The following is a 144,179-nucleotide window of genomic DNA, read 5'->3' as shown; positions in this document are numbered from 1 at the left end:
AAACTGTACTGACTGATACTTTTGTGCCTGCAATATGAAGGATTTTACTGAAAAAAAAAAGAGAAATAAGAAATCATGCAAGCAGACTTGTCCGAGAAATGATAGAATATTTGATCAGCTGGGTAAATATGAAGAAACACAAGACGGCGAATGTTTTAAACGCTTAGGTAACCGATTTACTGCTTTATCTGTAGACATATCTGGAGAAGGAATGTTGGTGGCTCCTGAGAACAGAACTCTACCTAAAGAAGGAAAAGGTTCTTCACCTGGCTATGAAAATAAATGTGGCAAGGCTGCACCGTCAGAATATATTTTGGAAGAAACCCTTCAATACTGCACGTTGGCAGACCATCTCCATCATGGAAAATTTACATCGGAACCATAAACAAAAAACTCCCGTCACCGAAATTCTATCCCGAGAGCTCTCGCTCTTAAAACGATGCTCTTATTCGCGCTGCTGGGGACTGGTTAAATACAAGCAGACTGAGATTGTATATAGGGAGGCCTAAAATTTTCAAATTAGATCTTCTCGAAAACAGTTGGTAGTTGCGTGATCCTGTCTACATTTGTTGACGTTCTCGTAGTGCCCTACATATCCTATCAACATGAATCAAATCGGCTGGAATACTTCATATCGTGAAACTTCCTGGCAGTTTGAAACTGTGTGCCCGACCGAGACTCGAACTCGGGACATTTGCCTTTCGCGGGCAAGTGCTCTACCATCTGAGCTACCGAAGCACGACTCACGCCCGGTACTCACACCTTTACTTCTGCCAGTATCTCGTCTCCTACCTTCCAAACTTTACAGAGGTTCTGCCAGGTTTGCAGGAGAGCTTCTGTAAAGTTTGGAAGGTAGGAGACGAGATACTGGCAGAAGTAAAGCTGTGAGTACCGGGCGTGAGTCGTGCTTTGGTAGCTCAGATGGCAGAGCACTTGCCCGCGAAAGGCAAAGGTCCCGAGTTCGAGTCTCGGTCGGGCACACAGTTTTAATCTGCCAGGAAGTTTCATATCAGCGCACACTCCGCTGCAGAGTTAAAATCTCATTCGGGAATTCATATCGTGTCTTTTTAATATGGGTGAACATGTAGACGCAAATGCAGCATTCACTTGTTTAGACTGTGAAACAGTTGTGAATAACAGATGTTTCGTATGTATTCGGTGGATGTATTTCAGCCACAGAATACACCTCTCTTGAACAGATATTTGAAGATGTGCTTGTCGAGTGAAATACAAGTTTTGTAACTTCCGTTGAAGTGAACTTTTTGGTCGCTTCAAGCAAAGAAATACATTTCGGAATTCACCAGTTTCGATCGTCGAAAACCGTTCAAAGTTTGGCTCACCATGAACATTCTCCAATGTCAATATAGGATGCGGGACTGCGGAATCGCGGCTTTGGAGAGGTCATGCCTCCCTCTGCTGGGTCGCTGGGGTACGCCTACCGTGGCGGCAACCCGCACAGCGGCTGTCAGGCCCGCGCCTCCAGCAGCCACGTCAACGCACGACTGAGTCGCCGGCGCTCGCATTTCCAATTCAAATCCCGAATCAACGTCGAATCACATTACTGCACCCGCGTTATATCAAATAATTGAATCTTCCGTGAGGAATGCTTCTTGTTTACGGAGGCGACGCGCAGTTCTTGGAGCACCACCTGCCGAACTCCGATAATGCGCAAACTCGGGCTGCTGACGTCACCTGCGCCTATGCTGCCATCCGCGATTAGCGAGTCTGCTGATGAGAACGCGCCCCTCCCAGGCGGCTTCCGTCTGACGTCATTTGCAGCATCGTGCTGACTTTTACGACTTCGGTGTTCTTGAGAGGAAATTTCGCGTAGCGAATATTGTGAACTCGTCAAACAAATATCCGGTCTTAAAATTGTTATGGCGAAGATCTTTAATAACTAAAGATTTAAGTTTTAAGAACGGAAAATATCAAACAATGTGCATTATAACAATTTTTTACAGAATGAGCAAGTTTTTTAGCAGGAGATGACAGTGATCTTTTGTACACGAAACAGTTCAGATTTTATTTTATATTGTACTTTGATAACAAGTTTAGGAGGAATTACGACTTCGTAGATGTAACACTAGAATAAAGGAAAACCAAGCCATTCATAATTGCAATTTTATAAGTCCTTTACAGTAATGGTAAACAAGGAAATGTAGTCGAATCATATTCAACTTTCACCTCGCAAACAAATGAATTTAGAATTAGAGATGGTTGAACACATGGGTGCAGAATTCTGAAATATCACTGTTCACAAAGTGCTCGACATAGAAAATCACCGCATCGTCGTCCCGAAAATTCTGGTTACGTAATGGCTTCTTCATCCGGGGAAAAAGGAAAGTGTCACACGTTGGCATGTTAGGATCATACGTGAAGTGAGATAAAATCTGATAGTGCGAGGAAGCTGCATTTGTAAGTGCTCTGCAGAATCATCTGGGGATTAGAACAAACGCACACCTTTTGACAGTTTCCTGCAACACTTTGTCTCTACTATCTCCTCACATTAATCCTGTTTGCACCTCTGGAACATAATCTTTTAGTTTTGAACCACTGCAATAAAATAAAACGATCAGCATCACAATGGCTCTTCGTCTTAGTCGGCAGCACTAAATTCAGGTTCTTATAGTAATTTTTGTGAGGAAGTGTCTTGGCTCGATGTAAAACATCTAGATGGATCGGCGGGGATTGGGCGGCGAGGGAAGTCTTCTGGGATTGACCTAAACTGCTATAAAGTTTCTGCTGGTGATTTTATTCGGTAATCTGGCTTCAAACGGCTCTGAGCACTATGGGACTGAGTATCTGAGGTCATCAGTCCCCTAGAACATAGAACTACTTAAACCTAACTAACCGAAAGACATCACACACATCCATGCCCGAGGCAGGATTCGAACCTGCGACCGCAGCAGTCGGGCGGTTCCAGACTGAACGCCTAGAACCGCTCGGCCACCGCGGCCGGCGGTAAACTGTAGAATTGGTATTCACAGTCGTGAAACGCAGCGTGCAGCGAACTTTGTCATGTTCGACATGTCGAGCACATTACGGGAAACTTACCCATAATTGATTTTCACTTTCTCCACCCCCTCTCAATTGTAATATTCTTGTCTTAAACATGAGAGCTCGCTCCATTGATTCATAATTGTGCATCGCTCCTATATCTACATCACTACTCTGCAGCTCACACTTAAATGCCGGGTAGTGGGTTCCTAGAAACACCTTCTAACTGTTTCTCTACGGCTTTACCCACTAACAGCACATGAGAAAAATGAACACTTAAATATTTCTGTACGAACTCTGATTTCCTCATTTTACTCTACGTAACCTGGTGATAGTAAAATATTTACGCACGTAGAGAAGGAAGTTGGTGTTCGAAATTTCATGAAATATCTCGCCGCCAACGAAAAACCTTTTTGTTTCAATTGACACCCAAACGAGTTTATCATATCCAGTAACTTATCTCGTAGAGCACTGGCCCAAGGAAGGCAAAGGTCTTGGTCTTGAGTATTACTCCAGTACACAGTTTTAATCTGCCAAGAAGTTCCAAGTACACATATATTAGTTGTCATTTCAAGGTAGATTTTATCGTCCTCACTTCATGAATGTTATGTGGCCGTGACGTTGCATCTTGTAACTTTAATCTCATTTAAAGAGCTGTTGCTCAAAAATCACAGTAGGAACTCCTTTCCTGTTCGAACGTGAGTAGTGTTCCATCAAGTGGATATGGACCTGCCAGCCTCGGCTATACAGATTTTCAAAGCTGGTGTAGCCGGCCGCTGTGACCAAGCGGTTTGAGGCGCTTCAGTCCGGAACCGCGCTGCTGATATGGGCGCAGGTTCGATTCCTGCATCTGGCATGGATGTGTGTGATGTCCTTAGGTTAGTTAGGTTTAAGTAGTTCTAAGTCTAGGGGGCCGATGACCTCAGATGTTAAGTCCCATAGTGCTTAGAGCCACTTGTACCAAAGCTGGTGTACTTTCTTCCCAGTACTGTAGAATATGGCACCGCTGTCATTTTTTTCTCTTCATAATGCTCAAATATTCTACCAGTTACCAAGGGAACAGTCGACTAATAAAAAATGAATTGTATTATAATTTTTGTAGTGGTTGTGATTAAGCCTTTAACATAACACTGTCACGCTACTAGGATCTTAACACCGTGACCTTTGTGATAAATAAATCCCCATAAGAGAATGTGAATTGTTGTAAGTTCCTTTGTTCAGTTCTTGGTTCTTTAGTGGATAATGGAGCGAGGATGATATGGTTTGAGGACAGAAAATTCAGATATTAACTTATTCTACATCTAATATGAAAAAGTAAAGCTAAAAGATAACTTTGTTCGCTATAGTTACGTCAGCTGTGTATAGTAGATTTGAATGTAGAAATACATACGGATAGAAAGGTTCACAATTCAGTCAGTTATCAACGCAATGACTGTTTTGCATATGACGAGTCCTGACCATTATGAAGGGCTATAAACGTTGTGGAATGGGAGACACAAAAAAAGTGATTCTGTGCGTCAATGTTTGAACTTTCTTAGACCTCTGATGGAGCTCCGGAGAAAGGGGTGGTTGCATATCATCAACAGCTGTGTAATAGTTCGTGGCAGCGCCCTCGTGCTGCCGTGGCGGCTGTAGGACACACGGCGGCGTCACTGGCGTTGCGTATTTTAAAGTGAGGCTGACCGATGAATAATAGAACAAAAATTACACAATGGATAACTGTATGAGACACCTGCATTGAAACAAAGGTGGCACAATCATGAGCAAAACATGCTTACGATAACTCACAAAGGTATAACGAGTAACGTTCCATCCATCTATGGAATGAAATAAAGGGTCACAATAAAGCGTTGTTTATTGCAAGAATCTTTGGACATGACTCCCAGCAATTAACAGATAATACATGTATTTATTAAGTACACAATGTTTCAAACAGATTATTAAACCTACACAAGTGGATGAAATTAGAAAGGAAATGATAATAGCAGTGTACGATTATCTGGGCTCATCTAAACCGCCAATTTCTGAATAAGTAACATATCAAGGGACAGAACCAGCAAAGTTGAGTGCAACAAATTCCTCTTTCTCTTAGTACCTCATGTTTTCCCATCCCTTTCTATTTAGAAAAAATTCTTACCACTCCTTCTCACAATGAGGGTTCACGACTTGCTGAGGTCGACCAGCGGTCCCCTGGTGTGGCCTTTTTTTTTGGTAAGATCTTACGGGACCAAACTGCTTAGGTCATCAGTCACTAAGCTTACTCACTACTTAACTAACTTACGCTGTGCACAACACATGGACCCATGCCCGAGGGGGGACTCGAACCTCCGACGGCGGGAGCCGTGCGGACCGTGACAAGGCGACTCAGACGCGCGGCTACCCTGCGCGTGTGGCCTTTTGTGGGGTACCACGCCCCATTACAAACAATGTCTGTCACCCAGTGCAAAACCCTCAGTGACTCTGCCTGTTAGCTCAATTTTATGAACGACTTGCTATTCTACTCCTTCACGCCTCGCATTCTCACGCTAAGGCAGTGGACTAAGCTCACGAAAAATTACTCATAGCTCTCACCATCGTACAAAAATGAAGTAAAAACGTGTTTTTTAAGTTCACAATCATTATTGTTTCTTTCTGTTACATCCTACTTTCGTCGACAATTGCAATATGAATTGACGTGGTTGTCCAATTGGATAGTGGTATATTAATTAGGTCACGCAGCAGTTTTAGAAGTAACTGTCCTATAGTATCACCTCTTCCTTGGTTTTAAATACAATGCTAATGCACTTGTGCCGGGATTAAGCCCAACTACATTATAGAGATTTTACTTTTTGTTTCGGTTCTTTTTTTTCCATTTGTGCTCCATGGATTGGGCAATGGGATTGGGGGGGGGGGGGGGTATATTTCCACCAACCGTTAAAGTTCACACTCATACTTAAACATAAACCTCTATACAACTATTCTTGTTCGCAGGAGTCAGTTTAACTTTTTTGGGTTATCTGTAAACGAATGAGCACCAGCTCACAAAATTCCATTCGCACTTGCTTCTTGATTTTACAGTTACTGAAAACTGCACTGCTTTCAGTTTCTCAGTCATACGTGGATAGCTTACTCATTAAAACTCAGTTACAATCACCACTAAATAAATATATATTAAATATACTATTACTATACAGGGTATCTCAAATTAAATATACGGATTTTGAGGCTTTGTAGCACATATAACATTCACCTTACTATTATAAATAATACACCAAACGAAAGTGAAACTCAAGCAGTTTCTCTTGCAATTATTCAGTGTGATCATCGATCACAAATCGAGTCGATAGGGGAGTTGCTCCCAAACCTTGATCAATGTGTCAGGAGTACCTGTTGCAATGACACTGTTTCTAAAGTCGGACAGATCAGCTGGTGTCGGAGGCATATACACATGATCGCGTCAGATAGTGTGTGAACGTGGAAGTCATGCATAAAATGCTGTATCAACCGGCCCCTGGCGACCAATCCACCGGTCGGATACAACGTCGTTTAACCAGTCACGTACTGAGTTATGCCAGTGAGGTGGCTCACCATCTTTCTCCCAGATAAAGGTGTGTTGCTCAGCTTCTTCCCATTGAGGCACGGGCCATAGCTGTAGCACGTGAAGATAAGAAATATCAGTTACACTTGATTCACCGAAAAAGAAAGGACCATAAACTTTGCGCGGGGTATTTCTAGGGGCTAAGCGTGAGAGACTCGCACTCGTTCAACACGTTTTTCAATCACTGTTTGTCATTCCATACTCTTCCCATTGCGCACTAGTATACAAACAAAACTGTTGGATATGAAACTTCCTGGCAGATTAAAACTGTGTGCCCGACCGAGAGCACTTGCCCGCGAATGGCTAAGGTCCCGAGTTCGAGTCTCCGTCGGGCACACAGTTTTAATCTGCCAGGAAGTTTCATATCAGCGCACACTCCGCTGCAGAGTGAAAACCTCATTCTGGAAAACTTTTGGAGTTGCTGTTTCATATCGTGTATAATTTACAATTGCAAGTTGAGCGTAATAAAGGCAACAACGCCTAAAAACCAGTATGTTCATTTTGAAACACCCTGTATTACAGTCACCAATCAGAATTACATATGGTTGGACAGAAAACATTAAAAGCCGAAGAAAAGGAGCAAAATATGGCCCCTCTAATGGTGTTGTTAAAAGTTTCGCCATTAAAAGCTAGTTCGTATAGGAGAAGTTACATTGTTCATTAAAATTCACCAACACATCACCCGCCCCCATTGCCGAGCTCGCTGCCACATGCCTGAGAGGTGGATTTCGATGCAGGGATCAGTCGGATCGAAACCTGGTGGTGGAAGGAATTTCACTGTTAGTTGTGACAGGCGGAAGTAGGAGAGGTTGTGGCGTTAAGTTTCTGATCGCCAGTCATTACGTCCTGGATTTGATTCCGTACCTCTCCGCAGCGTCTAGTGAAGTGAAGGCATGTGATACTGTTGTCAGCTATCTGTCCATCGGATGGGGATGCTAAACTCGGCGGGGCCCCCTTGGAGCATTCCGAGAGGAGTAGGGTAAGTACCCACATCGGGTTTTACCCTCTCTCTCCTCTCATCATCTAGAATTACACAAGCACACACACCCGTTAGAGTTACCTACACTTAACTACTTCGAGAACAAAAGTTCCTGCAAGTGCGAAGGATGGGAAACATTTTTAATTAGGCTGCTGAATCTACCCTTCAGAGTTTCCCAGGCAATCATGGCATACGACTTCACTTATTAACATTATATCTGGCTAAGAAAATATAATGTCGAGGAAAGACACTTCGTGAAAATACAGGGTGATTCAAAAAGAATACCACAACTTTAAAAATGTGTATTTAATGAAAGAAACATAATATAACCTTCTGTTATACATCATTACAAAGAGTATTTAAAAAGGTTTTTTTTTCACTCAAAAACAAGTTCAGAGATGTTCAATATGGCCCCCTCCAGACATTCGAGCAATATCAACCCGATACTCCAACTCGTTCCACACTCTCTGTAGCATATCAGGCGTAACAGTTTGGATAGCTGCTGTTATTTCTCGTTTCAAATCATCAATGGTGGCTGGGAGAGGTGGCCGAAACACCATATCCTTAACATACCCCCATAAGAAAAAATCGCAGGCGGTAGGATCAGGGCTTCTTGAAGGCCACTGATGAAGTGCTCTGTCACGGGCTGCCTGGCGGCCGATCCATCGCCTCGGGTAGTTGACGTTCAGGTAGTTACGGACAGATAAGTGCCAATGTGGTGGCGCTCCATCCTGCTGAAATATGAATTGTTGTGCTTCTTGTTCGAGCTGAGGGAACAGCCAATTCTCTAACATCTCCAGATACTGTAGTCCAGTTACAGTAGCACCTTCGAAGAAAAAGGGACCAAAAACATTATTGGCTGAAATAGCACAGAAAACGTTCACCTTAGGCGAGTCACGTTCATACTGAGTTGTTTCCCGCGGATTCTCAGTGCCCCATATACAGAAATTGTGACGGTTGACTTTCCCGTTAGTGTGGAAACTTGCTTCATCACTAAACACAATCTTTGAAACGAAAGATTCATCTGTTTCCATTTCAGCAAGGATAAAATCACAGAAATCGATTCTTTTAATCTTATCAGCTGCAGACAGTGCTTGAACCAATTCCAGACGATAAGGTTTCATAACTAACCTTTTTCGTAGAACTCTCCATACAGGTGATTGTGGAATTTGCAGCTCTCTGCTAGCTCTGCGAGTCGATTTTCCTGGGCTGCGAACAAATGCTTGCTGGATGCGTGCTACATTTTCATCACTCGTTCTCGGCCGTCCAGAACTTTTCCCTTTGCACAAACACCCATCCTCTGTAAACTGTTTATACCAACGTTTAATACACCATCTATCAGGAGGTTTAACACCATACTTCGTTCGAAATGCACGCTGAACAACTGTCGTCGATTCACTTCTGCCGTACTCAATAACACAAAAAGCTTTCTGTTGAGCGGTCGCCTTCTTAGCATCAACTGACGCTGACGCCTAGTCAACAGCGCCTCAAGCGAACAAATGTACAACTAAATGAAACTTTATAGCTCCCTTAATTCGCCGACAGATAGTGCTTAGCTCTGCCTTTTGTCGTTGCAGAGTTTTAAATTCCTAAAGTTGTGGTATTCTTTTTGAATCACCCTGTATTATGTTGGGAAAACGAACATAATACATTTAAAAAATATAAGAATATATTGTTCTAGGATAAGAAACGAGAGTTCGCGGATGTGCGACATAGTTTGAGAAATTGTATTTCAATGTTTTTTCATTGTGATAGTGCATGTCCACAACCAGCCTAATGTTATCAATCAAACCGTTAACAACCGTCAGCCTTATCAGTGTACAGTATGGCATTTTTCATGTTCATACTAGTGGTACCAAATTGATACAGCAATGATGTATAGTAATGTCTTTCCCTGAGCAGTAAGGTGATGCCATATTGGGCTCGACATAAATGTTCATGCTCACGGAGTATAAACTGAAGTTGAAATTGTGATGTTCATTAACATGGATGAAACAGCAATTGATCTGTGCTGATTAGCGTGGGGAGCACGTTAGTGAAGACTTCTATATTCGTGTACTCCCAATGAAGCTAACTGGTGTTCCTGATCGACTGACAACCTGCCTGGGTCTTCTCGTAGAAGTCGAGGATCTGTCACTTAAGGCATAGCCATTCCCTGTGCTGTATTGCTATAGGACGTAAGTTAAGCTGTTTTTCTCATGGGATTAATTAGCGGACAGTCAGTCGACGACCGGTTTGCGCCGTGCATTCCTTTTCCTGTTGTATTCAGCTGTATCGTGATGCAGTAGGACAGTGGCGTGAGCTGTTAAGTTCTTGCTGTAGCACGCGCCCGGTGGGGGATGTACTTGACCAGCAGCTCAGCCGCAGGGAGACAACCGTGGATCAATGTAGGATCAAGTAGGACCCTCCGATCACTCGCCTCTGCCCTCTCCGGTACCCTCCCGTTAGCAGCCTCCATCAACGGACACTTCTCTCCTCACGTAAACTATGTTGCTATGTGGAGCGGTCACCTCACAACAATGTTACAGAACTGTACGTTAAATATATTTTATAAAATATTGTTTTGAACAAAATATAATCTAATGACCGAATGGTACGTTGACTGTGTGTCTCCCTAACATTAAAATATTCCATTAATTGCCACTCTATTTTCCTTCAAACAAAGCTGACGTCTTACGCCTGTATAATTCAGTAGGAAGTTTCAGTGATGATTAGAGCTTCAAGGTCGAAAGAGACTGGTAAACCCCAAACGATTTGGTATGGAATGGTTAAATAACAATGATCACTTTGTATTACTGGTCCCTAAATCTCATAAGTTGATCTGTTTGTTGGAGTGCTACTTGTTCTCGCGTATGCAAACATGCTACCCCTGGGATATCCGCCGATACTTCGAGGACATCTCGCAACTACCTTTTCGCACTCTACTACCTCAATTTTATGTGCTACTAAGCCAAATACGCTGCCGAGCTGTCTATCATCTTCTTAATATTGGCCTGTCAGCATAGATACTTCTGTCCGCCCGTCAGCATAGGTATTTCTTTCTCTTTATTTGTAGATCTTTCTCCTCATTACAAATTAGCTGTGTTATTCTCCTTGATATTTAAGTTAATATTTTTGCTGAAAACAATCCTTTATTTTCCCCTGGAACATGTTGTTGTGGTGGTCTTCAGTCCTGAGACTGGTTTGATGCAGCTCTCCATGCTACCCTATCCTGTGCAAGTTTCTTCATCTCCCAGTACCTACCGCAACCTTCATCCTTCTGAATCTGCTTAGTGTATTCATCTCTGGGACTACTTCTATGATTTTTACCCTCCACGCTGCCCTCCAACGCTAAATTTGTGATCCCTTGATGCCTCAGAACAAGTCCTACCAACCGGTCCCTTCTTCTTGTCGAGTTGTGTCACAAACTCCTATTCTTCCCAATTCTATTCAATACCTCCCCATTAGTTATGTCATCTACCCATCTAATCTTCAGCATTCTTCTGTAACACCACATTTCGAAAGCTTCTATTCTCTTCTTGTCCAAATTAGTTATCGTCCATGTTTCACTTCCATATATGGCTACACTCCATACAAATACTTTCAGAAACGACTTCCTGACACTTAAATCTATACTCGATGTTAACAAATTTCTCTTCTTGAGAAACGCTTTCCTTGCCATTGCCAGTCTACATTTTATATCTTCTCTACTTCGATCATCATCAGTTACTTTGCTCCCCAAATAGCAAAACTCCTTTACTACTTTAAGTGTCACATTTCCTAATCTAATTCCCTCAGCGTTACCCGACTTAATGCGACTACATTCCATCATCCTCGTTTTGCTTTTGTTGATGTTCATCATATATCCTCCTTTCAAGACACTGTCCATTCCGTTCAACTGCTCTTCCAAGTCCTTTGCTGTCTGTGACAGAATTACAATGTCATCGGCGAACCTCAAAGTTTTTATATCTTTTCCATGGATTTTAATACCTACTCCGAATTTTTCTTTTGTTTCCTTTACTGCTTGCTCAATATACAGATTGAATAACATCGGGGAGAGGCTACAACCCTGTCTCACTCCCTTCCCAACCGCTGCTTCCCTTTCATGTCCCTCGACTCTTATAACTGCCATCTGGTTTCTGTACAAATTGTAACTAGCCTTTCGCTCCCTGTATTTTACCCCTGCCACCTTCAGAATTTGGAAGAGAGGATTACAGTCAACATTGTCAAAAGCTTTCTCTAAGTCTACAAATGCTAGAAACGTAGGTTTGCCTTTCCTTAATCTTTCTTCTAAGATAAGCCGTAAGGTCAGTATTGCCTCACGTGTTCCAATATTTCTACGGAATCCAAACTGATCTTCCCCGATGTCGGCTTCTACCAGTTTTTCCATTCGTCTGTAAAGAATTCGCATTAGTATTTTTCAGCTGTGACTTATTAAACTGATAGTTCGGTAATTTTCACATCTGTCAACACCTGTTTTCTTTGGGATTGGAATTATTATATTCTTCTTGAAGTCTGAGGGTACTTCAATTGTCACATACATCCTCCTCACCAGATGGTAGAGTTTTGCCAGGACTGGCTCTCCCAAGGCCGTCAGTAGTTCTAATAGAATGCTGTCTACTCCCGGGGCCATGCTTTGGCTCAGGTCTTTCAGTGCTCTGTTAAACTCTTCACGCAGTATCGTATCTCCCATTTCATCTTCATCTACATTCTATTCCATTTCTATAATATTGTCCTCAAGTACATCGCCCTTGTATAGACCCTCTATATACTCCTTCCATCTTTCTGCTTTCCCTTCTTTAGTTGGAACTGGGTTTCCATCTGAGCTCTTGATATTCATACAAGTGGTTCTCTTTTCTCCAAAGGTCTCTTTAATTTTCCTGTAGGCAGTATCTATCTTACCCCTAGTGAGATAAGCCTCTAAATCCTTACATTTGTCCTCTAGCCATCCCTGCTTAGCCATTTTGCACTTTCTGTCGATCTCATTTTTGAGAAGTTTTTATTCCTTTTTGCCTGCTTCATTTACTGCATTTTTATATTTTCTCCTTTCATCAATTTAATTCAATATTTCTTCGGTTACCCAAGGATTTCTACTAGCCCTCGTCTTTTTACCTACTTGATCCACTGCTGCCTTCAGTATTTCATTCCTCTAAGCTACCCATTCTTCTTCTACTGTATTTCTTTCCCCCATTCCTGTCAATTGTTCCCTTATGCTCTCCCTGAAACTCTGTACAACCTCTGGTTCATTCAGGAACATACACAAGCATAAACATATAATTAACGCGTGCAATGTGACGCATGAAAATATAACTATCAATCCCCGTTAACGTATACTCATACCTGGTAGGTCTTACTGACACATATATAATTACTTCATTGTAGTCTATGATCCTCATTCTTTTCTTGAACGTACTGGTACTATTGACATCCATATCACTTTTTTTTATTATCTAGCTTATGGACTTCTTCCAGACATCATCAGTACTCCCTATGAACAGCACAGTAAACACTCGCATACCTGTACATAAAGTGGAGCATCTGCAGCCTCACTCTTACTCTTAATGACTCAGTGCATCCCACTACTGCCTCTTTCAATTATAAAAAATTCTGCAATAGCTCTGTGCTACTTCGCGACTGCCAGATCTTGGCTCAGTGATACCTCCATACGAGCTGCTCTTATATTCATGACATGCAGACCATTCTCTTAACGCCAAATAAATCCAGTAGTTCAATTCATGATTTCATCCTTGTCATTTCCTACACAGTTACAATGATTCCTACTTTCGTAGGAAGTCATACATACATTAATTTACCACAAACTCAGTTTGTTTTAGATCATAGATCAAACTACACTTCCTGCTACTAAAAGGTATACTACAGTCTACTGGCCACGACAATATTGTTCATAATTCTCCCTATGGTAGATGTAGAAGACTATATCGCCGGTTCTCTGTAAATTATTATTCTGGATTTCACTAGCCCCACACTGTTGCATACTATCCTACTAGAGATCCAGGGTTAAATCCCCATGTCTTGTTTCAGAAAGACGAGTGCTTCTTTTCCAACTTTGTTCCTCCTAACAAAGCTGTGCCCTAATGCTGAAAGAAACAAAACACTACTTGCCTACCACGGTATGCTCTACCCCCACTTACAAAAGAAAACACAATCAAAGCCTTCAAAACCCGCAATTCAAATAAAAGCCACAAAAACTTATCACTGAGGTGAAGGCCAGCGACTGACTAGCTTTACCTCCTTTTTCTTGTACAATGTCGCCCAGCACCAGAAACTTGATACTTAATAGCGCTTTTTCTACCTGAAGTTAATTAATATTATCATGCACTCATTTCTTTTCAGGTTCTGGAACGTAAAAACGAAAGTTTAAGTTTCCTTCAGTACGGACGACTATTGCATCAGAAGGCTATACTGAACGAAAAACCTCCAAAAAGGATCGCCAGAATCTTACATTGGTTGCCTATGAGATGGCTGAGTATGCCTTAATATTCGATAACTCCTGACAGAGTTATCAAAATCACATACGTGGTTTCAATGAGTGTTTAGCATACCACTTTAAAGTCATTAAGACCCGAACGTGATGTCCTTTCTGGTGAACAAATAGTTCCCCATAAGATGAAACGATTAATTAAGTAGAAGTTGCGCAATGGTTAATTATATGAGACATCTCAATTTAAACAAGGGTGACTCAGCCATACACAAAATATGGTTACCATATCTCACGAAGGTATAATGAGTAAGATTATATCAATCTATGGAATGAACAAAACTTCACAATAAAGTTGTGTTTATTTCCAAAATGCTTGACCTTGATTGTTAACAATGAATAGACAATTCATGCACTTATTTAGAGCATGGTGTTTAAAATGGATCGTTAAACATAAAGATAACAACGTCGCACAAGTGTGTGGGATTGGAAAGGAAATGACAATAATGATGCACGTTTAGCTGTCCACATAAACGGCAAATGATAGGTAAATTTGTTAACAGATTAAGGAAATTCCCAGAAAAGTAGATATGAATACCACTTCGCTGACCTACTTGCATGCTGAGTTCAACTTGCTGAAAGCATGAATTTATTCAGATAAGCAAAATTCTGACTTCAAATAAACCACTTTGTGTTTCCTCGACATATTGTGGGCAAATACTGCACATAATTTTTAAATCTCAGATGTAGAATATGGCTGCAGTGGTAGGTTTAACTACATGTTTGGCCCCTGCATTTGTGATGGGCCCTGACACAGAGTCTAAAAGCAACCATAGCTAAATGTTGTCTGCTGTAAGTGCAGCAGAATACGAAGTGTTCCATCCAATTAAAAATTCCTTAAAATATTACCAGTCTCCTTCCTCTCAATTAGTCTGCTATGATTAATCTACAAACTCATTTCTATCTTAGAGTGGGCCAGAAAGTAAGTATTCTTTATAACTACGAGATTGGTCCCGAGTTTTGGCCAGTTAGAGTATCAACACGTAGATAGTCAAAGAGCTCTCATCATCAACACAAAAATTATTTATTTGAGTGAATGCTGGGCATCCTTACAAAATTTACTCATCAATTACTGCTGATCTCCTCCGAGTCCAGCAGGTTCCTCTCTCTGTAAGCATCTCGCGTATTCCTATCGTGTTAGAGATTCCTACCTTTTTGAAACCGTTATTTTCGCTGCTTCTTACAATGGGAGTTTACACCTTACCGAATTCGGCCTCCAGTCCCCTGAATCGGCTGCAACTGGGCACTGAAATCCATTCCAAGAAGCGGCCATCGCCTAGCGCATACCTGCCAGGTACAGAATTTTTGTGGAAAACAGTTTTACGGCCTCTTTGCTATTCTGCTCCTATGTCCCTCGGGGTCTCTAAATCAGCCAGGGGACTGAGCTCACAGGAAAAATTACACAGCTGGCACCATCGTATAGAAATGAAATGATGAACCATTAAATTCGTAATCATTGGTGTACATTTTAGTTAGTTGCATAGTTTCATGGGTAGCTTGTAATTTTAATTGATTTGGTAGATTAATTTAAATAGTAGGTCATTATTTAGGTTTTGGAACAATTTGGAGAAATACTGTCCCATAACGATATCATGTTAAATTATGAGGCTTACGGGTACTGTAAGTCTATTGATGTTGAGGAATATGAATACTTTCATAAGAGAAGGTGCAGAAGTCTGAGTTATGAGAGAGCATGCGCTTTGTAGCAGATTGCCGGAGTCGTGCTGGCACGATACACCCTGCTTGTGGAGTTCCTTTAGTGTTTTCTGCTGGAGTTTTGTCGCAAGCAGTACACTCAGATCTGCAGTGGTTTTTGTAGCTATCATCCTCTCATATTTCGTCACAGTCTTCAACGACCACCACTCACTATTATTCAACACACATATTTGTCAGCGTGTGACTTAGAGTTTGATGTACTTCCGCTTTCCGTGTGTACGGTATAAATCTTTGATACGGTGTCTCTATAAATCCGAGCCACTTTGGCTAGAAAGATTACGGAAGCATTCACCACACCAAGATCGAATTCACCCAGGCAAAACATAATGCACTCGCAACTGACAGAATACTGTTATGTACACGATGAAACTTGGCAAGATACTGATGTCAATGAACAGTTGCCGTTCGTATTGAATGCCACCGACAGGCTTGTCTACCAACTCCATTTATGTTCAAGTGTGTGCATCTCTCTTTTCTCCATATTTTTGTCCAACACCTGCATCTCTGTAGGCCAACAACGGAGAAACATAGTACTTCATGAAGTACGACACTTTCTGTCTTGGTTAGCAGCTGCAGAGTTTTGAGCAATTTTCGAACTACGTGCTTCGCTTAGACGAAGGTACTAGAAGAACTCTTAGTGGAGTGATATTGTTATTTGTCAATTATAACGTTTTATATTTTGTTGACTTGTAATTTGTGAGGTACTGAAACGAAGCGGCAGCTGCTGAAATACTTGTTTTGAAGGATGATGCTACAAAAACCTTTAGATTTTTTTCGGCTTTATTTGTACTACGGTGCAGTGTGTGTTCTATTTTTCTTGGACCGCATGGATTACAGCGTCGTTGGGGAGATGTTACAGGCCCACGTCCACCGCTCATTATACTCTCAAATGCGGCTGCGTCCCGAGAGGGAACGTGTGGAATCTGAAGAATGGCGTGAGATGGCGCGGAAAGCGGAGAGTGGGGTACCATTCCGAGCAGAACGAGTGACGGATTTCTTTAATTAAACACGATAAATCTTGTGCTGCCACTTTGGAAGGCGAGGAACGAATGAGAAAGGGGACTCGCACATAACGAAACGAACGTTCGCGAGAGACGTTGCCATGTCCCAAATGATTAGCCGCGGCATCACAGACAACACCATATTGTCCTGACAGGCTGTGCGGTCATTTATTCAATTCAGAACATTCCTTTTTGTTGTTTTAATCACCGAAGAAATACCACTGTTCGTCTTATAACTGTAAAGTTCAACTAATGTTCGTTGCTATAACTCATGAACGTTTTAATGTCTCGTGGGATGAAAGCCAATGTATCGCAGAAATATGAGGCACATTGCCTGATAAAACATTGTAACGCCGGAAATACATATCCTCCTATTTCCATCTATTGTACTATAATTGTTTTCCTTGTTTTGTTACCTCAAGATATGACATTTCTGTGTCTTTATATATTGTAATTGTTTCACTATTTGTATGTGTGTATATATATATATATATATATATATATATATATATATATATATATATATATATATATGCATTTATGTCGATGTATAATTGGTTTGTTTTATAAATATTATTTGTATTTTACGCTGGGTCTTGCCTAGGGAAAACTATGCTATCGAACGAATACATCGATACGTCATGTGAAGAACGAAAGTGTTTAGGAACTTTGGGAGTGTTAACTCTGTCACGTGGAGCGCGGGCAGAGGGAGTCTGGCTGGGGTAGTGCAGTGGAGCAGGTGTTTTGTGTGACGCTCCCGCGAGTTGTCGCCCTTTCGGGGTTTGGCAGCATGTAATTGCGCTCGACTTGCTATGATAGTTTCTGACACGGTGTCGCGGACGGGAAGCATTAGCTGGCGCACATCAAGAACCCGTTTCGCCTGGTGACCGTGTCGAGAAGGAGGCGCGCCAACATCCAGCTTCTGCAACAGCGACGGCCGACAATGAGTGACTGTCGCCACCTCCTCGATCGACAGCTTCAAACCTTCAATCAACCATTAAGGAAGACTGGAAGCACGAAAAGTTTTAGAACTGTATGGCAGACCTCAGCTTTTAAAACTGTTCAAATCACAAAATTACAGCAACGTAGCATGAACCTTTGTTGCTCATTGTCCCAATTGCATGACCAAGCAGGGTCCCTTCCTTTTCCGGAATGAACCCGTCGTTGAAATTCAAACGCCAGCATCATTCGATTTCACTGCTTTAATTTCAAAGTACAGTTAAGGTATTCATAGCTGGCTACAATATTTAGATTACACAAGCACAAATTAAGAGTGCGAGTTTTGTTACCGTATTTTAGCTTACCTGTGACTGCAGCTCAGCTTGGTACGTACTAAATTTCACTATTGTTAATTGTTCAGAATCATTTAATTCAAGTTCAAAGTTAAATATCTTATTTCTAAATTGCGTACATTCAAGTAGCTTTTGAAATGATTGTTGGGGTAGTCCAAGACTAACCGTATTTTACTGAATTTCGATGTGCTTCAGAAACAAAGCTCACTATTAACTTCAGTCACTAAATTAACATTCGATTTTCCGGTTTTATTAATTCTTTTGCTAAAATTAAGCCAGAGTGTAGCGAAATTTATTACTTCTGACAAACTTTCAGTTTTCACACTACACGTGGCAACCTTCAGTTGCCACGCTTCTAGTGCTAATAATTTGTGTAATAACCTTTCTTTTTCAGTTACTATAGTAATTGTCCTTAGGACTGGCGACCGTAATTTCCCCCAAATCTCAAATATATAATTACCACTAGTTAATTGTTAACGTAACGACCGCACATTTACTTTCTTTATTAACTTTACCCCTTTTAAAAATTAATTTGCACCAGTTACATTTGCATTTTTCCTTTCATTTAGATGTAACCCTTTCCTCCCTCTTTACCGACAAATTAACTTCGGTGACGATTGCTTTTCCCAAATTTACATTAGGTACACGCAGTTTAATTTTTCACTGTCATTAAGGTCGTTAAGCGAGGGGGAGGTTACACGTGGCGACCTGGTGACAGGACAATCTTCAGATTTGAGGTTGTTCTGGACACGAATTTTGTATGGTGCAAATGTCGTAACAAAGTATTGGTTACTAACAGGTAGTTACGTCAGCGAGATTGAGTAGTGGGAGGAATCCTAATTAGATTTGAGATTTGTTATTTATATTGAAAATTATTGAAATGAGTGAAGGCAACAATTACCTACATTTGGTTGACTTGGATACGGAAAATTGGTCGAACAGTGGGAAACGCGCACCGCGGTACCCATTGTTCAGGGGCAGGCGGCTAGCATGAAAGACGCGACCGCCGAAACGCAACAAAGAGCAGAAATGGAATTCCGAAATTTAGAAAATGTTTCCGAATCGGAAGTGAAAATCAAGTGTGAATCCCTTGATGACGAATGTGGGGGTCAATTAAAGAGGAAGCCGCTACGGAAGTAAAACCGGTAGTTTCCGGGAATTTAACTGATTTATTGAATGTTTTGATTAAAGAAACCACGAGTCAGTCTGAAGAAATTGAACAGATGCTAGACAATCGAAACAAAGCTATTAATGTTGTTAACAACAATGTTAGAGTTGTTAACACAAAAAGTGATAAAATCAAAGAAGATATTGTTCTGATTAATGCCGAAAGCGGTAATCTTAAACAGGAAATGATAAGCGTTCAGGCGGAAGTTGTGAGCATAAATACTCATTTTTATTCCGAAATTAGCAGAATCGAGAAAAGTGTAGGAGAAGCAGTTGCTCCGATCATCGAGAATAAGGTGACGGAACAAATTCAATTAGTGAAAAAAGAGGATCAAAAGAAGGTGGAAACTTTAAAGGCTTTACTATCTGAAGTAGATACCAAAGTGACGAAGCAGGCTAATACCTGAGAAGTAAGAAAAAAGGGAAGTAGAAACGCTTGCGACAACCACTTGCCAAGTAATTACGAGAGTGTCGGAATTAGAAAAGAAACTTGACGAAAAACAGAGCTATGTGCCAATCTGTGCACATAGTTCGGAATTGTTGACGAAAGAGGAGCGGTTCGACCCCTTGAAAAAAAGGCAATATACACCCGACGGATTTCATTAAAAATTGTGAAAGAGTTTTACTGAGATCATGGACTAATGACAGAAAAATTAATGCGGTTATTGATGTGTTGGCTGGTGATGCCAAGCATTGGGGCTTAAACCTCAACATTACTAACCTGACTTTTGACGAGTTTAAAAATTTGTTTCTGGCTGAATACTGGTCAGAGCAAAAACAGCAAGGTGTCAGACGCGAATTTTTCGTATCGAGGCCTTTCGGTGCGAATTCGCACGTTTCGATGAAGGAGTTTTGTGAGGGCTGGATCCGCAAGTTGGAATATTTGCGTGATCGCCGCACGGAATACGAAATAGTGTGGGAACTCTACAAGAAGCTTCCAGATGATACAAAACGCTGCATAGCAAGCAATTACAGGACAATCAATGATTTCCTGGAAAGAGTTGAGGACAAGGACAATTGGCGCAATAATCGCGATAGTGGTAGAGGCCATGGTAACAACAACGGGTACCACAGCAACCACAACAACGATAAACATGGGAATAATGCATACCGCAACCATGGCAGCAATAACAATAATGGTTCGGACCGTAATAACAATCGGTACAATGCAAATAATAACAGGAATGACGGAAACCAGTATCATACTAGCGTGATACGGGCTACGCAGAATAGTAATAACGCCAGAGGGTGTGATCAGCCGCCTCAGCAGCATCCGGGGAGCAGATCTGCTGGGACGAGACAGGGAAACAATTATCTGCGCCGGTGAGGGGCCGACCGGGCGTGGAGAAATTTTGGATGCCCAATAACAGGAGAAAACCCAGGTGTCGTCGTTATGAAAATTCCGTATGGAATATTCAACGGCGGGAGAGTGTGCCAGTGTTAGGAGAAAGGAGTGCGCCCACAAGTAGAAGATCAGCTGTGGACACGGCAGTAGAAAATACATTCACTGTCAGTGAGAACAATTTAAGTAGTGATCCGGAAATCGATTATAAAGTGGCAGCTGTAACACCCACAGCGGAACTGGAGATGGAGTTTAAGAATGATTCGCAATTGTTGAGAGAAGATCAGATGTCGGATAACACGTCCGTCATCGAGCGAGTGGATGCGGAGAGAGATGAGGTCTGGTTAAGGCAGTTCGGTCGCTTATACTACGAACTAAGAGCTTATAGGGGCCTGAACGGGAGAAGTGTTTATGGGGAGGGCGGGAAGGATTTGCCGAGTCTCGTCCCGCAGGAAGATAGTGTTTGTGAAGTGATAGAAAGTTCTGGCCCTAACCGGCAGACTTTACCAGAAATAGTTTATGTTAATGGGGAGCACGAGCAAGATTCGTCGTGTTTCGTCCCGCAGGAGTTGGATGTTGAAGTAGTAACGGAAAGTTCTGGCCCTGACCGGCAGACTTTACCGAAAGTTATAGTGTTAGATGTGGCCGACCCATCCGACGCGAAACTCCAGCTTAAACATTGCGAAAGTATTAAGGAGAAAGATTACGAGAATTTTAGTGATAGCAGGACACGATTGGTAGAAAAGCACGTAGATTACAGCGTGTATGAGGTTAGAGCTGACGTTATACGGTCAGACGGTAGCAGTGTGGGTTGCGCAGATCCAGAGGAAGTAATTGCAGATACTGCTGGGCACATTCCTCCAGGTAGATTGGCAGATGAGATCAATGAAGGTGACAATTAGTGAATTGATAGCAAAGCAACACTCACTAGTTGACGAGTTACAGGAAAACGTTTCGGTATTGGAGGCGAAGCTACAGACTAAGCCTCAAGACAAACGTGTTGAAATTAAAACTGTATGTGAACAGAAGCTGAAAAGGCCGCCAGATAAGCCGTATTTAGGATCAAGGATGGTTTTTTCTGGAATGACCAGGATATAGACGAAGATTTACTGTGGGAAAATAAAGAAACAGTCGAGGACAAGTGTAGACCGGCAGTAGTGTTGATTGACACCGGTGCAGAATTGAGTGCTGTATCTGGGGTAATATATGAGTTACTGAAAGACAGACCCGGCATCGTAGTTATGCCAGTAACAGGAGTGAAAATTATCGGTGCTGCTGGGAAGGCCAGTAAACCGGTCACGAAACAGATTTTTGTCAACCTCGAGATATGTGGGGCACGATTTGAACAAGAGTTTGTCGTCGTGCCAGACTTAACTACGGAAGTAATTATCGGGTTAGATTGGCTATTAATGTACCGTGCAGTGATTAATTGCGAAAGCAAAACTTTGACATGTACGTCACAAGATAAAACAATAGTAGTTAGTTTTGACGAGGCAGGAGATGGTGTGCATAGGCAATACCAGCCTATACACATTGTTAACTGGCCGGATGCCATTGACGTAGGTATGAATTAGAAGTACTGTAATGTGAGGAATCTCGTCATTGACAATGGTGTAGAAATTGAATTGCAAGCTTTTGTAGACGGTGTGTCAAACGTAACGCACGAACAAAGACGAGGCCTGTATGAATTAATAATGAGGAATAAGAGTGTGTTTCCAGACAAACCGAGTATTGGTGTTAAAAAAGATCGTTTGCCAGAAATAATGAAGCTAAAAGCCGATGCTCGCATACGTCGTCTTGACGCTAAAGCGCGTTTTGCTAAGTTTGCAATCGGAGACTTAGTACTTTTAAAAGCTCATGAGAAATCGAGCGAGATAGACAATGAAATCTCTAAATTTAAGTTTTTGTATAATGGACCATATAAAGTCATTGGTATACCTCACACAAATGCTTAGTGCTTAGGGTATCCAAGCTCTGGAAAACTATTAGGTATACGGAACATTGTAGACCTGAAATTGTACCAACCAAGGATTGATTAATACCATAGAAAGGGTAATTTGTACAGTATGTAAATATAGGGTGTAAGATTTAGGATATGCTAGGTTGCCATACTTTTTCCTGACCAAAAAGTCATTAAAGGATTGTAATTAATAAGTAATTAATTTTGATTAAATGATTTAAGAGTAACTAATTATTAATCATTTGAAAAATCCAAGCTGCTAGTTTAAGTTTTCAGCTGAGACACTGTAGATTAAGCAATGTAAATATGATTTTGTAACTAGCTGTAAGATTTCACGAATATGTGTTTTACTAGTCGTTGCCGATGTACTTAGACGCTGTTTTAAGTTTCAGGCTAGTACATGCGTGTGATGATGGACAGTGTTGAATTATCCACTGTGATAGTGTTAATGGACTCCTTGAGATTACTCGGGAGTGAGTTTTTCCGAAAGAATTCAGTGAAACGGACGTTCTGGAAATGCCGTTACAAGGGCGAGTGAGATCAAGCGTGCCGCACAGGCGGGCGCAACAATACTGGCGAGGCGGAGCCGCTGTCGGCTCTTGTGCCGGTCGGCATACTTTGTACTTGCGGGTACGGAGGGCGGAGATGTTTCTCTTCCAGGACAGGTGATGTGAAAGAATTCTGTTGTCAGTATTTATGTTTTTGTCGATCTGCTGTATGTTATTTTCTTGTTTAGCGTTAAGAGGACGCTCATGACGAGAATATTAATTATGAAAATGTAATTAATTATTAATTTGCGTATTTTGATATACCTGTTTTCTATGACCATGTACCCTGATTAATTTTGTAAATAGTATTCCATTTCTTGATAGCGTTACGAATTTTAATGATTTTGGAATAGCTAAACCATTTTCTATGTTTTCTATGAATTTTAATATGTTGTCAACCTGTTTTATTTTGTGCAAGATTACAGAGTGGAATAAGATTAGGAGTGTCTCCACTCAATTATTATGGTCTAAAAAATGATTTATGCTTAATTAGACGAATGCTAAATTTTGTTGATGTTTTGAGCATATTCATTAACGCTGTTTCTTTTTTGGGACACTTTCTGAGTCTGTTTACGTCACACGAACATCCTTAGCCAATGTGGGGCACGTGTAACGACGGAAATGCATATCCTCCTATTTCCATCTATTATACTATAATTTTTTTACTTGTTTTGTTACCTCAAGATATGACATTTCTGTGCCTTTATATATTGTAATTGTTTTACTATTTGTATGTATATATATATATATATATTTATGCATTTATGTCGATGTATAATTGGTTTGTTTCGTAAATATTATTTGTATTTTACGCTGGGTCTTGCCTAGGGAAAACTATGCTATCGAACGAATACATCGATAGGTCGTGTGAAGAACGAAGCTGTTTAGGATCTTTGGGAGTGTTAACTCAGTCACGTGGAGCGCGGGCAGAGGGAGTCTGGCTGGGGTAGTGCAGTGGAGCAGGTGTGTAGTGTGACGCTCCCGCGAGTTGCCGCGCTTTCATGGTTTGGCAGCATGTAATTGCACTCGACTTGCTATGATAGTTTCTGACACGGTGTTGCGGACGGGAAGCATTAGCTGGCGCACATCAAGAGCCCGTTTCGCCTGGTGACCGTGTCGAGAAGGAGGCGCGCCAACATCCAGCTTCTGCAACAGCGACGGCCGACAATGAGTGACTGTCGCCACCTCCTCGATCGACAACTTCAAACCTTCAACCAACCATTAAGGAAGACTGGAAGCACGTAAAGTTTTAGAACTGTATGGCAGACCTCAGCTTTTAAAACTGTTCAAATCACAAAATTACAGCAACGTAGCATGAACCGTTGTTGCTCATTGTCCCAATTGCATTACCAAGCAGGGTCCCTTCCTTTTCCGGAATGAACCCGTCGTTGAAATTCAAACGCCAGCATCATTCGATTTCACTGCTTTAATTTCAGAGTTCAGTTAAGGTATTCATAGCTGGCTACAATATTTAGATTACACAAGCACAAATTAAGAGTGCGAGTTTTGTTACCGTATTTTAGCTTACCTGTGACTGCAGCTCAGCTTGGTACGTACTAAATTTCACTGTTGTTAATTGTTCAGAATCCTTTAATTCAAGTTCAAAGTTAAATATCTTATTTCTAAATTGCGTAGATTCAAGTAGCTTTTGAAATGATTGTTGAGGTAGTCCAAGACTAACCTTATTTTAGTGAATTTCGATGTGCTTCAGAAAAAAAGCTCACTATTAACTTCAGTCACTAAATTAACTTTCGATTTTCCGGTTTTATTAATTCTTTTGCTAAATTAAGTCAGAGTTTAGCGAAATTTATTACTTCTGACAAACTTTCAGTTTTCACACTACACGTGGCAACCTTCAGATGCCACGCTTCTAGTGCTAATTATTTGTGTAATAGCCTTTCTTTTTCAGTTACTATAGTAATTGTCCTTAGGACTGGCGACCGTAATTTCCCCCAAATCTCAAATATATAATTACCACTAGTTAATTGTTTACGTAACGACCGCACATTTACTTTCTTTATTAATTTTACCCCTTTTAAAAATTAATTTGCACCAGTTACATTTGCATTTTTCCTTTCATTTAGATGTAACCCTTTCCTCCCTCTTTACCGAAAAATTAGCAATAGCACCATTTACAATAAAAATGATCTGAAATTGACTAACCGTATGAACTTCTGCTCTTCGCTTGCCTAGAGAAATATTGGAAATGAGTGAGTGAAGATAATAGGCTTTCTTTCTTCTGATCCAAACTAACAAATGACTTCTACACGGAAGCGCCAAAGCAACTGGTATAGGCATGCGCATTCAAATACAGAGATACATAAACAGAATAACGCGCAATTACTACTACTACAATGACACGTTATCAACATCTGAGTGAGTCTGAGCGTGGAGCTACAATCGGCGCACGAATGATGCTACACAGCATCACCGAAGTAGCTATTAAGATTTTTCCGTATGACCATTTCACGAGCTTACCTTGAATATCATGAATGCGGGAAAACATTAAATCTCCGACGTCGCTGCGGCTGGACAAAGATCCTGCAAGAACGGGTCCAACGACGCCTGAAGAGAATCGCATAACGTGACAGAAATGCCGCCATTCCACAAATTGCTGTAGATTTCAGCGCTGGGTCATTAACAAGTATTAGTGTGCGAACCATTCAACGAAACATCATTGATATGGCCTTTCGGAGCCGAAGGCCCACTCGTATACTTTCGATTACTGCACGACACAATCTTTATGCCTCGCCTGGGCCCATCATCACTGACACTGGACTGTTGATGACAGGAAATATGTCGCCTGTCGGATGAGTCTCGTTTCAAATTGTATCGAGCGGATGGAGGAGTAATAGTATGTAGACACCTCATGGATCGATGGACCCTGCATGTCATCAGTGGACTACTCAAGCTGGTGGTGGCTCTGTAACGATGGGGGCGGGGGGTGAGCGGTTGGAGTGATTTGGACCCCTGATACCTCTAGATACGACTCTGACCGGTGACATGTATGTAAGCATCCTGTCTCATAAACTGCATCCATTCATGTCCGTTGTGCATTCCGATGGACTTGGGAAATTCCAACGGGACATTCCGACACCACACACGTCCAGAATTTCTACAGAGAGGCTCCAGTGACACTATTTTGAGTTTAACCACCTCCGCTGTTCACCACATCTATGATACCTTGCAACGTGCTGAAAAGATCTCCACCCCCTCTTACTCTTATGGGTTTATGGACAGCTCTGCGGGATTAATGTTGTCAGTTTCCTTCAGAACTTTTTCTAACATTAGTCGAGTCCATGCCACGTCGTGTTCCGGCAGCAGAGTATAATCGACAGCATATGACTGCGATGCACCGGCTTTACACACAGAAGGAACCGCCCAATGAATGTAAGGAAAACACGGTTGTTGGTCTATCCGGACGTGCTGTGTAGAGCACTGTTTCGTGCTGGAGAGATCTGATGACTGAGAATGGGGACATGTCGCTACCTGGCTAGGGAAACACCTTCTCTCGATAAAACTGTACATTTCAGAGAAATTTAACGGAGGAAGCTACCCTTCCTGCAGGTACACCTTCACCCAGAATCCACCTGAACACTCATCGAGAGTGTAAGCGATTTCTCGGCAAGGTCAGTCAGTGATAACTGAGTGATTGTGATGACTCTTTCGAGAAACTTCATGTTGGGCCCTCATTTCAAGACGCCATTGGCGCCCTTGTTTCTGATCTGATCCTGTAGCTAGTTCAGGTCACTCAGAAGGTTGTATACCTGGAAGAATCCTGGAGATACTAAAAGGTATCAGAAAGATTATATAATGGTAAGACAGAGATTTAGGAACAAGGTTTTAAATTGTAAGACATTTCCAGAGGCAGATGTGGATTCTGACCACAATCTATTGGTTATGAACTGCAGATTGAAACTGAAGAAACTGCAAAAAGGTGGGAATTTAAGGAGATGGGACCTGGATAAACTGAAAGAACCAGAGGTTGTAGAGAGTTTCAGGGAGAGCATAAGGGAACAATTGACAGGAATGGGGGAAAGAAATACAGTAGAAGAAGAGTGGGTAGCTCTGAGGGATGAAGTAGTGAAGGCAGCAGACAATCTAGTAGGTAAAAAGACGAGGGCTAATAGAAAACCTTAGATAACAGAAGAAATATTGAATTTAATTGATGAAAGGAGAAAATAGAAAAATGCAGTAAATGAAGCAGGCAAAAAGGAATACAAACGTCTCAAAAATGATATCGACAGGAAGTACAAAATGGCTAAGCAGGGATGGCTAGAGTACAAATGTAAGGATGTAGAGGCTTGTCTCACTAGGGGTAAGATAGATACTGACTACAGGGAAATTAAAGAGACCTTTGGAGAGAAGAGAACCACTTGTATGAATATCAAGAGCTCAGATGGCAACCCAGTTCTAAGCAAAGAAGGGAAGGCAGAAAGGTGGAAGGAGTATATAGAGGGTTTATACAAGGGCGATGTACTTGAGGACAATATTATGGAAATGGAACAGGATGTAGATGAAGACGAAATGGGAGATAAGATACTGCGTGAAGAGTTTGACAGAGCACTGAAAGACCTGAGTCGAAACAAGGCCCCGGGAGTAGACAACATTCCATTAGAACTACTGATGGCCTTGGGAGAGCCAATCATGACAAAACTCTACCATCTGGTGAGCAAGATGTATGAGACAGGCGAAATAGCGTCAGACTTCAAAAAGAATATAATAATTCCAATCCCAAAGAAAGCAGGTGTTGACAGATGTGAAAATTACCGAACTATCAGTTTAATAAGTCACAGCTGCAAAATACTAACACGAATTCTTTACAGACGAATGGAAAAACTAGTAGAAGCCAACCTCGGGGAAGATCAGTTTGGATTCCGTAGAAACACTGGAACACGTGAGGCAATACTGACCTTACGACTTATCTTAGAAGAAAGATTAAGGAATGGCAAACCTACGTTTCTAGCATTTGTAGACTTAGAGAAAGCTTTTGGCAATGTTAACTGGAATACTCTCTTTCAAATTCCGAAGGTGACAGGGGTAAAATACAGGGAGCGAAAGGCTATTTACAATTTGTACAGAAACCAGATGGCAGTTATAAGAGTCGAGGGGCATGAAAGGGAAGCAGTGGTTGGGAAAGGAGTGAGACAGGGTTGTAGCCTCTCCCCGATGTTATTCAATCTGTATATTGAGCAAGCAGTAAAGGAACCAAAAGAAAAATTCGGAGTAGGTATTAAAATTCATGGAGAAGAAGTAAAAACTTTGAGGTTCGCCGATGACATTGTGATTCTGTCAAAGACAGCAAAGGACTTGGAAGAGCAGTTGAAAGGTATGGACAGTGTCTTGAAAGGAGGTTATAAGATGAACATCAACAAAAGCAAAACGAGGATAATGGAATGTAGTCAAATTAAGTCGGGTGATGCTGATGGAATTAGATTAGGAAATGAGACAAGGTAGTAAAGGAGTTTTGCTATTTAGGGAGTAAATTAACTGATGATGTTCGAAGTAGAGAGGATATAAAATGTAGACTGGCAATGGCAAGGAAAGCGTTTCTCAAGAAGCGAAATTTGTTAACATTTAGTATAGATTTAAGTGTCAGGAAGTCGTTTCTGAAAGTATTTGTATGGAGTGTAGCCATGTATGGAAGTGAAACATGGTCAATAACTAGTTTGGACAAGAAAAGAATAGAAGCTTTCGAAATGTGGTACTACAGAAGAATGCTGAAGATAAGGTGGGTAGATCACGTAACTAATGAGGAGGTATTGAATAGGATTGGGGAGAAGAGAAGTTTGTGGCACAACTTGACTAGAAGAAGCGATCGGTTGGTAGGACATGTTTTGAGGCATCAAGGGATCACAAATTTAGCATTGGAGGGCAGCATGGAGGGTAAAAATCGTAGAGGGAGACCAAGAGTTGAATACACTAAGCAGATTCAGAAGGGTTTAGGTTGCAGTAGGTACTGGGAGATGAAGAAGCTTGCACAGGATAGAGTAGCATGGAGAGCTGCATCAAACCAGTCTCAGGACTGAACACCACAACAAGTACAGTGTGCTTCTGATTCACAATCCAGGTTTAGCTGGTATTCCTTCGCGGCTGATGTGTATTCCAAGGAGTATTCGTCTTTCTCTGAAGCCAGTCTTCCATTCGTTATCTGTTACTACTCCTGCAGTCTGATTCAGTTACTGGAACAAACACTGATTTTGTTTTCAACAGTTCACTCTCTTCCCACCGTTATTCGGTTAAAATACAATTCCTTGGGAGTCGCCTTAGGACTTGGTCAAAATGCAGACCTTCTCCGGATCTGGGAAACCGACCATTCGTATCGCTACTACCTGAAAGGCGAATGCACTGCCGCTAAAACCCTTGCCAATTTATTGCGTCTGAATGCCCTATGTCTGCAGGATAGGAACAGACCATTCAACTACCAACAGCTGTCAGTTATCCGCCACACACATCTACTCACAGAGATGAAGAAGAAGGCTGCATCCCAATACACAGGCAACCGCTGAATGACGCTCACCACCAGCCCGTTGTACAATGTCAACAGTTGATTTATGACTTTGGTGAAATCTGACAAGTCGGCTTTTCAAAGAACCCTTGTGTGCCATATCTACAATGTCGAACTGCCAAGAGTCCCCATTTCGTTGTTACTACATGTGTTCACCACTCAGTCCTTCCAATGTTTTGTATTTATGTAGTAATATTTTTGTTTGATTATCGCTGATCAAGCGTGGTAACCAGGGAAAATGAAATCATCTATTTTTTGCCCTACATCCACACTACAACATGCCATTCAGCACACTTTAACGTCCAACATGTGCTCCATATAATGTGACTTTCTTCGCACCAATGGTGAGGCCTAGTATCGCATGAATCGACTGATAATGATTTGTTATCACAGCTTGCGCCAGCAAATCTAAGGAGACCGTCGGTTCCCAGAATGAATTTTTCACTCTGCAGCGTAGTTTGCGCTGATATGAAACTTCCTGGCAGATTAAAACTGTCTGCCGGACCGAGACTCGAACTCGGGACCTTTGCCTTTCGAGGGTACGTGCTCTAACAAGGTCCCGGGACCTTGTTAGAGCACGTTCCCTCGAAAGGCAAAGGTCCCGAGTTCGAGTCTCGTTCTGGCACACAGTGTTAATCGACCAGGAAGTGTCAAACCGTGTGTTATTCATAAGTAATATACAGGATCCCTATGTAAATTTGTAATTCAGAATATCATAACAATGTCATATATTTTCTAATTAAAGTCTTAAATCCGATTTACAGTCAACAAAATTTGTCCGCAAGGGGCGGTATTTAGATCACAACAAACCCACATTACCTTTTCACTATTCAGTTTAGCTCTTGTGCTTTACGCACAACCATTCCTTAATTTGTCTTATCCTCAAGAATTCGTCAAATAGTTGAATAATCTGAGTAATAACGCATGGTGTTTTCATGTTAGTGTGTTGATTACGTATTGTTTCAGTGTCTTTATAAATTATTTTTAGACTATTTCCAGAGTTTGTGTAGTATGTTGGTTCATATTTTCATGACGTTTATCTTCACCAAGACGCATATTTTGAGGAAGTGTATCTACACTACGACGAAATTTTGTCTCGTGGAGCATGAAACATGAATTGTTACCAAAAGGAAGTTTTGCCTTGAATATTTCACAATTTGAAAGCGTACAGACATGACTAATACAGAACAAGACTTTGAATACGTTTAACTTGCTGATGTAGAGCTGTTTTCCTAGGATTTCTACTACTGTTTAAAAGTAGTGTTCATATTTTCAGCCTTAGAGTAGATGTACCTGAATATTCCGGCCCTTGAGATTGTGGTTCGACGTCATCTGCTTTTCATCTTGTGTTAGAGAACAGCTTCAAGTGTTAGCTATTTCTCTGCAAAGACACAATGCCGCCAAGAAGTGCAGCGGTTTTCGGTATGTACGTTGCCTGGCATCCGCTTGATACACTGGACGACGTGTAATTACCTACAAAGGAGACTGCTGGAAGCCGTGTCACGAGCACAAAGCGGACCTAGCCGGCCAGCTCCGCCAAAAGCTAGCCTGTAGCAGCGGTCTCCGACAGCTCAGCGGACGCTTGTGTACGTACGGTACAATGACACCCACGTGCTGTCCACAGGCTCCATCAAAGGTATTAAATTTCCGAGTGAATCTTGTACAAAGTCCGAGCAGCAGGAATTTTGCGTCCCGTATGAAGTAATGCGCTCGGAACAGCGCATCGGCCCCCCCACAATGTGCAAATAATGAAGGTATTTTTCCTATGGAGAGCAACGTGTCATTCCTAAAGGGTCAACTTATTCTAAATGAAACTAATGGGTCGTGAACTGCTTTCTAGCAAAACAATGCCAAAGAATGCGGTAGAGTACCCATGATCTGGTGGTTCCCAGCATACGCCACACATATTTCTATCGAAATGCTAAGAGATGTGTAACCTCCCCCTCACTTATTGACCTTAATGACAGTGAAAAATTAAACCGCGTGTACCTAATGGAAATTCGGGAAAAGCAATCGTCACCGAAGTTAATCTGTCGGTAAAGAGGGTGGAAAGGGTTACATCTAAATGAAAGGAAAAATGCAAATAAAACTGGTGGATATTAATTTTGAAAAAGGGTAAAGTTAATAAAGAAAGTAAATGTGCGGTCGTTCCGTTAACAATTAATTAGCGGTAATTAGATATTTGAGATTTGGGGGAAATTACGGTCGCCAGTCCTAAGGACAATTAATATAGTAACTGAAAAAGAAAGGTTATTACACATTTAATTAGCACTAGAAGCGTGGCAACTGAAGGTTGACACGTGTAGTGTGAACACTGAAAGTTTGTCAGAAGTAATAAATTTCGCTACACTCTGACTTATTTTAGCAAAAGAATTAATAAAACCGGAAAATCGAAAGTTAATTTAGTGACTGAAGTTAATAGTGAGCTTTGTTTCTGAAGCACATCGAAATTCAGTAAAATAAGGTTAGTCTTGGACTACCTCAACAATCATTTCAAAAGCTATTTGAATCTACGCAATTTAGAAATAAGAGATTTAACTTTGAACTTGGATTAATGATTCTGAACAATTAAGAATACTAAAATTTAGTACGTACCAAGCTGAGCTGCAGTCACAGGTAAGCTAAAATACGGTAACAAAACTAGCACTCTTAATTTGTGCTTGTGTAATCTAAATATTGTAGCCAGCTATGAATATTATAACTGAACTTTGAAATTAAAGCAGTGAAGTAGAATAATATTGCTTTAATGCTGGCGTTTTAATTTCAACGACACTCGGGTTCATTCCGGAAAAGGAAGGGACCCTGCTTGTTAATGCAATTGGGACAATGAGCAAACAAAGGTTCATGCTACGTTGCTGTAATTTTGTGATTTGAACAGTTTTAAAAGCTGAGGTCTGCCATACAGTTCTAAAACTTTACGTGCTTCCAGTCTTCCTTGTTGGTTGATTGAAGGTTTGAAGCCGTCGATCGAGGAGGTGGCGACAGTCACTCATTGTCGGCCGTCGCTGTTGCAGAAGCTGGATGTTGGTGCGCCTCCTTCTCGACACGGTCACCAGGCGAAACAGGCTCTTGATGTGCGCCAGCTAATGCTTCCCGTCCGCGACACCGTGTCAGAAACTATCATAGCAAGTCGAGCGCAATTACATGCTGCCAAACCCCGAAAGCACGGCAACTCGCGGGAGCGTCACACAAAACACCTGCTCCACTGCACTACCCCAGCCAGCCCCCCTCTGCCCGTGCTCCACGCGGCAGAGTTAACACTACCAAAGATCCTAAACACTTTTGTTCTCCACACGACGTATCGATGTATTCGTTCGCTAGCATAGTTTTCCCTAGGCCAGACCCAGCGTATAAATACAAATAATATTCACAAAACAAACCAATTATAAATTATTTGTCCGCGACACCGTGTCAGAAACTATCATAGCAAGTCGAGCGCAATTACATGCTGCCAAACCCCGAAAGCGCGGCAACTCGCGGGAGCGTCACACAAAACACCTGCTCCACTGCACTACCCCAGCCAGACCCTCTCTGCCCGCGCTCCACGCGGCAGAGTTAACACTACCAAAGATCCTAAACACTTTTGTTCTCCGCACGATATATATATATATATATATATATATATATATATATAGTAAAACAATTACAATATATAAAGACACAGAAATGTCATATATTCAGGTAACAAAAATAAGGGAAACAAATTTATACTACAATAGATGGAAATAGGAGGATATGCATTTCCGGCGTTACAAGTGTAAGAGGTTAGGCCTTTGGTTCAAAGCTTGTCAGCTGACCCCGAAAAATAGCAAAAGCAATGTAATGAGGGTGAATACTTGTAACATTCCTGTATCTTTTTCACTGCGCTCTCGTCGACTAATCAGTAACTATCAAGTACGTAGTAGTGTGTATGCTCAGCGATTTAGGGTGGAACGACAACTATCTAGCCGTGGGGACCGTAGGTTTACTGAAAGAATTGTACAAAACTTTAAGTGATACATAAAGTGACCGCTCACAAGCTCAACGTTCAACAAGTTCTTGATACTTGTGTGACTTAGGTGCATATTGAGTTGCATTACCTAAAGAGGTAGGGATGCTTCCTATACGTACTGCATGCCTTGCCACGCATATGTTGAATCAGTTAACACCTTGTGTTCAGTCATTGTTCCATCGATGGAGACTGCGTACAGTAGGGGCAAGACACGTCATCACTACTGTTATATCCTAGCCAGTAATGCCAACCGAGCCCGCTGCCAAAAGGTTGGCAGCATCGAAGTCCGGACGCCGTCCGCATAAGCAGCGCCAGCGATACAGGAAATCGCCGCAAGTCTGCGCGCGCCACCGCTGGCTTCTGGCTTCTTAAGCGCTGGAGTCGCGAGCGCTAGGACAGTTCTGGATTCGCCGCTCAGTTGTATACTCGCCACCGAATTGTGTACCTGCTAGTCAGTTGTGTGTTCATCGCAGCAGAGTTGTTGTTTGTCGTCAGCCGACGCTGACCTAGCCGCTCCGACTCGAACTAGACAGATTTCTGTAGACCATGTTCACCACTGTGTTCTGTATCGTCGTTAATAAAGGTAAGTACCGACTTTCATTTAATCCGAGTGTTTGGGTTTTCATCTTTCTGTTCACTGTTCCAGCGGACCGGTCGGCCCGCTATTAAATGTGTGGCGGTGACTTCGTAGGCCGTTTCTACAGCAAAGTGTTGTCGCTACGAAGGCCGTCACAAAAACTACCTTACATCCTCATTAATCCCAGCCGTAAATCTTTAATCATTACTGTTTTCCACTCTTGGGTCTCACACATACTGCGTATTATCGGATTTTCTCTATAGTTTATACATATCTTCCTGATAATATCTGGCACCTTACACCGTTTTATGTTGATGACTCCATCTTTTAGTTCCATAACTTCTGTGTAGGACCCGTGGTCTAGAGATAGCGTCTTTGATTCATAATCAAAACGTCTTCGGTCCCGGGTTCGATCCCCGCCACTGCCTAAATTTTGATAAATAACCAGCATTGGCGGCCGAAGACTTCCGGCATCAGAAGTCAGCCTCATTCTGCCAACGGTCTTGTCAAAGAGGGCGGAGGAGCGGATAGAGGTTCAGGGCACTCTCTTGTCCTAGGGGTGGGAAATTGCTCCTAAAGGCGGAAGAATCAGCAATGATCAACGACATGAGGATGCAGAAGGCAATGGAAACCACTGCATTAAAGACACGTAACGTGTATCCACAGGACATGTGGCCCGTAATTGAAGAAGTATCATGATGATCTCTCCATTGACAAAAGATTCCGGAATAGTCCCCCATTCGGATCTCCGGGAGGGGACTGCCAAGGGGGAGGTTACCATGAGAAAAAGATTGAATAATCAACGAAAGGATAACGTTCTGCGAGTCGGGGCGTGGAATGTCAGAAGCTTGAACGTGGTAGGGAAACTAGAAAATCTGAAAAGGGAAATGCAAAGGCTCAATCTAGATATAGTAGGGGTCAGTGAAGTGAAGTGGAAGGAAGACAAGGATTTCTGGTCAGATGAGTATCGGGTAATATCAACTGCAGCAGAAAATGGTATAACAGGTGTAGGATTCGTTATGAATAGGAAGGTAGGGCAGAGGGTGTGTTACTGTGAACAGTTCAGTGACCGGGTTGTTCTAATCAGAATCGACAGCAAACCAACACCGACAACGATAGTTCAGGTATACATTCCGACATCCCAAGCTGAAGATGAACAGATAGAGAAGGTGTATGAGGATATTGAAAGGGTAATGCAGTATGTAAAGGGGGACGAAAATCTAATAGTCATGGGCGACTGGAATGCAGTTGTAGGGGAAGGAGTAGAAGAAAAGGTTACAGGAGAATATGGGCTTTGGACATGGAATGAAAGAGGAGAAAGACTAATTGAGTTCTGTAACAAGTTTCAGCTAGTAATAGCGAATACCCTGCTCAAGAATCACAAGAGGAGGAGGTATACTTGGAAGAGGCCTGGAGATACGGGAAGATTTCAATTAGATTACATCATGGTCAGACAGAGATTCAGAAATCAGATACTGGATTGTAAGGCGTACCCAGGAGCAGATATAGACTCAGCTCACAATATAGTAGTGATGAAGAGTAGGCTGAAGTTCAAGACATTAGTCAGGAAGAATCAATACGCAAAGAAGTGGGATACGGAAGTACTAAGGAATGACGAGATACGTTTGAAGTTCTCTAACGCTATAGATACAGCAATATGGAATAGCGCAGTAGGCAGTACAGTTGAAGAGGAATGGACGTCTCTAAAAAGGGGCAATCCCAGAAGTTGGGAAGGAAAACATAGGTAGAAAGAAGGTAGCTGCGAAGAAACCATGGGTAACAGAAGAAATACTTCAGTTGATTGATGAAAGGAGGAAGTACAAACACGTTCCGGGAAAATCAGGAATACAGAAATACAAGTCGCTGAGGAATGAAATAAATAGGATGTGCAGGGAAACTAAGACGAAATGGCTGCAGGAAAAATGTGAAGACATCGAAAAAGGTATGATTGTCGGAAGGACAGACTCAGCCTACAGGAAAGTCAAAACAACCTTTGGTGACATTAAAAGCAACGGTGGTAACATTAGGAGTGAAACGGGAATTCCACTGTTAAATGCAGAGGAGAGAGCAGATAGGTGGAAAGAATACATTGATAGCCTCTATGAGGGTGAAGATTTGTCTGGTGTGATAGAGGAAGCAACAGGAGTCGATTTAGAAGAGATAGGGGATCCAGTATTAGAATCGGAATTTAAAAGAGCTTTGGAGGACTTACGGTCAAATAAGCCAGAAGGGATAGATAACATTCCATCAGAATTTCTAAAATCATTGGGAGAAGTGGCAACAAAATGAATATTCACGTTTGGTGTGTAGAATATATGAGTCTGGCGACATACCATCTGACTTTCGGAAACGCATCATCCACAAAATTCCGAAGACGGCAAGAGCTGACAAGTGCGAGAATTATCGCACAATAAGCTTAACAGGTCATGCATCGAAGCTGCTTACAAGAATAATATACAGAACAATGGAAAAGAAAATTGAGAATGCGCTAGGTGACGATCAGTTTGGCTTTAGGAAAAGTAAAGGGACGAGAGAGGCAATTCTGACGTTACGGCTAATAATGGAAGGAAGGCAAAAGAAAAATCAAGACACTTTCATAGGATTTGTCGACCTGGAAAAAGCGTTCGACAATATAAAATGGTGTAAGATGTTCGAGATTCTGAAAAAGGTAGTGGTAAGCTATAGGGAGAGACGGGTCATATACAATATGTACAAGAACCAAGAGGGAATAATAAGAGTGGACGATCAAGAACGAAGTGCTCGTATTAAGAAGGGTGTAAGACAAAGCTGTAGCCTTTCGCCCCTACTCTTCAATCTGTACATCGAGGAAGAAATGATGGAAATTAAAAGAAAGGTTCAGGAGTGGAATTAAAATACAAGGTGAAAGGATATCAATGTTACGATTCGCTGATGACTTTGATATCGTGAGTGGAAGTGAAGAAGAATTAAATGATCTGCTGAACGGAATGAACAGTCTAATGAGTACACAGTATGGTTTGAGAGTAAATCGGAGAAAGACGATGGTAATGAAAACTAGTAGAAATGTGAACAGCGAAAAACTTAACATCAGGATTGATGGTCACGAAGTCAATGAAGTTAAGGAATTCTGCTACCTAGGCAGTAAAATAACCAATGACGGACGGAGCAAGGAGGACATCAAAAGCAGACTCGCTATGGCAAAAAAGGCATTTCTGGCCAAGAGAAGTCTACTAATATCAAATAACGGCCTTAATTTGAGGAAGAAATTTCTGAGGATGTATGTCTGGAGTACAGCATTGTATGGTAGTGAATCATGGACTGTGGGAAAACCGGAACAGAAGAGAATCGAAGCATTTGAGCTGTGGTGCTACAGACGAATGTTGAAAATTAGGTGGACTGATAAGGTAAGGAATGAGGAGGTTCTAGGCAGAATCGGAGAGGAATGGAATATGTGGAAAACACTGATAAGGAGAAGGGACAGGATGATTGGACATCTGCTAAGACATGAGGGAATGACTTCCGTGGTACTAGAGGGAGCTGTAGAGGGCAAAAACTGTAGAGGAAGATAGAGATTGGAATACGTCAAGCAAATAATTGAGGTCGTAGGTTGCTACTCTGAGATGAAGAGGTTAGCACAGGAAAGGAATTCGTGGCGAGCCGTATCAAACCAGTCAGTAGACTGATGTCTGAAAAAAAGAAAAAATTATGTATGTGGCTTATCTTTTCTGAACTTTTAGTTCCATTATCAAGCGCCGGCCGGAGTGGCCGAGTGGTTCTAGGCGCTACAGTTTGGAACCGCGCGACCTCTACGGTCGCAGGTTCGAATCCTGCTTCGGGCATGGATGTTTGAGATGTCCTTAGGTTAGTTAAGTTTAAGTAGTTCTATGTTCTAGGGGACTGATGACCACAGCAGTTAAGTTCCATAGTGCTCAGAGCCATTATCAAGCCTGACGTCAGAATTGCCTTTCTGGTGCCTTTTCCATTCCTGAAGCCAAACTTATCGTCCTCTAACTGATCGTCAGTTTCATTTTCTATTCTTTCCTGTGATGTACTGCTCAACAACATCGATGCGTGAACTATTAAGCTGACTGTGTCATAGTTTTCGAAATAATCTGTCTTTGCTTTCTTCGGAATTGTGTAGATGAATATATTTTTTCAAGTGTCCTATGGTAAGTCATCAGATTCTTAGATTATACACACCAATCTGAACAGTCGTTTTGTTGCCCTCCGACTAGTAACTTTAGAAACTTCTACAGAATATTATGTACCCCTACCACCATATTTTATCCATTTTAATACTAGATTCCGAGTGTCTTCCACATCGACTCCCATCTCTTCTTATTTCACGTGATGAGACAGTTAATCGCTCTCGAGGTGACTTTAAGAGTTCTCGTTTGACCTCTCCACCTATTCGTCTGTGACTAACAGAGGGATTCCTCTTGTATTATTAAAAGTTGACGCTAACGCTTTTCCCTTTAATTCCACCTCATGTTGCTTCGGCTTTCCTTAATATTGGATGAGTTCTTCCGACAATCATTTATCTGTGGGAGGTGGGGGGGGAGAATTTTACTAATGTGTTGCTCGTCTACGTAAACCGCGACAGAGTACTTCTACGCCCCATATCGCTCGATTGTTTTGGATCATAAGCAGCTCCCCTTAACGGAAAATATCGATGTAATTCAGTGCACTTCGAGATTGGTAGCAGTAGTCTCGATCAACGTGCGAAACGTATGAAAGTGCTCCGTGGACACAAATGAGAATTCTTGGAAGAAGGAAGACGCTCTTTTCGCGAAACATTGTTAAAGAAATCTAGAGATCTTCCATTTGTAACTGACTGCGTTAAGATTCTACTGCGCCAATGTATTTATCGTGTATCGATAAGAGAAATCAGGGTTCGTACGAAAGAATATGGAATGTCATCTTTCCCTCACTCCATTCTCGAGTGGAACTGGAAAGGAACTGATTTATAGTGGTATAAGATAACATGCATTTTTAACTATCGGCTGTTTATTTGTCCCATGCGTCATCTACCGGTTTCGGTTATTATCCAGCACGTGGGGCACAACATATTAGGTAAAAGCATCCCATACTCCTTTGAAGCTGAACAATATCGAAATTATCTTGCGAAATTGTACAAACAACTGACATAATTTGTCTCAGAATTCTGACAGTCATGTCTCATGTCAAATAGCTATTTGTCATGACATTTGCCTGTCTGTATTCTAAGATGGGTAAAATGCGTTTAATAAGATACTTTAGGCTGTTCAATCTCAGATTATGGAAACATTATGCGCAAGATACTCTCTGGATGCACTGCATTGCAGATTATCGAGTGTAAAAGTAAATGTAAAATATGCAATTCAAATGAAAAATTATACCATCAATAACAATAGGAAATTAAAAATAGTGAAAGGTTGAACAGAAAACGAATAATTAAATCATTTGCTTTTAATTGTACAAATTATACTTGTGCAGTACATTTTTGTGTTGACATGTTTCATAGGTCTACTCTGCATCGACATCTATACAACGCAAGCCATCTTACGATGTTTGGGGAAGGTTACTTCGTGTACCAAAATCAGTCCCGCATTCTGCTGATTCAGTCATGATTGCTTCGGGAGAAGAATGATTGCTAGTAAGCTCCCGAATACTCTCGAATATCTCTGAGTTTACTTCCACGGTCATTTCGAGTTATATACGTAGCAGGATTAATATATTGGTTGATTCTTGAAGAAACATGCTGTCGGAAGTTTAGCAGTAAACCACACCGTGATGCAAAAAGCCTCTCTTTCAGCGTCTGCCACCGGAATTTACTAATCACTAGCGTGCTGTTCTCGTACTTATTAAATGTACCTCTAACGAAATGCCTTGCTCTTCTTTGGAGCTTTTCTATTTCCTTCATGAATCCAATCTGGTATGGATCCCAGACTAACGAGCAAAATTCAGTTATAGGCGAACCAATACTACGTACGCAAACTCCTTTGTGGACTGAGTACGTTTGTTGAGAAATCTTCCTGTCAAACTAGTCTGACACCTGCCCTACTTGCTATTGGTTTTGTGACGTCCTTAAATATCTCTATATGCATAAACCGAGATACTTTATCGAAGAAATGCTTCTAGTAATTGTTCCGCAATCGTATAATCTTGGAATAATGGGTTTTTCTTTGTTTTTGCGGGCAATACTTTGCATTTGTTTATGAGAAGGGTCAGTTGTTAATCCCTGACATAAATGTCGATATTCTGCAGGCGTTCCGTACTTCGCTACAATTTTCGTCGTTGCGACATCACTGTGTACAACAGCATCATCCGCGAAAATTCTCACAGAACTTCTGACATTATCCATTAGATAAATATTAGATAAATTATATCACGAACTAAAATATCGGCCGAATCTATAAATCACATAACTTACGTAACAGGAAGACTGCTTAATTTCGTTTCCCTGAATCAACTCTTAGGTTTAACTCGACGTTTCAGCCCATGCCGACACCTACCGACGCGGGAAACCGGCCTTCTATGGAAGTGGGCGCCGCCGGAAGGCCAGGCCTCCGGTGTTTTCTGGCGGTGCGGGGCATTCTGCAGCCGGCTGTGCAGGTGGGAGGGTGGGCGGTGCCTGTGGGATTACGAGCCGGCTTAACGGCCGGAAATCATCTTTGAAGTCGTAGAATGCAAATTACGCGTGTAATCCCGGCTCCGGGCGCCCGAGTGCCGCCGGGAATCTGCGCTTTTTTCACCTCTCGCACCTGCAGTGAAATTCCGCGGCAACTCCCAGCCGCCGGCGGCTTGAGGCCGTAGCAGCCTTCTTCTCCAGAAACACGACACTCGAAAATCCTCTGCGTAATGTACTACAAACGTGCTCCGCATACGACACTCTGCTGCTGCTCCCACCAAAATGTGATTACCTCCTGAGTTAATAACTACATGTTTACGAGAGGTTTTAAGCGAGTGTTGTGAGCTTACTCCATTTTAAATAATACGAAACTGCCATTCTGGAGCCGCGGGGCAGCAAAATATTTACCGAGGAAATGCGATACTCCTTCGTTTGTTTCGGCATTACTTTCAATGATCCTTCGTATCTAAATTTACGAGATACATTAGATTATAAAGGCACATTGTTCTCTACTTCCACTGTTAGTAGACACGGGGCTGCAAGAAACATACAATTTCTAATCTTTTGCGGTTGTTTCTGTGATGGTAGTAAGCTCGAAGGTTAGTTTGACGCTGCTTCAAACGCTAGTCCATTCTATGCAACGTTCTTCACCTCTGCATAATAACCGCAACTTTCATCCATTTCAGAATGCTTGCAACATTAAATCCGTACTGTGAATTTAAAATTTTTACTCCAGGTTTCCTTACCTTCGCGTGACCTTCGCAAATATGTATCAACAGAGAGGGGGGGAGGGAGGGGGGGGGGCACGAAAATCTCAAACTGACGTTTGAGTGTGTCAGTAGCGAGACATTGCGTGACACAATAACTCAGTTTTATAGGTGACACAAAGAACTTATTTGATCCTACGGAACTAACGGTTATCATAAATAATTGGCTCTAAGCACTACGGGACTTAACATCTAAGGTCATCTGCCCCTAGGCATAGAACTACGTGAACCTAACTAACCTAAGGACATCATACACATCCATGCCCGTGGAAGGATTCGAACCAGTGACCGTAGCAGCCGCGTGGCTCCGGGCTGAAGCGCCTAGAACCGCTCGGTCATAGCGGCCGGCTCATAATAATTCCCTAACGAATAAGAACTCCAGATCTCAGGTACATGCAGATGACCTTCTTGCTCGTCCCCCCCCCCCCCCAAACACACACATTGAAGATGCCTTTTCCTTATGTTGCGAAACTGACGAAACTTACATACCTGAAGATGCACCGTATCGACCGATAATTTAATTCAGTAAAACTGATGCAAAAATTCTGTTTCCGACTCTGGAGCTAGCAGCCACATAAAGTTCATAAAATTTTACTATTTCTCGTGTGTGGGTATCGGCTTTGCATCAATTTTGGCTGTGAAAGCACGATCGCTGTTATGTACACAGTAGCTTAAACAAATTAAATTTCCTTCTTTCAATTTAATGTCTGACGTAACATGAATTGTTCTTTTTTTAATTTTTTATTTATGATCCTGAATTTACTTCACCGAGAGTCCAGTTCTTCCTGCCACTACATTTCCACTACTTATTTCTATATTTAATGGTTCAAATGGTTCAAATGGCTCTGAGCACTATGGGACTTAACATCTTAGGTCATCAGTCCCCTAGAACTTAGAACTACTTAAACCTAACTAACCTAAGGACATCACACACATCCATGGCCGAGGCAGGATTCAAACCTGCGACCGTAGCAGTCCCGTGGTTCCGGACTGCAGCGCCTAGAACCGCATGGCCACCGCGGCCGGCTATATTTAATGCATCTAATACTTTTTATGAGTCAGTAACCTTATTACCAGCTGATCTCCAGCCCGTAAAAGAAAAGTCCTTTTTTCTTCATGATAACATCATTTCCTTTCTGCGTGGATATCGCAAAGGGGAACCACTACGCTTCCAGAATATCTGAACCCAATTCGTACACCACAAAATACACCAGCAGATCCATGGGAGATACAGCGGCAGTGGATTCCCCTCCCTATCAGCCGCTAACAACATCAACATGAGAAGGCCGTGTTGCTACCGTTGCAAGATCAAATTATACCGAGACTGTTGCTCTGAGACTAATGAAAAACCTCTAGTTCCTTTTCTGAAACAATTCAATGGCTTGGGCTTTCTACAGACGCTACTATGTTACGTGTCATAACGACGCACACACCATCTCATCAAAACAACGCCCAAGGTTTTTGTAAGCATCTTAATCAGTAAAGGTTTGAAATCAAATTTATTAGTTCAGAATTTTCTGAAAAATTATCATGATAGGAAAATGCCTTATGTTCTTTTTTAATTCTTGGGAATAAAAATTCTTTATAAGATTGACTTTTCACCCTCACAAATTTTGACTGCAGTGGATCTGCTGTCGCTTCTGTATCAGTAATTTTTTTTGTCTGTTCCTTCCAACAAATATATATGCTCTTTCCACATTGGCGTGGCTATTAATAGATCGTCAGAGTACAATGTTTCCTTTTTCAGTAAGTCAGCTCATTAGACGTGTATGGGGCACTAATGAATACATCTGAACCTACATGGAATCCGCATGGCTACACAAAAAGTTAATAACTCCTTCCCCCAAATATGAAAGGAATCTAGGTCTCTATTGATAGGCTTATGTGCCAGTGCAAATATATCCAAATCGATGAGGGTGTTCTTAACTCAATGGTACACTTCATACAACTCCCCTGGTTTAGTTCATGTGGAAAAAATAAATCTAATCTTGAATCTAAATCTAGGCGAGGATTTTCACTGGGCTTCACCACAGCTAGTTGAGGGCTGCAGTAGGCTGACTTTAGGGCTCTATTTGTCTGCACTTTACTGTATTTCCTTTGTGATAGGACTCTATTAGTTTGCAGTTGAGAATTTACTGTATTTCATTTGTGACTGTAACTGTCTTGGTCTGTGGAATAGGTCTAATGACCTTAATGTCGACAGGAAGTTGAACCCAATCTTCCATTTTCTACGGAACAAGAGTGTGACAATGCTTGTTGATTGCGTATTCATGACTGTCTGCTCCAACTACTGACCAGAAATAAGGTATTTTAGGAAATTTTGGGAGAGTTCAGCAGAAAATTTGAACCCTATAAGAAGGAGTTAAAAGTTGGGTAACAGCACGGAGGAATCTTCTGTTGAGTGGCACTGATATCTTCACAGAAAATGATAGGGATTGAGGGAGAAGATATGATCTAAAACCGGCGTGCTTCTGGGTGAAGAAAATTTTCTGTAGAATGACATGTTTAAGAGATAACGTTCAGTGGAATTTCTCGGTATAGTCACTCAGTGATAGCTTAGTCTTTTTGATGAACCTTAAGACGCCATTAGTGACGTTATTGCTGATCTGACCCCATGACAACTTCAGGTTATTAAATGTTGCTTTGATTCACCATCCAGGCTTAGCTGGTTTTCCTGCAGGCTAGTGTGTATTCACAGGAGCATTCGTATTTTTTCTGAAGCCAGTCTTCCATTCGTCCTCTGTTGCTACTATTGCAATCTGATGCAGTTACTAGACGAAATACTGATTTTGTTACCAACAGTTCATTCCGATCCCACCGTTATCCGGTTAAAATACAATTTCTTGGAAGTCGCCTCTGTACTTGGGCCAAATGCAAAATATCACCTACGTTTGGAAGCTGACCCTTCGTGTTACTATTATCTGAACGGTGAATGTGCCTTCTGTACAACCCTCAGTAGCTGATAGCACTTTAGAGTCGCTGTGTCACTTACTGCGCAGCGCCTCCCGCTCGAGGTTCCATTCCTCCCTCGGTCACGTGTGTGTGTGTGTGTGTGTGTGTGTGAATGTGTGTGTGTGTTGTTCTTAGCATAAGTCTGTATAATGAGAGCAGACCATTCAACCGACGACAGCTGTCGGTCATCCGCCACACACTGACTACTCATGGGGATGAAGAAGGTAGCAGCCCAAGACACAAGCCACCGCAGAGCGACACCCACCGATCGCCCAGTCTACACTGTCAACAGCTGATTTAAGAATTTGGTTACATCTAACTGACAAGTCAATTATCCAGTGAAACCTTCTGTGCCATGCCTTTGAGGTAAACTGTTTCGTTATTACTGCCTGTGTTCTCCTCTCAATCCTTCCAATGTTTTACACACATATAGTGAAAGGTTGACTTTTAGTGGAGCATGGAATTTTCGGATTCAAAAGTAGCCTTAACACATAATACACAATAAAGGATGACCAATTCCTGTTCTACAGAATGCGTTTGGCTATACATGTATCCACTACGACACCCTCTCTTGCACTTCCTCATCCAACTGAAACCGACGTCGGCATAGGTATGAGACAAGGCATTGCGTATTTCAAATGCTGGTACATTAATAATCGGAGTAACTGCTAGAATGTTGAATGCAAGCACTGAAACGCGTTGTGTTGCACAGGTACCGGATGTCAGTTTCTATCATGAAATTCAATGCCTTTTACTGTTAGTCGGTCAATATGGGAATGGTTTAATGCTGGCTGTCGACTACACTGTAGCGCTCACCTGATGATGTCTCATATGTGTTCAATTCGAGACAGATGTAGTGATCAAGCAGGCCAAGGCAACATGTCGTCACTCTGTAGGGCTCTGAGCACTATGGGACTTAACATCTGTGGTCATCAGTCCTACACTCTGTAGGGCATGTTGGGCTACAACAGTGGTATGTGGGTGAACGTTATCCTCTTTCTAAACATCCCTTGGAATAATGTGGGCCGGCCGCTGTGGCCGAGCTGGTCTAGGCGTTTCAGTCAAGAACCGCGCGACTGCTACGGTCGCAGGTTCGAATCCTGCCTCGGACATGGATTTCCTTAGGTTAGGTTTAAGTAGTTCTAACTTCTAGGGGACTGGTGACCTCAGATGTTAAGTCCCATAGTGCTCAGAACCATTTGAACCATTTTTTGAATTATGTTCATGATTTTAAACACAACAGGTGGAGTCACAAGACTTCTGTAGAAATTTATAGTCCGTGTGCATGGGATAGCTGCGAGAGTATTCCTGCTGTTATACAAAATCGCACCCCAGACCAGAATTTCATGTATAGGTCTAGTGAGTCTAGCACACAAACGACATGTTGGTTGCAGGCCCTCGACTGGCTTCAAAATGTGTGTGTGTGTGAATTCCTAAGGAACCAAACTGCTGAGGTCACCGGTCCCTAGACTTACACACTATTTAAACTAACTTATGCTAAGAACAACAAACACACACAACCATGACCGAGGGAGGAATGGAAGCCTCCATTAAGCCCTCCAATGACCTCTCACTTGGCATTATGGAAGTCGCAAATGACAATAGTTACGGTCAGTGGTATCCATGCTACAGTGTTTATGGCTTGCAGCTATCCCTCAAGTAATCGATTTGTAACAGTTATTTGGGTCACTATGGTGCCAACTGCTTCTCAGATTGTTGCTGCAGATGCAGAACAATGTGCCAGAGCCCCACAGCGAGCATGGAGTTGATACCTCTCAATAGAGCCACGTGACCCTCCAGACCCAGTCTTTTTCTGACCGTACATTACTTGCCGCCAGAAAACATGTACAGTGGCTGCATTCCTGCCAAGTTCTTATGCAGTAAGCAGAAGGAACATGCAGCTTCTCGTAGACCTATTACACATTCTCCTTCGAACTCAGTGAGATGTTAATAGTAGCATCTGCGTCGCCTTAATAGCTTTCTTGACTAACAGGAAATCACCTCCTTTACTCTCAAACGTAACTAATGCTCATGACTGTTACAGCGCATATTTAAAACAAACCTGATATGCATTACCTTATGCGGCTAGCGTGAAATTTGAATAGATATCATCTTCTAGATGTAGAAACATGCGTACCAACTTTCGATTATGTCGCACAATTCCTTCTTGGCGTCGCGAAATTTTTCCAGTCAGTATCTGCTGTTTTACCACTAATACCCTGTATCTTCACCCAGTGCCCACATTAAAAACAGGATGCTCTTTCTGACATCGTAGAATCAGAACAAGCTCCCTTCCATATAAGCAACTTTCTCAAAATTTTTCCTGTCTGTTTTGGAAATTATACCTTACAAGTAAAATTTAAATGTCTAATTTCAATATTCCGTTAATTTCAGACTGATGCTTCAAATTTACTTTTGAATATGCACAGCGGTATACAAGCTATGTTGATACCCGCTGTTGAAAACATCAATCAGATTTAGCAAACTTTTAGCGATGCTGCATTCCTGGCATTTAATAGTAAGTTGACTCTGTGCATGGAGACAGTGGGCCAGTGTAAGTAATGTGCTACATTCGTTCAAGCGGAGTACACATAAGCATGTAACTCACCGAACAAGCAGGTAATGCACCTACAATAAGATATCTTACAACACATGAGAAACTCATAGTCTAGAACTGACGAGTGCAGTAAGTGATTCTCACCTTTCGATCATCCTGGACCATTTCACTTCACTGATAGAGAGAGTTTTTGGCTCGAGGACCCTTTCTATGCAGACTTGCATGATATGCCCCTGTACCAATGTTTTAATTCTCCATAGTATGTAGTTTTGAAGTATAAAAGATCTAAGTATGCCCGATTCCTGAATTCTTGTACAGAAAAAGAATATTAAGGGTCATCAGAACAGCTCGCCTTTTGCGACACTGCGAGAGAAATAACGTTTTGTGAGTACATACGGTGTATCAAATGGAATTGCAAAATCTGCCAAACACAAAGCAAGCAAAGATATTGCAGTAAATAAAGTGAGTCCACAGGTTTCCATTTTAGGTCGAATCCTATTCCCTTTACGTTTAAATGAACTTCCTTTTAACATTCAATAAGCAAACTGGTAATGTTTGCAGGTGATACTAATAATTCAATAAATCCCATTAGAGAGAAAGCAACAGAAAAGTTGGTAAATGATATTTTATGAGGCTCTCTAAAAATTCATTCTCTCTACCTTTTCTAGAAACACACTGTATTTAGTTCTCTACAACAAACAGAGTGGTACCAAACAATTGAAGTAGCCCTTGAGCAGGAGTCAGTAAATAGGGTAGAATGTTCCCAATTTTTGGTCGTGCGTCTGTAAGAAAACATTGGATGTAAGAAGCACATTAGTGAGTTTCTCAAACTATTAAGTTCAGCTACTTTTGCTCTTCATATAATTGTTAAGCTTGGAAACGAATGTATCAACCTTGTAATATATTTTGTACGTTTCCACTCACTAACGCGTTATGGGATAATTTTCTGGGGTGTCATCGCTTCAAAACAAAGTACTGGGTACACAAAGGAGAGTAGTAAGTACAGTATGTGGTGTTCACCAACGAAGGTCAAGTAGATACCTCTTCAACGAGCAAGGTATTTTAATATGTGTGTGTGTGTAATAGTATTCGTCATGAATAATCCACTACAGTTTGAGAAGAACGATGATGTCTGTACCGAAAACATACAGGGAGAAATGACTTATTACCAATTGTTTAAGTTGTCAGTGGCTCAGAAAGGACTTCAATGTGCAGGAACCAAAATTTTTGCTTATTTGACCAATGAAGTAAATGTGCAACAGGTAGCGAAGCAAGTTTTAAATTTATTTTAAAATAATTTCTCCTGGACAACTACTTCTGTCTCACTGACTAAGACTAATTTCCACTTAAAGACTGGTAGCCAGTAAAAAAGAATGTAGCTGCATGATGAGGACTGAAAATTATAACGTTTTCATTAATGTTAACACTAATCGTGTGTTAGTATTCTGTAAACTGATTCTTTGAATATTATTTCGGTAAAAGAATCATTCAAATTATTTATGGTACATGTAGCTGACTAACTCATGAACGATCTGTTTTCATACAAATGTATTAATCACTTCGATATGAACTATTGTCCCAGTCATTACAAATATACTAGACATATAATCTTTTCCGAAGTCCACACCTGACTGAGGACCTAACTTGGTTCAAACTTCACTCAGTGTTTACTCCAATCCTTTGTTACTGTGTTCAACTAATTTAACTGCATTTGTGAGGCCGGATTTTGAGTAACCTAATTTAATTTTTTTATTTTATTTTGTTCCATATATAGGTGAAAATTTTTCTGACGAATCTTGACAAAATAAGTCAATTACAAAAGTTACAATTTTTCCAAAGCAGTATCATTTTCTTAAGGGGAGACAGTGGCAGCCTTGCACTGAAATTTTTTTAAATCCATATGTTTGCCATTTTTTTTCAATATGTAAGTAGGCTGTTTAGGGTTTTATATTGGTAACGCCATGTAGCTCTCTGTATGAAAATCACTGGCTGTGCTGTGTGCAGTATGTTGCTGGGTGGCATTGCTGTAATATTTGCTATTGTAGTGTTGGGCAGCTGGATGATAACAGCATGTAGCGTTGCGCAGTTGGAGGTGAGCCGCCAGCAGTGGTGGATGTGAGGAAGTGAGACGGCGGATTTTTTAGAGCGGATGATCTGGACGTGTGTCCATCAGAAACAGTACATTTGTAAGAATGGATGTCATGAACTGCTATATATATTATGACTTTTGAACACTATTTTTGGTACTGAAAGTCACTTTGTATTACTCTGTTAAGCCAGTTTTACTACTGATTTATTTTTCTTGTTGCTGCACATTGGCTCATATTAGTTGTAATGTTGCATTTGCTATGCTAATTCGGATTTGCTGCTGTTTGCTTTGCCAATTTGCATTTTTCTTGTCATTGCTGTTTGTGTTAATTTGTTTTGTGCTGCTGCATTGTCTCGTCCCTTAGTTTAGCATCTGAGCTCAGTAGATTTAAGTTAGCTTAAGATGGGGTAGGCTAAATAAGAGAACAAGTTGTGATGAATTGGAAGAAATGCATTGAGAAGCTATAACGAAATGGTTTGGCCAAAGAAGTATTTTGAAAGAGGATATGAACAAAACAAGTAAGGTTTAGGGACAGCAGGTTTAGGTAGGATTTCCTTGGAAATAAATGATGAGGTAAGATAATGGAAAATAAATAATGAGGTAAGAAATATGTGAACATATAAACACAGAAAGCATGCTTGGATAGGATTTTTTTGGTGGAAACAAATGTTGAGATAAGAGGCAAGATCTACGGAATGAAGTTTTGGGTTGGATTGCAGTACCGAATGTTACACTGAAAACCAACCCTGTCCTTTCCTTTTGTGTTTTACACTATGTGTTTGTGTACCCTTGTGTAAATGTGTTCTGGCTGTCTTTATGTGTTTATCTGATAAGACTTATATTGTAGAATTTTTCTAATACTCAGCTACATTCACTAGGATGAGGAATACTGTTACCCTCAAATATAATTTGCGTTTATAATATGTTATTTACTTTGTAAAGATGTTTAGACATTATTTATTTTGTTCTCTTTTAATGCTTATGTGTGAAGTTGATGTTTCAAAAGTTATTCTGATCTTTTATGTATTTACTTCTGTCACAATTCCTGTAGCACTGATGTATATGTTTAATTCTATTCTTTTGTAAAGCCCGTACTGCTACAAATGTTATCTGTATTGTTATGTTCTTTAATGATGTATTTTGTACCTTTGTTATTGTATTCTCATATTATAAAATTGTAATTGACACAAGTTCATCAAATTAAGTAACTTGTAAGCATTCATTTCACTGCAGATATTTCTGTTGGTCATAGTATATGCGCAATATTTGATAAGAAAAGAGGACTGTTAGTGTTCGGACGTGTGTTAATAATTCAGCAAGGGACTGATTAACAGCATTGCTGGTTCTAAGGACAATTCCAAAAACTTTGTGAGTGCACAAGTGGTGGTTTATGGACTTGCTATATTGTCCGAAAGACTCTTCGATGGTGATTGTGCACCTGCACAGTTGCAACAGATGGCTGCTGGCCGTCACTACAAGGACTACAGTGGGTCTGCATCTTTGATGGCCCACCAATACCATTATTTCTACAAGGAGTACAGTGGGTCTACACATTTGATGACTCACCAATACCATTATTTTTACAAGGACTGCAATGGGACTGCACTTCTGGTTGCCCACCAATACCATACTCTCTACCAAGACTATCTGCTCTGTGATGACCTACCTACCAATAATCTTCAAAACTTCGACTGACTCTGCTGTGGGTTTGCTCTGTTGTGGACCATTACCTGTCTGCATGTCAAGAGTCAGCACTGTCTTTCCGTTGGAAAGACAACACTACTTCTTCGAGACAGCATGGATATCCACTACTTCCGTGTGCATTTTCTTTTACTGCTCAGACTTTGAGAAAAAAACTGCAATTATACTGTGATGAATGATCAGGACTGTCTTTATAGACTGTGAGAAAATTTTAGCTTTTGACCAACATTGTATCAATAAGTGTGTGCATTTGATATCTTTGTTATTGTAATTATGAAAAATTTTATGAAATCATTATTGGCCACTGCCCAAAACAATTTGCAAAATTTTTTGTGGGGAGCATGGGGGCTATGTAAGTAGGCTGTTTAGGTTTTTATATTGGTAACGCCATGTAACGCTCTGTATGAAAATCATTGGCTGTGCTGTGTGCAGTCTGTGGCTGGGTGGCATTGTTGTAATATTCGCTATTGTAGTGTTGGGCAGCTGGATGTTAACAGCACGTAGCGTTGCGCAGTTGGAGGTGAGCCGCCAGCAGTGGTGGATGTGGGGAAGTGAGATGGCGGATTTTTGAGAGCGGGTGATCTGGACGTGTGACCATCAGAAACAGTACATTTGTAAGAATGAATGTCATGAACTGCTATATATATTATGACTTTTGAACACTATTAAGGTAAATACATTGTTTGTTCTCTATCAAAATCTTTCTTTTGCTAAATATGCCTATCAGTAGTTAGTGCCTTCAGTAGTTTGAATCTTTTATTTAGCTGTCTGTAGTGGCGCTCGCCGTATTCCAGTAGTTCGAGTAACGAAGGTTTTTGTGAGGCAAGTGATTTGTGAAACGTATAGGTTAATGTTAGTCAGGGCCATTCTTTTGTAGGGATTTCAGAAAGTCAGATTGCGTTGTGCTAAAAATATTGTGTGTCAGTTTAAGCACAGGCATGTATAATTGTTTAAAGGGGACGTTTCAAATGTCATTGAAATTTTGCACACTTATGTATAGAGATCTAATATGATTTTTTTAAAAAAAATCTGAACTTTTAGCAACAACCTAATGCAGTGAGATAAATTTGAATTTTTTATTGAATTATTATTTTAAGGTACACTTTTTCATAATTTCAAGGCAAATTTGGCAATTTTTTATGGTAAAATAATATACACTAATAGGTGTACAATTAAGTGCAGTAACTTTTTGGTAAATTAATGTTATTATTTTCTGTAATTTTTTGGATTCAAACATTTTTTACAAGCAAGCCTTTCAATATATTATCAACCACAAAACTGTTTATAATATCTCGATTAAAATTTTGTTCCACTTAAATATTGCTTCAAAGTAAAAGAATAGGTCTGCCAAATCTCATTGCAGCCCTTCCAGTATTTACTGATATATGTGTTCCTGAAAGCAGAAAACCGTAATTTTCAGAAAAATGATTTTAAAGATTGGATGAAATGTAAACAAAAAAAATCTACCATACCTTAGCTAAAACTGCTCATATCCATATTCCATTTCTTCCTCATCGTCCTCTACAGCTCTTTTAGCTTCTCTGCTCCTTTGCCTAGCAATTTTTTTTTATGTTCTGAAGTCTCCGCCTTCGCTATTCTTTGACTATCGATGATCTGCAGTATCTGCTCAGTGAAGACCCCAGGTGTAAAGCTCAACTTCCCATCATTAAACACTGATGCAGCTTCCAAAGCAGAAATCTTCACCACCAAATTGGAAACAAACACAGTCTTTGGACATATTTTCCAAATAAGAGCATTGAAACTTTCATTTGGGTTCGGTGTTTTCCTATGCAGTCATTTTTATAGCAGTTCTGGTGAAGCCAGTGCTCTAAAAGTTAGTTTAATGGCCATTGAAACCTCATGAGGAAGGTTATTTTTATGAGTATAAGCTTCCCCACGTTCCTTACTTTTCAAAAATTTGCACCATTCATTAGAACATAGGCCATGTTGAAGTGTAGTGTCTGTCGACAAGTAATGAAACCAAATGGCCCATACTGCTTTCCTCATAGTTCCCAAGTTTGTGAGGTTACTTCTAATTGCAGCACCATAATAGACTTGTAGGCTGTCAGTTCTCTTCTTTGTTAGTCTGTTTTTACCTTCCAGTGGCTTCCCATCCTCTAGTAGCTTGCCTTTATTGTCTGCAACAGGTCTTCAGAGTCGTCCACCCATCCTCTTCTGAATATGGCCTAAGCACTCCAGTTTCTCAATAGTGCAATCTTTTCCATAGGGCTGACTTTCAACTACATTCTTGGAAGCACTAGAGTCTCCAGATCCTAAATACTGTTCGTATTTTACTCCATACTTTTACAAAGATCTATGAAAAATGAATTTCATATCTGCAGCTTCCATCCCACCACGAGAGCCTGCATAATTTCTGTATGTACAGCAGAGAATTCTGTTCATTAATGTTTATTTGGGAATATACACCTGAAATAAACGGAATGTGGTCCTACGATAAACAACGAGAATGTTAGCGAAATCCCGAAACTAAATAGTCAACAGACAAGCGAAAACTAAGTTTGTTTCATAGTCACAACACACAAAATCATCAGCATTGCAATATAGTTCAGGGTTCAATATGCCAATTTTCTACATAACACTCTCTGTCCATTCGCAGTTCCGTAATGCAAGCGCAAGAGTTAAAGGTCTTCAGCAGAGCTATTTCAGACCCGTTTGAGTCCCCTCAGAAATTGAGGTCTTATAGCGGCCGTTCACCGCGCACCCACATGACGATATAACCCGCCATACAAAAAAGTCACAAAAAAATCTCTTGAATATCTCATTGTAAAATGTCCTGATGCTTCACTTCAGTGACCCACTCAAAATATGTCTGTCTCCACTTGAATCCAGCAGTGTTTCGCCACTGTCTATCATCCCTATAGATAAGATTTTTGACTCAGCTTTTACATTCATATGTGGCAACAATATATAAATAAAGGAAATGTTGAAGACATTTGGTCACACTCATGAATAAAGGTTTGTTCATAACGAAATAAACCAGGTTTGTTGCGCAAGGGCACTCACGTTAAATGACAACAATGTCGTTAAAAATTGTCTAAACAATTATTTATGTCTGTTTGATAGAGCTGTCGGCTAACATTTGCAACTGAAGACTTTTCAATTACCAAAGATGTTAATATCAACTGCAACTAACAAATAATTTTGCAGGAAATATATTAAAATATTCATTAAATAACTACCCAAGTATGACAAGATATAAGACATTCAAACTGCATTCAGTTGCTGTGCTACTGTAGAGGACACGTTATTCTAACGAACAGTTGCATGACGAAAAGGATTTGAAAAGCTAATAAATTAATAAATGAAGTAGATAGAAATTCAGGGATGCTAGCTATAGTGCAATACTATCATCTGAGATATAGTTTGTTGAAATAACACGAAGCGTTTAAAATCGTTAATTCTGAGGTTAGTTGTGAAAATGTTTAGTCAATGTACAATATTAACTTCAGTACTTTTTACAATAATGAAAATATTATTGCGTTGCGCCTCATTTTTCTGAGAATGTCGACAATTTCAGATTTGATGTGTTGTGTAACTGTGACGTGTTATTGAATTTATAAATGTTCTAAGGAGCCATATGTCGGACTATCTCCGTCTGCTGTTTCTGGTGCAGAGGCCTTGCGATCAATCGCCATACAAAGTCCCAGCCTTGTGGCCACTTGTCGACTGCCTTGGTACCTGAGATCGTCTGGAGTGGCCGCGTGACATCCTCACCCCGCCATCTGGAACTCAGCCAAGCAAGTGCGTACGTACACCTCTCCTCATACCAACTCGAGGCTGCAAAATTCCTCACCTACATACGCCTAGCGTTGCAATCTACCCACGTTCGAATTCACTTAGCTGCGTCAAAATACACTCACAACTACAAAAACTCTGTTCTGACGACAACTGACAGTTGCAACGTAATGAGGGCATTGCATGGACGTCGCTAGTGGTCAGATGCTCGGATAACAATTTCTCACTGAGCGTACGAGCAATTTTATAACATTACAGGGTTCATATTTCAGGGTACATAACGTCATAAACATTGTTTATCTACACATGCCGCTGAATGTAACTACGAAATATATCATTGTACGACGCTTATTTCAGGAGATATGACCTAATTAACACTGATGTCAATGAAGTACTGCTGCATCATGAATGACGTTCTACTTTATTATTTCTTTGCCACTAACTCTATTCACAACACATTTCTCAACCCGTGGCCACATATATTACTGGATGGACGTGCAAAATAGTATCATTGTACTGCACACAATTCAGGAGATACGACGCTGTAAATGTTAATTTGCCTGAAAATGAAACGGGAGGGCGAAATTCGCTAGGTATAAAGGTTAAATACATGTACAAATACGTGTCTAACACACACACACACACACACACACACTAAATGTGTTGGCCTCTGTAAGTTACGAAGTAATAGTCGATATAAATATTTATTGCAGTATTGCAGTAGGTCACCATAAGGAACGTTATACTGTCTGCGGAGCTATGAACATATTTTATTGTGTTATTATCCGAAGACTTACAGCAAAAAGATACAATTTATTAAATGGAACAATAGTTGTTTCTGTAATTTACTGGAATCAGTAACACCAGCTGCAGCTGTGTATTCATCAATTTAGATTACATTCCTGTCACTTTTAGTTTGGGAGCTACAACCCTTCAAAATTTCAGGGGCACACACCACACGCTGTAGTGCATGATACATTGTTGGGTGGTGGGTGATGCATGTTCTGGCGGTGGGAAGTTGATTTAAATGAGACCTTCAAATGTGTGTCCATGTTTCTGAATGCACAATGCAATGCTCCTTCTAAGGATCTTAGGACGAGATGTAACATCGCCGGTGTCACTGAGCAACATGCGTCCTCGATGCGCCGTTTTAGATCATCTGGCGATGTGGGCTGATTGACATAAACACAATCTTTTAGATATCCCCACAAAAATAAATCTAATGGTGGTAAATCGGGCGATCTTGCTGGCCATGAATGAGGGCCATGGCGCCCCAACAACATTCCTGCAAACCTGTTGTTTAGTTTTTTCATAACAGCACGTGCAGAATGGGCTGGTTGACCATGGTGCTGCATACACATATGGACTCTCGTCTGTAGACACACATGTTCAAGAGTACCACCAAACTGTCGACTATAAACGCGCGATATAACTTACCTGTCAGTGTACCTGGGAAGTAGTGTGAAGCGAAGAATTCATCCCCAAGGATTCCACACCATACATTAATAAACCACCTACGTTGACAGTCGACAGGCTGTACTCACCGAGGATTATCTGAGGCCCAGTAGTGCACGTTATAGCGATTCACTGCACCATAATTTGTGAACGTGGACTCATCAGAGAACATAACACCTTGTAAAGACTCCAGCGTGAAATTATGCACGGCCCATTCACAGAATGTAACTCTCGCACGAAAATCTTTCCCATGCAGCTCCTGTACCAGTGACTGGCGGTACGGGTGAAACCTGTGGCAGTGTACTATACGCCACACAGATGTGAGACTGACACCAGCGACTGCAGCAACGGCTTGTAAGCTGACATGAGGATAGCAGTGTACTGCAGCTAAAACAAACACCTCCGTCTCCTCACTTCTTGTAGTTCTTCGTCTGTTACTGCGGAACATTACCAAACTGCCTGTTTCCCGAAGTCGTTGTTTGGCACGTAAGAACGTAATAGCTGCCGGAGCTCATCGCCTAGGATATCTCACGGCGTACGCCATGGCTGCTTCAGTGGCATCGTGTCGGCACTCACGGAGCATCTTCATCCGATGTCGGTAACTGTGGTATATTGAGCCCCGTTTGTATGTGTGACTCGAACTGTCGGGTATACGGTCGTCTGCGTTGACAGTCGGCAGTCTAACAGCACATTCAGGAAGCTTCCCGCTCCGTGAAACCGGCGACGTTACAACCCGGCCGCACTACATTTAGAAGGTGCATTGAGTTATGCGCAGCGTGTGTGGTATCTGCCCCTGCAACTCTGAATTGTTGTAGCTCCCAAACTAATACTGATAGGAATGTAATTTAAATTGATGTATACACAGCTGCAGCTGGTGTTACTGATTCCAATGCATGATAAAAACAACGATTCCTCCATTTAAGAAATTGTATCTTTTTGCTGCCACTCTTTGGGTAATAACACAATAAACTATGTTCATAGCTCCGCAGTGTGACGTTAGGTATAGTGACCTTCCGCGGTAAATATTTCCGTCGCCTATTACTTCGTAACTTACAGAGGCAAACACATTTAGTGAAACACCCTGTGTGTGTGAATTCCTAAGGGACCAAACTGCTGAGGTCATCGGTCCCAAGACATAAACACTACTTAAAGTAACTTACGCTATCTTATACTAAGAACAACACTTACATCAATGCCCGAGGGAGGACTCGGACATCCGGCGGGAGGAGCCGCGCAAACCGTGACATGGCGCGGTAAACCACGCGGCCACTCCGCGCGGCGGCCTGTGAAATATATTACATTATGTGAAATACATTTCAAACGTGGGTATGCGGGGAAAGCCGCAGATAAAAAGCTAAATCTAAACCCCTGGAATGATTTCAACCAAATTTGGAATACATCTTACTTGCGATCTGGGAAAAAATGCTGAGGGGGTAAGAACCATCAGCATCCTGTTGGGGTGGGCGTGATGACGTGGAGAGAGATGGAGGGGGGGAGGGGAGATGGACAGACGGTGAGGGGTAAGGAGGAAATGGACAGGGGTGGAGGGAGGTAGAGTGGGCTAAGAGCCAGAGGAGGGGCAAATACAGAGATAGGGAAATGGTAAAGGAAAGTAAAGAGGAAGAGAAGGACAGATGCAGGATGATGATGATGTGGACAGAGAGAAGAGGAAGGACGAGACGAACAGAGTGAAGAAGTGGAAAAACTGGACAAAGAAAGTGAAGAGGAGAAGATGGGCAAAGGGAGGGGAAAGAAGGTGATGGATCGAGTAAGGAGGGAGGAGAAGACGAACATGGAGAGAGGGGAGAAGCATAGTTAGACGGGGTATGAGGATATGAACAGAGAGGGAGTGAAAGACAGGGTGGACAGAGAGAACGACGATATAAGCTATGGGAGATAGGAATAAATATCTTAGGATAAGTTACTGTTACGTATTTTTGTTGCACCCCCTCCCCCCTTGGGAGATATTCTTTAATAATTAATTATTTTTGGATGAGTAATTATTTTAGTTTCTGATATCTAGTTCATCTGAAGGTAATTGTCTTAAGTGGTTGAGCACATCGGTTTACCACATATATTATGCATGCGCTCTGGTATATTAAACTGGTACTTTACAAATCTAAGTTCGATTCAAAAGCGACTCTTGCACAATCTCCAACCAAACTCGAATCCCACACAAATCATGTGCCACACTTCTTCAGCTCCTTACGTATTAGAATTACTGTACATTCATACCTTGACAACGAAATGTCCCACGAATTGTCGTCGTATTTGGATGAAGTACTTCAAGCATTGACATTTCGGAAGCCGTGACTAAGCTCTACAATTATTTACTGGCCCAGTTCTGCTACCCTATTAACGAGAATGTTGTACTTTTCAAATTTGTGAGTATTGCAGACAGAAAAATCCAAAGTACTTACGGTGATCATGAAGGACCTGCTCGACAGCCGGTTAAAGGCGCTGCAGTCTGGAACCACAAGACCGCTCCGGTCGCAGGTTCGAATCCTGCCTCGGGCATGGATGTTTGTGATGTCCTTAGGTTAGTTAGGTTTAACTAGTTCTAAATTCTAGGGGACTAATGACCTCAGCAGTTGAGTCCCATAGTGCTCAGAGCCATTTGACCCATTTGACCTGCTCGACAAATTCATCTACATCCGTACTGCCAGGTGACGAACGGTACATGCCGTTTTCATTAGCAGCTTAATACGCCAAAGCCCTACCATCTTTGGGTTATAGGTGAATTCTGAGCCGAATTAGGTGAAGATTTATTTGAAAATTCTTCATTTCACATCTGCTGGTATAATATTGCATACTAAAGTCAGTGTTGGATCATAACCAGAGATTCGCAATTATCTCGCAAACGACATATTCAAGGATCCCTGTTTATTCAAAGTTACCGTACTCTTACAAGCGGGTTTCCGCTGTTACATTTGATGCGGAAATGTTCAATAATTTGATGTCACTGTGCGATCTTCCCCACGAGGGACTTAAACTTCGAAAAAGCGATATGATAAGTGCCATGTACGGCCTTCAGAATTAGCTAGATGAACGAAGCACACTCCACGCAAATCTTTTTTTTTTAATGTTGTAGAAATTTAGGATTACAAGACGGCTTATCGATTAAGAGTTTGGTGTCGTCCTTATGAAGGAAACTGTACTAGGAACGAATTTATCCTCTTCAAATGGTTCAAATGGCTCTAAGCGCTATCTGACGTAACATCTGAGGTCATCAATCCCCTAGACTTAGAACTACTTAAACCTAACTAACCTAAGGACATCACACACATCTATGCCCGAAGCAGGAGTCAAACCTGCGACCGTAGCAACCGTGTGGTTCCGGACTAAAGCGCCTAGAACCTCTCAACCATAGCGGCCGGCTACTTGTCCTATCTGCAAAGCTAAATAAATCTGAATTTCACAGAGACAGAATGGGTTAGAGACGTCACGTCATGTGAAATACTTTATCACGTAAAATGGAAGGTTTTTTCCTCCAAAGAGAGCTTCGAAACGAGGAAGTCAAACCAGAGAAGCTAAGCGCAGTTACACTATCAGGAGCAGTTAAATGAAAACGAGGGAGATGGAAATAATTACCCCAAAGGTATGCCTTTATGGAAAAGTCTTTCCTGTTGCCTGCGGATCCATGACTGTAACCAGTCGTGTTCCTCTCGAAGCCAATCTACGGTCAGGAATTTATTGCTTCAGAACTCCAAAAATATGGGTGGGCCCACTTGGTGCCGAAGTTGTTTAGTCTGGAGTACAGGCGTTTCACTGGGAAGCCCTTACACATCCTCCGTAGAGCCCCAATACCTTTAGGAGCGCTTTAAGAAGACAGTAGTGACCCTCGATTTGCTTCGGACGAAGATGTGCAACTAAGTGCAATCACTGTTCCTTAGACAACTGCAAACATTTTTCCACGGAGGCGTTGTCTTGTCTCACAGTGGGGTAATTGTATTAACAGTTATGACGATTACTTTGAAAACATTGGCAGTTTTCTTACTTCTTTTTTATGTGTCTCGTTTTAATTTGACTGTTCCCTCATAAGAGATACCTGGGACACTTCGCTCAGCATTAATAAAATAACTTGAGTATATTTCTACACTCCTGGAAATTGAAATAAGAACACCGTGAATTCATTGTCCCAGGAAGGGGAAACTTTATTGACACATTCCTGGGGTCAGATACATCACATGATCACACTGAAAGAACCACAGGCACATAGACACAGGCAACAGAGCATGCACAATTCCGGCACTAGTACAGTGTATATCCACATTTCGCAGCAATGCAGGCTGCTATTCTCCCATGGAGAAGATCGTAGAGATGCTGGATGTAGTCCTGTGGAACGGCTTGCCATGCCATTTCCACCTGGCGCCTCAGTTGGACCAGCGTTCGTGCTGGACGTGCAGACCGCGTGAGACGACGCTTCACCCAGTCCCAAACATGTTCAATGGGGGACAGATCCGGAGATCTTGCTGGCCAGGGTAGTTGACTTACACCTTCTAGAGCACGTTGGGTGGCACGGGATACATGCGGACGTGCATTGTCCTGTTGGAACAGCAAGTTCCCTTGCCGGTCTAGGAATGGTAGAACGATGGGTTCGACGGCGGTTTGGATGTACCGTGCACTATTCAGTGTCCCCTCGACGATCACCAGTGGTGTACGGCCAGTGTAGGAGATCGCTCCCCACACCATGATACCGGGTGCTGGCCCTGTGTGCCTCGGTCGTATGCAGTCCTGATTGTGGCGCTCACCTGCACGGCGCCAAACACGCATACGACCATCATTGGCACCAAGGCAGAAGCGACTCTCATCGCTGAAGACGACACGTCTCCATTCGTCCCTCCATTCACGCCTGTCGCGACACCACTGGAGGCGGGCTGCACGATGTTGGGGCGTGAGCGGAAGACGGCCTAACGGTGTGCGGGACCGTAGCCCAGCTTCATGGAGACGGTTGCGAATGGTCCTCGCCGATACCCCAGGAGCAACAGTGTCCCTAATTTGCTGGGAAGTGGCGGTGCGGTCCCCTATGGCACTGCGTAGGATCCTACGGTCTTGGCGTGCATCCGTGCGTCGCTGCGGTCCGGTCCCAGGTCGACGGGCACGTGCACCTTCCGCCGACCACTGGCGACAACATCGATGTACTGTGGAGACCTCACGCCCCACGTGTTGAGCAATTCGGCGGTACGTCCACCCGGCCTCCCGCATGCCCACTATACGCCCTCGCTCAAAGTCCGTCAACTGCACATACGGTTCACGTCCACGCTGTCGCGGCATGCTACCAGTGTTCAAGACTGCGATGGAGCTCCGTATGCCACGGCGAACTGGCTGACACTGACGGCGGCGGTGCACAAATGCTGCGCATTTAGCGCCATTCGACGGCCAACACCGCGGTTCCTGGTGTGTCCGCTGTGCCGTGCGTGTGATCATTGCTTGTACAGCCCTCTCGCAGTGTCCGGAGCAAGTATGGTGGGTCTGACACACCGGTGTCAATGTGTTCTTTTTTCAATTTCCAGGAGTGTACTTTAAGATCATACACCGGAATATTTTAATGTTGAGAAATATGTAAACTAGTATGAGGTACATAAAAGAAGAAAACGAACAGTAACTCCTGGCTGCACGTTGATGAAGGGGCAAGAACAAACAATTTTTCAAACGTCCATTTTGTAGATGTTCCTACGTTATGTATAAGACAGAGAGATGTAGAGAAATACCAAGACGTTAAGAACGGCTTATATGGTAATGTAAGCACTATCTAAGAGAAGATACTAAACTAACATTAGCTACAATGAAAATCCAGAACCTTATGACCACTGCCCACTGCGACTTTGGATGCTGCCAGCTGGCGTTGCGGGCAGGTGACACTGTAATTAACGTATGTAAGAGAAGCAGACACATACGGGGAATTACCCTAGCAAAGATACGGGCCGCAAATGGGGAAATCGACTGAGAAAAGCGACTTTAAAAAAGGGAAAATTATTATCCCACAGAGTCGGTGGAACAATATATCGAAAACACCGAAGCCAGAAGAGCGTTCACATGCTACTGTACTGTCATGAGCATCTATTGAAAGAGGCAGAAGGAAAATTGAACTACCACCAGGCACTAAATGGTGTCCTCGACTGTTCACAGAACGCGTGGTTCGGAGGATTGTTTGCTGGGTAAAGTAGGACAGATGGCGATCTGTGGCATCTCTGCCGAAAGAGCACAATGTTGGTGCAAGCACAAGTATTTCTGAGCACGCCATTCACGGTACATTGTTGAACATGGAGCTACGCAGCAGACCACCTATACGTATTCATATATTGACCCAAAGTCATCGCGAGTAGCGATGGCAGTGGGCTCCGGACCATCGGCATTCGAGCGTCGGTCAATGGATACGTGTTGGCTATTCGGATGAATCGAATTTTTGCGACTTCTAGGTCGATGGTCGTCACCACAGACGCCGTCATCAAGGCGAACGGTAGCACGAAACATAAAGTGTGCAACGGAAGTATGCTGGTGTGAGCAGTATTATTCTATGGGTGGCATTCTCTTGCGCTTGCATGGGACCCGGGGTAGTAAGCTAAAACACGATGAGAGCTGCGTACCACCTGAGTCCCTTTACGCTCGATGTCACCTTTCAGCAGTAAATTGTCTTTCTCTCGGCGTCAGTACCATACTGCAGTGGCCTGAGGAGCATTAGCGGTATAGTGATCTCACCTTGATGTCACGGCGACCAAATTCGCCTGATGTAAATCCTACGGATCATTCCTACGTCACTACAGAGCGCCATCATCGCGTAACCAAATGAGCGACCCCTTATTTACGGGAATCACATGACCTGTGCGTAGACATAATAGCACTTATCTCCACAAACCTACCAACAAACTGTTCGATGCCTGATACGCTGAATAAGTGGTGTAATTAGTTCCCAAGGCGGACAAACACGCTATTAAGTTGGTGGTCATTATGTTTTGACAGAATGACTGGTAAGATGGGTGTGTCCAGAACTGTCGGTGTGTATTCTTTCCCAAATGTAGCTCAAATGAATATCGTGAATCATAATTTCGGATAAGGCTTGTAGTGCTGGATTTGGTCCCTGGAATGTAGGATGCATTTAAAATCACCATCGAAGATACTGTGTTCGTATTGCCCTAGAAAAATGGGGCGCAATATCAGCGGTGTAGTACCTGGCCAGTCACGAAGTTTAGTGTACATTCATTAGTGAATCGGGTGTCACGTACCATTACCGCAAATCCTCTTGTGGAAGGGAGGTATGTGATATCAGTGATTTCGATACCGTCAAGCACTAAGGTCGCCACGCCAGTGTCTGTGGAACCACCAGGCTTCACGTACGTTGCGTAGCTACAAACGTTTACGAGTGCAGTCTTTCGCAGTCCTTGCATTGATGCAAAGTCGACTCTTGTGGCTCTTATTGTTTGTCTTAGAATTTGGATCTAGGCAGGAAAGCTAATCGTGTGGATACTTGCCGTATGGTTCATTATGACTGTATACAGAGATATGCAGTCAGCCTGGTAAGCCTGGTGGTGATGTCGTTGGGCAACGTTATCCATGGTGACGGCTGAGAAATGCGTACGTCGCGAATGACGTGTCACCCCGCCGACAGCGGCCCTACCAGAATTGTTCAGAACTCCGGATCAAGGTCCTGCTGAGTCTCGACGTCATCGTCCCACGATGTGGGCTGCTCATGTTGCGTAAGAACGTGGTGGTTGACAGACAGTAGCAGAACGGCTTCGCGGCGTTCAGTGGTATCTTCCTGTTCTTCATTGTTCGCTGCAGAGGACTGGCATGAGAGCTCTGCAGGAGTGGAGTCAGTGGCAATGGTGTCAGTCCCATGGTCGGCGTCCTGCAGGATTGGATTTCTTCCTCCTGCGAGTGAGAGGTGCCGTGTTCTGACTTGGTCATTTTGCGTCTTTTTCGGTGTCTCTGAGAACGCTCTTTAGTGTGTTGCCTTCCGCATCAGACGATGGCAGTGACTCACGCCTCGAAAGCACAAAGGCGTCTGTTGGTACGAAAAGTGGATCGATTACCATCCTACCGTCGGCAGTGCCTGCAGTGTCTGGTGGAAATGATGGCATTGGATGGGGATAAGGCACTGGCCATTCTTCTGCCAGTGGTCAGTCTGACTGATTTGCCCGGTGTCGGTCTGCAGAGGGCGGTTGCGGAACTGCAACGTCGATCTGTAGCGTCTGGACGGACGGAGATGTCGTGAACGCCGCCGCGTAGGTTAGTGGGAGGATTGTCGGCATAGATGGAGGTACCACATCCTGCAGTGGAAATCGTGTGATCCTACATTGGGTGCAGCCGGCCGCTGTGTCCCAGAGATTCTAGGCGCTTCATTCCGTAACCGCGCTGCTGCTACAGCCGTTGGTTTGAATCCTGCATCCAGCATGGATGTGTGTGATGTCCTTAGGTTAGTTAGCTTTAAGTAGTTCTAAGTCTTGGGGACTAATTACCCCAGATGTTAAGGCCCATAGTCCTTAGATCCATTTGAACCAATACGTTGGATGCAATTCAAACGTAAGTGACCTACCTTGCCGCATCCGGAACACGTCTTAGGCATAATTAGCTATGGCCCGGCAGCTTTCTGTTTGTAGGTATGGTGGTACGTACCGTGGGAGTTCAATGCGCTTATGACGTGCTCCGTTGAGGACTGGATACGTCGTAAATTGGGATCACTTTTCTGTCATGTGTTCGTGTACTGTATCATAGGTGTGGGACGCCGCCACGATGTCTGCTGCTTCGAGTCCAATGGCCAGTCCTAAAATGCTAGTCCTCAGTCCCAGTCCGAAAAGAGCAACTTTAGCGTTGCCAGCATTTCCGTCTGCGTGGCAGAAGCGTTGTCCTTGTTTCATGTCTCGATGAACCCTGTCGCTCGTTGCGTCGATGATAACTTTCACACAGAACGTGTTGCTTACTATCGACGATGTCGGCAACCGGAATCTTGGCCTCATCCTTTAAAAAGCACTCGACATCGAGTCATTTTTGTCTAGCAATGTCGTTTCTAAAAGCGAATCTCAGTGTTGCGTTTCATTATTGATTCGCCACGATCTTGTCAAGCTAAGGCGTCACGTTAGTGTCGGCCGAAGGAAGTAAACAAGCTGTACTCGTTCATGCATTGTGTACATTCCCGCACAGGGAATTTTACTTTACATGTATGTCCAAAGAAACACTGCATCGTAATTCGGAATAATAAAGGCAATGCAATATCGTATTTATGCGTCAATACCGTGAAGATGACTTTCAAACAAAATGTCCCCCCTGTACGGGAATATAAATAATGGTCATATGAGTTAAGGTTGCAGACAAATGGTTGAGGGCCTATGGAAGTTTGGATCTGGCTGTGAGTCGTGCTCGGATAGCATAATGGTAAGTTCCCCGCTCGTGATAAGCGGGAAATTCGGATTCCACTCCCGGTCCGGCACAAATGTTCATTCTCGTCATTCCATTACACTGCTAATCATTATCCACATTCCCGACTGTGAATACATTTCATGTGGTACATTAGCTTTCTATATCCCACTTATATTCAAGAACTGAGTATGTTTTATGAACAACTCACGAAATACTGATCAGAACGTACGTGAATTAAAAGTGAAGATACATTTCTTATACCTTTTGGTGGGTATTAGAGTTTCAAAATAAGACGGTGTAGAACCCCGGGAAACTAGTATGAAACTAGTCTACACACACGAGATTCTAGCTCAGTCAATTCTACACGAATATTTACTGCATCAAAATTCTCTACCAATATTTTTCATTATTCGCCTATACAGAAAATCTCTTCTCAGTCGTGAAATCTATTGTTATTCATTGCTGTAACAGTGAGTTCACAATATATAGTGTAGGGAGTTCCTGTGTAGGAAATATCATGGGAGGACTTTCTCATGTAGCAAATATAACGTTCTTATGCTACCACAGAATAAGTAAAAATGGACTTTTGAACGTGTTCAAGAGGCCGAGATGTTAGAGTTATGCAAGCGAGGGTCGTTTTGAATCAGTTTACAGAGCGAGCGCGCGACGGTTCCCCCACTCCGCCACCAGATCGAGCTGTCGCAGTCTGCGCTTACACAGTTCGTGTATGACTCATCTACTAACACTAAAATTAATGAAACATGTCTTAGCACTTTTTCTCGAAAATATAAATGTTCAGTACTAACCTCAATCAAGCACATCAATATAAAATGTTAACTGCGTCCAGTAGATTTTTTTAGACGTTATCTCGGCTCCAGAGGGTTGTAGGATTTTTGTTTTTAAATTCATGGAAAAAGGCAACAATTTCTTTGTTTAAAAGCTATTTTCTTAAAATGATAATTGACCAAGTGTAAGTTTTTTGAAGTCATTTCTCGATCTTACAGTTGTTGTTGTTGTTGTGGTCTTCAGTCCTGAGACTGGTTTGATGCAGCTCTCCATGCTACTCTATCCTGTGCAAGCTTCTTCATCTCCCAGTACCTACTGCAACCTACATCCTCCTGAATCTGCTTTGTGTATTGATCTCTTGGTCTCCCTCTACGATTTTTACCCTCCACGCTGCCCTCCAATGCTAAATTTGTGATCCCTTGATGCCTCAAAACATGTCCTACCAACCGATCCCTTCTTCTAGTCAAGTTGTGCCACAAACTTCTCTTCTCCCCAATCCTATTCAATACCTCCTCATTAGTTACGTGATCTACCCACCTTATCTTCAGCATTCTTCTGTAGCACCACATTTCGAAAGCTTCTATTCTCTTCTTGTCCAAACTGGTTATCGTCCATGTTTCACTTCCATACATGGCTACACTCCATACAAATACTTTCAGAAACGACTTCCTGACACTTAAATCTATACTCGATGTTAACAAATTTCTCTTCTTCAGAAACGATTTCCTTGCCATTGCCAGTCTACATTTTATATCCTCTCTACTTCGACCATCATCAGTTATTTTACTCCCTAAATAGCAAAACTCCTTTACTACTTTAAGTGTCTCATTTCCTAATCTAATCCCCTCAGCATCACCCGATTTAATATGACTACATTCCATTATCCTCGTTTTGCTTTTGTTGATGTTCATCTCATATCCTCCTTTCAAGATACTGTCCATTCCGTTCAACTGCTCTTCCAATCTTACAGTTAATAAAATCATAATTATTTAATGGAGCGTTTGTACAAATGTTTGCAAAGGAAGTAATCCTAAAACCATTACTGTATGGACATCCGCAGGGACGATCTAATTAGTTACAGAGTGAACCTTTAATATATATATATATATATATATATATATATATATATATATATATATATATATATATATATATATATCGAAAAATGAAAGTATTTTATTTTTTTGAAAGAGGTAATTCTTTGACTTAACATGGGCTATATTTGTAATAAATATCAAGTATCTAATTTGCTACAGGCTCATAAATTCTGTTTTCAGGTAATATTTTTGCGCTGATGTCTGCGTGATTTTTGCACTAAGTATCCGATAATAGACTTGAAGAAAAGCGACATAACTTCGTGAGATTCCTTGGCTTGATGAACAGAGTGTTTGTAATTCTCTTAGAACTAGAAGTTTAGTATGGAGGGACGTTAGAAACGTTCAGAATGTGTTGCAACTCTTTATGCTTTGGGTATATGTATGATTTGTCATTGCTAAAAATATTCACTTCTAGATCATATCTTTACAAAGAAAGAGACTGAAATTAATACTTTCGGTCATAAGCCAGTATATTTGTCAGACAGTCCGCCTTCGTAGCGTAGCGGTAGCATTTCTGCCTATCACGCAAGGGGCCCGCATTCGATTCCAGGCAGGGGGCTGTGTGTTGTGTGCCCTTCATCATCATTTACCCGCAAGTCGCCGAAGTGGCGTCAACTAAAAAGGACCTGCAACACAGCGGCCGAACTCCCGCGCATGGGACCTCCCGGCCAACAATGCCATACGATCATTTCATGTCATTTTTTGTCAGACATTTTGCATACGTGACAGCAATAAATTACTTGCGCATATGAGTGTTCAGCATATTTACATTATTTAATGATATGCAACAATATTGGCATCGTGAAGTGCTAGTAGCAGCAATTACGTGCTGAGCCATCAGTACTGTTAACACTGGAAGTGCTATGAGGTGGCGGTGTATTTCCTCTCAATCCTGGTGAGGTTCTCCGTTTATGAAAGGACTTTTATTACTCAGAACCTCGACGTATATCAGATGAATCCCCGGGCGAAAATCCAACCGCTGATAAAATCCTTTTGGGACCCCAAACACAGTTTAAACAGTCCACCGCACACAAGGAATCGGAAAGCATAAAAAGTCGCCTTTTAGCGAATTTGCGACTGACGTATTTATCACGGTGGAAACCACATTTGCAATGGTAATATTTGCATTGCTCGTTCAAAGCTGCTTTGAATATAAGCGCACAGCTTGCCTTTGTCAACATGTTTACCGTTTTTATTAAGCGGAGAGGGTCTGACGTCGCTCTTCGACGAGTCTCTCTCTCTCTCTCTCTTTCTCTCTCTCTCTCTCTCTCTCTCTCTCTCGCTTTTTCTTCCCTTCCCCTTCCGTTTACGTGTAGCGCTTGTGCGCGTGTGTATAAATCGGACGTGAGTAGAATTGCAGGCGTCGTTTGCTGTGCACTGGCACTCAGCGGCTCTGATGGACGGTTCTGTGTTTCCGCGCAATGTTTTCCAAGTGGAGTCTCAACTTCTTCGCCTTGCTTACGTATCACCCTGCAAAGCCGTCTCTGTAGAATTGTCTCCGGTTTTGTAGTCACGTGCCAACATGTGATAAACCACCACATTCATTCAGGGCTCACGTTGTAAATCGTTGCTTTTTACCTTGGATAATAACAAATCTCGTTCCCTTTACGTGCAGAAATTGTTTTACTTTTTAATCTGTTTTACATCAAAAATAACTGCCTGTCAATTAAAATACTTTTTCGTAATATACTCAACCATGAACCATCTCCCATATTAGGGAATTAAGGGCACTGTAGGAATATGGGTCATAGAACTATTTTTACTTCGCAACATTAATGACAAAATGCACAATGGAGATGAAAAGCAATTTTCGAAGCATACTGGCGCTGAAGAATCAGTATCACCTGGGATGTAGACGATCCAGTCACGTGAATGTGACTACTGCCGGGCCGGCAAGTCATTACTGTGATGCAACTTACGCCTTCCCACAGCGGAAATCTTCAACGGCGGAATCGAATATTTGCGGTAGTGTACCTGGGTGCATTATGTGTTACCATATCCCCCAGATGGTCCGCCGGCCGCGGTGGTCGAGCGGTTCTAGGCGCTATAGTCAGGAACCGCGCGACCGCTATGGCCGCAGGTTCGAATCCTGCCTCGGGCATGGATGTGTGTGATGTCCTTATGTTAGTTAGGTTTAAGTAGTTCCAAATTCTAGGGGACTGATGACCTCAGAACTTAAGTCCCATGGTGCTCAGATCCATTTGAACTATTTTTGAACCATATGGTCCAGCATTGTCGACCATGATCGTCTCGATGAATCAGGCGCTACTGTGTTTGGAAGTGTAGTTTCGCGTGAGCGAACTGACCACCCAAACTTTGAACATGTTACAAGCTGGCCGGTGCGGCCGAGCGGTTCTAGGCGCTTCAGTCTGGAACCGCGCGATCGCTACGGTCGCAGGTTCGAATCCTGCCTCGGGCATGGATGTATGTGATGTCCATAGGTTAGTTAGGTTTAAGTAGTTCTAAGTTCTAGGGGACTGTTGACCTGAGATGTTAAGTCTCATAGTGCTCAGAGCCATTCGAACCATTTGACTACTACCGGTGTTCGCCTTCAGTATGTAATAAGCACTCACAGACAGCAGGTGGCAGCATTAGCACTGGAGGGACTCGGACAACAGTGCAGACTTTGTCGTAATGAGGAAACGGAGCGATTAACACGATGTCGAAATGGGCATGATTATGGGCTTTCGGACCAAGCGTGGAAGCATTACCGAAATGACTATGTAGTACACATCGTGCCGCCGCGGTTAAACTTAACCGTTGATGGCAAAATGGTGCCATCCATATCTGTCACCGGGGCAATTGCTCCACAGACCAAAGAGGACAGTGTTGAAAGACAGCTGCAGTGACGTTTACAGACGGACAGTAGTGCTGCCGTTGAGCAACTGAACGATCAGATGGACGAAGAAGTACCAAAAATTACTCCTCAACGACCGTTCAGTGAACGTTGATGCATATTGGCCTCCACAGCTGGTACCTTGTTCATGTACCAATACTGACTGCTGTTCAGCAGCCACGAATGCTGGAGTTTGCACGCCAGTACGGCAATTGTACGTCCGCTGAGTGACGACAAATGGATTTTTCAGATGAACACTTATTATGCTCCATCGGGCTGATAGCCGTTGGAATGCACAACGTGAAACGGCTGAAAGAAAACACCCTGCTACCATCGGCCAAAGTTTTCTAGCAGAAGGCAGTTCCCTGGGTGATCTCTCCATTCTGGACGGCACAATGAGTCAACACAGGTATGTACCGGTGTTTGGAAGCCACGTCCACCCCTACATGCGGTTTGTATTTCCTCAGCACGATGACATCCACAAACAGGATAATGCAAAGTGTTACACAGCTCGCAGTTTACGTGTGTAGTTCTAAGAGCACTAGGACGAATTTACCGAATTCCCCTGGCCTCCAAACTCCCCGTTTGAAAACCAATCGACAATATGTAGAACCTCTTCCAGGAGGCTGTTAATGCAATAGTTCCTCGACCAAGAAACCTAGCTTAGCTAGGCACGGCACTTGAGTCACCGTAACTTGTCGGTAACTTCCAGAACCTCACTGACACATTTCCTGCATTTCTGCATCTCTCGAGAGGTCTGTGCTGCAAAGCACGGTTATTCACACTTTTCACTGGTGGTCATTTAATGTGACTGGACGGAGTGAGTACTACAAAAAGGATTGATGTAAACTGGTTAAGACAGAGGTTCTAGAAGTGAGGGCCGCTAGCAAATGGGACACCGAAGACATTCCATGGGGAGCCTCAGAGAAGGTAAAACTCGTACATACGTTTATGAACTCAAATTAATTTTCGTGTCCTTACAACAAATATTTATAGAAATTACTACGGTAATATGGAGACAAGACATTTGTACGGAATGCACTTTTACTCTTAAAAAACTTGTAAGGGCTATTAGTTCTTAAGATTCCAGAATTATTGAAAGTAAAAAAAAGTAATGATTCAGTTTCTGCTGATCCACTGTGGACGCGGGACAGCGACTGGTCAAATAACTAACAAAGAAAGTCGCCAAATAGCAGAGCAGATTGAGAAGTTATTTTATTTTAACTACCAGTTTCGGCAGTTCAATACGCCATCTTCAGGCCACATATGCACCACTCAAAATTATCGATGGTTGCATACTGTGGCCATCTGTTTCTGGGTATAGTGAATTCTCTAGTGCTTCAAAAAATGGCTCTGAGCACTGAGGTCATCAGTCCCCTAGAACGACTAAAACTGAACTAACCTAAGGACATCACACACATCCATGCCCTAGGCAGGATTCGAACCTGCGACCGTAGCGGTAGCGCTGTTCCAGACTGTAGCGCCTACGACCGCTCGGCCACCCCGGCCGGCTCTAGTGCTTCCTTCGAAGAGTTGATTTCAGTTTCTTTTACTCAATGATTCAGTTTGTCGATGATGTGGAGATGTACAAGGTGCATAACAAATCAAAGTACCATACGTAGAACACTACCCACCAAAACATCAATACTACTCGGTTCATAAGTCATGGATTATATCGAAAGTAAAAACTGACCAAAAATACTGCAGAGACCTGCCACTTCTAACAGCAGCTAAGATTCATCCCTGGCTGATCATCAATTCAGTCTGAACATAGATAACATATTACGTGTTGATTCTGTTCTATGTTAGAATCCATCATTCGAAGAAGCTTTTGAATGGTGGCAATCCTAGTCTTTGGACGAATTATGGCCACATGTTAACAATGAGATGTCTGTTGGCCAGGAAAACAGTGACCCTTCTCCTATGGCTGGTTCAAATGGCTCGTAGCAATATGGGACTTAACACCTGAGGTCATCAGTCGCCTAGAACTTAGAACTACTTAAACCTAACTAAACTAAGGACATCACACATCCATGTCCGAGGCAGGATTCGAACCTGCGACCGTAGCAGTCGCGCGGATCCGGACTACAGCTCCTAGAACCGCATGGCCAACGTGGTGGCCCTTCTCCTATATTGATGTAGATCAGAAAGACAGCAAGGGAATTATTAAGTCTTCCGTTAACATGTTGAGAGGGTCTCGGAGATAGGGGGCAACCACTGCTCCTAAAACGGCAGAAATGTGTCGCCTACTGTCCGTATTACCGTCTATGTCAGGGATGACCAAGAGTTCGGCTTAGCAGCTGTGCTCTGGCACAAGTCATGCAGCGCTTAGCGCAGCTGAACACTCCCACAGTGCCACGGCACGCTGTCTGCATATGACGTGGGGGAAATCACGAATATGCCGCATTTATATCGCAATGCAGGCGCACTGCATATGACTTGCTTGTATGTTTCAAATTTATGAACATTAAAGATAACAAAGAATAACTGCATATTACTTAATTATTTTGGCAGCACAAAGCGACAGCGTAATTTATTACTGGTACCGACTACATGTAGTTTCAAGATGGGCCAGAGCAGGTGGCAAAGTCTCGGTGTCGGAAATGACTTGTGCCCTGTGTAGCAAAGTACGAAGTACCCCTTCACCCTGAGCCGGATGGTGAGAACAATGATCCTGTAAATACGAGTCAGTGTGAGTGCGTTTCCGGTAAACTGCATGTCACAACGTACTCAAACTGGCTTTTATTTACAGGCTGATAATTGTCAGCCATCTCCTCGCAAGCAAGAAGATGGCAAAATGAGAAAAAGCAGAACTGATGTGAATCTCTCGGTAGTATCTAAATCCTTTCTAATTATTGTCAGATACTTCGCCCCTCTGCCCCAGCGCCGTTGTTTGGCCTATTTCGCCTCCGTCTCATTACTTGCCTCATAAAAACCTGTTTTAGATCGCATAAGAGGCTATGGTGATCTTGTGCGCTACCGTACATCTGACTGCCAGCTACCCATTCCAGATAGCCAAATAGCCAAGCGCTTAGATCAAATATTAATCAAAAATACAGCGAATCATTGCAAACATACGCCGCAGCACGTGTGGAACAATGACATTCGTTAGGATGTTCCGTGATCTGCATCTGACCCGTTATCTCTCGCGGGAATGCTGAGCAGCGCTTTATCGACCCTTTAGGTGACTGAGTAATGCAAACGAATCAGGAGTGGGAATGGACAAATTTGCATGGCCAAATCCTTGCCCCGCTCCCACACCCCTTCGCGCTGTCTCGCTAAGCGTCGCAACCCCTCATTTGAATTTTTTCGATTACCATTACGATAGCTGGGCACTAGTGTTATCTGCTTGTAGGTACTTCGTAAACGAAGGGATTGCGAAAACATGTACGTAACTCAGAAAATTGCGGTATCGTCCCTTTTGCTGATATGCCAAGAAAAGGTGTTTCGCGGTGTAGACTCACTTTTCTGTCTTAACTGACTTACCGTTATGCTGTAGTGGTGAGCAGAATGGAAGATTTCTGTCGAAGAACGTACTGACTGAATTAAGTTTGTTCATGTGAGATATTTATGTGGTTCATTTAGTGAGTTACTACAAGGCGTTTTCTGTCCTCATCGCATTGCGCCCTACAATGAGATTTTCACTCTGCAGCGGAGTGTGCGCTGATATGAAACTTCCTGGCAGATTAAAACTGTGTGCCGGACCGAGACTCGAACTCGGGTCCTTTGCCTTCGCGGGCAAGTGCTCTACCAACTGAGCTACCCAAGCACGACTCACGCCCCCTCCTCACAGCTTTACTTCTGTCTGCGAACAAGGAGAGCTTCTGTAAAGTTTGGAAGGTAGGAGACGAGGTACTGCCAGAAGTAAAGCTGTGAGGACGGGGTGTAAATCGTGCTTGCCTAGCTCAGTTGGTAGAGCACTTGCCCGGGAAAGGCAAAGGTGCCGAGTTCGAGTCTCGGTCAGCCACACAGTTTTAATCTGCCAGGAAATTTCACTTTTACTTGTGGTTAAAACCTATGTTGGTTGAAAACTTTGCTGAGGACAAGTATACAGATGTAAAACAGAATTACGAAATATAGCTTAAGATGAATGTAAGTCTTCCATCTAGAAAATTAATTCCCTTTTGTAACTGTGACGATATTCTGCATAAATTACTGGACTTGCGCTCGCAGGAGAATGTGACGGCTTGCAGCACCCAGTGAATTTCACTGTGTAATGGACTTTGCACCGAAATGAGCTTCACGAAGCTATGTAGTGTAGTTAATATTGATCTTAATTCTACGACTTTGGTTACTAGCGACATTACGAGAAAATAACGTGCTCCACGAGCAAAATTACTCTTGAAATCAGTACTTAACATCGAAACTGTGTCCGTTTACCTCATACACAAGTGATCGAAAATTAGGCCGTATCCCGTCACTGAGTCGTTGGAGCATCGCTGTGTGCCTGATAGTTTGCTAACACCTCAGGCTTCTCCAACATTCGAACCAGTGCGGCACATCTGACTGGCTGTATTGTCTACTGCTGTTGTCCCTGCCTTTCTGTGACCACAACCCTTGAACTACACTCCTGGAAATTGAAATAAGAACACCGTGAATTCATTGTCCCAGGAAGGGGAAACTTTATTGACACATTCCTGGGGTCAGATACATCACATGATCACACTGACAGAACCACAGGCAAATAGACACAGGCAACAGAGCATCCACAATGTCGGCACTAGTAGAGTGTATATCCACCTTTCGCAGCAATGCAGGCTGCTATTCTCCCATGGAGACGATCGTAGAGATGCTGGATGTAGTCCTGTGGAACGGCTTGCCATGCCATTTCCACCTGGCGCCTCAGTTGGACCAGCGTTCGTGCTGGACGTGCAGACCGCGTGAGACGACGCTTCATCCAGTCCCAAACATGCTCAATGGGGGACAGATCCGGAGATCTTGCTGGCCAGGGTAGTTGACTTACACCTTGTAGAGCACGTTGGGTGGCACGGGATACATGCCGGCGTGCATTGTCTTGTTGGAACAGCAAGTTCCCTTGCCGGTCTAGGAATGGTAGAACGATGGGTTCGATAACGGTTTGGATGTACCGTGCACTATTCAGTGTCCCCTCGACGATCACCAGTGGTGTACGGCCAGTGTAGGAGATCGTTCCCCACACCATGATGCCGGGTGTTGGCCCTGTGTGCCTCGGTCGTATGCAGTCCTGATTGTGGCGCTCACCTGCACGGCGCCAAACACGCATACGACCATCATTGGCACCAAGGCAGAAGCGACTCTCATCGCTGAAGACGACACGTCTCCATTCGTCCCTCCATTCACGCCTGTCGCGACACCACTGGAGGCGGGCTGCACGATGTTGGGGCGTGAGCGGAAGACGGCCTAACGGTGTGCGGCACCGTAGCCCAGCTTCATGGAGACGGTTGCGAATGGTCCTCGCCGATACCCCAGGAGCAACAGTGTCCCTAATTTGCTGGGAAGTGACGGTGCGGTCCCCTACGGCACTGCGTAGGATCCTACGGTCTTGGCGTGCATCCGTGCGTCGCTGCGGTCCGGTCCCAGGTCGACGGGCACGTGCACCTTCCGCCGACCACTGGCGACAACATCGATGTACTGTGGAGACCTCCCGCCCCACGTGTTGAGCAATTCGGCGGTACGTCCACCCGGCCTCCCGCATGCCCACTATACGCCCTCGCTCAAAGTCCGTCAACTGCACATACGGTTCACGTCCACGCTGTCGCGGCATGCTACCAGTGTTCAAGACTGCGATGGAGCTCCGTATGCCACGGCAAACTGGCTGACACTGACGGCGGCGGTGCACAAATGCTGCGCAGCTAGCGCCATTCGACGGCCAACACCGCGGTTCCTGGTGTGTGCGCTGTGCCGTGCGTGTGATCATTGCTTGTACAGCCCTCTCGCAGTGTCCGGAGCAAGTATGGTGGGTCTGACACACTGGTGTCAATGTGTTCTTTTTTCCATTTCCAGGAGTGTATATCGGTTATCAGACAATACTCTGATCAGATAGGAACTTAAATTATAATGGACACAAACTTACATTTTCTTATTCTTCAGTTTGTAGCGGGACGTCCTTCTCTAGCTTTAAGTTTCCTCAACAGTAGTTGCCGATACCAGTATTATTTCTCAAATTTAGGACAGACCAATATTATCTCTGCTGCTTTACTGAAAACTTTCATATAATTTTATATACTACATGTTCTTTTTTAACCTCAAATTTATGAAAAGGAATTACTTTATTTTCAATGTTACAATTGTAATTACTAACTCAATATACATGCAAAATTATTTTTTTTGAACCATTTGAAATTACGAATCATTTGTCACACGTGAAAGTTCTGTTATTAATAACGCAATCTAGTACTGTTTACTATGTTTATTTCTGGATTCATTTATGAAGTAATAATAGAAATTATTAGAAATTCATTTGTCAGGAAAAACTGCAAGCGCTTTGGAATATGGTTGATACCGCAGAGCGAAGAAGTAGTAAGAAACCTTCTCATGTGATCAGATGTATTTTTGTATTTTGGGCGAACCATGTAATTTAGGCTTTGTTAAAGTGAAAATTCAAAACACTGTATGATACACCAAAATGTTACCAAATATATTAACGTAGCAACAATACTCCTGCACCAACAATCTTCAAATTTATTTAGATCAGTTCAACCATGAAGCCCAAAATGTGGGAATTTCAGCTTCAAGAATCAGACCCCTAGACAAGAAGAAATGGAGCCAACTCTACACGAAAATCTGAGTAAATTGGAAAGTTTATTGAAGTAAACTAGAAAGTTTATTGTAACCTTCGCTCTTCTCAAATTTTTCATAAAAGACTTTGCTTATTGTGGAAAATACATGGAATTAGGAAGAAAGGGGTAGGTTTCAAGTAATGGTTAAGAGCCTGGATAAATGAAATGAAATATTACTTATTTTTATATTGACTCCTATAAGCAATTGGTTCCTGAAGAGGGGCAGCAGCCTTTTCAGTAGTTGCAAGGGCAACAGTCTGGATGATTGACTGATCTGGCCTTGTAACATTAACCAAAACGGCCTTGCTGTGCTGGTACTGCGAACGGCTGAAAGCAAGGGGAAACTACAGCCGTAATTTTTCCCGTGGGCATGCAGCTTTACTGTATGGTTAAATGATGATTGCGTCCTCTTGGGTAAAATATTCCGGAGGTAAAATAGCTCCCCATTCGGATCTCCGGGCGGGGACTACTCAAGAGGACGTCATTATCAGGAGAAAGAAAACTGGAGTTCTGCGGATCGGAGCGTGGAATGTCAGATCCCTTAATCGGGCAGGTAGGTTAGAAAACTTAAAAAGGGAAATGGATGGGATAAAGTTAGATATAGTGGGAATTAGTGAGGTTTGGTGGCAGGAGGAACAAGACTTTTGGTCAGGTGAATACAGGGTTATAAATACGAAATCAAATAGGGGTAATGCAGGAGTAGCTTTAATAACGAATAGGAAAATAGGAGTGCGGGTAAGCTACTACAAACAGCATAGTGAACGCATTACTGTGGCCAAGATAGACACGAAGCCCACACCTACTACAATAGTACAAGTTTATATGCCAACTAGCTCTGCATATGTTGAAGAAATTGATGAAATGTATGATGAGATAAAAGAAATTATTCAGGTAGTGAATGGAGACGAAAATTTAATAGTCATAGGTGACTGGAATTCGAGAGCACAAAAAGGGAGAGAAGGAAACATAGTAGGTGAATATGGATTGGGGGAAAGAAATGAAAGAGGAAGCCATCTGGTAGAATTTTGCACAGAGCATAACTTCATCATAGCTAACACTTGGTTCAAGAATCATAAACGAAGGTTGCACACATGGAAGATCCTGGAAATACTAGAAGGTATCTCATAGATTATATAATGGTAAGACAGAGATTTAGGAACCAGGTATTAAATTGTAAGACTTTTCCAGGGGCAGATGTGGACTCTGACCACAATCTATTGGTTATGAGCTGTAGATTAAAACTGAAGAAACTGCAAAAAGTTGGGAGTTTAAGGAGATGGGACCTGGATAAACTGAAAGAACCAGAGGCTTTACAGAGTTTCAGGGAGAGCATAAGAGAACAATTGTCACAAATGGGGGAAAGAAATACAGTGGAAGAAGAATGGGTAGCTCTAAGGGCTGAAGTAGTGAAGGCAGCAGAGGATCAAGTAGGTAAAAAGACGAGTGCTAGTAGAAATCCTTGGGTAACAGAAGAAATATTGAATTTAATTGATGAAAGGAGAAAATATAAAAATGCAGTAAATGAAGCAGGCAAAAAGGAATACAAACGTCTCAAAATGAGATCGACAGGAAGTGCAAAATGGCTAAGCAGGGATGGCTAGTGGACAAATGTAAGGATGTAGAGGCTTATTTCACTAGGGGAAAGAAAATTGCTGCCTACAGGAAAATTAAAGTGACCTTTGGAAAAAAAGAGAACCACTTGTATGAATATCAAGAGCTCAGATGGAAACCCAGTTCTAAGCAAAGAAGGGAAAGCAGAGAGGTGGAAGCAGTTCATAGAGGGTCGATACAAGGGCTACGTACTTGAGGACAATATTCTGGAAATGGAGGAGAATGTACATGAAGAAAAATGGGAGATACAATACTGCGTGGAGAGTTTGACAGAACACTGAAAGACCTGAGTCGAAACAAGGCCCCGGGAGTAGACAAGATTCCACTACAACTACTGACGGCCTTGGGAGAGCCAGTCCTGACAAAACTCTGGTGAGCAAGATGTATGAAACAGGCGAAATACCCTCAGACTTCAAGAAGAATATAATAATTCCAATCCCAAAGAAAGCAGGTGTTGACAGATGTGAAAATTACCGAACAATCAGTTTAATAAGTCACAGCTGCAAAATACTAACTCGAATTCTTTACAGACGAATGGAAAAACTAGTAGAAGCCAAGCATGGGGAAATCAGTTCGGATTCCGTAGAAATACTGGAACACGTGAGGCAATACTGACCTTACGACTTATCTTAGAAGAAAGATTAAGGAAAGGCAAACCTACGTTTCTAGCATTTCTAGACTTAGAGAAAGCTTTTGACAATGTTGACTGGAATACTCTCTTTCAAATTCTAAAGGTGGCACGGGTAAAATACAGGGAACGAAAGGCTATTTACAATTTGTACAGAAACCAGATGGCAGTTATAAGAGTCGAGGGACAAGAAAGGGAAGCAGTGGTTGGGAAGGGAGTAAGACAGGGTTTTAGCCTCTCCCCGATGTTATTCAATCTGTATATTGAGCAAGCAGTAAAGGAAACAAAAGAAAAATTCGGAGTAGGTATTAAAATCCATGGAGAAGAAATAAAAATGTTGAGGTTCGCCGATGACATTGTAATTCTGTCAGAGACAGCAAAGGACTTGGAAGAGCAGTTGAACGGAATGGATGGTGTCTTGAAGGGAGGATATAAGATGAACATCAACAAAAGCAAAACGAGGATAATGGAATGTAGTCGAATTAAGTCGGGTGATGCTGAGGGTATTAGATTAGGAAATGAGACAAAGTAGTAAAGGAGTTTTGCTATTTGGGGAGCAAAATAACTGATGATGGTCGAAGTAGAGAGGATATCAAATGTAGACTGCCAATGGCAAGGAAAGCTTTTCTGAAGAAGAGTAATTTGTTAACATCGAGTATAGATTTAAGTGTCAGGAATTCATTTCTGAAAGTATTTGTATGGAGTGTAGCCATGTATGGAAGTGAAACATGGACGGTAAATAGTTTGGACAAGAAGAGAATAGAAGCTTTCGAAATGTGGTGCTACAGAAGAATGCTGAAGATTAGATGGGTAGATCACATAACTAATGAGGAGGTACTGAATAGGATTGGGGAGAAGAGGAGTTTGTGGCACAACTTGACCAGAAGAAGGGATCGGTTGGTAGGACATGTTCTGAGACATCAAGGGATCACCAATTAAGTATTGGAGGGCAGCGTGGAGGGTAAAAATCGTAGGGGGAGACCAAGAGATGAATACACTAAGCAGATTCAGAAGGATGTAGGTTGCAGTAGGTACTGGGAGATGAAGAAGCTTGCACAGGATAGAGTAGCATGGAGAGCTGCATCAAACCAGTCTCAGGACTGAAGACCACAACAACAACAAAGCAATTAATTAATATTGAAACAAACTAAATGAAGATTTTTTGTAGGATTTTAAATATAATGAGAGATAATTAGTCAACGAAACACTCGGTTTTACTTCTTCGTAAAGCCTTTTGGCTTAGAGTCACTCAGGGACGTATGTTCCAAGTTCATTTATCTCCAACCTTTCAATTTCATTGTCATGATAATCGAAAAGAATATTTCTCCCTCGCCTAGAGTAGAGTCACCCTGGGTAGTCACGTGTGCTTAGTTTGATGTCAGTCAATACTAAAACGATAAATAAAATAATAATCGTCACTTGCGGCTGAATAATCAAATGTAAATGAAGTGTTAAGGAAACAGAGTTACTGAAGAATACTGGCTCGTTAGTGCAGACGAAAAAGGAGGACGTCACCATCTATATTGCAGTACGGAAACTGCTAATGAAATAATATACTGTTCATGAATCACCAGAGGTTCAAATTGCTCTGAGCACTATGGGACTTAACATCTGTGGTCATCAGTCCCCTACAACTTAGAACTACGTAAACCTAACTAACCTAAGAACATCACACACATCCATGCCCGAGGCAGGATTCGAACCTGCGACCGTAGCAGCCACGCGGTTCCGGACTGAGCGCCTAGATCCGCTAGACCACCGCGGCCGGTCCAGAGGTACAGGTGCACTTGGAAAACACCTGGAAACACTGGAAGACATCCCGCACTGCATTACATCATACTGAGAGTTTCTAAAATCTGACAATCTATTCCATTGTAAGGCATACCCAGGACACGATACAGACACCATTCACAATTCGTTAACATGATGGATTACGAGCTGAAGGGCAAGAAAACTGTCAGAAGCTACCAATTTGAGTGGAATAGGAAACTGAGGAATTCTAAACATCTATCAGGGTGTAGATGTTGCGGTAATCAATACAATAGTAGCTAGTTAAGTTGAAGAGAAATGACATTCTAGAAAAGAGCAAACACAGAAATTATCCAAGCAAATATAGGCAGAAGAGAAGTACAGGGATTGGAAAGAAATATATGAAACACCGCGAGCACTTCATGCTTCAACAATATGAAGATGCTAACCTAGCGTGCACTAGCGCTGCCGTATTTGACCATAAACAGTGCGGTTGCAATGTAGTTCCACGTGTCAGTCGTAGTCACAACTGTGTTCTGTGTTGTTGGGAGTGCATTATGTCGGAGCTAAGTTAATTCGAATCTCGGTAAATTGTTGATGCTCGCATTGTGTGTAGGTGCTTACGTAACTAAGGTAGCCGAGGCATTTGTGTTTCAAGAGGCACCGTAGAGGAAAAACGTCATCCGCTGCATCATAACGCGCAGAATGAATGTGTTGAGTGACCTTGTTGGACTGTCGGTGAAAAGGTGTGCGGAGATAAATAAAAGGGCGACAGCTGCAAAAGTTATTGCAGATGTGAAAGTAGCATTCGCCAAAACCGTCAGCACCAAAGGGAGCCCCAGACACAGGTATTTGGAAGGTGAGATGGAATTCCAAAACCGCTCATTTGTGATGCAAATTCCCATTGCAGGTAAACGTGGTCTCCAAGCTATAAAACCTGGACTTTGGAACAATGGAAGATAGTTATTTGGCCAGATTGGTCCTCTTTCACGTTGTTTCCAATTTGTAGCCACGTTTACGCCCGAAGAGTGAAGTACAGCGAGGGTTTAGTGACGCTTTTGGCAGCCACATCGTGCCATTCCGTGGACCCCATGGTCACATTGCTGCCGAGGCTTATGTGGGCATTTTGACTGATCAGGTCCATCCCATATTACAATGTGTGTAGTACAATGTGTGTTCCACAGTGGTAATGTTATGTTCCAAGACGATAGGGTCCCCTTCATACAGCTCGCATCGTCTGGGTTTGAGTGTATGAGGATGTATTTTTGCATCTCCCTGACCAGCACGATCACCAGACTTCTATATTATGAGCCTTTTACTTGGATGCCAACGGTTTTACGATGCCGTGTTATTCACGGTGATATGTCGTTTGTGGTGTTACTATATTCGTATCCACGACTGTAACTACTGATAAACTTTGAGTAACAGGAACAATATTTTAATTAATAGACGAAAGATAGGAATTTCAAAGAAAGAAAGATATGTTGTGAAATAAGTGAACGTAGGGCCGAAGTGAACAGGAAATGAATGGAAGCTCTATCGAAACGGCAATGGGAAAGTGGAGAAGGTTTTCAAGCGGAAATGGCCATCGGAAGGATGTTTCTGAATATGGAAAAATTAAATTGGTTGCGTCAGAATCTAAGACGTCGACATGAATAATATAAACTGAATTTCACTTTTAAACACAGAGGGGAGAGAGAATAGCTGGAAAGATTACATTGAAGAACATGATTTATGAGCTAACGTAAAGAGCTAGGACAAAGTATCTATATGGAATTCATAAGACGCACACTACTGGAGTCACAGTTTGACAGACCTTTGATAGACGTAAAAGTAAAAGGAAAAAGTATGGAAAATATTCCTCTGGAATTTATAAAGTCATTGTGAGAAGTGACAACTAACCAATTATTCAAATTGGTGTGTACAATGTATGAGACTATAATTATACCATCGGAACATCGAAAGGACATCATACACACAATCCTTGAGGCTGCAAATACAGGTATGTGGGAGAGCAACCACGCTATCAGCTTAACAACTCATGCATCGAAGGTGCAGGCAAGAATGATATGCAGAAGAATAAAAATGATATGTGATGGTAAACTAGATGATGAAGTTTATCTGATGTAAACGTAAAGTCAGTCTTGATATTGCATTTGATAAACAATGCAAGGCACGTTCTTATGATATGTCATCTCATAAAATGCATTCTACAACGTAAAATTCTCGGAAGAAAATAGATATGAGTTATCGGTAATATGATTAACATATGAAAATACAAGAGCCAATAGGAACCAACAAGACTGGAAGACGGTTTTCAAAATTGCGTAAAACAACGATGCACTATTTCTCCGCTTCTGTTAAAAGTTTGTATCGGAAAAGCGAGTCAAAATAATAACAAAATTATTCAAGAGTGGGATTTAAATTCAAAGAAAAATGATATCAGTAATACGATTAAGTGGTGAAATTTCTACGCTTAATGAAAGTAAGGGACATTTAACTGACTTGTTGAATGTGATGAACAGGCCACTGAACATACAACATGGTTTAAGAGGAAGGCAAAGACAGACGGAGATAATGAGGAGACTCAGAAACTAAATTAGCCACGAACATATCATCAGAAGCGCGAAATACGTAGTAGGAAATGGAATCGCGATATGATTTGAGCTAAACAGTACATAACCGACGAAGCAAGGAAGATATAAGGAAACGAATAGCACCGGAAAAAGAGCACTGGCCGCTAAGAATATTCTACTGGTATCAGATTGTGCAATACCGCTGTTTGTTATTACTGGGCCGGCTACGGAACGTGGTAGTGAGGAATAACGCTAAACACGTCGCGATAGCGTTTGTAGTGTTTTATCCATTTACATTTAAAATAGTCGATACGTTAAGCACCCAGGGACGCCATTCTGATCGTAGCCGGTTAAAATGATGATTTCCAAGAACTAGTTCCACCAATGTTATACTCGTAACCATCGGGTCATAGTCGCCAAGTCCCACTACGACATATCGCTCAGAATTTTTATTACTGCTTCGAAGGGATATACCGAATGCAAAGCGTTCTCATACTAAGCTAAATTATCAAAATTATAACCAACGCGGAATTATCTTACTATAGACGAAGTGATTATTGTGTTGACTTGAATGATATGTGAGCTGACTTTGGACAGTAACAACTTTTTGTGTACCGGTAGCAGACCGATTATTATCTTTGCTTCAAATGTGTCCCAGCGTAAATATTTGCATAGAAAGGAATTACTTTTATTTCAGTGTAACAGAATATAAAACTTATAGATTTATATTTTAAAAAAGTTATCCGTATCTGACTGTACAGAACTTCTAATGTCGCTTTACTGGAAATGAATTCTTTGCTTTTTAAGGAAATACTTAGACATTTCTATTTCACTGACAGCGAAGATATAACATTCTCATATGAGCCTATCTTAATCGTAGCAGTGAAGTTAGGTAGTTTGCTCTTAAATTTATCAGAGATCTTTATTTAAGTAATGATTAACATTTATTTTCAATTCACAGCTCTTAACTTCTCATGTAAAAGTAACACAAGTGGACTTTGGACACTTTTCATTTTATTCTCGGAAGTTATTTCACTGATTGGTATGAAACAGAATGTTAGAAACAAATCTGACATATACAACCGACTCAAAACAATAACAAAATGTGGAGAACATCCTACGTGTCTGCGACAGTTTTGAACCTATCACAAAAAAAAAAAAAATCATTCCTATCTCATTTGTTGCTTCTTTACCTCGATTCGGCCCCAATTACTACTTTCCTAAATATATTACAAAGTAAACCTCTATGCCAACATTTTAGATTCCAAGCACTCTCCTTCGCATGTACTGCCACATTTTAACATACATGTCCAGAATGTAACTTATCACATTGCTGCATGTACTAGCCCAGGATTAACTCTAATGAGTAATAATACATAGTCACTCCTAGGGACAAAGGAGAAATTCTTTATTTAATTAGAATAATTCTAACAATACGGCCCTAGAATAAAGATACCATGTCAAATTTATTTCTATTGTCGTCGAATGACGTCGTTGACATTTGACAGAATGTGTCGTTCACGTTCTTGTCTTTCTCGCTACGTGTCACTCCAGTCCACTCACCTTTCTCGCCGGCCGCGGTGGTCTAGTGGTTCTGGCGCTGCAGTCCGGAACCGCGGGACCGCTACGGTCGTAGGTTCGAATCCTGCCTCGGGCATTGGTGTGTGTGATGTCCTTAGGTTAGTTAGGTTTAAGTAGTTCTAAGTTCTAGGGGACTTATGACCTAAGATGTTGAGTCCCATAGTGCTCAGAGCCATTTGAACCATTTGAACCATTCACCTTTCTCAAGCGATGTAATTACATGCAGCATAGTATTGTAATGTTAGTTAATACAAACTGTAATACATAATTCTGTCGTTTTCAGAACTCCTCACCATATTTTGACATGTATCTCTACGATTTTGTTGGATGACAACTCACTGAAACGCACTAACGATGGCTGTTACGTCTGAAATCAGGATATACAAGAATGATAAAAACCCAAGCAACTGCGAATGAATACTGTACTCCTTTCCTTCTATTTTGCATTGTCAGAAGGCTCAGAATATTCCTTCCTTTCGGTTTATTTTACAATAGTTTCACTATGCCTCCCATAAGAGCTGTTGATTATATTAACGTGTCTGCAAGCGTCAGGTAGTTTAGTTATCTGTTATATATTCATTACCAAACTTTTATTTACGGCCATCCCATACCAATAGAAAGGTTATGTAGAGACAAATTTTCTTTCTCTGACGGCTACTCTGTCGGCACACATACTTTCCTAAATTTCAGTTAAGTTCATCCAAGTATGAGCTATCGATTTCAATTAGCATCGTCAGTTCCCAACATGACTAAATAACTAAATATCCATCCAAGAACTCCGCATGTCATCCCTTCCTAACTACTCTACTACTGCAGATTTTCAAGCTCCCCATTCACAAGAAAACTGGTATACAATGAAAATATCTGGTTACATTGCTTACCCCCCCTTGAACCATGGATCTTGCCGGTGGTGGGGAGGCTTGTGTGCCTCAGCAATACAGATAGCCGTACCGTAGGTGCGACCACAACGGAGGGGTATCTGTTGGGAGGTTAGCCAAACCCGAAATTCCTGAAGAGGGGCAGCAGCCTTTTCAGTAGTTGCAGGGGCAACAGTCTGGATGATTGACTAACCTGACCTTATAACACTAACCAAAACGGCCTTGCTGTGCTGATACTATGAACGGCAGGGCATGCAGCTTTACTGCATGGTTAAATGATGATGGCGTCCTCTTGTGTAAAATATTCCGGAGGTAAAATGGTCCCCCATTCGGATCTCTGGGCGGGGACTAATCACGAGGACGTTGTTATCAGGAGAAAGAAAACTGGCCTTCTGCGGATCGGAGCATGGAATGTCAGATCCCTTAATCGGACAGGTAAGTTAGAAAATTTAAAAAGGGAAATGGATAGGTAAAAGTTAGATATAGTGGGACTTAGTAAAGTTCGGTAGCAGGAGGAACAAGACCTCTGGTCAGGTGAATACAGGGTCATAAATACAATATCAAATTGCAGTAATGCAGGAGTAGCTTTAATAATGAATAGGAAAATAGAAATGGACGTAAGCTACTACAAACAGCATGGTGAACGCATTATTGTGGCCAAGATAGATACGAAGCCCACGCTTACCACAGTAGTACAAGTTTATATGCCAACTAGCTCCGCAGATGACGAAGAGATTGATAAAATGTATGATGAGATAAAAGAAATTATTCAGGTAGTGAAGGGAGACGAAGATATAATAGTCATGGGTGACTTGAACTCGATAGTAGGAAAAGGGAGGGAAGGAAACGTAGTATGTGAATATGGAATCGGGGGAAGAAATGAAAGAGGAAGCCGTCTGGCAAAATTTTGCAGAGAGCATAACTTCATCATAGCTAACATTTGGTTCCAGAGTCATAAAAGAAGGTTGTTTACATTCAAGTAGCGTGGAGATACTAAAAGGTCTCAGATAGATTATATAATGGTAAGACAGAGATTCAGGAACCGGGTTTTAAATTAACGTTCCCAGGGGCAGATGTGGACTTTGACCACAATCTATTGGTTATGAACTGTAGATTGAAACTGAAGAAACTGCGAAAAGGTGGGAATTTGAAGACATGGGACCTGGATAAACTGAAATAACCAGAGGTTGTAGAGAGTTTCAGGGAAAGTAATAAGGAACGATTGACAAGAATGGAGGAAGGAAATACAGTAGAAGAAGAATGAGTAGCTCTGAAAGACGAAACAGCGAACGTAGCAGAGGATCAAGTAGGTAAAAAGACGAGGGCTAATAGAAATCCTTTGGTAACAGAACAGATTTTGCATTTAGTTGATGAAAGGAGAAAATATAAAAATGTAGTAAATGAAGCAGGCAAAAAGGAATACAAATGTCTCAAAATGAGATGGACAGGAAGTGCAAAATGGCTAAGCAGTGATGGCTAGAGGACAAATGTAAGGATGAAGAGGCTTATCTCACTAGGGGTAAGATAGAAACTGTCGACATGAACTTTAAAGAGACCTTTGGAGAAAAGAAAACCACATGCATGAATATCAAGAGCTCAGATGGAAACCTAGTTCAAAGCAAAGAAGGGAAAGCAGAAAGGTGGAAGGAGTATATGGAGGTGGTTATGGTATTTTTCGTGTTATGAAGGTTATTTCTTATTTAGGTTTAAGGTTTAACTATTTTTGATTATCTTTAGGTTTATCTGGTGGAGTTATTGTTAGATTTATTTGTTTTCGTCAGGTTGATTTAAAGTCTTTAATTGCTTATTATACAAGGGCGATGTGCTTGAGGACAATATTATGGAAATGGAAGAGGATGTAGATGAAGATGAAATGGGAGATATGTTACTGCTTGATGATTTTGACAGAGCACAGAAAGACCAAAGTCGAAACAAGGCCCCGAGAGTAGACAACATTCCATTATAACTACTTATAGCCTTGGGAGAGCCAGTGCTGACAAAACTCTACTATCTGGTGAGCAAAATGTATGAGACAGGCGAAATACCCTCAGACTTCAAGAAGAAATAATAATTCCAATTCCAAAGAAAGCAGGTGTTGACAGATGTGAAAATTACCGAACAATCAGTTTAATAAGTCACAGCTGCAAAATACTAACACGAATTCTGTGGTGTCACCGCTAGACACCACACTTGCTAGGTGGTAACTTAAATCGGCCGCGGTCCTGTAGTACATGTCGGACCCGCGTGTCGCCACTGTGTAATCGCAAACCTAGCGCCACCACATGGCAGGTCAGAAGACACGGACTAGACCTCGCCCCAGTTGTACGGACGACATAGCTTGCGACCAGACCTACCAAGTCTTCCTCTCAATTGCCGAGAGACTGATAGAATAGCCTTCAGCTTATTCCATAGCTACTACCTAGCAAGGCGCCATTTGTATCAGTGCTTATAGCTTACTACTATTCAAGAGATGTATTCCAACAAGAGAATAAAGTTAAGTATATTATTCCAGCTACGTACTTTTCTTCTTATTCATTAATAAGTCTCATGTTCCAGTACTTCACGCCCGTCTGCGTTAGTTTAGCGTGCACTTTCAGCCACTTCATTCTACAAGGTGTTGGCCCAGCTGCCGACACATCACATGGCGACGAGAGAAAGTGTTTTTTCTGCTTTGGACTGATTTGTTCTTTTTCCCTTTTTGTGCTCTGATTTGTTTGTGTCATGGCTTCGCCACAATCTCCAGATGTACTGTCCGAATTTTTTCGCTTGCAGAATCAGCAGACGCAGGCGTTATTGGAAGCCCTTGGACAGCTCGTCCAGGGTCAACGTGCGCTGCAAACCGATGCGGCAGCCGCCGCTTCATCGCTACCGCAGCCACACAACGCTGTCGCACCGCCATTTAGGCCCTTTGAGGCCACGTGCGAAACCTGGACTGAGTGGGCCAGCCAGTTCCAGTTTCATCTCGCAGCATACAGAATTCAAGGTAAAGAGCGGCAGCCGTTTTTGCTTTCTTGTGTCGGTGTGTCTACCTACCGTGTGATAGTGAAATTGTTTCCCCGACGCGACGTAGCAACTCTGACCTACGAGGAAATTTTGTCGGCTTTAGATGCCTATTTCAAAGAAACAGTAAATGTAGTTGCAAAACGGTATACGTTCTTTCGTACAAAACGTACGGCCGGTCAGACTAATCGGGAGTGGTTTGCAACTTTGCAAGGACCTACTAGGGACTGTGCGTTTGCCTGTGACTGTGGCCTCCCATATTCAGATACTATGGTGCGTGATGCAATTGCACAGAACGTTTCTGATGTTCGCATAAGGGAACAGATTTTGAAACTAGTTAATCCCTCCCTTCAACAAGTGATAGACATATTGGATAGGCAAGACACACTTGACTTTGCTCAGGACTCATTTGAAACTTCGCCAGCAGTGTGTCACATTAATCAGCCCGCCGGGCCCGCTGCACGGGACGCTAAGCGGCCCTCGCGCCCGTCGCAGCCGCGCTCGCAAACACGTGCGCCGCGTAAGCAAGCAACTGCAGTGAAATCATGCCCGCGGTGTGCAACTAGACATTCGCGTGAAAATTGCCCGTCACGCCAAGCTATTTGCTCTTTTTGTCATCGTATCGCTCTCAGCCCCGCGATGGTCGCTCGCCGGCTGAATTGCTCCATGGTCGATCTCATCGCACCCTGATGTCTTTGCTGCATCCGCCGCATCAGGTTCCTGTGCAGCGGCAGACTCCTGTTTTTGCTCCTGGCGACGTTGTCTATTATCGCACTTATCGCGGTTCACGGCGTTGGCTCGCAGGGAGCATTCTTCGCTGCCTCGGCCGCGCGATGTATTTGGTTTTGGGGGCCTCTGGTGAGGTGCGTCGGCATCTCAATCAGCTGCGCCTCTGTCGTCGCCTGGGTTCTGCCGCTCCCCGTCTGCTTTCAGCGACGGAGCCGTCAGGTCAGCGCCTTGGGGACCCATCTACTGGCTCGCCTCATCCCCAGGTGTTGCCGACGCTGCCTTCCATTTTGCCACATGGCGTCGCGCCGCCGCCACCGCAGCCGCCGCCGGCGCCGCCCGCAGCGGACGCTTCGCTGCAGCCGCCTGGCGCCTCCCTGGGTCACGCGCCGCCGCTCGCTTCCCGTGCCCAGCCGTCCTCCGCCATGGACCTCTTGCCCGCTCCGGACCAGATGTCGTCTTCGCCCGTCGGGTGCTCCGACCACATGGAGGTCGACCCTTCTGTCTCATTACGTGCGCATACACCTCATGTTGACGTGCACCCTGGACTAGGTTTGCAGGCGTTTCCTAGCTCCCCTCGGACCGAATGGCCGGGTGCGGGTGGCACAGCCTCGCCTGTTGTTAGGCTCCCCACCTCATCGCATACGTCAACATGGGGTCCTCCCCACGGCGGGCGGAAGCCTTATCTCACGACCGTTCGCCGATTTGCGGGGGAGGAATGTGGTGTCACCGCTAGACACCACACTTGCTAGGTGGTAACTTAAATCGGCCGCGGTCCTGTAGTACATGTCGGACCCGCGTGTCGCCACTGTGTAATCGCAAACCTAGCGCCACCACATGGCAGGTCAGAAGACACGGACTAGACCTCGCCCCAGTTGTACGGACGACATAGCTTGCGACCAGACCTACCAAGTCTTCCTCTCAATTGCCGAGAGACTGATAGAATAGCCTTCAGCTTATTCCATAGCTACTACCTAGCAAGGCGCCATTTGTATCAGTGCTTATAGCTTACTACTATTCAAGAGATGTATTCCAACAAGAGAATAAAGTTAAGTATATTATTCCAGCTACGTACTTTACTTCTTATTCATTAATAAGTCTCATGTTCCAGTACTTCACGCCCGTCTGCGTTAGTTTAGCGTGCACTTTCAGCCACTTCATTCTACAAGGTGTTGGCCCAGCTGCCGACACATCAAATTCTTTACGGACGAATGGAAAAACTAGTAGAAGCCAACCTTGGGGAAGATCAGTTTGGATTCCGTAGAAATATTGAAACACGTGAGGCAATACTGACCTTACGACTTATCTTAGAAGAAAGAATAAGGAAATGCAAACCTACATTTCTAGCATTTGTGGACCTAGAAAAAGCTTTTGACAATGTTGACTGGAATAATCTCTTTCAAATTCTAAAGGTGGCATGGGTAAAACACAGGGAGCGAAAGGGTATTTACAATTTGTACAGAAAGCAGATGGCAGTTATAAGAGTCGAGGGACATGAAAGGGAAGCAGTGATTGGGAAGGGAGTGATACAGGGTTGTAGCCTCTCCCCGATGTTATTCAATCTGTATATTGAGCAAGCAGTAAAGGAAACAAAAGAAAATTTCGGAGTAGGTATTAAAATCCATGGAGAAGAAATAAAAACATTGAGGTTCGCCGATGACATTGTAATTCTGTCAGAGACAACAAAGGATTTGGAAGAGCAGTTGAACGGAATGGACAGTGTCTTGAAAGGAGGAAATAAGATGAACATCAACAAAATGAAAATGAGAATAATGGAATGTAGTCGAATTGAAACGGGTGATTCAGAGGGAATTAGATTAAGAAATGAGACACTTAAAGCAGTAAATGAGTATTGCTATTTGGGGAGCAAAATAACTGACTAAGGCGAAGCAGAGAGAATATAAAATGTAGACTGGCAATGACAAGTAAAGCTTTTCTGAAGAAGAGAGCCGGCCTTTGTAGCCGAGCGGTTCTAGGCACTTCAGTCTGGAGCCGCTCGACCGTTACGGTCGCAGGTTCGAATCCTGCCTCGGGCATGGATGTGTGTGATGTCCTTAGGTTAGTTAGGTTTAAGTAGTTCTAAGTTGTAGGGGACTGATGTCCTCAGATGTTAAGTCCCATAGTGCTCAGAGCTATTTTTGAAGAAGAGAAATTTGTTAACATCGAGTATAGATTTAAGTGTCAGGAAGTCGTTTCTGAAAGTATTTGTATGGATTGTAGCGATGTATAGAAGTGAAACATGGACGATAAATAGTTTAGACAAAACTAGAATAGAAGTTTTCGAAGTGTGGTGCTACAGAAGAATGCTGAAGATTACATGGGTTGATCACGTAACTAATGAGGAGCTATTGAATAGAATTGGAGAGAAAAGAAGTTTGTGGCACAACTTGACTAGCAGTAGGGATCGGTTGTTAGGGCATATTCTGAGGCATGAAGTGATCACCAGTTTAGTTTTGGAGGGCAGCGTGGAGGGTAAAGATCGCAGAGGGAGACCAAGAGATTAAGAAGGATTTAGCTTGCAGTAGGTACTGGGAAATGAAGAACCTTGCACGGGATAGAGTAGCATGGAGTGCTGCATCAGACCAGACTCTGGACTGAAGACCACAACAACAACATTGCTTACGGCTTATCAGGGGCCCCCTTTGGTGTCACTTTTGCAGCAGCGTGAGGACGATTTCAGCGTGGATGGATGATCTGGTCAAAGTTACCGGTGGCTGGAGGTCGACGAAGAGTTGTCCGCTTCACGGAGCCGGGCTTTTAATGGTGGCTTGTGCCGAGATGTCGCCAGGGGCTGTTCCCTGTGTCTGCGTCGCTGTTGTTTATTTCATGTACCGCTCCTTTGCCTACTGAAAAGGTAAGAGCTCACTGTCTACGAGGTGGCGAGGCCACAGACTTCAAGCCGGTGGTGGTGGCCGAGCGGTTCTAGGCGCTACAGTCTGGAACCGCGCAACCGCTACGGTCGCAGGTTCGAATCCTGCCTCGGGCTTGGATGTGTGTGATGTCCTTGGGTTACTGACGCCTAAGTAGTTCGAAGTTCTAGGGGACTGATGACCTCAGAAGTTAAGTCCCATAGTGCTCAGAGTCATTTGAACCATTTTTGAACACACTTCAATTCGTTTTGGGGAGTTCCCTGCTGCATTGGTTAATGGACAATTGATGTAATTCTCGCTTTGCTCTGTTGTCGCGTCCATTTGTAAGTTCAGTTATCTTGTATCACTTGTGCTCTACTCTACTTACGTGGTGGTTCGTGGTGCTGTCGTGCGTTCGTTCATCTGATATCTGATTTGCTTTCTAAGTGCGTGTTTCGGAACACATACTCGTTCTGTACCATGTTGGCGAAAGTAGGTAGAGATGCCTTTTCGTAATCTGCATCTTTACACTCTAATGTAACGGCCCCTTCTGTCTATTTATAGTAAGTCAAAATTTTAGCTAATTGTAGTTTGCGCCACTGTTGCGTTTAGTTGGTAATCCGCTTCATTGAATTTAAGCACTTCCTTTAGTTTGGTATTTGTGGATAAAAGGAAAGACATCCGATGCATGTTCAAATGTCACTGTTGCGTTAATGGAATCTGTGTAACGATTGTCACTCGCCTGCCATGTAAATCTAATTTGTATTCTGTATGTAACAGAAGACTTTGTGATTCGAGCAACTGCCTTGCGTTTTAATATTAGAGCTTTTGTTAATAATAGAGAAATTTAAGTTCTATTACAGAATTTTGTTCCGCCCCCTACGGACATGCGCACTTAATTTTTGTTTAAAATATTATTATTAACTGTCTGCTTTAAGGGCGTGTGTTAAATATTTGTCTTGCTATTTCAACATATAACAATCTGCTTCGTCAGCTTCACCGACGTTTACATATGATACACGTTCAGAAACATTACATGATGAAGTATTTCACTTTCTGATTTTCAGACATGTACAGATAGCTGTCCTTTTTAAAATTTTGCGTGTGAATGGTTTCACTTATGTACTTTGATAGGTAATGGAGATATGGTGGGGTCTGCTTTACAGATTTGTCTTCTATGAGGCCTCAGAAGTATTTAAATTAATCTTGCTTGTAATACACGTATTTCCGTAATAGAGTGTGCTGTGTTCATAAATATAATTATGTATTATAGCGGTGAGGGTCCTAAACTCTGGTTAGTGCACCCCACAATGCTCGCACGACACAGCGGTAATGTGCTTAACAAACGACACACCTAGTAAATTCTTCTTTTCCTTTGACTTCCTTCTTGAAAAATTGTACTGTGGAAAGAAAGAATTTTTGTACCGTGTGCTTAAATAAACTTATACTTGCATTAGACTAAACATACTCTGCAAACTATCACTGAATTATTTCGCGTCCAGCATGAATAAAGACTGCAACTTACTGAAGTAGCAATCGTCGTAAACCATTACAGTGTCGAAAAATGTCTCCAGTTTGTAGTATCGTTACAAATACCAGTAACAAACAGTGAAATACAAACATTTATATGTATTAGGGTTATTTATGGGAATGACTGGTCTAAAATGTTTCTTAATCATGCTTGATTGAATGCTGTCTCAGAATAAACATCCAATGGCTTATGGTAATGGTGGAAATTACAGATCAGAAGGGTATTAAAATAAATATTCGCGTGTGATTACACGACTGCTTAAACTAACATATCTTCTTTACTACAGAATGCTTTAAACGTTAATGTGACAAATACGAGTAGCTAACTAGTCAGTGAAACAGAAATAAAGAAGATTAAAATTCTACTTTAGTTCACATAACACAAGAACTACCCTAACGTCTGACGGTATATCCCAAACCTGGAGCTAAAATCATATTTAATTTATCTTTAAGGTCAGAATATCACAAGGAATCCTGTCTACAATCTCACTTTTAGGAAAAATTAGTTATTATACACCGTATTACACATGGCGCATGTCTGAAGTTCTTATGATGTATATATGCGTACTGAAGGGACGAATGAATCTTTGTACGAAAGCCGGGTTTCGAACAAATTTTCATTCGTCGCTTCATTCGGCTCATAAACAGCATAGATTTTAAAGACTTAAAAAGTTGTCTGAAACCATATAGTTTCATTAGGAAACTATCTGACCAGTCTTGACCAAAATAGATTCAAACAATAAACAGGCCGAGACACACTACATTTGTGAGTTATTAAGGACAAATGTCATAACGGTTCTGGCAATTAGCTTATTAGTCATAGAATACCTGTTATACTGCCAATTCAGCATCTTCAAAACTCTTGATATGCTGTTTTCCTACTTTTTGTTTTCACATTGACTGAAAATGAACTTTCATAGACACGTGTCAAAAGGCAAAGCCTCTACTACTTAAACATAATTCCCCTCAACGATAGTACTATTATTTCTGTAAACAAGCTCCACTGTCACTACTATTCCTTCCTAGTTTTTCCACTTTGCAGCCTAAATTTCACTCCTAGTATAAAAGAAAACCAGTATATGTCAATATCTGCCTTGTCGAGGTAACTTCAAATCCAAATCGTTTATCAAATCTCTATCGTTTTATATATTGCTTGTCATTTCACGAGTTAGTACCTCACCTGCATGAAACGGACATAAAATAATGTAATATTTATAAATTCCTGCAGAAACATTTTCTGCACCTATGTATGTTATTGTTTCTCCACACCTTCGTCCCTCCTTTCCTATTACTTGGTTTTGCATTCTGCTCCGCATCTTTACCCATCTGGTACTTCACCAAACCATTTACTATAAAAATACTTCTCCCGTATCATGAAGTTTCCTGTAGTTAGTGCAGTGAATTGAAATATCTAGTTACGCTGTGGTGCAATTGGATTAGTAGACTGTTCTAAGTGGGCCAGTGCTTCAGGTGTAGTATCGACATCACTCTTGCGGCCCCATTGCTAATATCTATGAGGAAGAGTTGGTATCTTGTGTCCTTAGAAGGTCTTTGCTTGCCATATATACAGGTTGGTCCATTGATCGTGACCGGGCCAAATATCTCAGGAAATAAGCATCAAATAAAAAAACTACAAAGAACGAAACTCGTCTAGCTTGAAGGGGGAAACCAGATGGCGCTATGGTTGGCCCGCTAGATGGCGCTGCCATAGGTCAAACTGATATCAACTGCGTTTTTATTTTTTTAAATAGGAATCCTCATTTTCATTACATATTCTTGTAGCACGTAAAGAAATATGAATGTTTTAGTTGGACCACTTTTTTCGTTTTCTGATAGATGGCGCTGTAATAGTCACAAACGTGTATGTACGTGGTAGCACGTAACATTCCGGCAGTGCGGACGTTATTTGCTTCGTGATACATTACCCGTGTTAAAATGGACCGTTTACCACTTGCGGAAAAGGTCGATATCGTGTTGATGTATGGATATTGTGATGAAAATGATCAACGGGAGTCTGCTGTGTACGATGCTCGCTACCTTGGACGACCTCATCAAAGTGTCCAGACCGTTCGCCAGATAGTTACGTTATTTAAGGAAACAGGAAGTGTTCAGCCACATGTGAAACGTCAACCACGACCTGCAACAAATTTTGATGCCCAAGTAGGTGTTTTAGCTGATGTCGCAGCTAATCCGCACATCGTTACCAGACAAATGTTCTACCGATGTTACTACAAGATGTTTCACTGCATGACAGAATGGCGAATTACATCCAACATGATGGATGTCCGGCACATAGTTCACGTGCGGTTGAAGCGGTATTGAATAGCATATTTCATGACAGGTGGATTGGTCGTCGAAGCACCACACCACGGCCCGCACGTTCATCGGATCTGACGTACCCGGATATCTTTCTATGGGGAAAGTTGAAGGATATTTGCTATCGTGATCCACCAACAACGTCTGACAACATGCGTCACCGCATTGTCAATGCATGTGCAAACATTACGGAAGGCGAACTACTCGATGTTGAGAGGAATGTCGTTACACGAATTGCCAAATGCATTAAGGTTGACGGACTTCATTTTGAGCATTTATTGCATTAATGTGGTATTTAGAGGTAATAACGCTGTAACAGCATGCATTCTCAGAAATGATACGTTCACAAAGGTACATGATCAAATTGGAACATCCTAAATAAAATATTCAAACGTACCTACGTTCTTTATTTTAATTTAAAAAACCTACATGTTACCAACTGTTCGTCTAACATTGTGAGTGATATGTTTGTGACTATTACAGCGCCATCCATCACAAAACGAAACAAGTGATCCAGCTAAAACATTCATATTTCTTTACGTACTACACGAATATACACTCCTGGAAATTGAAATAAGAACACCGTGAATTCATTGTCCCAGGAAGGGGAAACTTTATTGACACATTCCTGGGGTCAGATACATCACATGATCACACTGACAGAACCACAGGCACATAGACACAGGCAACAGAGCATGCACAATGTCGGCACTAGTACAGTGTATATCCACCTTTCGCAGCAATGCAGGCTGCTATTCTCCCATGGAGACGATCGTAGAGATGCTGGATGTAGTCCTGTGGAACGGCTTGCCATGCCATTTCCACCTGGCGCCTCAGTTGGACCAGCGTTCATGCTGGACGTGCAGACCGCGTGAGACGACGCTTCATCCAGTCCCAAACATGCTCAATGGGGGACAGATCCGGAGATCTTGCTGGCCAGGGTAGTTGACTTACACCTTGTAGAGCACGTTGGGTGGCACGGGATACATGCGGACGTGCATTGTCCTGTTGGAACAGCAAGTTCCCTTGCCGGTCTAGGAATGGTAGAACGATGGGTTCGATGACGGTTTGGATGTACCGTGCATTATTCAGTGTCCCCTCGACGATCACCAGTGGTGTACGGCCAGTGTAGGAGATCGCTCCCCACACCATGATGCCGGGTGTTGGCCCTGTGTGCCTCGGTCGTATGCAGTCCTGATTGTGGCGCTCACCTGCACGGCGCCAAACACGCATACGACCACCATTGGCACCAAGGCAGAAGCGACTCTCATCGCTGAAGACGACACGTCTCCATTCGTCCCTCCATTCACGCCTGTCGCGACACCACTGGAGGCGGGCTGCACGATGTTGGGGCGTGAGTGGAAGACGGCCTAACGGTGTGCGGGACCATAGCCCAGCTTCATGGAGACGGTTGCGAATGGTCCTCGCCGATACCCCAGGAGCAACAGTGTCCCTAATTTGCTGGGAAGTGGCGGTGCGGTCCCCTACGGCACTGCGTAGGATCCTACGGTCTTGGCGTGCATCCGTGCGTCGCTGCGGTCCGGTCCCAGGTCGACGGGCACGTGCACCTTCCGCCGACCACTGGCGACAACATCGATGTACTGTGGAGACCTCACGCCCCACGTGTTGAGCAATTCGGCGGTACGTCCACCCGGCCTCCCGCATGCCCACTATACGCCCTCGCTCAAAGTCCGTCAACTGCACATACGGTTCACGTCCACGCTGTCGCGGCATGCTACCAGTGTTAAAGACTGCGATGGAGCTCCGTATGCCACAGCAAACTGGCTGACACTGACGGCGGTGGTGCACAAATGCTGCGCAGCTAGCGCCATTCGACGGCCAACACCGCGGTTCCTGGTGTGTCCGCTGTGCCGTGCGTGTGATCATTGCTTGTACAGCCCTCTCGCAGTGTCCGGAGCGAGTATGGTGGGTCTGACACACCGGTGTCAATGTGTTCTTTTTTCCATTTCCAGGAGTGTATAACAAAATTGGTGGTTCCTATTTAAAAAAATGCAGTTGATACCCGTTCGACCTATGGCAGCGCCATGTAGCGGGCCAACCATTGCGCCATCTGGTTTCTCCCTTCAAGCTAGACAAGTACCGCTGTTTGTAGTTTTTTTGTTTGACTCTTATTTCGTGAGATATTTGAGTCGGTCGCGATCAATGGACCACCCGGTATATATATATATGATCTCTGATTGCCCTTATTTTATCGTGGTGATCGTTTCTCCTTATGTAGGTCTGTGTCAACAAAATATTTTCGCACTCGGAGGAGAAAAATGGTGATTGGAATTTCGTGAGAAGATTTCGTCGCGACGAAGAAGCCCTTCTTTGAATTACGTCCAGCCCAAATCCTGTATCATTTCTGTGACACTCTCTCCCATATTTCGCGATAGTACAAAACGTGCTGCCTATCATGAACTTTTTCTGTGTACCTCATGAGTCCCATCTAGTAAGGATCCCACAGGGCGCAGCAGTATTCCAAAAGAGGACGGACAAGCGTAGTATAGGCAGTCTCCTTAGTAGATCTGTTACATTTTCTAAGTGTCCTGGCAATAAAACGCTGTCTTTGGTTAGCCTTCCCCTTGTACGGGTATCGCTGGCCCGAGAGGGAGGCACGAAATTTGCGGACTGGCTGTAGCGTGGCGAAAAGAGGTGGTCACTTGGTCCGAGCGGCCGAGGCCATGAGCTGCGCAAGGTGTGCCTCCGCAGAGCGAAGATACCGGAATACTTCCCTGGGGTCAGCGTCGACTACAAGCAGCAGACCGACATGCCGTCGGTGGATTCACAACATTCGTGTCGTACAACCGCTCGTGGTCTGGCTGCCCTCTTCTACCTGGCTTTCATCGGCACTACACGGTAGGTCGCTGCAACACATCGTGGATCCATGGAGCTGCTTGCTGATAAAGGGGAGTAGTATTCTGCATTCCTCGAGGTGATTTGTTTCTTTGTCTACCTGCCTTCCTTATTATTTTCTAGTTTGATCCTCAGAGCCTTACTATGTCGGCTGTTTCGTCGCAAATATAGGCAGTAGTATTGTACTAAGACACTAGTTGTCGTTTGGAAATCCGTCCCGATATTATATTGCCTTTCCTTACTGGTTTGTACCCAGTCATTAATGTTCTAAATAATCAGCTCTTGGTCGTAAATGCAGCCGGAACAATTGTACTTATGCACATATTGCCGTTAAACTAAAGAGGGACGTTGTGGTTAGATTTAGCTGTTAACCAGTTCAGTTCTTTGTTTGTAATTATATTTCTCAACCATTAGCTATAATCTGAACAACCTGTTGTAGTAACCTGTTCGTTTCTGTGTTGGAAAGACCGCGACATTATTGGTGTATTTTAGCTGGATCTTGTGCTTCCGGCGAGTGAGTTCACAAGTAATGTTTTAAGTTGTTCCTTCAGAACTGTCTTAATAATTGACAATTAGTTTAACTTTGAAAATATTAACAGCCAACTGTCATCAGGCTTTAGTCAAAATAAAATTTTCAGAAGGGAAGGGTTGGGATACAGTCGCACCTTTGTTGCCGATTGAAATTGTTGTTGTTGTTGTTGTTGGTTTGATGCAGCTCTCCATGCTACTCTATCCTGTGCAAGCTTCTTCATCTCCCAGTACTTACTGCAACCTTCATCCTTCTGAATCTGCTTAGTGTATTCATCTCTGGGACTATTTCTATGACTTTTACCCTCCACGCTGCCCTCCAACGCTAAATTTGTGATCTCTTGACGCCTCAGAACAAGTCCTACCAACCGGTCCCTTCTTCTTGTCAAGTTATGTCACAAACTCCTCTTCTCCCCAATTCAATTCAATACCTCCTCATTAGTTATGTGATCTACCCATCTAATCTTCAGCATTCTTCTGTAACACCAAATTTCGAAAGCTTCTATTCTCTTCTTGTCCAAATTAGTTATCGTCCATGTTTCACTTCCATATATGGCTACACTCCATACTAATACTTTCAGAAACGACTTCCTGACACTTAAATCTATACTCTATGTTCACAAATTTCTCTTCTTCAGATATGCTTTCCTTGCCATTGCCAGTCTACATTTTATATCCTCTCTACTTCGATCATCATCAGTTATCTTGCTCCCCAAATAGCAAAACTCCTTTGCTACTTTAAGTGTCTCATTTCCTAATCTAATTCCCTCAGCATCACCCGACTTAATTCGACTACATTCCATTATCCTCGTTTTGCTTTTGTTGATGTTCATCTTATACCGTCCTTTCAAGACACTGTCCATATCGTTCAACTGCTCTTCCAAGTCCATTGCTGTCTCTGACAGAATTACAATGTCATCGGCGAACCTCAACGTTTTTATTTCTTCTCCATGGACTTTAATACCTACTACGAATTTTTCTTTTGTTTCCTTTACTGCTTGCTCAGTAGACAGATTGAATAACATCGGGGACAGGCTACAACCATTTCTCACTCCCTTCCCAACCACTGCTTCCCTTTCATGTCCCTCAACTCTTATAACTGCCATCTGCTTTCTGTACAAACTGTAAATACCCTTTCGCTCCCTGTATTTTACCCCTGCCACCTTTAGAATCAGAAAGAGAGTATTCCAGTCAACATTGTCGAAAGCTTTCTCTAAGTCTACAAATGCTAAAAATGTAGGTCTGCCTTTCCTTAATCTATTTTCTAAGATACGTCGTAGGGTCAGTATTGCCTCACGTGTTCCAACATTACTGCGGAATCCAAACTGATCTTCCCCGAGGTTGGCTTCTACCAGTTTTTCCATTCGACTGTAAAGAATTCGCGTTAATACAGTATTTTGCAGGTGTGAATTATTAAACACATAGTTCGGTAATTTTCACATCTGTCAACACCTGCTTTCTTTGGGATTGGAATTATTATATTCTTCTTGAAGTCTGACGGTATTTCACTTGTCTCATACATCTTGCTCACCAGATGGTAGAGTTTTGTCAGGACTAGTTCTCCCAAGGCCGTCAGTAGTTCCAATGGATTGTTGTCTACTCCCGGAGCCTTCTTTCGACTCAGGTCTTTCACTACTCTGTCAAACTCTTCACGCAGTATCGTATTTTCCATTTCAACTTCATCTACATGCTCTTCCATTTCCATAATATTGTCCTCGAGTACATCCCCCTTGTATGGACCCACTCTTGCTTAGAACTGGGTTTCCATCTGAGCTCTTGATATTCATACAAGTGGCTCTCTGTTCTCCAAAGTTCTCTTTAATTTTCCTGTAGGCAGTGTCTATCTTACCCCTAGTGAGATAAGCCTCTACATCCTTACATTTGTCCTCTAGCCATTCCTGCTTAGCCATTTTGCACTTCCTGTCGATCTCATTTTTGAGACGTTTGTATTCCTTCTTGCCTGCTTCATTTACTCATCATCATCATCATCATCATTTAAGACTGATTATGCCTTTCAGCGTTCAGTCTGGAACATAGTCTCCCTTATGAAATTCCTCCATGATCCCCTACTCAGTGCTAACATTGGTGCCTCTTCTGATGTTAAGCCTATTACTTCATAATCATTCTTAACCCAATCCAGGTACCTTCTTCTTGGTCTGACCCGACTCCTCCTACCCTCTACTGCTGAACCCATGAGTCTCTTTGGTAACCTTGCTTCTCCAATGTGTGTAACATGACCCCGCCTGTTCGCCCTGACTGCTACATCTATAGAGTTCATTACCAGTTTTTCTTTGATTTCTTCATTGTGGACACCCTCCTGCCATTGTTCCCCTCTACTAGTACCTGCAATCATCCTAGCTACTTTCATATCCGTAACCTCAACCTTGTTGATAAGGTAACCTGAATCCACCCAGCTTTTGCTCCCATACAACAAAGTTGGTCGAAAGATTGAACGGTGCACAGATAACTTAGTCTTGGTACTGACTTCCTTCTTGCAGGAGAAAGTAGATCGTAGCTGAGCTCTCACTGCATTAGCTTTGCTACACCTCGCTTCCAGTTCTTTCACTATGTTGCCATCCTGTGAGAATATGCATCCTAAGTACTTGAAACCGTCTAGCTGTTCTAACTTTGTTCCTCCTATTTGGCACTCAATCCGTTTATATCACTTTCCCACTGACATTACTTTCGTTTTTGACATGCTAATCTTCATACCATAGTCCTTACATTTCTGATCTAGCTCTGAAATATTACTTTGCAAACTTTCAATCGACTCTGCCATCACAACTAAGTCATCCGCATATGCAAGACTGCTTATTTTGTGTTCACATATCTTAATCTCACCCAGCCAGTCTATTGTTTTCAACATATGATCCATAAATAATAGGAACAACAGTGGAGACAGGTTGCAGCCTTGTCTTACCCCAGAAACTACTCTCAACCATAAACTCAATTTACCATCAACTCTAACTGCTGCCTGACTATCCATGTAAAGACCTTTAATTGCTTGTAAAAGTTTGCCTCCTATTCCATAATCTCGTAGAACAGACAATAACTTCCTCCTAGGAACCCGGTCGTATGCCTTTTCTAGATCTATAAAGCATAGATATAATTCCCTGTTCCACTCATAACACTCCTCCATTATTTGCCGTAAGCAAAATATGGTTCAAATGGCTCTGAGCACTATGGGACTTAACATCTGAGGTCATGAGTCCCCTAGAACTTAGAACTACTTAAACCTAACTAACCTAAGGACATCACACACATCCATGCCCGAGGCAGGATTCGAACCTGCGACCGTAGCGGTCGCGCGGTTCCAGACTGAAGCGCCTGTAACCGCGTGGCCACACTGTCCGGCCGCCGTAAGCTAAAGATCTGAACCTTACAACCTCTAAGAGTCCTAAATCCACACTGATTTTCATCCAATTGGTTCTCAACTAATACTCGCACTTTCCTTTCAACAATACCTGAGAAGATTTTACCCACAACGCTGATTAAAGAGATACCTCTGTAGTTCTTACAATCTTTTCTAGTTCCATGTTTAAAGATTGGTGTGATAACTGCTTTTGTCCAGTCTGATGGAACCTGTCCCGACTCCCAGGCCAATTCAATTATCCTGTGTAGCCATTTAAGACCTGAAGTTCCACTGTATTTGATGAGTTCCGACTTAATTTCATCCACCCCAGCTGCTTTATTGCACTCCAATCTATTGACCATTTTCTCCACTTCCTCAAATGTGATCCTATTTCCATCATCATTCCTATCCCATTGTACCTCGAAATATCAAACATTACTGATCGTATTTTCACCTACATTGAGCAACTCTTCAAAATATTCCCTCCATCTTCCCAAGGAATCCACAGGATTCACCAGCAGTTTTCCTGACCTGTCCAAAATACTTGTCATTTCCTTCTTACCTCCCTTTCGAAGACTGCTAATTACACTCCAGAATGGTTTTCCAGCTGCTCGACCCAAAGTCTTCAACCTGTTTCCAAAGTCTTCCCAAGATTTCTTCTTGGATGCTGCAATTATCTGTTTGGCTTTGTTTCTTTCTTCAACATAAATTTCTCTATCTACCTGAGTTCTAGCATGTAGCCATTTTTGATATGCCTTCTTTTTCCTTTTACAGGCTGCCTTGACTGTGTCATTCCACCAAGCTGTTTCCTTCATCCTACCTTTACACACTACTGTTCTAGGACATTCTTTAGCCACTTCTAGTACTGTGTCCCTGTACCTTGTCCATTCCTTCTCCAATGACTGTAATTGACTACATTCAACTAACTGGCACCTTTCTGAGATCACTGTTATGTACTTGTGCCTGATTTCCTTATCCTGAAGTTTCTCCACTCCTATCCTCCTACATATGGACCTGACCTCCTGCACTTTCGGCCTCACAATCCCAATTTCACTACAGATTAAATAATGATCAGTGTCATCAATGAATCCCCTGAATACACGTCTGTCCCTAACAGCCTTCCGGAATTCCTGATCTGTTGTAATATAGTCAATGACAGATCTGGTTCCCCTGCCTTCCCAAGTATACCGGTGAATGTTCTTTAAAAAAGGAGTTTGTGATTACTAAGCCCGTACTGGCACAGAAATCCAAGAGTTGTTTCCCGTTCCTGTTGGCCTCCATATCCTCTCCAAATTTACCCATAACCTTTTCATACCCTTCTGTTCGATTTGCAATTGTGGCATTAAAATCACCCATAAGCAGAACACTGTCCTTGTCCTTTACTCTAACAACTACATCACTCAGTGCCTCATAAAAACTATCCATCTTATCTTGATCAGTCCCTTCACAATGCGACTATACTAACACTATCCTAATTTTCTTTCTAGACACTGTCAAATCTATCCACATCAGTCGTTCGTTTACATACCTTATTGCAGCTACGCTGGGTTCCATTTCTTTCCTGATGTAAAGCCCTACGCCCCATTGTGCTATTCCTGCTTTGACTCCTGACAGGTGCACCTTGTATTCTCCCACTTCCTCTTCTTTCTCACCCCTTACCCGAATGCCACTAACAGCTAAATCGTCCAGCCCCATCTTACGTGCAGCCTCTGCCAGCTCTACCGTCTTCCCAGAGTAGCCCCCATTGATATTAATAGCTCCCCATCTCATTACCATTTGTTTGCCAAGTCGTATCTTAGGAGTCCCTGGTTTGTCAGTTAGAGGTGGGACTCCGTCACCTCCAAAGGTCCGAGGCATTTTGCTCTGATTGTTGCCAGCATCATATTTAAAGTACTAGGGAAGCAGGTTGCTAGCCTTACTTGCCCCGAGTCCCATTGAGTTTTACCCCTTTCCCGTATGAGCACAAAGGTTACCACAACTCAGAATATGTCCGAGATGCCCAGCCTTATTCCTAAGCCACTGGTATCCCAACTGTCGGGACCACTTACTTGGCCACTCATACGTTGCCCGTGGTTCATCAACTAGGACATGACTACAGGAACCCACACCTTGAACCATTTACTGCGTTTTTATATTTTCTCCATTCATCAATTACATTCAATATTTTTTCTGTTACCCAAGGATTTCTACCAGCCCTCGTCTTTTTACCTACTTGATCCTCTGCTGCCTTCACTATTTCATCCCTCAGAGCTACCCATTCTTCTTCTACTGTATCTTTCCCCCATTCCTGTCAATTTCTCCCTTGTGCTCTCCCTGAAACTCTGTACAATCTCTGGTTTAGTCAGTTTATTCAGGTCCCATCTCCTTAAATTCCCACCGTTTTGCAGTTTCTTCAGTTTTAATCTACAGTTCATAACCAATATATTGTGGTCAGAGTCCACATCTGCCCTTGGAAATGTCTTACAATATAAAACCTCCTTCCTAAATCTCTGTCTTACCATTATATAATCTATCTGATACCTTCTAGTATCTCCAGGATTCTTCCATGTATACAACCTTCTTTTATGATTCTTGAACCAAGTGTCAACTACGATTAAGTTATGCTCTGTGCAAAATTCTACCAGACGGCTTCCTCTTTCATTTCTCTCCCCCAAACCATATTCACCCACTATGTTTCCTTCTCTCCCTTCTCCTACTATCGAATTCCAGTCACCCATGACTATTAAATTTTCGTCTCCTTTCACTACCTGAATAATTTCTTTTATCTCATCATACATTTCATCAGTTTCGTTATCATCTGCAGAGATAGTTGGCATATAAACTTGTACTACTGTAGTAGGCATGGGCTTCGTGCCTATCTTGGCCACAATAATGCGTTCACTATGCTTTTGGTAGTAGCTTACCCATACTCCTATTTTTTTATTCGTTATTAAACCCACTCCTGCATTACCCCTATTTGATTTTGTATCTATAACCCTGTATTCACCTGACCAAAAGTCTTGTTCCTCCTGCCACGGAACTTCACTAATTCCCACTATATCTAACTTCAACCTATCCATTTCCCTTTTTAAATTTTCTAACCTACCTGCCCGATTAAGGGATCTGACATTCCACGCTCAGATCCGTAGAACGCCAGTTTTCTTTCTCCTGGTAACGACGTTCTTCTGAGTAGTCCCCGCCCAGAGATCCGAATGGGGGACTATTTTACCTCCGGAATATTTTACCCAAGATGATGCCATCTTCATTTAACAATATAGTAATGCTGCATGCCCTGGGGACAAATTACGGCTGTAGTTTCCCCTTGCTTTCAGCCGTTCGCAGTACCAGCACAGCAAGGCCGTTTTGGTTAGTGTTGCAAGGCCAGATCAGTCAATCATCCAGACTGCTGCCCCTGCAACTACTGAAAAGGCTGCTGCCCCTCTTCAGGAACCACATGTTTGTCCGGCATCTCAACAGATACCCCTCCGTTGTGGTTGCACCTACGGTACGGCCATCTGTATTGCTGAGGCACGCAAGCCTCATGGTTCATGGGGGTATGTTTCTTTGAAGTAAGCCTTATCATTGTCATATTGGTTGCTAATCTGTTTAACCTTTAAGCACAGGTGCGCATCTTAACCCCGTACATTTCGACATACAGCTTTCAAATAAACGTTAAGTAATTTGTTTGGAGTAATTTAATCACTCTTGTCATCAGTGGTGCTTACATAGTTTCCACGTGTTGCAGAAGGGCCTTTAATCAGGCAGACTGTGTCCAGCGCGGTAGTAAACACCGCTGTTTCACGCGGTAACGGGCGGGCTGCAGGTCTGGCCGTGTTCTAATCGTTGTCATATTGTTTGCTGTTTTGCAATATATTCCTTCAGATTTATTTTGCAAAGATTAAAAGCTCATTCTGGTTAGGGTTTAAGGTCAAAAGAATTTTGCAAATTTCTCCTTTTTCTAAGGAAAATTTTGTGGTTAAATGCTTCCATTATCTCGAAAACACGGTTTATATATTGTTGAATAAACAGGTTGTGTGAAAACAAAGTTATATTGGTGGGTCCTCCCTTCAACATGTTCCTTAATTCCAGTGAGTACCACGTGTGAATAGTTTCTGTGTTAATAATGTCACAGTTACATATATTTCTAAAAACAAATCTTCAGCTTACACTGAACCACTTCCACAATTTTTAAAATAATACATTTTTTTTCTAAAGGTATGCTATCGAAAAACGTTCCCCTGACTGGAGTGGGAATAAACTCACAAAAAACGACCTTTATCATATTATCGTTGTATAAAGAACACTGGAAAAATCAGTTGTGAGTAAACAGTAATTAGAACTTGTTAGGGATATACTTACAAGTGCTGACTACAGTATATAGGCAGAACAATTAACCTTAGCACCGCCTTTATCTTGTGAACAGTTGAACGTATCGAAATCATGTTTACGCCGTAAGATATACACACATTTAATCCTCAACCGCAACCGCAACGGAAACGCTGAAGCAAGTACGTTTTTTCTAATGGAACGATACTCTTTTTGAACGTAATTCGAATAATTCGAAATCTCTTGAAAAGAGTACAGCAATAAAACGGCTGTTAATGCTCTCCAAAACATATCCGAAAAATGAGTCGAAATTGAAGGATAAATGGCTGTGATCGGCTATTGCAGTGCAAACATTGCCAACATTGGCTATCGTGCCTCGTTCCATCATCTTATCAAGTCTTTCGGCTGTTTACTTGTTTCCACAAAGGCCTTTGATTTTAGTACGTACACACATTCGGGATACTTTTCCTAAACCCTTTCCGGTATACTCCTATGACATAGCCCTTACGATCAATAACTTTCTTGAAAATCAGAGCTCTTGCAGAACTATTGAAACGAGTAAAAAGAGTTAATTCTCTTAATGTGAAGCAAAAGTATAGTATAAAAGAGGCAGAACTTTCAAGAATAAGTACAACATTATTAATCAGCTGTTGCTCTACACTATTTTACACAATTCAACTCCAGAACATTAGGCTTTTTGTTTTCATTCTATAGTCTGAATCTCAACCACATCTGTCAGCATATAGCTCCAGCTACAATGAGCGTAGCTGACCTTGTCCATTTCTCGCACGGAGTAATCACCTATTACGTCTCTTGTGTAATGTCTATCTCCTTGTTGCACCTAACCACAGAGCCTGGCTTCAGGTCCTTTCTTGGCGCAGTTTACACCACATTAACTCCGTCTGGTGGTCTTGATTTTAATTTTTGCTCATTGCTTGCATACTACTACATAAGGATTCAAAGGCAACATTAATAATCGTTGTATAATGAGCTCTCTGTAGCCATTACAAAGTACATACAGGGTGAAAAGTATTTAAACCGACAACCTCTGGGAGGTTGTAGAGGACATCAAAACAAATATTTTTCCCTAATGTCACTTTTTCCTATGAGGTGTACTTAAACCGGTAGAGGAAGATTTCTCTGGAGGCAATTTAATAAAACCAACAAACACTTTTCCATTTTTTTATGACCAAGAGACAACACATTAACACAACCCAATTTCAATTACAGTAGATTTTCAAAAATGCCTTCAGTGACACTTAAACAAATGTTACACCCCGAATCATGTTCTGTCTGACACGGGCAAAACCCCAGGAGTATCCTGAATTGTTCCTGCTGCTGCTACTATACGGGAAACCAGTTCCTCTTCTGATGCAACAGGAGTTGCGTAAACAAAGTTGCGCATCTCTCCCCACACAAGAAAGTCCAGATGGGACATATCTGGGGATCGAGCAGGCCATGGTATAGGACCACATCTGCCAATCCAAATTTCTGGGAACCGTCGGTCCAGGAATCGACGCACACGACGACTGAAATGTGCCGGCTCCCCGTCATGTTGGAACCACATGCGTTATCTTGTAGGGAGCGGGACGTCTTCCAGCAATTCTGACAAAGCTGTGGCGAGAAAATTGTAATAGTTCCTGCCATTTAATAGCCTAGGTAGCAGATACTGCCCAATTAAACAGTCCCCAACAACACCGGCCTACACAATAACGAAGAACCGCACTTGATGAGCGCTGGTAACTGTGGCATGTGGGTTATCCTCACTCCATACATGCGAATCGTGCATGTTGAAGATTTCACCACGCCCGAACGTTGCTTCATCGGTAAACAACACAGAGGATGGAAATGTAGAATGCATTTCACACTGTTCCAGGTACCACTGCGAAAACTGTGCTCTGGGTGGATAACCAAATGGTTCCAGGTTGTGGACACGCTGCAAGTGAAATGGACGTAACAATTGCTCTCGAAGGACTGGTCTTACATTCGTCTGATTCGTCCCCATGTTACATGCAATTGCACGAGCGCTGATTGAAGGATCCTACTCCACATGCTGCAAGACAGCTTCCTCAACTTGCAGCGTTCTTACCGTGCGACGGCATCCCTGTCCAGGTAATTTGCTAAATGACCCGGTCTCACGCAGACGTTAATACACAGCAGCAAAGGTTGTATGATGCGGGATACGGCGATTAGGATATTGTTGTTGATAAATCCGCTGTGCAGCTCGGCCGTTGTGGTGCGCTACGTAGTACGCACCAACCATATCAGTGTACTCATTCCAGGTGTATCGCTCCATTAGTAAACAGAGACAATGCACAACTACACTGGTGGACAGCAGTTACCTACAACTGAAGAGCGTAATACGCCCTCCAACAACTGAAAATCGTAATACGGCCTCTAACAACTGAAGAGCGTAATAGGGCCTGCACCGGTTTAAATAATCCTCACAGGAAAAAATGACATTAGGGAAAAATATTTGTTTTGATGTCCCCTACAACCTCCCAGAGTTTGTCGTTTTAAATTACTTTCACCCTGTATACAGGGTATTAGGGCAATAAGTGCAGACATCTTTATCGGTGTCTGAGGACAGTATGCTGGACACTGTTGCATCAGTATTTACATCATTTTGAAACAAATAATTATAGCTATTACGAGGCTTTAGTTTTTTTGTTGGGTAGTGCCTCCAATAATACATGCCACAAGCAAGTCATAAATGGTTGTTTTCTCCTGAGCAAAAATTCAGGTGTTGATGTGTGGAGGTAAGACGGTGAGCTACCTAGTGGTGCAGTTGCGATCGTGCAGACATCAATAACATCAGGCAGTACATTATATGTCATGTTTGAGTGGGGACTTTTAGATACAGAGGTGTATGTAACACACTTGCTTCAGTATCCACCTAGACAAGAGTTAAGTGGATGAAGTGTGTAATAACTGATGAAAAGTATACAGACAGTTATTTATGGACATCAATACGGATTATCTCCACACTCCAATCTTATGTCAGCTTGGACTCTGCTGGGGACATTTTCATCGAGGTGTCTGTCTGTGGAGGAATGGCAGCCGATTGTTCCTCAACATCAGTAAACCAGAACAATTAGTGATGCTGGACTATGGGGTATGGAGCGAAGCCCACGTTACAACTGGGATCGGGCTGCTACTCTGGACAGGTCACTCCAAATCATTTGTTATAGTTCGCAAAACATTGCCTCACAGCAGTTGCTATGTGATGTGATATACTGTCACACTGATACAGACGACCATCATCTCAGGACTGTTCCTCTGTTCCATGCAGTGTACAATATTGTAAAATATGTTCATATCCCTCCGCATTTGAAGTATTCGTAAGCACAATTAGGTGATCACATCCAAACGACTAAACACATTAACGCTATACTTGATGGCAAGTAACATTCTCCAGACATTCACCACCCCCAAACCCTTCCATTTGAATGCCAATGTCAAGTGGTTGCACTCTTTATACTATACCACAAGCATGGTATAGCACTGCTTGCAGACATATGTGACTTACGAAGAGCTGTTTGACCATATTACCTCATTCTTTTTAACACCCAACGCACTGTCACCGTGCTATTTGGCCACTGGTGATACTTTGGGAATCACAAGTGACTCCCTCTCTTTATTTCATGCGTTTTTTTACAACGATACTCGAATGTCCCTTTCCGTCAGTATATGCGATGTGCCTGGTCTTTGTTTAGCTGTACTTATTCCTTCATTTCCAATTCACAGTCACGCTAACAGCAGTTGGTCTAGATAGGTTCAGAAAGATTTATATATTTCTCATGGAGCTGTTACTTAGCTGACATCGAATGAGTAGCCCACGTTCGAAGTCACTGACCTCTCCTGACCGACCCATTTTACTGTTACTGTTTATTTACTGTCGACAAAATAGACTTTTCCGCTTTCTTTTATATTGGTGGGTCCACCTCCCACGATAGCTAAACTTCGCGTCATGTAAGAAGGCGGCCCAATTTTCAGTCGTTCTGCACCTTTCCCTCCACTAGCCACTCGTGGCCAATAATATTTATTCTCTGTTCCAGTGGCTAGCAGAGAGTTACAGCTAGAGAGCGAGAATCTCGAGCCTACATGTTGCACTGTTACAGTACTTCGCGACAACCGAATTATTCATTCAACTTGCAATTTTTTTTCATTCCTTTTTTTCTTTTTGGAGCAATATATAGTAGTTGCGAATGTGTATCTTGTAAATGTTTAAGTGCGACTAAAAGAAAAGTCAGGTGACGGCAAAAAATGTGAAGTGCTTCACAACTAGGTGAGGCGGATTATTTACAACACATATAACATTTTAAAACATGAATTCAAAAGCATCTCTCCTGCTGTTGACATTGGAAAATACAGGATTGGACTCCAGAACCATGTCGTGTCAGCAAGAGAACTGAAAAGAGAAATGTAAACGAAAGTGTCAGAGCTGTAAGATTGGTAGAAACAGTTGTTTCCGTGTCGCCTGGAAAGCATCGAAATGGCAAGGAACCTGCAACACAAATTGATGGCTTTAACAAAGAAGGTTTAAAGTGCTCAATTGAATGATGAATGCCGGACGTAAGAAAAACGTGTTACAGTTACGAATTCTTCAATGGTAAGCGCTTCATCAAGGTAAAGAATTTTAAAAGACATGGTTCCAGATAAGTTAAAAAGAGAGGTTTTGGTTCAGAGAAGGGACACAGGTGCTGCACGAACTACACTATGTGATCCAAGTATCCGGACAGCCCCAAAAATATACATTTTTTCATATCAGGTCCATTTTACTACCACCTATTGCCAAGTACTCCATATCAGCGACCTCATTAGTCATTAGAAATCGTGAGACAGCAGAATGAGGCACTCCGCAGATCTCACGGGCCTCGAACGTGGTCAGGTGATTGGGTGGCACTTGTGTCATACATTTGTACGTGAGATTTCCTCTCTTCTAAACATCCCTAGGTCCACTGCTTCCGATGTGGTAGCGAAGTGGAAACGTGAAGGGACACGTACAGCACGAACGTGTATAGGCCGACCTTGTCTGTTGACTGACACAGACTGACGACAGTTAAAGAGGGTCATAATGTGCAGCACGCAGACATCTACCCAGACCATCACACAGGAATTCCAAACTGCACCAGAAACCACTGCAAGTACTATGACAGTTAGGCTGGTCCGTCCGCGACTGCTGCTCCGACGCGACTGCACTGCTGGTGCGTCTCCCACTCACTTCCAGACACAAGACAGCGGAAATACTGGCTCGGAGCCAACCATGTAGCGGAAACACGCCCACTGGCTTAACGACATCCTTGCACCAGGAAAGAATCGACTCAAGTTCCACAAGACGGTAATTGAAGGGGACCAGAAGTCTTCGGAGAACCAGTTGCACGTCGCCCGATGAGACAGTAACTAACCCAACAGTAACTAAGCACACACGAAGACAAATAGGGAGTTGCTGCACACACATTCAGCCGACTCATGAACTATTGGTGAGCCACAACGCGTCGTCCGATATCACGACCGACCGACGATCCATCAAGATCGTGGCCTGGCTCAAGTGCGTGGCGGCAATGGTCGGGCGAACCATGTCGACACATACCTCTCTGCTGCTCCAACCAGACTGCACTAGTGCCGCATTACAACTCCCCGAATGGCACGTCCGGACTGCACTCCATACACGTTCCAACTGACTGGCAGACCCGAACTCGCGACAGACAACCGGGAGGTAACAGCAGTCCAGCAAGCATGCTATGTCGATGCGCGCTGCTAGCGCCGCTTATTGTCAGACAAAGCAGCAACTCAGTGACAGTAGTAATTTAAGTTACCGTAGTGGGGTGGAAGTGCGTTAAAAACAGGGTGTAACATACATGATGGCAGGAACATGAGCCACGCAAGGTTCAGTCATCTGCCAGCGAGTGTAGTACCAACAACAAAATTCGGAGGCGGTGTTGTTGTGGTGTGGTCGTGTTTTTAATGGAGAGGGCTTGCGCCCCTTGTTGTTTTGCGTGGGACTACATTGATGGTTTAAGCACCTGAAACATCCTGGCAGATTAAAACTGTGTGCCGGACCGAGACTCCAACTCGGGACCTTTGTCTTTCGATGGGCAAATGCTCTACCATCTGCGCTACCCAAGCACGACTCACGTCCCGTCCTTACAGCTTTACTTCTGCCAATACCTCGTCTCCTAATTTCCAAACTGCACAGAAGCTCTCCCTTCTTCCATCCCACTGTTGAAAATCAATCCGGGGATGATGATGACGATGAGTCCCATACTTCTTTACAGAGCGTAGGGGAGCGACGCGGGAGGCCCGTGCCGCCTTACTAGGCAAGGTCCTAGTGGAGGTGGTTTGCCATTGCCTTCCTCCGACCGTAATGGGGATGAATGATGCTGATGAAGATGACACAACAACACCCAGTCATCTCGAGGCAAGAAAAATCCCTGACCCCGCCGGGAATTGAACTCGGGACCCCGTGCTCGTGAAGCGAGAACGCTACCGCGAGACCACGAGCGGCGGACCTATTTTAACTCGATCGAGTACCCGTTCATAGTGCACAGTATGTGGGAGACTGCTTACACTACAAGAACATCCCTGTGATAGAGTGGCCTGCACAGAGTCCTGGCCTGAATCCTATAGAGCACATTTGGGATGTTTTGTAACGCTGACTACGTGCCAGGCCTCACCGACCGACATCGATACCTCTTCTCAGTGCAGCACTACGTGATAAATGGGCTGCCGTTCCCCAAGAAACTTTCCAGCACCTGATTGAACGTATACCTGCTAGAGTGGAAGCTGTCATCAAGGCTAAGGGTGGGCCAACACCATATTGAATTCTAGCATTGCCGATGGAGGGCGCCACGACAACTAATCGAAATTGATTTTGAGCTTATAATACAGTATACCTAGGCATAGGAGCCTTACTGGTGTCCGCAGCAATGCAGTTCGGCAACGTGGGCTTTATTTGCCCGCTCCCTGCTGCCGCTCATGTGCAGTTCTCATCTCTCCACGCCTCCTTACCGCTATGTCTGTATGCGCGGAAGCGCCGTGCTAGGTGACGCAGTTCGGGTATCTACATTTAGTTTTTCCACGATTTCAACTTCAGCAGTTGACAATATGTACTTCTTAGCACGTACAATGGTGCTATCAACTCCATGCGTCAACAGTGGAGATACGTACTTGTCCGAAGTTGTTTGTCTATGACTGAAACCGGTTAAGAGAAAAATAAACACCATTTGGGAACAGGACTCCTATTTTTTTGCAAACTGCAAATACGATATCGCTGTTACTATAGTTACGCCTTCCCAAATGGAAGTGCAGGTCATTTAATTTCTTTCTGAAGCTGTGCTTGTCTATTGTATTTTATAAATTACTATCTGACAAGCCCGTCATCGCCGGGCTATTGTGTTTTTCTTTTTTTTTCAATTTCCTGTTAGAAACGAAAACAAATACAAATTACGGTGTATGCAGTGAGGTAAAAAAATTTCATTTCCATGTATTAGTGAAAACACCTTTGAAATTATGAAAGAGTCGCACAAAGAAGTACGCGTGATGTACGAATGTGTTACTTCCAAATTACGATACCTGATCCCGGACAGTTACTGTATTGCGCGTAGCTCCTTCGCGAGTCTACAAATAGATTTTGTAAACCTCTCTATAGTAAACCACGTAACTCTATAGCCGCTTGCACTTCGCGGTTCTAAGATGTCAAAAGCGCCGCATGTTGTCAGGTTTTCCTTAATTAGCCTCGACTGGATGAATGTCTCAGTAGTACAGAAAAAATATATTAAAACTTTATGCCTGATGCAGCTATTTTTGACACATTCCTGTGTTTACGGCATCATATCTCTTCAACTATACGTCTTAAAATGATCAGACTTTTCTTGTCCCCAAGTCTATTCAGTACCTCATCATTAATCATGTGATCTTTGTGTACATACATTCAGCAGGATATGTGAGTTGTCGTTGCTGTGGTCTTTAGTCCAAAGACTGATTTGAACAGCTCTCCGTGCTACTTTATCCTGTGCAGGCCTCTTCACCTGCGAATAACTAGTGCAACCTACATTGTTCTGAATCTGTTTCCTTCATTCATGCCACGCTTGGTAGCCGCGCGGTCTTAGGCGCATTGACACCGTCCGTGCGGCTACCCCCGTCGGAGGTTCGATTCGTTCGTCGGGCATGAGTGTGTGTGTGTTGTCCATAGTGTATGTCAGTTTTAGCTTAAATAGTGTGTAGGCTTAGGGACCGAAGACCTAAGTAGCTTGGTCCCATAAGACCTTACTACAATTTCCAAATTTTCCTCTCTTCATCTCTTGGTCTACCTCTACGAATTTTACCCCCATGTTTCCCTCCAGTAAAAAATTGGTGATTCCTGGATGCCTCAGAATATGTCCTACCAACTGATACCTTCTTCTAGTCAGGTTGTACCACAGACTTCTCTTGTCGCCAAGTCTATTCAGCACCTCGTCATTAGTTATGTGATCTACCCCTACAAACTTCACCATTCTTCTGTAGCACCACATTTAAAAAACTACTATTGTCCCCTTGTACAAACTGTTTGTCGTCCGTGTTTCACTTCGATTCATAGCTACACTCTATACAAACTTCTCTTCTTCAGAAACGCTTTTCTTGTCAGCGCCAGTCTACATTCTATATCCTCCCTACTCCGGCCATCTACATCTACATCTACATCCATACTCCGCAAGCCACCTGACGGTGTGTGGTGGAGGGTACTTTGAGTATCTATATAGGTTCTCCCTTCTATTCCAGTCTCGTATTGTTCGTGGAAAGAAAGATTATCGGTATGTCACTGTGTGGGCTCTCATCCATCTCTCTGATTTTATCCTCTTGGTCTCTTTATGAGATATACGTAGGAGGGAGCAATATACTGCTTGACTCCACGGCGAAGGTATGTTCTCGAAACTTCAACAAAAGCCCGTACCGAGCTACTGGGTGTCTCTCCTGCAGAGCCTTCCACTGGAGTTTATCTATCATCTCCGTAACGCTTTTGCCATTACTAAATGTTCCTGTAACGAAGCGTGCTGATTTCCGTTGGATCTTCTCTATCTCTTCAAAATCAACCATATCTGGTACGGATCCCACACTGGTAGCAATATTCAAGCAGTGGGCGAACAAGTGTATTGTAACCTACTTCCTTTGTTTTCGGATTGAATTTCCTTAGGATTCTTCCAATAAATCTCAGTCTGGCATCTGCTTTACCGACGATCAACTTTACAAGATCATTCCATTTTAAATCACTCCTAATGCATACTCCCCGAGAATTTGTGAAATTAACTGCTCCCAGTTGCTGACCTGCTATATTGTAGCTAAATGATTAAGGATCTTTTTTCTATGTATTTGCAGCACATTACACTTGTCTACATTGAGATTTAACTGCCATTCCCTGCAACATGCGTCAATTCGATGCAGATCCTCTTGTATTTCGGTACAATTTTCGATTGTTACAACTTCTCGATATACTACAGCATCATCCGCAAAAAGCCTCAGTGAACTTCCAATGTTATCCACAAGGTCATTTACGTAAATTGTGAATAGAAACTGTCCTACGATACTCCCCTGCGCCACACCTGATATCACTCTTACTTCGGAATATTTATCTCCATTGAGAATGACATGCGGCGATCGGTTATCTAGGAACTCTTCAATCCAATCACACAATTGGTCTGATAGTCCATATGCTCTTACTTTGTTCATTAAACGACTGTGGGGCCCTGTATCGAACGCCTTGCGGAAGTCAAGAAACACGGCATCACCTGGGAACCCGTGTCTAGAAACTGTCCTACGACACTCCCCTGCGCCACACCTGAAATCACTCTTACTTCGGAAGATTTCTCTCCATTGAGAATGACATGCGGCGTTCTGTTATCTAGGAACTCTTCAATCCAATCACACAATTGGTCTGATAGTCCATAAGCTCTTACTCTGCTCATTAAACGACTATGGGGAACTGTATCGAACGCCTTGCGGAAGTCAAGAAACACGGCATCACCTGGGAACCCGTGTCTAGAAACTGTCCTACGACACTCCCCTGCATCGCACCTGAAATCACTCTTACTTCGGAAGATTTCTAACGATTGAGAATGACATGCGGCGTTCTGTTATCTAGGAACTCTTCAATCCAATCACACAATTGGTCTGATAGTCCATATGCTCTTACTTTGTTCATTAAACGACTGTGGGGAACTGTATCGAAAGCCTTGCAGAAGTCAAGAAACACGGGATCACCTGGGAACCCGTGTCTAGAAACTGTCCTACGATACTCCCCTGCGCCACACCTGCAATCACTCTTACTTCGGAAGATTTCTATCCATTGATAATGACATGCGGCGTTGTGTTATCTAGGAACTCTTCAATCCAATCACACAATTGGTCTGATAGCCCATAAGCTCTTACTTTGTCCAATAAACGACTGTGGCGTACTGTATCGAACGCCTTGCGGAAGTCAAGAGACACGGCATCACCTGGGAACCCGTGTCTAGAAACTGTCCTACGACACATACCAGCGCCACACCTGAAATCAGTCTTACTTCGGAAGATTTCTCTCCATTGAGAATTACATGCTGCGTTCTATTATCTAGGAACTCTTCAATCCAATCACACAATTCGTCCGATAGCCCATTAGCTCTTACATTGTTCATTAAACGACTGTGGGGAACTGTATCGGACGCGTTGAGGAAGTCTAGAAACACGGAATAAACCTGGGAACCCGTGTCTAGAAACTGTCCTACGACACTCCCCTGTGCCACACCTGCAATCACTCTTACTTCGGAAGATTTCTATCCATTGATAATGACATGCGGCGTTGTGTTATCTAGGAACTCTTCAATCCAATCACACAATTGGTCTGATAGTCCATATGCTCTTACTTTGTTCACTAAACGACTGTGGGGAACTGTATCGGACGCCTTGCGGAAGTCAAGGAACACGGCATCACCTGGGAACCCGTGTCTAGAAACTGTCCTACGACACTCCCCTGCGCCACACCTGAAATCACTCTTACTTCGGAAGATTTCTCTCCATTGAGAATGACATGCTGCGTTCTGTTATCTAGGAAATCTTCAATCCAATCACACAATTGGTCTGATAGTCCTTAAGCTTTTACTTTGTCCATTAAACGACTGTGGCGTACTGTATCGAACGCCTTGCGGAAGTCAAGAGACACGGCATCACCTGGGAACCCGTGTCTAGAAACTGTCCTACGACACTCCCCTGTGCCACACCTGAAACCACTCTTACTTCGGAAGATTTCTATCCATTGAGAATGACATGCGGCGTTCTGTTATCTAGGAACTCTTCAATCCAATCACACAATTGGTCTGATAGCCCATAAGCTCTTACTTTGTCCATTAAACGACTGTCGGGAACTGTATCGAACGCCTTGCGGAAGCCAAGAAACACGGCATCACCTGGGAACCCGTGTCCAGAAACTGGCGTACGACACTCCCCTGCGTCACACCTGAAATCACTCTTACTTCGGAGGATTTCTCTCCATTGAGAATGTCATGCTGCGTTCTGTTATCTAGGAAGATTTCAATCCAATCACACAATTGGTCTGATAGTCCATATGCTCTTACTTTGTTCATTAAACAACTGTGGGGAACTGTATCGAACGCCTTCCGGAAGTCAAGAAACACTGCTTCACCTGGGAACCCGTGTCTAGAAATTGTCCTATGACACTCCCCTTCGCCACACCTGAAATCAATCTTACTTCGGAAGATTTCTCTATATTGAGAATGACATTCTGCCCTCTGTTATCTACGAACTCTACAATCCAATCACACAATTTGTCTGATAGTCCATATGCTCTTACTTTATTCATTAAACGACTGTGGGGAACTGTATCGAACGCCTTGCGGAATGCAAGAAACACGGCATCACCTGGGAACCCATGTCTAGAAACTGTCCTACGACACTCCCCTGCACCACACCTGAAATCACTCTTACTTCGGACGATATTTCTCCATTGAGAGTGACATTCGGCGTTCTGTTATCTAGGAACTCTTCAATCCAATCACATAAATGGTCTGATAGTCCATATGCTCTTACTTTGTTCATTAAACGTCTGTGGGGAACTGTATCGACAGCCTTGCGGAAGCCAAGAAACGCGGCATCACCTGGGAACCCGTGTCTAGAAACTGGCCTACAACACTCCCCTGCGTCACACCTGAAATCACTCTTACTTCGGAAGATTTCTCTATATTGAGAATGACTTAGTGCGTTCTGTTATCTAGAAGCTCTTCAATCCAATCCCACAAATGGTTTGAGTCCATATGCTCATACTTTGTTCATTAAACGACTTTGGGGAACTGTATCAAACGCCTTGCGGAAGTCAAGAAACACGGCATTACCTGGGAACTCGTGTCTACAAACTGTCCTACGACACTCCCCTGCGCCACACCTGAAATCACTCTTACTTCGGAAGATTTCTCTCCATTAAGAATGACATGCTGCGTTCTGTTATCTAGGATCTCTTCAATCCAATCACACAATTGGTCTGTTAGTCCATATGCTCTTACTTTGTTCATTAATCGACTGTGGGGAACTGTATCGAACGCCTTGCGGAAGTCAAGAAACACGGCATCACTTGAGAACCATTGTCTAGAAACTGTCCTGCGTCATTCCCCTGCGCCACACCTAAAATCACTCTTACTTCGGAAGATCTCTCTCCGTTGAGAATGACATGCGGCTTTCTGCTATCTAGGAACTCTTCAATCCAATCACACAATTGGTCTGATAGTCGATATGCTCTTACTTTGTTCATTAAACGACTGTGGGGAACTGTATCGAACGCCTTGCAGAAGTCAAGAAACACTGCATCACCTGTGAACCCGTGTCTAGAAACTGTCCTATGACACTCGCCTGCGCCACACCTGAAATCAATCTCACTTCGGAAGATTTCTCTCCATTGAGTATGACATGCTGCGTTCTGTTATCTAGGAACTCTTCACCCCAATCACACAATTGGTCCGATAGTCCATATGCTCTTACTTTGTTCATTAAACGACTGTGGGGAACTGTATCGAACGCCTTGTGGAAGTCAAGAGACACGGCATCACCTGGGAACCCGTGTCTAGAAACTGTCCTACAACACATACCAGCGCCACACCTGAAATCAGTTTTACTTCGGAAGATTTCTCTCCATTGAGAATTACATGCTGCGTTCTATTATCTAGCAACTCTTCAATCCAATCACACAATTCGTCCGATAGCCCATTAGCTCTTACATTGTTCATCAAACGACTGTGGGGAACTGTATCGGACGCGTTGAGGAAGTCTAGAAACACGGCATAAACCTGGGAACCCGTGTCTAGAAACTGTCCTACGACACTCCCCTACGTCACACCTGAAATCACTCTAACTTCGGAAGATTTCTCTATATTGAGAATGACATGCTGCTTTCAGTTATCTAGGAACTCTTCAATCTAATCACACACTTGGTCTGATAGTCTATAAGCTCTTACTTTGTTCATTAAACGACTGTGGGGAACTGTATCGAACACCTTGCTGAAGTCAAGAAACATGGCATCACCTGGGAACCCGTGTCTAGAAACTGTCGTACGACACTCCCCTGCGCCACACCTGAAATCAGTCTTACTTCGGAAGATTTCTCTCCATTGAGAATGACAAGCGGCGTTCAGTTATCTAGGGACTCTTCAATCCAATCACACTATTGGTATGATAGTCCATATGCTCTTACTTTGTTCACTAAACGACTGTGGGGAACTGTATCGAACGCCTTGCGGAAGTCCAGAATCACGGCATCACCTGGGAACCCGTGTCTAGAAACTGGCCTACGACACTCCCCTGCGTCACACGTGAAATCACTCTTACTTACGAAGATTTCTCTATATTGAGAATGACTTAGTGCGTTCTGTTATAAAGAAGCTCTTCAATCCAATCCCACAAATTGTTTGAGTCCATATGCTCATACTTTGTTCATTAAACGACTTTGGGGAACTGTATCAAACGCCTTGCGGAAGTCAAGAAACACGGCATCACCTGGGAACTCGTGTCTACAAACTGTCCTACGACACTCCCCTGCACCAGACCTGAAATCACTCTTACTTCGGAAGATTTCTCTCCATTGAGAATGACATGCTGCGTTCTGTTATCTAGGAAATCTTCAATCCAATCACACAATTGGTCTGATAGTCCTTAAGCTTTTACTTTGTTCATTAAACGACTGTGGGGAACTGTATCGAACGTCTTGCGGAAGTCAAGAAACACGGCATCACCTGGGATTACGTGTCTAGGAACTGTCCTACGACACTCACCTGATTCACTCCTGAAATCACTCTCACTACGGAAGATTTCGCTCCATTGCGAATGTCATGCTGCGTTCTGTAATCTAGGAACTCTTCAATCCAATCACACTATTGGTCTGAGAGCCCATATGCTCTTACTTTGTTCATTAAACGACTGTCGGGAACTGTATCGAACGCCTTGCGCAAGCCAAGAAACACGGCATCACCTGGGAACCCGTGTCTAGAAACTGGCCTACGACACTCCCCTGCGTCACACCTGAAATCACTCTCACTTCGGAAGATTTCTCTCCATTGAGAATGTCATGCTGCGTTCTGTTATCTACGAAGATTTCAATCCAATCACACAATTGGTCTGATGGTCCATATGCTCTTACTTTGTTCATTAAACGACTGTGGGGAACTGTATCGAACGCCTTGCGGAATGCAAGAAACACTGCATCAACTGGGAACCCGTGTCTAGAAACTGTCCTACGACACTCCCCAGCGCCACACCTGATATCACTCTTACTTCGGAAGATTTCTCTCCATTGAGAATGACATGCGGCGTTTTGTTATCTAGGAACACTTCAATCCAATCACACAATTGGTCTGATAGTCCATATGCTCTAACTTTGTTCATTTAATGACTGTGGGGAACTGTATCGAACGCCTTGCGGAAGTCAAGAAACACGGCATCACCTGGGAACCCGTTCTATGGCCCTCTGAGTCTCGTGGACGAGTAGCGCGGGCTGGGTTTCACACTATTATCTGTTTCGAAACCCATGCTGGTTCCCACAGAGTAGATTTCTAGTCATTATACTCGGAGATTATGTGTCCCAAAATTCTACAACTAATCAACGTGCCCTTTTCCAATATTCTGGAACGCTACGCTCTTCTAGAGACCTACGGTACAACGCTGCAAGAAGGGGGGCAAATTCCTTCGCGTACGCAAATTCCTTCCCGGGGCCTTTCCTCTTTTGAGCGATTTTAATTGTTTCTGTATCCCTCTGTCGTCTGTTTCGATATCTACAATTTTGTCATCTGTGCGACAGTCTAGAGAAGGAACTACAGTGCAGTCTTCCTCTGTGAAATAGCTTTGGAAAAAACATTTAATATTTCGGCCTGTAGTCCGTCATCGTCTGTTTCAGTACCATTTTGGTCACAGGGTGGCTGGACATTTTGCTTTGATCCGTCTGCCGCTTTGACATAAGACCAAAATTTCTTAGGATTTTCTGCCAAGTCAGTACACATAACTGTACTTTCGAATTCATCGAACGGCTCTCGCGTAGCCCTCCTCACACTACGATTCGCTTCGCCTAATTTCTGCTAGTCTGCAACGATTTGGCTACGTTTATGTTTGCTGTGAAGTTCCCTTTGCTTCCGCAGCAGTTTTCTAACTCGGTTTTTGTACCACGGTGGCTCTTTTCCATCTCTTACGATCTTGCTTGGCACATACTCATCCAATGCATATTGTACGATGGGTTTGAACTTTTTCCGTTGATCCTTAACACTAACACAAACACTGATCACCAGAAGGTCTAATATGTTATCGACACGAGTCGGTTCTCTGTTTAACTGCTCAAGATAGTTTTCAGATCATGCACTTCAAAAAATTTCACTTGATTCTTTGTCCCTTGCGGAAGTCAAGAAACACTGCATCACCTGGGAACCCGTGTCTAGAAACTGTCCTATGCCACTCGCCTGCGCCACACCTGAAATAAATCTCACTTCGGAAGATTTCTCTCCATTGAGAATGACATGCGGCGTTCTGTTATCTAGGAACTCTTCAATCCAATCACACAATTGGTCTGATAGTCCATAAGCTCTTACTTTGCTCATTAAACGACTATGGGGAACTGTATCGAACGCCTTGCGGAAGTCAAGAAACACGGCATCACCTGGGAACCCGTGTCTAGAAACTGTCCTACGACACTCCCCTGCGTCGCACCTGAAATCACTCTTACTTCGGAAGATTTCTAACCATTGAGAATGACATGTGGCGTTCTGTTATCTATGAACTCTTCAATCCAATCACACAATTGGTCTGAGAGTCCATATGCTCTTACTTTGTCCATTAAACGACTGTGGGGAACTGTATCGAAAGCCTTGCAGAAGTCAAGAAACACGGGATCACCTGGGAACCCGTGTCTAGAAACTGTCCTACGATACACCCCTGCGCCACACCTGCAATCACTCTTGCTTCGGAAGATTTCTATCCATTGAGAATGACATGCGGCGTTCTGTTATCTAGGAACTCTTCAATCCAATCACACAATTCGTCTGATAGCCCATAAGCTCTTACTTTGTCCATTAAACGACTGTGGCGTACTGTATCGAACGCCTTGCGGAAGTCAAGAGACACGGCATCACCTGGGAACCCGTGTCTAGAAACTGTCCTACGACACATACCAGCGCCACACCTGAAATCAGTCTTACTTCGGAAGATTTCTCTCCATTGAGAATTACATGCTGCGTTCTATTATCTAGGAACTCTTCAATCCAATCACACAATTCGCCGATAGCCCATTAGCTCTTACATTGTTCAATAAACGACTGTGTGGAACTGTATCGGACGCGTTGAGGAAGTCTAGAAACACGGCATAAACCTGGGAACCCGTGTCTAGAAACTGTCCTACGACACACCCCTATGCCACACCTGAAATCACTCTTACTTCGGAAGATTTCTCTATATTGAGAATGACATTCTGCCCTCTGTTATCTACAAACTCTACAATCCAATCACACAATTGGTCTGATAGTCCATATGCTCTTACTTTATTCATTAAACGACTGTGGGGAACTGTATCGAACGCCTTGCGGAAGGCAAGAAACACGGCATCACCTGGGAACCCATGTCTAGAAACTGTCCTACGACACTCCCCTGCACCACACCTGAAATCACTCTTACTTCGGACGATATTTCTCCATTGAGAGTGACATTCGGCGTTCTGTTATCTAGGAACTCTTCAATCCAATCACATAATTGGTTTGATAGTCCATATGCTCTTACTTTGTTCATTAAACGTCTGTGGGGAACTGTATCGACAGTCTTGCGGAAGCCAAGAAACACGGCATCACCTGGGAACCCGTGTCTAGAAACTGGCCTACGACACTCCCCTGCGTCACACCTGAAATCACTCTTACTTCGGAAGATTTCTCTATATTGAGAATGACTTAGTGCGTTCTGTTATCTAGAAGCTCTTCAATCCAATCCCACAAATGGTTTGAGTCCATATGCTCATACTTTGTTCATTAAACGACTTTGGGGAACTGTATCAAACGCCTTGCGGAAGTCAAGAAACACGGCATCACCTGGGAACCCGTGTCTAGAAACTGGCCTACGACACTCCCCTGCGCCACACCTGAAATCACTCTTACTTCGGAAGATTTCTCTCCATTGAGAATGACATGCTGCGTTCTGTTATCTAGGATCTCTTCAATCCAATCACACAATTGGTCTGTTAGTCCATATGCTCTTACTTTGTTCATTCAACGACTGTGGGGAACTGTATCGAACGCCTTGCGGAAGTCAAGAAACACGGCATCACTTGGGAACCAATGTCTAGAAACTGTCCTGCGTCACTCCCCTGCGCCACACCTGAAATCACTCTTACTTCGGAAGATCTCTCTCCGTTGAGAATGACATGCGGCTTTCTGCTTACTAGGAACTCTTCAATCCAATCACACAATTGGTCTGTTGGTCGATATGCTCTTACTTTGTTCATTAAACGACTGTGGGGAACTGTATCGAACGCCTTGCGGAAGTCAAGAAACACTGCATCACCTGTGAACCCGTGTCTAGAAACTGTCCTATGACACTCCCCTGCGCCACACCTGAAATCAATCTGACTTCGGAAGATTTCTCTCCATTGAGTAAGACATGCTGCGTTCTGTTATCTAGGAACTCTTCACCCCATTCACACAATTGGTCCGATAGTCCATATGCTCTTACTTTGTTCATTAAACGACTGTGGGGAACTGTATCGAACGCCTTGCGGAAGTCAAGAAACACTGCTTCACCTGGGAACCCGTGTCTAGAAACTGTCCTACGACACTCCCCTTCGCCACACCTGAAATCAATCTTACTTCGGAAGATTTCTGTATAATGAGAATGACATTCTGCCTTCTGTTATCTAGGAACTCTACAATCCAATCACACAATTGGTCTGATAGTCCATATGCTCTTACTTTGTTCATTTAACGACTGTGGGGAACTGTATCGAACGCCTTGCGGAAGTCAAGAAACACGGCATCACTTGGGAACCATTGTCTAGAAACTGTCCTACGACACTCCCCAGCGCCACACCTGATATCACTCTTACTTTGGAAGATTTCTCTCCATTGAGAATGACATGCGGCGTTCTGTTATCTAGGAACACTTCAATCCAATCACACAATTGGTCTGATAGTCCATATGCTCTTACTTTGTTCATTTAACGACTGTGGGGAACTGTATCGAACGCCTTGCGGAAGTCAAGAAACACGGCATCACCTGGGAACCCGTTCTATGGCCCTCTGAGTTTCGTGGACGAGTAGCGCGGGCTGGGTTTCACACTATTATCTGTTTCGAAACCCATGCTGGTTCCCACAGAGTAGATTTCTAGTCATTATACTCGGAGATTATGTGTCCCAAAATTCTACAACTAATCAACGTGCCCTTTTCCAATTTTCTGGAACGCTACGCTCTTCTAGAGACCTACGGTACAACGCTGCAAGAAGGGGGGCAAATTCCTTCGCGTACGCAAATTCCTTCCCGGGGCCTTTCCTCTTTTGAGCGATTTTAAATGTTTCTGTATCCATCTGTCGTCTGTTTCGATATCTACAATTTTGTCATCTGTGCGACAGTCTAGAGAAGGAACTACAGTGCAGTCTTCCTCTGTGAAATAGCTTTGGAAAAAACATTTAATATTTCGGCTTGTAGTCCGTCATCGTCTGTTTCAGTACCATTTTGGTCACAGGGTGGCTGGACATTTTGCTTTGATCCGTCTGCCGCTTTGACATAAGACCAAAATTTCTTAGGATTTTCTGCCAAGTCAGTACACAGAACTGTACTTTCGAATTCATCGAACGCCTCTCGCGTAGCCCTCCTCACACTACGATTCGCTTCGCCTAATTTCTGCTAGTCTGCAACGATTTGGCTACGTTTATTTTTGCTGTGAAGTTCCCTTTGCTTCCGCGGCAGTTTTCTAACTCGGTTTTTGTACCACGGTGGCTCTTTTCCATCTCTTACGATCTTGCTTGGCACATACTCATCCAATGCATATTGTACGATGGGTTTGAACTTTTTCCGTTGATCCTTAACACTAACACTAACACTGATCACCAGAAGGTCTAATATGTTATCGACACGAGTCGGTTCTCTGTTTAACTGCTCAAGATAGTTTTCAGATCATGCACTTCAAAAAATTTCACTTGATTCTTTGTCCCTTGCGGAAGTCAAGAAACACTGCATCACCTGGGAACCCGTGTCTAGAAACTGTCCTATGACACTCGCCTGCGCCACACCTGAAATCAATCTCACTTCGGAAGATTTCTCTCCATTGAGAATGACATGCGGCGTTCTGTTATCTAGGAACTCTTCAATCCAATCACACAATTGGTCTGATAGTCCATAAGCTCCTACTTTGCTCATTAAACGACTGTGGGGAACTGTATCGAAAGCCTTGCAGAAGTCAAGAAACACGGGATCACCTGGGAACCCGTGTCTAGAAACTGTCCTACGATACTCCCCTGCGCCACACCTGCAATCACTCTTACTTCTGAAGATTTCTATCCATTGAGAATGACATGCGGCGTTCTGTTATCTAGGAACTCTTCAATCCAATCACACAATTGGTCTGATAGCCCATAAGCTCTTACTTTGTCCATTAAACGACTGTGGCGTACTGTATCGAACGCCTTGCGGAAGTCAAGAGACACGGCATCACCTGGGAACCCGTGTCTAGAAACTGTCGTACGACACTCCCCTGCGCCACACCTGAAATCAGTCTTACTTCGGAAGATTTCTCTCCATTGAAAATGACAAGCGGCGTTCAGTTATCTAGGGACTCTTCAATCCAATCACACTATTGGTCTGATAGTCCATATGCTCTTACTTTGTTCACTAAACGACTGTGGGGAACGGTATCGAACGCCTCGCGGAAGTCCAGAATCACGGCATCACCTGGGAACCCGTGTCCAGAAACTGTCCTACGACACTCCCCTGCGTCACACCTGAAATCACTCTTACTTCGGAAGATTTCTCTCCATTGAGAATGTCATGCTGCGTTCTGTTATCTAGGAACTCTTCAATCCAATCACACAATTCGTCCGATAGCCCATTAGCTCTTACATTGTTCATTAAACGACTGTGGGGAACTGTATCGGACGCGTTGAGGAAGTCTAGAAACACGGCATAAACCTGGGAACCCGTGTCTAGAAACTGTCCTACGACACTCCCCTGCGCCACACCTGAAATCACTCTTACTTCGGAAGATTTCTCTATATTGAGAATGACATGCTGCTTTCAGTTATCTAGGAACTCTTCAATCTAATCACACACTTGGTCTGATAGTCCTTAAGCTTTTACTTTGTTCATTAAACGACTGTGGGGAACTGTATCGAACGCCTTGCGGAAGTCAAGAAACACGGCATCACCTGGGAATACGTGTCTAGGAACTGTCCTACGACACTCACCTGCTTCACTCCTGAAATCACTCTCACTTCGGAAGATTTCTCTCCATTGCGAATGTCATGCTGCGTTCTGTAATCTAGGAACTCTTCAATCCAATCACACAATTGGTCTGAGAGCCCATATGCTCTTACTTTGTTCATTAAACGACTGTCGGGAACCGTATCGAAAGCCTTGCGGAAGCCAAGAAACACGGCATCACCTGGGAACCCGTGTCTAGAAACTGGCCTACGACACTCCCCTGCGTCACACCTGAAATCACTCTTACTTCGGAAGATTTTTCTCCATTGAGAATGTCATGCTGCGTTCTGTTATCTAGGAAGATTTCAATCCAATCACACAATTGGTCTGATAGTCCATATGCTCTTACTTTGTTCATTAAACAACTGTGGGGAACTGTATCGAATGCCTTCCGAAGTCAAGAAACACTGCTTCACCTGGGAACCCGTGTCTAGAAACTGGCCTACGACACTCCCCTGCGTCACACCTGAAATCACTCTTACTTCGGAAGATTTCTCTATATTGAGAATGACTTAGTGCGTTCTGTTATCTAGAAGCTCTTCAATCCAATCCCACAAATGGTTTGAGTCCATATGCTCATACTTTGTTCATTAAACGACTTTGGGGAACTGTATCAAACGCCTTGCGGAAGTCAAGAAACACGGCATCACCTGGGAACTCGTGTCTAGAAACTGTCCTACGACACTCCCCTGCGCCACACCTGAAATCACTCTTACTTCGGAAGATTTCTCTCCATTGAGAATGACATGCTGCGTTCTGTTATCTAGGATCTCTTCGATCCAATCACACAGTTGGTCTGTTAGTCCATATGCTCTTACTTTGTTCATTAAACGACTGTGGGGAACTGTATCGAACGCCTTGCGGAAGTCAAGAAACACGGCATCACTTGGGAACCATTGTCTAGAAACTGTCCTGCGTCACTCCCCTGCGCCACACCTGAAATCACTCTTACTTCGGAAGATCTCTCTCCGTTGAGAATGACATGCGGCTTTCCGCTATCTAGGAACTCTTCAATCCAATCACAGAATTGGTCTGATAGTCCATATGCTCTTACTTTGTTCATTAAACGACTGTGGGGAACTGTATCGAACGCCTTGCGGAATGCAAGAAACACTGCATCAACTGGGAACCCGTGTCTAGAAACTGTCCTACGACACTCCCCAGCGCCACACCTGATATCACTCTTACTTTGGAAGATTTCTCTCCATTGAGAATGACATGCGGCGTTCTGTTATCTAGGAACACTTCAATCCAATCACACAATTGGTCTGATAGTCCATATGCTCTTACTTTGTTCATTTAACGACTGTGGGGAACTGTATCGAACGCCTTGCGGAAGTCAAGAAACACGGCATCACCTGGGAACCCGTTCTATGGCCCTCTGAGTTTCGTGGACGAGTAGCGCGGGCTGGGTTTCACACTATTATCTGTTTCGAAACCCATGCTGGTTCCCACAGAGTAGATTTCTAGTCATTATACTCGGAGATTATGTGTCCCAAAATTCTACAACTAATCAACGTGCCCTTTTCCAATATTCTGGAACGCTACGCTCTTCTAGAGACCTACGGTACAACGCTGCAAGAAGGGGGGCAAATTCCTTCGCGTACGCAAATTCCTTCCCGGGGCCTTTCCTCTTTTGAGCGATTTTAATTGTTTCTGTATCCCTCTGTCGTCTGTTTCGATATCTACAATTTTGTCATCTGTGCGACAGTCTAGAGAAGGAACTACAGTGCAGTCTTCCTCTGTGAAATAGCTTTGGAAAAAACATTTAATATTTTGGCTTGTAGTCCGTCATCGTCTGTTTCAGTACCATTTTGGTCACAGGGTGGCTGGACATTTTGCTTTGATCCGTCTGCCGCTTTGACATAAGACCAAAATTTCTTAGGATTTTCTGCCAAGTCAGTACACAGAACTGTACTTTCGAATTCATCGAACGCCTCTCGCGTAGCCCTCCTCACACTACGATTCGCTTCGCCTAATTTCTGCTAGTCTGCAACGATTTGGCTACGTTTATGTTTGCTGTGAAGTTCCCTTTGCTTCCGCAGCAGTTTTCTAACTCGGTTTTTGTACCACGGTGGCTCTTTTCCATCTCTTACGATCTTGCTTGGCACATACTCATCCAATGCATATTGTACGATGGGTTTGAACTTTTTCCGTTGATCCTTAACACTAACACTAACACTGATCACCAGAAGGTCTAATATGTTATCGACACGAGTCGGTTCTCTGTTTAACTGCTCAAGATAGTTTTCAGATCATGCACTTCAAAAAATTTCACTTGATTCTTTGTCCCTTGCGGAAGTCAAGAAACACTGCATCACCTGGGAACCCGTGTCTAGAAACTGTCCTATGACACTCGCCTGCGGCACACCTGAAATCAATCTCACTTCGGAAGATTTCTCTCCATTGAGATTAACATGCGGCGTTCTGTTATCTAGGAACTCTTCAATCCAATCACACAATTGGTCTGATAGTCCATAAGCTCCTACTTTGCTCATTAAACGACTATGGGGAACTGTATCGAACGCCTTGCGGAAGTCAAGAAACACGGCATCACCTGGGAACCCGTGTCTAGAAACTGTCCTACGACACTCCCCTACGCCACACCTGAAATCACTCTTACTTCGGAAGATTTCGCTCCATTGCGAATGTCATGCTGCGTTCTGTAATCTAGCAACTCTTCAATCCAATCACACTATTGGTCTGAGAGCCCATATGCTCTTACTTTGTTCATTAAACGACTGTCGGGAACTGTATCGAACGCCTTGCGGAAGCCAAGAAACACGGCAATACCTGGGAACCCGTGTCTAGAAACTGGCCTACGACACTCCCCTGCGTCACACCTGAAATCACTCTTACTTCGGAAGATTTCTCTCCATTGAGAATGTCATGCTGCGTTCTGTTATCTAGGAAGATTTCAATCCAATCGCACAATTGGTCTGATAGTCCATATGCTCTTACTTTGTTCATTAAACAACTGTGGGGAACTGTATCGAACTCCTTCCGGAAGTCAAGAAACACTGCTTCACCTGGGAACCCGTGTCTAGAAACTGTCCTACGACACTCCCCTTCGCCACACCTGAAATCAATCTTACTTCGGCAGATTTCTCTATATTGAGAATGACATTCTGCCCTCTGTTATCTAGGAACTCTACAATCCAATCACACAATTGGTCTGATAGTACATATGCTCTTACTTTATTCATTAAACGACTGTGGGGAACTGTATCGAACGCCTTGCGGAATGCAAGAAACACAGCTTCACCTGGGAACACATGTCTAGAAACTGTCCTACGACACTCCCCTGCACCACACCTGAAATCACTCTTACTTCGGACGATATCTCTCCATTGACAATGACATTCGGCGTTCTGTTATCTAGGAACTCTTCAATCCAATCACATAATTGGTCTGATAGTCCATATGCTCTTACTTTGTTCATTAAACGTCTGTGGGGAACTGTATCGACAGCCTTGCGGAAGCCAAGAAACACAGCACCACCTGGGAACCCATGTCTAGAAACTGTCCTACGACACTCCCCTGCACCACCCCTGAAATCACTCTTACTTCGGAAGATTTCTCGCCATTGAGAATGACATGCGGCGTTCTGTTATCTAGGAACTCTTCAATCCAATCACACAATTGGTCTGATAGTCCATAAGCTCTTACTTTGCTCATTAAACGACTATGGGGAACTGTATCGAACGCCTTGCGGAAGTCAAGAAACACGGCATCACCTGGGAACCCGTGTCTAGAAACTGTCCTACGACACTCCCCTGCGTCGCACCTGAAATCACTCTTACTTCGGAAGATTTGTAACCATTGAGAATGACATGCGGCGTTCTGTTAACTAGCAACTCTTCAATCCAATCACACAAATGGTCTGAGAGTCCATATGCTCTTACTTTGTTCATTAAACGACTGTGGGGAACTGTATCGAAAGCCTTGCAGAAGTCAAGAAACACGGGATCACCTGGGAACCCGTGTCTAGAAACTGTCCTACGATACTCCCCTGCGCCACACCTGCAATCACTCTTACTTCTGAAGATTTCTATCCATTGAGAATGACATGCGGCGTTCTGTTATCTAGAAACTCTTCAATCCAATCACACAATTGGTCTGATAGCCCATAAGCTCTTACTTTGTCCATTAAACGACTGTGGCGTACTGTATCGAACGCCTTGCGGAAGTCAAGAGACACGGCATCACCTGGGAACCCGTGTCTAGAAACTGTCCTACGACACATACCAGCGCCACACCTGAAATCAATCTTACTTCGGAAGATTTCTCTCCATTGAGAATTACATGCTGCGTTCTATTATCTAGGAACTCTTCAATCCAATCACACAATTCGTCCGATAGCCCATTAACTCTTACATTGTTCATTAAACGACTGTGGGCAACTGTATCGGACGCGTTGAGGAAGTCTAGAAACACGGCATAAACCTGGGAACCCGTGTCTAGAAACTGTCCTACTACACTCCCCTGCGCCACACCTGAAATCACTCTTACTTCGGAAGATTTCTCTATATTGAGAATGACATGCTGCTTTCAGTTATCTAGGAACTCATCAATCTAATCACACACTTGGTCTGATAGTCTATAAGCTCTTACTTTGTTCATTAAACGACTGTGGGGAACTGTATCGAACACCTTGCTGAAGTCAAGAAACATGGCATCACCTGGGAACCCGTGTCTAGAAACTGTCGTACGATACTCCCCTGCGCAACACCTGAAATCAGTCTTACTTCGGAAGATTTCTCTCCATTGAGAACGACAAGCGGCGTTCAGTTATCTAGGGACTCTTCAATCCAATCACACTATTGGTCTGATAGTCCATATGCTCTTACTTTGTTCACTAAACGACTGTGGGGAACTGTATCGAACGCCTTGCGGAAGTCCAGAATCACGGCATCACCTGGGAACCCGTGTCTAGAAACTGTCCTACGACACTCCCCTGCGCCACACCTGAAATCACTCTTACTTCGGAAGATTTCTCTCCATTGAGAATGACATGCTGCGTTCTGTTATCTAGGATCTCTTCGATCCAATCACACAGTTGGTCTGTTAGTCCATATGCTCTTACTTTGTTCATTAAACGACTGAGGGGAACTGTATCGAACGCCTTGCGGAAGTCAAGAAACACGGCATCACTTGGGAACCATTGTCTAGAAACTGTCCTGCGTCACTCCCCTGCGCCACACCTGAAATCACTCTTACTTCGGAAGATCTCTCTCCGTTGAGAATGACATGCGGCTTTCCGCTATCTAGGAACTCTTCAATCCAATCACAGAATTGGTCTGATAGTCCATATGCTCTTACTTTGTTCATTAAACGACTGTGGGGAACTGTATCGAACGCCTTGCGGAATGCAAGAAACACTGCATCAACTGGGAACCCGTGTCTAGAAACTGTCCTACGACACTCCCCAGCGCCACACCTGATATCACTCTTACTTTGGAAGATTTCTCTCCATTGAGAATGACATGCGGCGTTCTGTTATCTAGGAACACTTCAATCCAATCACACAATTGGTCTGATAGTCCATATGCTCTTACTTTGTTCATTTAACGACTGTGGGGAACTGTATCGAACGCCTTGCGGAAGTCAAGAAACACGGCATCACCTGGGAACCCGTGTCTAGAAACTGTCCTACGACACTCCCCTACGCCACACCTGAAATCACTCTTACTTCGGAAGATTTCGCTCCATTGCGAATGTCATGCTGCGTTCTGTAATCTAGCAACTCTTCAATCCAATCACACTATTGGTCTGAGAGCCCATATGCTCTTACTTTGTTCATTAAACGACTGTCGGGAACTGTATCGAACGCCTTGCGGAAGCCAAGAAACACGGCAATACCTGGGAACCCGTGTCTAGAAACTGGCCTACGACACTCCCCTGCGTCACACCTGAAATCACTCTTACTTCGGAAGATTTCTCTCCATTGAGAATGTCATGCTGCGTTCTGTTATCTAGGAAGATTTCAATCCAATCGCACAATTGGTCTGATAGTCCATATGCTCTTACTTTGTTCATTAAACAACTGTGGGGAACTGTATCGAACTCCTTCCGGAAGTCAAGAAACACTGCTTCACCTGGGAACCCGTGTCTAGAAACTGTCCTACGACACTCCCCTTCGCCACACCTGAAATCAATCTTACTTCGGCAGATTTCTCTATATTGAGAATGACATTCTGCCCTCTGTTATCTAGGAACTCTACAATCCAATCACACAATTGGTCTGATAGTACATATGCTCTTACTTTATTCATTAAACGACTGTGGGGAACTGTATCGAACGCCTTGCGGAATGCAAGAAACACAGCTTCACCTGGGAACACATGTCTAGAAACTGTCCTACGACACTCCCCTGCACCACACCTGAAATCACTCTTACTTCGGACGATATCTCTCCATTGACAATGACATTCGGCGTTCTGTTATCTAGGAACTCTTCAATCCAATCACATAATTGGTCTGATAGTCCATATGCTCTTACTTTGTTCATTAAACGTCTGTGGGGAACTGTATCGACAGCCTTGCGGAAGCCAAGAAACACAGCACCACCTGGGAACCCATGTCTAGAAACTGTCCTACGACACTCCCCTGCACCACCCCTGAAATCACTCTTACTTCGGAAGATTTCTCGCCATTGAGAATGACATGCGGCGTTCTGTTATCTAGGAACTCTTCAATCCAATCACACAATTGGTCTGATAGTCCATAAGCTCTTACTTTGCTCATTAAACGACTATGGGGAACTGTATCGAACGCCTTGCGGAAGTCAAGAAACACGGCATCACCTGGGAACCCGTGTCTAGAAACTGTCCTACGACACTCCCCTGCGTCGCACCTGAAATCACTCTTACTTCGGAAGATTTGTAACCATTGAGAATGACATGCGGCGTTCTGTTATCTAGCAACTCTTCAATCCAATCACACAAATGGTCTGAGAGTCCATATGCTCTTACTTTGTTCATTAAACGACTGTGGGGAACTGTATCGAAAGCCTTGCAGAAGTCAAGAAACACGGGATCACCTGGGAACCCGTGTCTAGAAACTGTCCTACGATACTCCCCTGCGCCACACCTGCAATCACTCTTACTTCTGAAGATTTCTATCCATTGAGAATGACATGCGGCGTTCTGTTATCTAGAAACACTTCAATCCAATCACACAATTGGTCTGATAGCCCATAAGCTCTTACTTTGTCCATTAAACGACTGTGGCGTACTGTATCGAACGCCTTGCGGAAGTCAAGAGACACGGCATCACCTGGGAACCCGTGTCTAGAAACTGTCCTACGACACATACCAGCGCCACACCTGAAATCAATCTTACTTCGGAAGATTTCTCTCCATTGAGAATTACATGCTGCGTTCTATTATCTAGGAACTCTTCAATCCAATCACACAATTCGTCCGATAGCCCATTAACTCTTACATTGTTCATTAAACGACTGTGGGCAACTGTATCGGACGCGTTGAGGAAGTCTAGAAACACGGCATAAACCTGGGAACCCGTGTCTAGAAACTGTCCTACTACACTCCCCTGCGCCACACCTGAAATAACTCTTACTTCGGAAGATTTCTCTATATTGAGAATGACATGCTGCTTTCAGTTATCTAGGAACTCATCAATCTAATCACACACTTGGTCTGATAGTCTATAAGCTCTTACTTTGTTCATTAAACGACTGTGGGGAACTGTATCGAACACCTTGCTGAAGTCAAGAAACATGGCATCACCTGGGAACCCGTGTCTAGAAACTGTCGTACGATACTCCCCTGCGCAACACCTGAAATCAGTCTTACTTCGGAAGATTTCTCTCCATTGAGAACGACAAGCGGCGTTCAGTTATCTAGGGACTCTTCAATCCAATCACACTATTGGTCTGATAGTCCATATGCTCTTACTTTGTTCACTAAACGACTGTGGGGAACTGTATCGAACGCCTTGCGGAAGTCCAGAATCACGGCATCACCTGGGAACCCGTGTCTAGAAACTGTCCTACGACACTCCCCTGCGCCACACCTGAAATCACTCTTACTTCGGAAGATTTCTCTCCATTGAGAATGACATGCTGCGTTCTGTTATCTAGGATCTCTTCGATCCAATCACACAGTTGGTCTGTTAGTCCATATGCTCTTACTTTGTTCATTAAACGACTGTGGGGAACTGTATCGAACGCCTTGCGGAAGTCAAGAAACACGGCATCACTTGGGAACCATTGTCTAGAAACTGTCCTGCGTCACTCCCCTGCGCCACACCTGAAATCACTCTTACTTCGGAAGATCTCTCTCCGTTGAGAATGACATGCGGCTTTCCGCTATCTAGGAACTCTTCAATCCAATCACAGAATTGGTCTGATAGTCCATATGCTCTTACTTTGTTCATTAAACGACTGTGGGGAACTGTATCGAACGCCTTGCGGAATGCAAGAAACACTGCATCAACTGGGAACCCGTGTCTAGAAACTGTCCTACGACACTCCCCAGCGCCACACCTGATATCACTCTTACTTTGGAAGATTTCTCTCCATTGAGAATGACATGCGGCGTTCTGTTATCTAGGAACACTTCAATCCAATCACACAATTGGTCTGATAGTCCATATGCTCTTACTTTGTTCATTTAACGACTGTGGGGAACTGTATCGAACGCCTTGCGGAAGTCAAGAAACACGGCATCACCTGGGAACCCGTTCTATGGCCCTCTGAGTTTCGTGGACGAGTAGCGCGGGCTGGGTTTCACACTATTATCTGTTTCGAAACCCATGCTGGTTCCCACAGAGTAGATTTCTAGTCATTATACTCGGAGATTATGTGTCCCAAAATTCTACAACTAATCAACGTGCCCTTTTCCAATATTCTGGAACGCTACGCTCTTCTAGAGACCTACGGTACAACGCTGCAAGAAGGGGGGCAAATTCCTTCGCGTACGCAAATTCCTTCCCGGGGCCTTTCCTCTTTTGAGCGATTTTAATTGTTTCTGTATCCCTCTGTCGTCTGTTTCGATATCTACAATTTTGTCATCTGTGCGACAGTCTAGAGAAGGAACTACAGTGCAGTCTTCCTCTGTGAAATAGCTTTGGAAAAAACATTTAATATTTTGGCTTGTAGTCCGTCATCGTCTGTTTCAGTACCATTTTGGTCACAGGGTGGCTGGACATTTTGCTTTGATCCGTCTGCCGCTTTGACATAAGACCAAAATTTCTTAGGATTTTCTGCCAAGTCAGTACACAGAACTGTACTTTCGAATTCATCGAACGCCTCTCGCGTAGCCCTCCTCACACTACGATTCGCTTTGCCTAATTTCTGCTAGTCTGCAACGATTTGGCTACGTTTATGTTTGCTGTGAAGTTCCCTTTGCTTCCGCAGCAGTTTTCTAACTCGGTTTTTGTACCACGGTGGCTCTTTTCCATCTCTTACGATCTTGCTTGGCACATACTCATCCAATGCATATTGTACGATGGGTTTGAACTTTTTCCGTTGATCCTTAACACTAACACTAACACTGATCACCAGAAGGTCTAATATGTTATCGACACGAGTCGGTTCTCTGTTTAACTGCTCAAGATAGTTTTCAGATCATGCACTTCAAAAAATTTCACTTGATTCTTTGTCCCTTGCGGAAGTCAAGAAACACTGCATCACCTGGGAACCCGTGTCTAGAAACTGTCCTATGACACTCGCCTGCGGCACACCTGAAATCAATCTCACTTCGGAAGATTTCTCTCCATTGAGATTAACATGCGGCGTTCTGTTATCTAGGAACTCTTCAATCCAATCACACAATTGGTCTGATAGTCCATAAGCTCCTACTTTGCTCATTAAACGACTATGGGGAACTGTATCGAACGCCTTGCGGAAGTCAAGAAACACGGCATCACCTGGGAACCCGTGTCTAGAAACTGTCCTACGACACTCCCCTACGCCACACCTGAAATCACTCTTACTTCGGAAGATTTCGCTCCATTGCGAATGTCATGCTGCGTTCTGTAATCTAGCAACTCTTCAATCCAATCACACTATTGGTCTGAGAGCCCATATGCTCTTACTTTGTTCATTAAACGACTGTCGGGAACTGTATCGAACGCCTTGCGGAAGCCAAGAAACACGGCAATACCTGGGAACCCGTGTCTAGAAACTGGCCTACGACACTCCCCTGCGTCACACCTGAAATCACTCTTACTTCGGAAGATTTCTCTCCATTGAGAATGTCATGCTGCGTTCTGTTATCTAGGAAGATTTCAATCCAATCGCACAATTGGTCTGATAGTCCATATGCTCTTACTTTGTTCATTAAACAACTGTGGGGAACTGTATCGAACTCCTTCCGGAAGTCAAGAAACACTGCTTCACCTGGGAACCCGTGTCTAGAAACTGTCCTACGACACTCCCCTTCGCCACACCTGAAATCAATCTTACTTCGGCAGATTTCTCTATATTGAGAATGACATTCTGCCCTCTGTTATCTAGGAACTCTACAATCCAATCACACAATTGGTCTGATAGTACATATGCTCTTACTTTATTCATTAAACGACTGTGGGGAACTGTATCGAACGCCTTGCGGAATGCAAGAAACACAGCTTCACCTGGGAACACATGTCTAGAAACTGTCCTACGACACTCCCCTGCACCACACCTGAAATCACTCTTACTTCGGACGATATCTCTCCATTGACAATGACATTCGGCGTTCTGTTATCTAGGAACTCTTCAATCCAATCACATAATTGGTCTGATAGTCCATATGCTCTTACTTTGTTCATTAAACGTCTGTGGGGAACTGTATCGACAGCCTTGCGGAAGCCAAGAAACACAGCACCACCTGGGAACCCATGTCTAGAAACTGTCCTACGACACTCCCCTGCACCACCCCTGAAATCACTCTTACTTCGGAAGATTTCTCGCCATTGAGAATGACATGCGGCGTTCTGTTATCTAGGAACTCTTCAATCCAATCACACAATTGGTCTGATAGTCCATAAGCTCTTACTTTGCTCATTAAACGACTATGGGGAACTGTATCGAACGCCTTGCGGAAGTCAAGAAACACGGCATCACCTGGGAACCCGTGTCTAGAAACTGTCCTACGACACTCCCCTGCGTCGCACCTGAAATCACTCTTACTTCGGAAGATTTGTAACCATTGAGAATGACATGCGGCGTTCTGTTATCTAGCAACTCTTCAATCCAATCACACAAATGGTCTGAGAGTCCATATGCTCTTACTTTGTTCATTAAACGACTGTGGGGAACTGTATCGAAAGCCTTGCAGAAGTCACGAAACACGGGATCACCTGGGAACCCGTGTCTAGAAACTGTCCTACGATACTCCCCTGCGCCACACCTGCAATCACTCTTACTTCTGAAGATTTCTATCCATTGAGAATGACATGCGGCGTTCTGTTATCTAGAAACTCTTCAATCCAATCACACAATTGGTCTGATAGCCCATAAGCTCTTACTTTGTCCATTAAACGACTGTGGCGTACTGTATCGAACGCCTTGCGGAAGTCAAGAGACACGGCATCACCTGGGAACCCGTGTCTAGAAACTGTCCTACGACACATACCAGCGCAACACCTGAAATCAATCTTACTTCGGAAGATTTCTCTCCATTGAGAATTACATGCTGTGTTCTATTATCTAGGAACTCTTCAATCCAATCACACAATTCGTCCGATAGCCCATTAACTCTTACATTGTTCATTAAACGACTGTGGGCAACTGTATCGGACGCGTTGAGGAAGTCTAGAAACACGGCATAAACCTGGGAACCCGTGTCTAGAAACTGTCCTACTACACTCCCCTGCGCCACACCTGAAATCACTCTTACTTCGGAAGATTTCTCTATATTGAGAATGACATGCTGCTTTCAGTTATCTAGGAACTCATCAATCTAATCACACACTTGGTCTGATAGTCTATAAGCTCTTACTTTGTTCATTAAACGACTGTGGGGAACTGTATCGAACACCTTGCTGAAGTCAAGAAACATGGCATCACCTGGGAACCCGTGTCTAGAAACTGTCGTACGATACTCCCCTGCGCAACACCTGAAATCAGTCTTACTTCGGAAGATTTCTCTCCATTGAGAACGACAAGCGGCGTTCAGTTATCTAGGGACTCTTCAATCCAATCACACTATTGGTCTGATAGTCCATATGCTCTTACTTTGTTCACTAAACGACTGTGGGGAACTGTATCGAACGCCTTGCGGAAGTCCAGAATCACGGCATCACCTGGGAACCCGTGTCTAGAAACTGTCCTACGACACTCCCCTGCGCCACACCTGAAATCACTCTTACTTCGGAAGATTTCTCTCCATTGAGAATGACATGCTGCGTTCTGTTATCTAGGAAATCTTCAATCCAATCACACAATTGGTCTGATAGGCCTTAAGCTTTTACTTTGTTCATTAAACGACTGTGGGGAACTGTATCGAATGCCTTGCGGAAGTCAAGAAACACGGCATCACCTGGGAATACGTGTCTAGGAACTGTCCTACGACACTCACCTGCTTCACTCCTGAAATCACTCTCACTTCGGAAGATTTCTCTCCATTGCGAATGTCATGCTGCGTTCTGTAATCTAGGAACTCTTCAATCCAATCACACTATTGGTCTGAGAGCCCATATGCTCTTACTTTGTTCATTAAACGACTGTCGGGAACCGTATCGAAAGCCTTGCGGAAGCCAAGAAACACGGCATCACCTGGGAACCCGTGTCTAGAAACTGGCCTACGACACTCCCCTGTGTCACACCTGAAATCACTCTTACTTCGGAAGATTTCTCTCCATTGAGAATGTCATGCTGCGTTCTGTTATCTAGGAAGATTTCAATCCAATCACACAATTGGTCTGATAGTCCATATGCTCTTACTTTGTTCATTAAACAACTGTGGGGAACTGTATCGAACGCCTTCCGGAAGTCAAGAAACACTGCTTCACCTGGGAACCCGTGTCTAGAAACTGGCCTACGACACTCCCCTGCGTCACACCTGAAATCACTCTTACTTCGGAAGATTTCTCTCCATTGAGAATGTCATGCTGCGTTCTGTTAACTAGGAAGATTTCAATTCAATCACACAATTGGTCTAATAGACCATATGCTCTTACTTTGTTCATTAAACGACTGTGGGGAACTGTATCGAACGCCTTCCGGAAGTCAAGAAACACAGCATCACCTAGGAACCCATGTCAAGAAACTGTCCTACGACACTCCCCTGAGCCACACCTGAAATCACTCTTACTTCGGACGATATCTCTCCATTGAGAATGACATTCGGCGTTCTGTTATCTAGGAACTCTTCAATCCAATCACATAATTGGTCTGATAGTCCATATGCTCTTACTTAGTTCATTAAACGTCTGTGGGGAACTGTATCGACAGCCTTGCGGAAGCCAAGAAACACGGCATCACCTGGGAACCCGTGTCTAGAAACTGGCCTACGACACTCCCCTGCGACACACCTGAAATCACTCCTACTTCGGAAGATTTCTCTATATTGAGAATGACATAGTGCGTTCTGTTATCTAGAAGCTCTTCAATCCAATCCCACAAATGGTTTGAGTCCATATGCTCATACTTTGTTTATTAAGCGACTTTGGGGAACTGTATCAAACGCCTTGCGGAAGTCAAGAAACACGGCATCACCTGGGAACTCGTGTCTAGAAACTGTCCTACGACACTCCCCTGCGCCACACCTGAAATCACTCTTACTTCGGAAGATTTCTCTCCATTGAGAATGACATGCTGCGTTCTGTTATCTAGGATCTCTTCAATCCAATCACACAATTGGTCTGATAGTCCATATGCTCTTACTTTGTTCATTAAACGACTGTGGGGAACTGTATCGAACGCCTTACGGAAGTCAAGAAACACGGTATCACTTGGGAACCATTGTCTAGAAACTGTCCTGCGTCACTCCCCTGCGCCACACCTGAAATCACTCTTACTTCGGAAGATCTCTCTCCATTGAGAATGACATGCGGCTTCCTGCTATCTAGGAAATCTTCAATCCAATCACACAATTGATCTGATAGTCGATATTCTCTTACTTTGTTCATTAAACGACTGTGGGGAACTGTATCGAACGCCATGCGGAAGTCAAGAAACACTGCATCACCTGGGAACCCGTGTCTAGAAACTATCCTATGACACTCGCCTGCGCCACACCTGAAATCAATCTCATTTCGGAAGATTTCTCTCCATTGAGTATGACATGCTGCGTTCTGTTATCTAGGAACTCTTCACCCCAATCACACAATTGGTCCGATAGTCCATATGCTCTTACTTTGTTCATTAAACGACTGTGGGGAACTGTGTCGAACGCCTTGCGGAAGTCAAGAAACACTGCTTCACCTGGGAACCCGTGTCTAGAAACTGTCCTACGACACTCCCCTTCGCCACACCTGAAATCAATCTTACTTCGGATTATTTCTCTATATTGAGAATGACATTCTGCCTTCTGTTATCTAGGAACTCTACAATCCAATCACACAATTGGTCTGATAGTCCATATGCTCTTACTTTGTTCATTTAACGACTGTGGGGAACTGTATCGAACGCCTTGCGGAAGTCAAGAAACACGGCATCACCTGGGAACCCGTTCTATGGCCCTCTGAGTTTCGTGGACGAGTAGCGCGGGCTGGGTTTCACACTATTATCTGTTTCGAAACCCATGCTGGTTCCCACAGAGTAGATTTCTAGTCATTATACTCGGAGATTATGTGTCCCAAAATTCTACAACTAATCAACGTGCCCTTTTCCAATATTCTGGAACGCTACGCTCTTCTAGAGACCTACGGTACAACGCTGCAAGAAGGGGGGCAAATTCCTTCGCGTACGCAAATTCCTTCCCGGGGCCTTTCCTCTTTTGAGCGATTTTAATTGTTTCTGTATCCCTCTGTCGTCTGTTTCGATATCTACAATTTTGTCATCTGTGCGACAGTCTAGAGAAGGAACTACAGTGCAGTCTTCCTCTGTGAAATAGCTTTGGAAAAAACATTTAATATTTCGGCCTGTAGTCCGTCATCGTCTGTTTCAGTACCATTTTGGTCACAGGGTGGCTGGACATTTTGCTTTGATCCGTCTGCCGCTTTGACATAAGACCAAAATTTCTTAGGATTTTCTGCCAAGTCAGTACACAGAACTGTACTTTCGAATTCATCGAACGCCTCTCGCGTAGCCCTCCTCACACTACGATTCGCTTCGCCTAATTTCTGCTAGTCTGCAACGATTTGGCTACGTTTATGTTTGCTGTGAAGTTCCCTTTGCTTCCGCAGCAGTTTTCTAACTCGGTTTTTGTACCACGGTGGCTCTTTTCCATCTCTTGCGATCTTGCTTGGCACATACTCATCCAATGCATATTGTACGATGGGTTTGAACTTTTTCCATTGATCCTTAACACTAACACTAACACTGATCACCAGAAGGTCTAATATGTTATCGACACGAGTCGGTTCTCTGTTTAACTGCTCAAGATAGTTTTCAGATCATGCACTTCAAAAAATTTCACTTGGTTCTTTGTCCCTGCCACCCGCCATAAACGTTTGGTTCTGCCAGTCTATATACGGCAAATTAACATCTCCACCCAGAACTATAACATGGTCGGCAAATATACTCTATATATTTTCCAAGTTTTCCTTCAGGTGCTCTACCACAAAAGCTGCTGAGACAGGGGGCCTATAGAGACATCCAATTACCATGTATGAGCTTGCTTTAACCGTGACCTTCACCCAAATTATTTCACATTTCGGATCTCCGTCAATTTCCTTCGATACTATTGCACTTTTTAACGCTATAAACACGCCTCCCCTTCAGTGTTCAGTCAGTCTCTGCTGCTTGTTTCCCAAATAGCAAGACTAAGCTATTATTTTATATCTCTCATTTCCTAATTTATT

Source organism: Schistocerca nitens, chromosome 8 (assembly GCF_023898315.1).
Source record: "Schistocerca nitens isolate TAMUIC-IGC-003100 chromosome 8, iqSchNite1.1, whole genome shotgun sequence".
NCBI lineage: Eukaryota > Metazoa > Arthropoda > Insecta > Orthoptera > Acrididae > Schistocerca > Schistocerca nitens.
This window is presented reverse-complemented; position numbering follows the sequence as displayed.